At 47.8% G+C, this 142144-nt stretch overlaps 3 protein-coding genes across 9 annotated transcripts; 2 read left to right on the top strand and 1 right to left on the bottom strand.

Moving 5' to 3' along the window:
- The first annotated feature begins 18298 nt into the window (after positions 1-18298).
- Positions 18299-57614, top strand: Maea (macrophage erythroblast attacher, E3 ubiquitin ligase). 4 transcript variants are annotated; one of them, XM_057772848.1, is made up of 10 exons: positions 18299-18401; positions 19340-19526; positions 40418-40600; positions 41531-41734; positions 43862-43984; positions 49409-49485; positions 52985-53093; positions 54776-54909; positions 55914-56109; positions 56583-57614. In XM_057772848.1, the coding sequence occupies exons 3-10, from the start codon at positions 40493-40495 to the stop codon at positions 56676-56678; spliced, it is 1047 nt and encodes a 348-aa protein (XP_057628831.1). In that variant the 5' UTR covers positions 18299-18401; positions 19340-19526; positions 40418-40492; the 3' UTR covers positions 56679-57614. The 4 variants fall into 4 exon arrangements, with proteins under 4 accessions (XP_057628831.1, XP_057628830.1, XP_057628833.1 ...); XM_057772850.1 differs by having other exon boundaries at positions 18329-18401; positions 19374-19526; XM_057772847.1 differs by lacking the exon at positions 19340-19526 and having other exon boundaries at positions 18305-18401.
- Positions 57615-63841: 6227 nt separating this feature from the next.
- On the top strand, positions 63842-99465 carry Uvssa (UV stimulated scaffold protein A). 4 transcript variants are annotated; one of them, XM_057772532.1, is made up of 14 exons: positions 63842-63993; positions 64313-64412; positions 70406-70736; positions 71838-71958; positions 72755-73150; positions 74107-74219; positions 74443-74571; positions 84612-84717; positions 92309-92480; positions 92918-93040; positions 93999-94182; positions 94643-94754; positions 97065-97239; positions 97943-99465. In XM_057772532.1, exons 2-14 carry the CDS (start codon positions 64315-64317, stop codon positions 98034-98036), a joined length of 2154 nt encoding a protein of 717 aa, XP_057628515.1. In that variant the 5' UTR covers positions 63842-63993; positions 64313-64314; the 3' UTR covers positions 98037-99465. The 4 variants fall into 4 exon arrangements, with proteins under 4 accessions (XP_057628515.1, XP_057628516.1, XP_057628518.1 ...); XM_057772535.1 differs by lacking the exon at positions 63842-63993 and adding an exon at positions 65766-65883 and having other exon boundaries at positions 64327-64412; positions 70560-70736; XM_057772534.1 differs by lacking the exon at positions 63842-63993 and adding an exon at positions 65766-65857 and having other exon boundaries at positions 64327-64412.
- Positions 99466-112327: 12862 nt separating this feature from the next.
- Positions 112328-115668, bottom strand: Nkx1-1 (NK1 homeobox 1). The gene is made up of 2 exons (XM_057773144.1): positions 115200-115668; positions 112328-113184 (listed from the first exon to the last, which is right to left on the bottom strand). Exons 1-2 carry the CDS (start codon positions 115666-115668, stop codon positions 112328-112330), a joined length of 1326 nt encoding a protein of 441 aa, XP_057629127.1.
- Between the last annotated feature and the right edge of the window lie 26476 nt (positions 115669-142144).

The following is a 142144-nucleotide window of genomic DNA, read 5'->3' on the forward strand; positions in this document are numbered from 1 at the left end:
TCCTGTGGAACCATTGATTCCTGAACTTGCTGAAGGCCATTATGAACAAATCCCGCCAAGTGAAAGAGAGTCGGCTTGCAAACTACAGCTTCCAGGAGCCAACTCCAAGACTCCTGTTATAACAGGCTCTGAGATCTTAACACAACACACACCATAGATCACAGGCCCCAATACCTGCCAAAACGGGAACAAAGACCTAGTCCATAGTTTCAGGATCTGGGAAAGTCCCTGAATGGACTAACTTTGCTTTTGGTTTCTGTAGTTCTTGCTTCTCACTAACTGTTCTAACTGAACTGTGTCACCCAGGATGTGGTTTCTGTGCTCAAAAAGCAAGAAATGGTGAAGCTCAGGGCTGCATGACTTGGGAAGGTCATGCAATACATACTTTTTATTCGGCCTTAAGAGGGTCTGTGTGTGTTCTCTGGTGGACTTGCTTCACAATACTGTGGTCTCCTTTGGGCCCCTAGCTCCTACCCTCCTCAGCCCAGTGGTCCAAGCTGGAGATCATACTCCTAGACTCACGTGATCCTCCTGCCTCCACATGTACAGTGTTGGGGGTACAGGTGCAGATACCACTAGAGCCAGCTTAATGTAGTGCTTTAAGTAAAGAAAGGAAGGAAATGGCGCTGCCACTCTGGTGAGCCTGGCAGTGAGTTGCCACCCGCAGAGCCCACTGCCCCCTTCAGTCACTCTAACGAGCAGCCATGCAGGGCACGGACCCCAGGAGTTTTCTTCGGACTTGGATTGGGGCAGAGAGATCTTGACTCATTTCATCCCTTCCATGCTTGGGGCAGGTTCCCTTTGCTAGTTATGACTTTCCATATTCCTGGCATCTTGTTTTTAATCAGCTCAGAGAGTAGGACAATCGTATTCCACATTTTCTATATGGTTCTACCATCTTTTTTTTTCCAAAGCAGGTGTCTGTGTAGCCCTGGCTGTCCGGGACCTCACTCTGTAGACCAGGCTGGCCTTGGCCTTGAACTCAGAGATCCACCTGCCTCTGCCCGCTGACTGCTGAGATTAAAAGCGTGTGCCATTACCACCTGGCATGTTCTACCATCTTTAAATGTCTAACCTCATCATTACTAATGTTGCCTTTGCTATTTTATTACTGCTCACATTTTTAAAAGATTTTATTTTTATTTATTTGTGTGTGTGTGTGTGTGTGTGTGTGTGTGTGTCCTGACACAGAAGTCAGAAAGTCAGAAGAGGGTCCCCTGGAGCTGAAGTTTAAGACAGTTACAAGCCACTTGATGTGGGACTGTGATCTGATCTTGGGTCCTCGAGAAGAGCAGCAAGTATTCTTAACCACTGAGACATCTCTCCAGCCTCGACATTATTTTTTAGTGGTGCTGAGTATCGAATCCAGGATCTTGACTGTACTATGCAAATACTCTACCGCTTTGCCTCATCATAGCCTACATTTCTTAGTAGCGTACACTCTGCATTTTTTATTTCTCCCTTTGTAACTAACATGGGTCTTAAAAGCCAAGGTTTCCCTTGAGGCCCAGCGAAGTGCCATTCTCTGATTGCTTCGTCTAGCAGCAACCACCATCAATGCCTGCCTCCCCGTGGCTCTGGAGAGGACTTGGTGGTTCTGGTGGGAGTTTTACTGGCAGTTTTAGGATCAACGGCTGGACTCCAGAGCCCAGTTAATCTAGACTCAACCATCCATCTTCATGAAGTCAATTAAAGAGACAGACACTTGTGAAAAGAAGAGAAAGCAGATGTATTCACTATGACCACACCGGGAAAGGAATGACTAAGCGGTTCAGTGACCTCTAAGTCCATCTTTAGTGTCCTGGCATGACACACAGTTTAAACAGAGGACAGAAGCTATACATAGCTAAGCAGGCCTGATCCAATGTGGTCCTGCCCCTCACTGACCCATCAGTAACTTGTCCAGTAAGGTGATTACACTCTGTGAAATATCTTTCTGGGGACAAGTTCCTCTTCTGGCTAATGTGCTTCAGCCATTTTCTTCCTCCAGCTTGAGATTCCTGGGAAAATTCCAATTTCTGGCGGACCATTGTTTCAGTAGTGTGATAGCCAACGGGAAGGACTGACATGGGATTCCCCTCTGCATGCTCATGTTTTATTGCCATTGATTAATAAACAATCCTATGGCAGGGCAGAATAGAGGTAGGCAGGGAAAACTAAACTGAATTCAGGGAGAAAGAAGGTGGAGTCAAGCAGACGTCATGTAGCTGTCAAAGGAGAAAGACACTGGAAACTTACCAGTAGACCACAGCCTCGTGGTGATATAAAAATTAATAGAAATGGGTTAATTTAAGATGTAAGAGCTAGCTAGAAATATGTCTAAGCTATTGGCCAAGCAGTGATGTAATTAATACCATTTTTTCTGTGTATGATTATTCAGGTCTGGGTGGCAGGGAAACATAAGTGCAGTCTCTGTACAAAGAACACAGTCAGCGTCTCTCTTAGAATATCTTCATTTCTGCCAGGGGGTGAAGGACCACCTCTCTTAGCATCTTGTCTTAGACATTGCAACCAAGGACACACACACACCTATTGCAACATTTCCATTGTGGCCACATAGATGGGTGATTTTAATGACTAGCTGGACTTTCTCTCTAATAATCTACTGGGCTCAGCTGCTCAGAGAGAGGGAAGCTGGGTTAGTTCTACCAACACATCCTGAGGTACATCTCACCATAGCTCTTCGTGGCCACCAGAGCTAGATAGGCTGACCTCTGCTAGGCCTCTGAGCACAAGACAGGCCTTTCTGAATCCAAGACACTAAGCTTTGTCCATACCTAGCCTTGTACTTTTAGGGCTGGTACCTACCACCACATCAGGTGCAGATCTAAGCACCCACCCATGCTGGAGTCCACCAAGAGCCCCCTGGCCACCTCTGGGCATGCCTGTTCTAGGAAGAGCCTCTGAACCTCCAGCCTGAAAACAACAGAGCCATTTCCCAGGAGACATAAGCAGGTGTGAAAATAACCATTTGGGAAAATTCAAGCTAATCATAGAAAATAATTATAGGTTGTATTACTAAATAATTTCAAGGGAAAATCAAGTCATGCTATTTTCTTGACAATAAACCACTCAGCTCTGTAGAGTGTATGCATTATTCAAGAATTAAGTTTTAAAACAGAATCAGCAGGTGTTCACTACCTCTGTAAGGATGTGTGGCTCAATACAATCACAAGGCAACTTCAGTTTAGAACTTAGGAAATCAGTCTGAAGCTGATGCAATGGCTCACCGGATAAAGGTGCTTGCCAAACAAACCTGGCAAATTGAGTTTGACCCCCAGAACCCACAGAAAGGTGGGGGGAGAAAACCAAATCCAAAATAGTTATGCTCTGACCTTCACATGCATACTGTGTTCCCCTCAATCCACACATCGTACACTCCCCGCACAATAACAAAAAAGAAAATCCTGTTAACTGCTAAACAAGACAGACGCCTCTATCAATGTACCTCACAATGCCTTTATTTTGAGCTAAAACATTATGGAGTGAACTGAGCATGCTCAGAACCATTCTTCTCCCAAAAATGTTTGTGGGACAAGCTTTCACTACATATCCATGGCTGTCCAGATCAACCACGCTGTTCCGACTGGACTTGAGCTTGTTATGGATCTGGAGTCATTCAGATTTTCACCACGAGTAAATTTTAAACAAAGAGGAGGCTTTACTTGGGTACCAGGTCTACACCAAGATTTGGATTCCCAAGGTATAGAGCACTGAATTGCATTAGTCAGGGGCTTGTAAAGGTGAAACTCACAAGTCTGCTTACTTCCTGCCATCCTGCAACCAGGGACAGTCACACATACGGATGCACTTTCTGCCTACATGCAATCGGGGCAAGCAGGCTTGTTTACAGATGCAAACGCTCTAAATTTGTTATTTCACATGGACAGTTTCATTAAAATTTTACCAAACTTGGAAACTGCAAGAAAAGCTCCCAGAATTCCAGGAAGTTATCCATCTTTGAGAAAGTGGGGTTTACAAATTAGAGGCATTTTGTTTTAAAAATGTCTTTGGTGGATTTTTGTTTGTTTGTCTGTTTTATTTTGTTTTGTTTTTGTTTTGGGGTTTTGTTGTTGTTGTTGTTGTTGTTGTTTGGTTTTGGGGTTTTTTTTTGTTTTTGTTTTTGAGACAGGGTTTCTCTGTGTAGCTTTGGAGCCTGTCCTGGAACTCATGCTGTAGACCAGGCTGGCCTGCCTTTGCCTCCTGAGTTATGGGATTAAAAGTGTGTGCCACTGCCACCCAGCTTTGTTTTATAGATCTCTTAAGCACAGCAATCTAAACTTAAAATATAATGTTAGCCATCACAAATTCACAGAGATAATCCCTGCCTCTGCCTCTGCTTCTGCCTCTGGAGTGCTTGGTCTAAAGGCATGCATTAGCATAATGCCAGCTATTGATCCATGGCCTTGAGCTAAGCAAGTCTCTCTTTTCTTAACTTAAGCAGACAATGCTTAGGCGTGTACTCCTTTTGTGGTTGTTGTTGTTAAACCTATTTTTTGAGACTTTATTTTTATTTCATGTGTGTGTTTTGCCAGAAGGCATGTTTGTGCACCGTGTGCATGCAGTGCCCAAGGAAGCCAGAAGAGGGTGTCTGTTGTTTTACCTTCATCACAGTGGTTGATCTTTAAACTACTAGTGGTCCAGTCACTCAGGCTGTATGTAGCCTGGGAGAAATTCTGCTCCCCAGACAATGACTCTGTTACTGCCACTAAAGGTAGTTCTTACTATATCTCTATTATTCTAATAAAACTCAAGATTCAAAGGCTAGGGTGAAAACCTATGAGTTCAGAGAGTCAGAGTAGTAACTGGTCAACTTTCTATATTTGCTGGCATCCCTGGAAGCCATTCTTCTTCCTAATGCTCCAGCTATACCCATGCTATACACACCTCCCTGCTACTTTCTAGTTAACTAGTTATTAGCCCAGGTTAATTTATTTAATTAATGCAGATGCAGCACATCTTTACATAGCTAAGCAAATATTCTACAATACTCCCCCTTTTAGTCTAAATAAGCAGAAAGCTTTTAACTTTAACAAAGTAAAACTATATACAATAAGAATATTTATCAAGTAAGAATTTATTTATCATACCCAGTCCCTTTGCATTTGGCAATACTGGAGAAATCGCTCCATTATCTATCCTATCTCGATGAGTTCAAAGCTCTTTACCTAATTTACCTTCTATCATAACTAAGGAAAACTGTAACTATAACTTCTAGTCTTCAACTCCATCAGACTTGAGAAGGAAATAATATTAACTGAGTAAACAGAACGTGCAGAACAAGAAACTTCTAAAACTGTATAAATAAAAGGGACATCTGACAGTCTGAACAGTCACCCAAGGTTTCTCTGCAATGTTGGGGCATCCATCTTTGGCTTACAGGCCTAGGATATCTGGCAGACTTTTCTAGCATGAATTTTGAGGGACTGTTATGCCCTATCTTGGCAAAGTTTGGCAGTCTTTTTCCTTTGTGTCCTGCTTGTCCAGTTTGTACAGCATACTGTCAGCACTCGAGTCCAGGGAAGTTTCTTACTCAAATGGTTAACTTTGCCATGTGAAGGTTCTTCAATGCCCATCATCCTTTTATGAAGTAGAACGATACTGCCAGGAGCAGACTCTGTCATGAAAAGCCCTATGTTAAGAAAACATTTAAATGCCACATTCTGTAGGTCTCTGAGGTGTTCGAAGACCTTCTATCTACCTAAAATATATCTCTGTATGATCTTGAAAAAATATCTAACATAACAAGTCTGATTGTTATAGATGACTAACTACTAATCTGAGCTTCTTAATTATCATAAATGGTTTATAATAATAGCTTGATGGAGGAAGGTCATTGGTTAAATAATAAAGAAACTGCCTAGGCTCATTTGATAGGCCAACCCTTAGGTGGGTGGAGCAAACAAAACAGAATGCTGGGAGAAAGAAGCCAAGTCAGTGAGTCGCCATGATTCTCTCACTCCAGACAGACGCAGGTTAAGATCCTCCCTGGTAAGCCAGCTCGTGGTGCTACACAGAATATCAGAAATGGGTTAGATCAATATGTAAGAGCTAGCCAATAAGAGGCTGGAACTAATGGGCCAGGCAGTGTTTAAAAGAATACAGTTTCTGTGTAATTACTTCGGGGCATAAGCTAGCCATGCGGGCGGCGGGGCAGCCGGGTGCCAGAGACACAGCCCCGCCTCTAATATTACAACAATAGCTTTCAAGGACTAGAACTTCACCTTACATTTTTAAATGAACTACATAGGCACAATACCTTAAACAAAAATAGAAGCATATACAGAGTATGTTGTAACAAAAATAACCTTAAATTTGTGTGAATATACAAAAATCCCTTAAACAAGAATAATATTTTTACATCTTGTTATATATACATATATATGTGTATATATGTATATGTGTGTGTGTGTGTGTATATATATATATATATATATATATATATATAATCACATAGAAACTGTATTACTTAAAATACTGCTTGGGCCATTAGCTCTAACTTCTTATTGGCTAACACTTATATCTTAATTTAACCCATCTCCATTAATATGTGTATTGCCACATGGCTGTGGCTTACCTGCTAAAGTTCTGGTATCTGTCTCCAGCAGGGCTACATGGCTTCTCTCCAACTCTGCTTTTTTCCTCCCAGCATTCAGTTTAGTTTTCCCCACCTAGCTAAGTTCTGCTCTGTCGGATGCAGCCAGTTTTCTTTCTTAATTAACCTGTCGTATTCACAGCATACAGAGGGGAATCCTACATCATGTGTTATTGCAGGGAGAGGGGCTGCTTGCTTGTCCCAGCCTCCCGGCTAGCTTACACCCAAAATAACCACACAAAAATTAATTAAATCACTGCTTGGCCCATTATCTCTAGCTTCTTATTGGCCAACTCTCACATCTTGATTTAACCCATTTCTATTAATCTGTATATTGCCATGTGGCAGTGGCTTACCAGGAAAGATTCATCATGTCTGTCCCTGGCAGCTCCATGGAGTCTCTCTTTCTCCACCTTTCTTCCTCCCAGCATTCAGTTCTGTCTTCTCTGCCTACCTAAGTTCTGCCCTATCAACTAGGCCAAGGCAGTTTCTTTATTCATTAACCAATGAAAGCAACACACAAACATAAGGAACTACTACACCAATGTATCCTATCAAATTGTTATATTTAGCAGTTATTAAACCACTTTTTAAGATAAAATATTAATTACCAATCTGACAGTAATTTAATTGACATTATGTCAGTCTTAGCTAGGTTATTTATCCCCTCATTTATATTTTCCATCAAACCATCCATATTAGCACTATACAGGGTCCCAGCACCCTTCATTGTGATGTTCCCTATTCTTAACATGGGAAAGATCTCTCCTACAGGGTTTCCCAGGTATTTCATGAAATCTGCTGACTTCTTCATTTGTTCACAGTGTCGGTGGCAAAGTCAATTCCCTCCCACACTTTCCAAACTCAAGCCTGCTTTTTAGAGTCCTGGCAAGCAGTAGCCAGCTGCTGTGAACACTTGCTAGGAGAGTCCTGAACAGCAACTTCAGGGGAGCTGGTGTGATCCCTCCATCCGTGTGGTCGGGCCACGAGTTGGAGCACCAAAATGTGGCTTCACATTCATCACAGTGGCTGAGCTCTAAACTACTCTCCCATAGGCCACTCAGCCAAAGCCTGGGAGGAATTCTGCTCCCCAGACAATGACTCTGTTGCTGCCATTGAAGATAGTTATAACAGTCTCTGTCGTTCTAATGAGATTCAAGAGTCAAAGGCCAGGGTGAAAACCTGCGAGCTCAGAGAGTCAGAGTAGCAACTGACTAACTTTCTCTCTTTGCTGGCATCCTAGATGCTCTCCTTCCACACTGCCCCAGTTAAAAAGACAAAAAACAAAACAAAACAAAACAAAACATAACAACAAAAAAAAAATCACAAAATAAAACAAAAACAAAAAGCCCACGCTAAGCTCCTCCCTTCTTCCTGTTGCTCACCCTGCCTCTCTGAGCCCAGGTCATTCTTATTTAATTAACGCAAATGCAACACATCTTTACATAGTTTACAAATGCAGAACACATGTAACACACCTTTACATAGTTATACAAACGCAGAATAAATACATGTAACACATCTTTACATAGTTATACAAATGCAGAATAAACACATGTAACACACCTTTGACTAGTTAAACAAATATTCCACGAAGGGAATCAGACCCCCTGGGACTGGAGTCGCCATTGAGCTGCCATTGTGGGTACTGGGAACTGAACATCAGTCTCTGAAAGAAAAAAAAAAAAAAAAAAAAACAGCTTGTACTCTTAACTGCTGAGCCATCTCTCTAGCCCCAATTATGGGACTTTTTAAGTTTGTAAAAAAAAAAAATTTTGAAGTAGGGTGTCTTTGTGTATCCCTGGCTATCCTGGAAATTTCTCTGTAGGCCTCAAATTCATAGAGATCTGCCTGCCTCTGTTTCCCAACAGCTGGGATTATACGTGTGCACTACCACCCTTGTAAAATGTTTTCTATTGTGATATTTCTATTAATGTGTGATCTTTGGGATGAACAAGAAAGGAAAGGCTGTAGCTTAGCAGTGATGTGTTTGTGTGTTGATAAGGGGTCAATACAGTGATGTGTCTGTGTGTTGATAAGGGGTCAGTTGTACTGGATAATTTTATGCTAACTTGGCACAAGCTAAAGTCATCTGAGAGAAAGGAACCTCAAATGAGAAAATTCCTCCATAAGACTGGGTTGTAGGCAATCCTATGCAACTTTTAAACTAGTGTTAATGAGGAAGAGCCCAGCCCATTGTGTTTGGTCCCCTGGCCTGGTGGTCCTGGGTTCAATAAGAAAGCAGGCTGAGAAAGCCATGAGGAGCAAGTCAGCAAGCAGCACCCTCCACGACCTCTGCTTCCAGGTTCCTGCCTTGCTTGAGTTCCTGCCCTGCTGCATTTGATGATGAACATGGAACTATGCGCTAAATAGCCCTTTCCACACCAAGCTGCTTTTGGTCATGGTCTTTCGTCACAGCACTAGCAACCCTGACTGAGGTACCTGGAGACGAAACTCTGCCCATGCATACAACTCTTCCCCAGGTTTGCCTTTGTAGAACACCAGCAAACACAGGTAAAGTATTTCCCTGACATGCTGTCCTGATCAGGAGTCATGGGAACGTTGTGCTGTGTGTCATACCGGAGTGCTGTGTGACACTCTTCCTGGGAAGACAAGAATAAGCATCTACTCGCTACAGTGACAGAACAAAAGTGAGGGTTCTACTAAGGTGAGCCTCTGAGTTTTATTGAAGTTACTAGGAAAAAAGTAACTCAAAGGCATCTATATTCCTAAAGTCTGAAGCTGGGCTCACAAAGTAGTCCCCGCAGAGTACTGGGAAAGAGAAACCTTTATGGGTTCTTAGACTTGGGATGGTGAGTTCACACGTCCTGGTATGTGTGTGTTCATTTAACAGTGCTGGGATTGAACCTAGGACCTCACATGTGCTAAACAGTGATCTACCACTGAGCCACATCCCTAACTATATTTTTACTTTTTAAAAAAGGGTTTTATTTTGTTTTCTTCTTAATTATGTGTGTGTGTGTCTAACTGTGGATATATGCATATTCCTGAAGAGGGCATCAGAGCTCGTGGAGCCGACCTTACAGAGGATTGTGGGTTTGATAACCAAACTTGAGTTTTCTGCAAGACAGCAACTGTTCTTAAATGATAAACCATCTCTCTGCCTCTATATTATTCTTGGCCCTGGAAGATCACATGCACTTCCCTTCCAAGTTCTCCCCCAGATCCCGTATTTTCAGAAGATCCTAACCCACATCTTGTCTTTCCCACAATAGCATATGGATGTTTCATGTGGATTATGATAGAATGACATCACACAGAATTTTCCCCTAGGATTGCGGTGCTTGTACTAATCCCCTGGTGAGAGAATCTCGAGGTTGGTAAGGATGAGGTGCGAGGTCAGGAGGTGTCTGGCCTCTGTGGGAAGCAAAGTCAGGTTAAAGCTGTGAAGCACCTTGGTAGGAGCAGTTTTTTAAAAAAAGATGGCATCCAATATGGTGCAGATCTCAGTCATGGCTGGTCACTAGTCCCAGCCATAGTACTGGACGCAGCTTCAGAGAGCAGCTCAAAGGCGGTGGGATGGAGTCCATCTGTCTGGGAGTTGGGTCAACAGCTGGCCTACAATATCTGACAACAGGTGTGATGTGACATCAGGGGGCTTGGAAGCATCCCAGACAGATACTACTCATAAAGCAGATCCTGCAGGTGTCTGGGGTCATATCAAACCTGCAAATCAGCTAGAAATCAGCTAGGCTGTGATGGCACACACCTTTAATCCCAGCACTCAGGAGGCAGAGGCAGGCAGATCTCTGTGAGTTTGAGGCCAGCCTGATCTACAAAGCTAGTTCCAGGAAACCCTGTGGCAAAATGACTAGCTTAAAGTCAACTTGACACAAAATGAGTCATTTTGGAAGAGGGAACCTCAGTTGAGAAAGTGCTCCCCCTAGATAGTCCCGTGGGTAAGTCTGTGGTGCATTTTCTTGATTGATGTGGAAGGGTCTAGCGCACTGTGGGGTTCCACCTTGAGCTGGTGGTCCTTGGTGCTATAAGAAAACAGACTGCACAAGTCACAAGGAGCAAGCCAGAAAGCAGCACTCAGCACTCACCCATGGCTTCTGCATCAGCTCCTGCCCTGACTTCCCTGAGTGACAGACTGCAGACATATGATGAAATAATTTGGTCAGTGTTTCATCATAGCACCATGTTAGTTAGAAACCCTAACTAAGACACAGGGTAAGCAGCCCCCATGGGCGTTGCTGGGGTGGTGTCTGTGCACATTGATGCACCCCCTGTTCTGTACCATTATCTCAAGCTGGAAGAGAGTCCCGGACTCAAGAGGCAGAAGTAGCTCTATGAGTTTGAGAATAACCTGGTCTACATACAGCTGCTTGAAATGGCTGCTGTGCTCTAGGAATGAACAGCATTGGGATACCCTGCTCATGCCCTAGGAATGCTCCCCAGAATCGTAGAAAAGGTAATAGCATAAAGCTGTTTACAAGGTACACCCTTCCACCGGGCAGTGGTGGTGTACGCCTTTAATCCCAGCGCTCGGGAGGCAGAGGCAGGCGGATCTCTGTGAGTTCGAGGCCAGCCTGGTCTACAAGAGCTAGTTCCAGGACAGGAACCACTTTCTGTCTGATTGGATTTGGGGCCTGTGCCACAGGAGAGAGATGTCTGCTCATGCTATAAACCTGCTCCAAAGCTCACAGCTGACAGGTCATAGACCTTGGTGGGGACCACTACTCCTGCTACTACTACAGCTGCTGTTGTTTTGATAGATGAACAAGATGTGCCTGTCAAGCTGCCACCTATATTCATGGCTGTGCCCATAGCTTAATGCACCGTCAGCTTTGTTCAGTGGGAGGTGGTTACTGCAGAGACTCAAGGGGTCAAAGGGGTGAGAAAAGTGAGTGTTGAATGTTCAACTCTAATGTGACACCTATGTCATTCCCCACAGGGCTCAGGGAACACTGAAGAGGGGACAATTGCATTCATGAATACAAGGTAGCTGTGATTATTGACACAGAATTGGGCCCATTAGCACTTCAGCATGGAGAGAGAAGGAATTAACAAGTCTCCACCCCTTCTTGAGGGTTTATAAGCAGTTAATGACTGATGGGGGAAAGGAGAGACATTTTCTTCAGTAGTATTGCCATTAGTCAGTTGCCCATGTTCCTGTAAATAGCCCCTCACCCAAACTCCTATAAGCAATTCTCATTAAACTCACTGGGTCACAAACAAAAACATGTAGACCCAGGACATGCATTGACCTGGTTCTCTCAAAGATTTATGTGGCAACACAGTCACAAGGGTCCTCTGAGCTAAGGGATGATCATTCCTGCAGGGCCCAGCAGTAAAGGCCATGGGGCTTCAAGTCACAGAACTTAGACAACCACTTACACACACAAATTCCCAGCATGGCATTCCTTTGGGCAAATTCAGTGAGCACCCAGGGGTGGAAGCGGCACAGGATCCATTTTCAGAATAAAAGCATAAGTTAAGCAATTCCTTTACACTAAGAGGATCACCTAGGAAAGTACCTAGCATGACTGGCACAGGAAAAGTACACTCTTCAAAATGAGATTGGTGTATTGAATTCCATCTAGTGGAGCAACTTGCAGGAAGCTGGACCCCGAGACCCTAAGATGACTTCTTTGGTACTCTTAGGAGTGAACCTGAGTTGAAGAAAGTGGATCACTGGAGTGGGGGATATTCCTTAGATGGGCATAGCTATCTTGTCTCCTGAGCCTTCTCTTGGTCTCTGCCTCCTGCCTGCTATGAGAAGACTTTGCTCCACCACATACTCGCTGCTCATCCATTACGAGGACCGGAAACAATGGAGCCAAATGACCTGACCGAAACCATAAGTCAAAATAAATCCCACCTCCCTTGTGCCGTATTCCCAGATGTTCTGTCACGACATGGAAACTGACTGAGATGAAAGTTGGTGTCAAGAAGCATGATCATGGGGGCTGGAGGGATGGCTCAGAGGTTAAGAGCATTGCCTGCTCTCCCAAAGGTCCTGAGTTCAATTCCTAGCAACCACATGGTGGCTCACAACCATCTGTAATGGTGTCTGGTGCCCTCTTTTGGCCTGCAGGCATTCACACAGACAGAATATTGTACACATAATAAGGAAATATTTTTTAAAAAAAAGAAGCAGGATCATTGCTACTACTAAACCTGACGATGCAGTTCAGGGGTCTTTCAGAGCTGTGGGCTCGAGAAATCTAGAATGCAACAAGCAGAATTTAACGGTGATTATGGTGTAAGACGAGCGGATCCAAGCGTGGATAAGGAATACAGATAGTAAAGACTGTGCTTGGGAAGTTTTATTTGGAAACAAGAATGCTGTCTGGAACTGGACCAGAGGCCAACTAGAGACAAAGAATCTGACTGCAGTTTGCCCACACTCTCAGACTGTCTGTAAGTCTGAGTTCAAGATGGCGGACTAATTAATTTAGCAGAGGAAATGTCAAGGCATCTCAGCATTCAGGCTGTGTTGTGGTTATTGTTAGCTCCTTTTAGTCAGCTTTGCATTGATAACTGGGAACAAAAAGCAGACTTTTAAAGCTTTCAGTTTGAACAGAAAGGGAGCTCAAAGTTATTCCCAGGGGAAGTGTAATTGCTAAGAACAGGACCTTTACAAAGAAGGTAAGTACTTTATAATAGGACAATAGGAAAGAAGCCTTTCTCAGGAATTAACCAGATCCCTCCCACCACAGGCTTCGGGGTGGAAAGGGAAAGCTCATCTGAAAGACATTTTCTTGCTTGAACAGAACCATCTATTCATCCCAATAGTCAACCAGGCATCAGAGGCCACAGGAGCCATGGCCCGGTAAGCCCTGGTTACTGCTCATGCTCATAGCGGACTTCACCGTGTTCATATCATGCTGGCTTTGCAGGCATGCAGAATGTAAAAATGGCTTCCACTTATACATCAAAGGAAGGTCCGGGACTCCAGGAAGTATGTGGTAGAGTCTTACAGGCAACTCATAGTAGGGTTGAAACTGCACGAAACTGTGAGCAATAGAAACCCCAGGATTTGGCGGTGCCAGGAATGTAGAACACCTGCTGGAGAAAAGCCACTGGCGATGGGCGAAGCCAGATGAAGATAGAGGCCATGTGGGCTCCAACTCAATGTGCTTCTGCATGTTCTAGGTGTTGGGCATGGAGCTGCATTTCTGCCTTGTTCTGGTCTCATTCCTCTTTTCTACCCCCCCTCCCACATTCCTGTTTTGGAATAAGAATTATTATAATTGGTTTTAATGTCAACTTACCATAATTTATGATCACCTGAATAGAGAACCTCGCTTGAAAAATTGTCCCAGTTGCCTTTGTTGATGTGGGGGGGGGAGGGGTACCTTCTGGTAGGAGCCCTGATTTTTCTTTTTTTTAAGAAAAAAAAATATCTCAGAAGGAAGCTTATTCTGTTTGAATAAAATTTTAAAAAAAGAAAGAAAGAAAGGATGGGGGCTGGATAGATGGCTCAGAGGTCATGAGTTCAGTTTCCAGTAGCCACATGGTGGTTCACAACCATCTATAATGAGATCTGGTGCCCTCTTTTGGTGTATAGACAGAACACTGTCTAGGTGCTCTCAGGCTATGCTAGAGTTGAAGAGTCACAAGCAGTCTCCTATGTGACAGATCCTAGGATCATAATAGGAGGGCCTCTCCAGCTACAGGACATTCATTAGACGAGGCCTTGTGTCCTGAATCAATAGGATGGGGATTTGGGGGGGCTATGCTAGACAAGTGCAAACTCTGTACCTCTCTGGAGTACCAGCCTATGAGAAAAAGAAGGCAGGACGTTCTCATGCTTAGGAACTTTGAAAATCACTGTCTCCTGTCAACTTTGAGTGCCAGTCACTTTCTTTCCTTTTCTCTAAGCTGACGATGTCCACCATTTCTGCAGAATCAAAAGATAAAAACTGCTCAGCTCTTTCTAGTCTCTTGAATGTATTATAGTTGAGGGGCTTGTTTCTCGGTCTTTGAGCCTCTACACGACCATGAGGAGACATTTTCCTTCCCCACGTATTCCCTATCAACATGCTCTGACCCATCACATGAGGCCTAGAGGCAGAGGAGCCAGCAAAAAAAAAACTCAAACATTTTATCACTCAGAGAAAAATAGTTCCGGTGCAATTTTATCTTCAAATACAAGAAAACTCTAGAACAGAGGTTCTCAACCTGTGCGTCATGACCCTTTTGGGGGTCGGTCACATACCAGATATCCTTTGTATCAAATATTTATGATTCCTAACAGTAGCAAAATTACAGTTATGAAGTAGCAGCAAAATAATTTTATGGTTGGGAGTCAGCACAACACGAGGAACTGTAATACAGAGTCGCAGCATTAGGAAGGCTGAGAACCACTGGTCTACAGTGAAGGATCCAAGCAGACTGTGTAAGGTCTACAGCTTCAATGTGCAAACAGTTTACTGTTACTGATCATTCCTGATTAAGTTCAAACATGATGGCTTGGTACAGAGATGAGCAACTAGGAATCAGACAGCCCCTGGTAGGAAGACAAAGAGGTAAAAGAGGCTCTAAGTAGATCACTCTACTTTTTGTTTGTTTTTGTTTTTCAAAACTGGGTTTCTCTGTAGCTTTTGGAGCCTGTCGACCTTGTAGACCAGGCTGGCTTCAAACTCACAAAGATCCGCCTGCCTCTTCCTCCCGAGTGCTGGGATTAAAGGCGTGCGCCACCACCAGCTGGCAGATCACTCTACTTTTCACTTAAATTTCTAAGATGGCTGACTTCCTGTTTCTTCTCCCTCTTTAAAGACAAAGGCGTGTCCCCTGACTCCCACAGAGGAGTTGGGTGAGACTTTCAAATCTCCCACTGGAGAGCTCCTGTGGTGGGAACCAATCTGCTTCCCTGTATTTGGATCATACAATCCCCTGCCAGAGCCCAAATCAGCCAAAGGAGAAAGGGAACTCACCCCATTCCCAAATACAAAATCCCCTATCATCTGAGCAGACTCTGGCGCCATCTTTTGGCTCCCTCCCTACTACGGAGAGCCTTGTCTTTTTGTGTTTGTCTATGTGGTTCTGCTTTCAACAAACTTGGTTGAGTGCTGAGACCTTGCTTACCCTGCCTTTTTATTCTTTAAATCAACAGTATAAGAATTCATTCCTAGCCGGGCGATGGTGGCGCACGCCTTTAATCCCAGCACTCGGGAGGCAGAGGCAGGCGGATCTCTGTGAGTTCGAGACCAGCCTGGTCTACAGAGCTAGTTCCAGGACAGGCTCCAAAACCACAGAGAAACCCTGTCTCAATAAACAAACAAACAAAAAAACAAACAAACAAACAAACAAAAAAGAATTCATTCCTGCCGGGCGATGGTGGTGCACGCCTTTAATCCCAGCACTCGGGAGGCAGAGGTAGGCGGATCTCTGTGAGTTCGAGACCAGCCTGGTCTACAGAGCTAGTTCCAGGACAGGCACCAAAGCTACAGAGAAACCCTGTCTCGAAACCCCCCCCCCCAAAAAAAAAAGAGAATTCATTCCTACAACCCTAGACACATCATCCTGACAGCATCAGAGAAGAAGTCTGTTTTGGGTTAGTTTTAAATTCATGAATTGGCCTCTAAGAGGGCAGTGGTGCAGCAAATATTTCAGCACTGAACACAAATGTGACCACAGCAGAATCAGACAGGATGGCTACAGAGAAGAGTGTGGAATACACCTGTGCAAATATGGACTGGAGGACCGGGAACTTCTATGCCTCAGGGTCTCTGATTTCTCCATCATCTCAGGCCAGATAGGACTAATGGTCCTAGCTTTTGATCAGCTTGTGTGAGGGAAAAAAAACAAAACAAAAAAACATTCAGTAGCTGCAGAGTTGAGATGTGAGCAATTTATTCAAAGCAATGTCTCAGTATTCAAAAGAATCTGGATGAGCAGAGTCTGTGCGCATACACACACACACACACACACACACACACACACACATGGACTAATGTTCTCCTCAGCTCTCAATCCCCTGCTAAAATGGGAAGCCCTTCTAAGATGCTTCTTCCCTCCCAGCTGTGATAAACTGTGACTGAAGTTCTCACACATCACCCAGCAGGTTCTCCCTTCACTGAACGACACCACCAGAAGTCCTTTCTTTTCTAATGCTGCACTTAACGTCTAAAACATTCCTGAAGAATTGAGTTCTGAAAGGCGATGGTGACACACATCTTTTATTCTAGTACTCGGTAGGCAGAGGCAGGCGGATCTCAGTGAATTTGAGGCCAGCCTGGTCTACGGAGTGAGTTCCAAGGTAGCCAGGACTATATAGAGAAAAGACCATGTCTCAAAGAACAAAAACAAAACATAATTAAGTTCTATAAAACACAAAAGATGATTTAATGTAAAAGTCATTTCCTAATGAATGAAGCCTAACTTCATTTTTAATTTTCCTTTTTCTTTCTTTTCTTTTTTCTTTTCTTTTTTTTGTGGTTTTTCGAGACAGGGTTTCTCTGTGGCTTTGGAGCCTGTCCTGGAACTAGCTCTTGTAGACCAGGCTGGTCTCGAACTCACAGAGATCCGCCTGCCTCTGCCTCCCGAGTGCTGGGATTAAAGGCGTGCGCTACCATCGCCCGGCTTCATTTTTAATTTTCAAAGTAGGTGACAGGGCTGGAGAGATGGCTCATGGGTTAAGAGCACTTCATCTTGTAGAGGACCCAGATTCAGTTCCTAGCACCTACGTGCTTGCAAACTTTCAATCCAACAACAGAAAGTGAAATGCAGAGAAAGGAATCTAATATGCCTCATTCTGTACAGATAAAGGGGTTCAGTGACCTCAAGTTTATTGTCTGGCCACCAACCGTCAACTTTAAAATAGAGGAAGAACTAGAGCAGAGGTAAGAGGTATAATGACTAAACAATCCTAGTCAAGGTGTGGTCTGGTTGAGCATTAGTTTTCTGTGGAGTGGTTCAAAAGAACTCCTTATTGCCTGAGGGGACAAGGTGATTCGCAGGTCATCACTACTTGTGCTTTAGGGTGCAGCCTACTTCACAAATAATTACCCTCACTTGGGGGCCCTGGAAGGTCAACATTGTTCAGTTTCAGTTCCTTGCTAGATGTTAACCCATCAGTACCATTGCTCCAGGAATCCAACTTGACAGGTGTAGCACAGTCACTGGACACTCTAGGTGCCTTTTGGACCCGATTCAAGGAGTCAACATTTTTTTTAACAAAACCAGTTGCTGAGCGTTCCTTATGGTATCATCTGCGGGAAAGCCCAGCTGCTCGCAGGCCCCGTCCTACTCTATTGTAAACATCCACTTTTATCTTTCATTAGGAAGCCTGTGTAAGGACTCCAGCTCTGCTAATCCGTGAAAATGGAGACGAAGGAAAGTAGTTCCCGGATGGCAAAAATCGCACCTCCGAGTGACCACCAATAGATGATGGCCACCAAGCACTGAGACAGGGCCAGTGGCCACTACCAGAAGTGACCGGTGCGCGGGCGGGGGCGTTTACAAGATAGCTACCTAACGCGCGCTACCCAGCCCCAACCGCCAAAATGCACACAGCGTAGGTGTCTAGGCTACCTAAATCTGTATCAGCGGCCTAGGCCGGCTGACAATTCAATGAGGAAGCCGCTCTCTAGAGCCGTCGACGATTGGTCGAGCCCGTGGACGGTGATTGGCCCGGGACTTCTTTCTCTCGAGCGGTCCGGTGACGTGATTGGTGCAGGCGCTCAGCCGCTCCGCCTGCCCCCGCACGTCGCACGTCACTACCCGGCGTGCCGCGTACCCGCCTCCTCCGCTCGGCCGGCCCAAGATGGCGGTGCAGGAGTCGGCGGCTCAGCTGTCCATGACCCTGAAGGTGCAGGAGTACCCGACCCTCAAGGTGCGTTCTGTGCGCGGCCAGAGCCGCTACCGCACCTTCGAAGGCGCCGTGGGGGCGCAGAGGCTGGGGCGCGGCGGGAGCCGCTTCTCCAGGGGCTGCACGGCCGGGGGCGGGGTCGGGGGCGGTGGGGCTGTGGCTCTCCGGGGCGTCAGACAGGGGCCGGGGCTTTTCGACGGGGCCCCCGGGAGCTCTCTGCGTCCTGGGGACCCGATGGCGCGGGGCGGCGGGGTCTGAGGACCCCCGAGGTCCGGGCGACGGCGCCTGAGCCCCGCCTTCCGCCTAGAGGCTGCGGGCATTCCGTGTGCGGGCAGCAGGGCTACGGCCCAGGCTGCGGGCACTGGAGAATTGGGGGCCCATGGTCGCGGGCGTGGGTCGCGGCGGCACCCGGCGTCCTTCCGGAAGCTCGGCCTGGGGCGTGGCGGGCATGCCTTGGTGCTAATTAGGGGACCAGTGGGGAGCATTGGCGACCCGGTGGCACCCTGCCTCGCTGGCCGTCCCCAGCGCAGCTCCTGCCCTTGGTTTCCGGGGCGTGACCTTGGGTGGTCGCTGCGCCAGTGCGTTCCTCTAGGACAAATGTTCACCCCTTGATGGACGACTGGTAGTGGCTCTTCGGTTAAAAGGGGGTTTGATGGTGGCGGATGGACTGCAGTGAAGCACCGGGGAAGAAAGCCTTCGGAGAACAAATCGGGTAGTTTTTAGGAAGGCCGGCCGAGCCTTGGGATTCTACATTCCTACTGAAGGCCGGGCAGCTTTCTTCTGGAGCGCTTGGCACCGTGTCTATCTCTGTGGTGACCGAGCGGTTACCGTGTGGCTTGGCGGTGGGTGGGTAGTTTAGCCGAGATTGAAGAGCACAGGTTCTAAGCTCGGCTGCCTGCTTGTGCTTAGGGAGCCCCGGAGTGCGTATGGGAGGCACCTGATTGCTGGCATTCTCTCATCAGATGTAAGCCCTAGGGAGCGTTTGTTTCCCACTAGGGTGAAGTGAGCGATCACGTATTGCACACGGACGTCTTGGCATTCACTGGAAGTTATCTGCTGTCATTGTCCCTGTGACATCTGACTGCTCTGGTGTAGTTGGTCTTCACAGGAGGGCAGAAGCAAGGCCCTGCTGCTCCTCTTCAGCAGTAGGTGAGCAGCCATATTTAATTGCTGTTTTGTATCCCATGCTTTATTCGCCCGAGGAAAGGAGCAAACAATGCTGGCATCGCCAGCCTCTTTGCCACACCTTCAAAACGAAGGGTTATTGGGGGGGGAGGAGGGGGAACTCGTGACAAACTTAGGTCTTGTGCATGCTAGGCAAATGCTCTGCTACTGCGCTATACCCTTAGGCCTTGTTTTCTTTTTTTGTTTGTTTAAAGCAGGCTTCTGTTGGCCTTGAACTCTCAAAATTCTCTTTGTACTTCCTCCTGAGTGCTGGGATTATAACAGTCGTTAGCCAGTTTTCTGGCATTGTTGGATTTCTGTTGATTGACAGATGGAAACCCTGCAGCCCCTAGTGGGCTGTACCTGGGAACTGCTATCAGTGGACCTGTAACCACTTTGGGGCCTAGTCAGGGCCTCCAGGCCTGTTGCAAGGAAGTTGCTTTGGGAGAACGTGGTTTTCTGCTTTGGCTGGTGAATTTAGGACCCACAGACAGGAAGGGTTTCCAGAGCTCCCTCTCTGGTCTACAGAATGCATTAGACAATGAAATGGATGTCCAGGAAAGGATTCCTCCAGTCTTATGTCTTCTGGTGATCATGAGTGCACTTTGCATTCCAAAGCAGTTGCACAGCTTCTGAGTAAAATGATTACATGGATCCTCATGCAGGTACAGAGAGGTGGTGGTGTCGTTAAACAAGATTGCCGTCTCTTTCTTTTTTGGAAGAGTGACAATAAGCAAAGATTTGTGGGTAGAATTGCTACTTCCTCAAGAAAAAATAGCACTTCCCTGCAAGTCCTTTAGATCCTAGCATATAATCTCTGTTCTGTTGACAGTGTGTCTTTGCTTTGTTAATGTTTTCCTATAAGTTACTATTGCTTATTTGTTATTTGTTTTTTGAGATGGGCTCTCATACCGTCTTGGCTGGCCTGCAATTCATTGGGTAGCTAAGGATGACCTTGAATTTCTGCTGCTCCTGGCTCCAGAGTGCTGGGATTTCAGGCATGTGTACCACACCCACTTTATGCAGTGATGGATATCAGATCCAGGACTTCCTGCACGGTTGGCAAGTACTGTGCCAACTAAGCTACATTTTTCGCTTCATTTTTTTTTGTCATTTTTTTCAAGAGTAATTAATGCTGGGTACTGGGAAGTTTTATAGCTTTGATTTAGAAGTATGTATTGGCACAGAATCGATAAGGATGCCAGGAGAAATGTATTTGTGGACAGTCTTAGGAACGTTCAGATGCAGGTGTGGCATGGTGGGTTGGGATCCACAGGAAGTGAGAACTGGGGGCTGGAGGGCTCCTGAACAGTCATGGGAACGGAGTATACTAGATAGACCTTTACACTTTTTTATTCACTGAAAAATTCATAATTTATGTATTTTTATCATTGACAGATTTTTTTTACCTGCCAAGCAAGGCTTCCTCAGATGTGCAGACTTGGCAACTGCAGGTGGGCTTAAGCAGTGAACTAAGATGTCTATTGTGCAGTCTCAGGCCCCTGGCAGGAACTCTTTTTCTGTTTTTCCTTTCTCTTCATTTTCCTTTGAGGTGCTATTGCTGACATGCCCTGACCCTGAGCATGACTCTTTCCTGTTCCTGTATTTCCTCCATAGTGGTGAACTGATACAGGCTTCTTTATAGCCCTTGGAACCTTTTGGCTTCATTATCCCAGTTTCTGGGGCCAGGAATTTCAGGATGCTTCCTAGTATCTCTAACCTCTGCCCACCAGGTGTAGGAGTGTCCTCAGAATACCTCCAGACATCGCCAGGTTGCCCTGGGTACAAAGTCACCAGCATGAGGATCTCTGGACTGAATGTTGCTTTAGGCAACTTGTTTCTGTGTTCTTCAAAAGCTGTGGAAATGTGGTTCATAAGACATCCTCTTGTATTCTGACTGCAGAATATTCTGCTGAAGTCTGTTCTGATGCTAGTTTGTAAATGACGGCCCTTTGAAGCAAGAGGAAACTGGGATTTGTGGCTCAACGTCTTAAGCTTAGATCCCTTGTTTGATTTAAGTTTTAAGCGATCTTTAGTTACAGAAGACTTTTCTTCCTTCAAATTACTCTACTGAAGACACCACTCCATCAGTATTCCTACTTACCTCCAGATAGCTGTGGCCTAGTGCCATGCCAACCTTCTCTGCTCATCACCTAAGTCAGGAAGCAGCTGTTCAGTCCAGTGGCAGGAGCTGAAGACACTAGGACAGCCAGCTCTGACCCCAGCTCCTTCCTGAATCTCACCTGCTGTACCTTTCCGCTTTTGAACACCTAGTCAGGTGTCTGGCTCCTGCAGTTAGTTCTCTTAGACACACAGACACAGCTGCTGATCTGTTCTGTGCTTCACAGAAGCCTAGGTGTGTTTTTGAGCATAAACTCGTGTGTTCTTGGAATTTTTACAGGAATAGTTAAAATTTCAGTCTTGAGTTTGATAAAAGACTGGTGGACCAATTACTGCTTTGGTAATTCATATCTTGAAATATCACACAAAGTGTGATAGAAGCCCTGTATTATAACTTATAGAGCACTTTTGCAAACTTCTGGCTGGATTGGAAAGATCATCAAGTATTAAAGCTGCGGATGATCATAAAAGTTTGACTTGAGACAGGCACACACTGCATTAAGTAGTAGGTATAACAGTATCCTACAACAGTCTAGATCTTTTAATAGGCAGATTTGAAGCTGCTTTTCTCAGTGGGCAAGCTATATGATACTAAGAGTACTTGATGCATTCTTTTTGTATTCTTAAGTACTTGGTAAATTGTAATCTCCTTACTCCTTTATGCACCAAACCCTGCCAGATCTTCAGCGTTCTCTCTATTCTAGTCTGAAGCTTCCTCCTTTTAAACCTGCCATCCATTGGTGGGCCCACCTGAATTCCTTTTGTTCTTTAAGAACTCTCCCACCTCTCACTCACCTTGTCTTTGATTTGTTGGACATTTGAGTGAATGAATCTGTTTCAGATGTGTGTCCCATTGGTGTACCTCTGTGTTTCTGAAAGGTAGGTGCCCACTGAGATTAGAAAGGCTTGAATTCCATGATAACTTCTGGGTTTTTATTGCTGTTGTTATTGTTATCTTAAACAGATATTTTAATTAGGAAAACAAAACACTTTGTAATACCTAGTTCTCTGTGGTGGGTGGATGATGTTAGAGGCATTGCTAAGTTGAAGCACAGATGATATGGCTCAGTAGGTAAAGGCACCTGCTGCCTGCCAAACCCAATGACCTGATTTTGATCCCTGGAACCCATGTAGCTGAAGAAGAAACCAGTTTCCCAAAAGTTGTACTGTGTTCTCCTCAAATACTGTATAACACTCATGCTTCCACACACATGTACAGACATAAAAAAATAAACTTCTGTTTTTGTTTGTTTGTTTTGAGATAGGGTTTCTCCACGCAGCCCTGGCTATCCTGGGATACTCTGTAGACCAGATTAGCCTTGAATTTAGAGATTTGCCTGCCTCTACCTCCCAAGTGCTGGGATTAAAGGCTTGTGCCACCACCCTCTGGCATTAACTTTTTTTTTCCTTTCTATTTTTAAAGATACCAGTGAAACCAAAGTGAAGTTGAGTAGTGGAAGGGGACTGGGCTCCTGTGACTGACAGCCTGAGCCAGTGATCATGAAAATAACAGCTGGTGCTGTGAAGCCTTGTGAGCTGTGTAAAGTCTGGCTGATATTGCCCCAGAGGCCTCCTGAAGAAAGGAGACTGACTGGCCTGTACAGTCAGTGTATATATCCATCTGTGGAAGTCCCGTGACCACCAGTCTCCGGACTCTGCTGGTGGTGTGCAGTTACAGAATCTTAGACATAGGAACCATTTGAAAACTTCAAGAGAGTTATTCACTGTTGTCACAACTAGTAATTATTTGGCAGAATGTGTCTAAATGGAGAAAACTCTGTTGTTGTTGGTTTTTGTTTTTTAAAGGTGTGGGCCTGGCTTTACTTTCCTGACTGTGAACCTCTGGTGCTACCCATTACCTACCTCTATCCCAGGTTATCCTTCCTCATGTCCTATCATCCATCCTTCCATCCATTCATCCATCTTGAGCCAAGGTCTCTGTAGGCCCAACTGTCATGTACCTTGCCATGTAGACCAGGCTGGCCTCCAACTCATACCCTGTCCCCCAGCCTCTTCCTCCTTTTAGATACTCTTTCCTACCCATCTGTCTTCTCAGACCTTTCCCAGCTGCCTATCTTGACAGTTGTGGGTCCATGTGCCCCACTTTAGATCTTCAGGGTGTCTACTGGTGTTCCTTCCTGCTCCCTCCCCACTGGGTTGGTCTGTCAGTTTTTAGACAAGAACTATTGCTGCTCTCTCTACCTTCTTCTCTTCTTCCTACCTTCATACCGTTCAACCACATGTTTCTTCAGGTTTTCTTTCTTTCTGGACAGTCTATGGTTCTTTTACTGTTTCTTCAATCTTCTTTTTACTAGCTTTTTGGTGTCACCAGTTAACCCTAAGAGGTGGCCTTAGTGCATGCATCATCACTGCCCAGCTGATTTTTGGGTATTTGGGATAGTCTCACTGTATAGCTCTGGCTGCTCTGGAACTCGCTCTATAGACCAAGCTGGCCTGAAACTCAAGAGATCCACCCACCTCTGCCTCCCCCAGTACTGGGATTAAAGGTGTGCGCCACCATAATAACCATCTTAATTACTCATTTTTTTTAAATTAATTTATTTTTTTTGGTTTTTCGAGACAGGGTTTCTCTGTAGCTTTGGTGCCTGTCCTGGAACTAGCTCTTGTAGACCAGGCTGGCCTCGAACTCCCAGAGATCCGCCTGCCTCTGCCTCTGCCTCCCTAGTGCTGGGATTAAAGGCGTGCACCACCACCGCCCGGCTTAATTACTCATTTTTAAAGATTTATTTTTAATTATGTTAGGTGTTTGTGTGTCTGCATGTTGGTATGCACATATGAGTGCACATTCTCTGAGAAGGCTAAAAGTATCAGATTCCCAGATCTAGAGCTACGTTTTCCAGCCTTGCCATGGGTGCTGGGAACGAAGCCTCAGATCCTCTGGAGCAGCAAGTGCTCTTAATCTCTGAGCCATTTCTGAAGCCCCCACCCCCAGTTTTGGTTTCTTTATAGTATTAGTCACAGTTCTACAGAATTATCTACACTTATGTCTTTTTTCTTTTCCTTCTCTTTCTGTCAGACATCTCCTTTAGAATATGTTTTGGTAAGCCTTGTGGTGGTGGTGAATGGCTTTAATCCCTGCACTTGGGAGGCAGAGACAGGCAAATCTCTGTGAGTTTGAGGCCAGCCTGGTGCCTGGTCTACAGAGCAAGTTCCAGAACAGGCTCCAAAACTACATAGAAGCCCTGTCTCAAAAGAAAAGAATATGTTTCAATCACTGCCATATTCCTAGCACATCCAAGAGTACCTGACACAGAGTCACTATAAACAGCCATTGGCCAAATGAATTTCTCTACTGTCTGGTTGGAAAATTCCTTAAAATTTTATGTCACTTTTGTGCATTTATTTGAATTCCAGAGTGCAAGCATATACATCCTTCCTTGTTTTGTTTTGTATCTGTTCTCTAACCTACTTGTGCTCTGGAATTGCAACATCGACCTCCTGCCCCTAGATGTCCAGCATTCTTACTGATAAATTGAGTCAGCCGTCTGTGGATTCTGCGTTGATTCAAGCAGTTGCCCCACTTCTGAGGGCCCGGACAGCCACTTGGAGGGTCTCTTGCACACAAGTACTTTCACCTTAAACTCTTATGCTTGTGCCACTCCCCATGGGCTGTGCTCAATACTTGGTTTCCATTGTGGCCTGCCTGCCTATGCCCATTGTCTTGTTCTGATGATTAGAAATAAGTTATCTGTTCCCTATCCCTGCCCATCTCCATCTCTCACAATTAAAAGATGTGCAAATAATGACTGCCTTCTAGTTATCCAGTGAGCAAATTGTCACATTCTCTCTTAGCTTATCTTGTTTACTATCTCTGGAGCAGCCTCACCTCTGCTTTTACCCACATTGCCCTTGGTCATGCTATAACTATATTTATAGTGCTTAGACCCTATGCTGTGACCATGTGTCCATCTGTAGCAACCTGTCAGCACGTATCCTGGTGTTCAACTTGACATCTCAAAGCTAGTGACTCCACAGTCTTTCCCAGGCTCACAGCTGACTCTCATTCTTAATGGGGCAGCACCCAAGCTTGACCCTGGTAGTTGGGATCTTAGCAATCACATGAGTGATAACTGTAATGACGCTGTAACATGCAAAGACAGTTGTTAAAAACTTCCCAATTGTGAAAAAGCCCAGTACTGGATAGCTACATGCTAAAATTCTCGGCAATATCTAAATCTAAGCTCTCAGCACTTGGGAAATGGAAGCAGGAAAATCAGGAGATCAAGAAGAGACTGTAGTGAGTCTGGGCTGGCTGACATTCCTCAAACCAGTAGAAATCACACATTAATGTCAAATGAGTTCTCCCAAAAATGCAAAGTTAGCTCACCTTGTGGAAATCAGTATAATGGACATATTAATAGAATAAAGGACAAAAACCACACAATCATGTAAGTGAATACAAAGTAAAATCTTTTCAAGATAAAAATACCAACTTTCTCAACCCAATAAAAAGTCTTCAAAAAAGCAATTAACATAATGCCTAGTGGTCAGAGACTGAAAGCTTCCCCTAAGATACAGGACAGATGTCACTCCTCACAACTTCATTTAACTTTGGCCTGGAAATTGTGGTCAGGGCAGACAGACAAGAAGCCAAATCTTGGAGACTGGAAAGGAAGAAGCAAGACTATTTGCAGATGACATGATCATGCAAGCTGAAGGAATGCACACCAACACACAAGCTATTAGACTTGATGAGTTCATCGTTGTTGCAGAATACAAAAGCAGTATATAAAAATAAGTATATTTTGTATTTCTGTACCCTAGAAGTGAGCAGCCTAAAAAGAAGTTAAGAAAATTTGATTTACTGTTGTACCAAAATAATACAATATGTAGGAATAAGGCAGGATTGTTAGGATAGCATTACTCCCTGAATTAATGTGCAGACTCGACATGATCTACATCAAAATCTCAGCTGGCATTTTTGCAGAAATTGGCAAGCTGTTTGTAAATCAACACTATGACTCAGGAACCCAGACTAGTCAAGGCAACCTGATAAGCAGCAATTATAGAACTTGGAATTTTGGGTCTGATACTTCTTATGGAGATGTAAGATTGCATGATATTGGCAAAAGAATAGACATAGCAAGAGGGGTGGTGGTGGCACATGCCTTTAATCCAAGCACTTGGAAGTGGGAGCAGAGGCAGACAGATCTCTGTGAATTTAAGGCCTTACTGGTCCAAGAAGACCAGAGCTACACAGAGAAACCCTGTCTCAAAACACAAACAAAACAAAACAAAAAAAAGAATAGACATAGCTACCAAAATTAAAGTAGGCATTTGTTTGTTTGTACATTGCTGAGGATTGAACACAACACTTTACCCACAAAGCCAAGCACTGTACCAATACTGCACTACACACTCAGCTTTTTTTTTTTTTTTTTTTTTTTGGTTTTTCGAGACAGGGTTTCTATGTGGTTTTGGAGCCTGTCCTGGAACTAGCTCTTGTAGACCAGGCTGGTCTCGAACTCACAGAGATCCGCCTGCCTCTGCTTCCCAAGTGCTGGGATTAAAGGCGTGCGCCACCACCGCCCGGCCCACACTCAGCTTTTTAAAACAATCCATCTTTTTTTAAAATATTTATTTATTATGTATACAATATTCTGTCTGTATGTCTGTAGACCAGAAGAGGGCACCAGACCTCATTACAGATGGCTGTGAGCCACCATGTGGTTGCTGGGAATTGAACTCAGGACCTTTGGAAGAGCAGGCAATGCTCTTAACCGCTGAGCCATCTCTCTAGTCCCACACTCAGCTTTTAACCCATATATTTAGAGTAATTTATTTTAGCAAGTATATCAAGACAGATCAAGAATAGTGTTTTCAACAAGTGCTGAAAACAACTGGGTTTTCACAAACAAAATGTAGTTGGGTCCTTATATTACAAAATATCCAAGAGCCAAAAATAAGTCAAAAGAACTAAATGAAAGATCTAAAATTATAAAGCTTCTAGCACAATATACAAGATAACTCTAACCTTGAGTTAGTCTGTGGTTTCTCAACACCTGAGCACAAGGAGCCCCAAATAAAAGACTGCTTTGTGGGAAGCTGCGAAAATGAGAAGACTGTCATTCAGAGTAAGTGTGCCCATGTCCAACCCCTAAAAAATGTATGCTGAAGCCCCAGTCCTTGAGGTGTAATCTTTGAGAAGTGGTTCAATTTGGAACAGATAAAATGTGCTACATAGCCAAGGATGAGGATTTTTTTTTTAGTGTAGCATTTTTGCATTAAACATACCTCATCCAAGTTTTATTTATTTATTTTGTTTGTTTGTTTGTTTTTCAAGACAGGGTTTCTCTGTATAACAGCTCTAGCTGTCCTGGAACTAGCTCTTGTAGACCAGGCTGGCCTTGAACTCACAGGGATACACCTGCCTCTTCCTCCCGAGTGCTGGGATTAAAGGCGTGTGCCACCACCACCTAGCCCCAAGTTTTATTTTTAACCCCTTGTCACATTTGCAATTTTTAAATATTTTAAAAGTTGTGTGTATGAATATTTTGCCTGCATTTATGTAAGTGTACCCTGTGTGCCTGGTGCCTATGGAGTCCAGAAGAGAGTGAAGGATCAACTACAACTGAATACAGACAGGTGTGAACTACCTCGTGGGTGCTGGAAACCTATCCCATGTCTTCTGCAAGAGCAGCAAGTACTTGTAACTGTTGAGCCATTTCCAGTCCTCCATTTGCAATTTTTAAAATTATTCTTTGATGTATTTATGTGTATATATATATTTGTTCATTTTTACCTTCACTATCCTCTGATTCTCCTCTACTACTACATCTGCTTTCTTTCCAACAAGTCCCTTACTTAATCTCGTTTCATATTTTGTGAACCAGTGAGTATAGAATTACTTGCAGGAGGATGGATGGGGGTTATCTATTGGAGCATGAGCAACAGTGCTATATACCACTGAAGAAATAACACCCATTCCTCCAGCAACCTCTAGTTGCCAGTAGCTCCTCAAGGAGTGGTGTGGCCTCGTGAGCCCCTTTGCAATCCATGATGGAATGCTGATGGGCCCCATCGTGACCACAGCTGCTGTGAGCTCGTAAGTACAACCACCATTTAATGTCCAGAAAACTGTTTCACAGCTCTCTCCTCATCCTGTGACAGTTACATTCTTTCTACTCCCTTTTGAGTATGCCTTGAGCTTTGGAGGGAGTGGCACAGATGTCCCATTTGGGATCCAGCACAGGACGGTCGTGTACTTTCAACACTTTGATCAGTTATGAGTCTTTGTGTTAAACTGTTGCTCACTACACAGAGAAGCTTCTCTGACCAGGACTGAGAGCATCACTCGTCTATAGTTAATAGATACTTAGAAGGCAGTTTGACAGCTTGACCACAAAACAGCCTTAATAGGTTCCCTAGTAGGAAACCAGCCATAGACTTTTGACCAGGTTTACAGTACCAAATGTGAATTCTTCCTGTGCAGTGGATCTAAACTCCAGTCAGAAAATGGTTGGTTACTAACCCTCATAACGTTCATACCACTATTGCAAAAGTGGTCAACTCTTTGCTGGCAGGCTTCATAGCTGAGTAAGTCTGTTGATGACTATTCTTCCTAGCAGCCTGTGTAGCACCTTCCAACACTGTGAAAGCTATCCAGAAAGAAGGAAGTTTCCAAGTCCTGCCACCAAAGTGTGTGGTGTTTTCAGTAATGGGGTCATAACCATCCAATTCTGATTGGCAGCCTTGAACAATGGCAGTAAAGTAGCCTGTATTGTTTTAGGGACCTCTAGCACTTCAGTGGCCAACAACTTAGGGGAGGCATTCCACACCTGGTACTAGTATTTTTATTTAATTTATGACTTTGGGAGCAGTATAATTTACCCATGCAGGTAAATACATTCAAACCTTTTTTTTTTTTTTTTAAGACAGGGCTTCTGTGTGTAACAGCCCTGGCTGTCCTGGACTAGCTCTTGTAGACCAGGCTGGCCTCAAACTCACAGAGATCCACCTGCCTCTGCCTCCTGAGTGCTGGGATTAAAGGTGTGTGCACCACTGCCTGGTTCAAACTTCTTTTAATTACAGTTTTCAGTTAGCTTGCAAAATAGGTTTTTATATGACTTTTTAATACTCAGTTTGATTACCCTTCCCCCACCCTTCTCTTCCCCATCCCTCCTTACACCTTTTTACCTGTATCTTCCCTGTTTACTGTCATATCACATGTGTTCTACTATCAACTGATCATCTTCTTCCATTCTCCCGCTCTCCCTTCTAAGTGCTGGGATTACAGGCATGTGCCACTATACCTGGTTTGATGTGATGCTTGAGATGGAGCATAGGACTTTGTGCATGCTAGTCAAGCACTGTACTGTGAGTGACACTAATCCCCAGCCTGGATTGTTGTCGTTTTTGTATGTACATGTGTGGGCATGCGTGAGTAGAGAGAACAGCTTTTAGGAGCCAGTTCTCTCCTTGTATGAGGTTCCAGGCATCGAACTCAGGTCAGCAGGCTTGGGAACAAGTCCTTTTGCCCACTGAGCTGTGTTCCTACTCTCTAATGTCTTTATAATAAGATAGTTGGCTAAAGCACTCTTCATATATACCAAAAGAAGATGTGGGATTATAGCAAGCAAGAGAATTTTTGCTAGATCCAGCACTGACAGGACCTTGCTCCAAGATTTTCAGCCTTTTTAACTTCTATAGTTGATTGTATGAGCTGAGCTGACCAAGATAATTGCTCACAAAATAGGAAGAAATATTTGCAAATCACCGATCTGATAAGAGCATGTGTTGCGCTATATGAAGAAATCTTACTGTTGAGTAATGACTTAAATTTTAAAAATGAGCAGACATAGTGGATAAAACAAAGTTCTCACTATGCAGACTTGAGGACCTGAGTTCAGTTCCCAGGACCCCCCACATAAAGCCTTGTTACAGAAGGCTACCTGTAGCCCACCTGTAATCCTAGTATGTGGAAGACTGAGGCAGGGTATCCCAAAACAGCTGGCTGTCTAGACTAGTCAAATTGACAAGCTCTGGATTGGGTAGGAAACCCTACCCCAATAAAATAGAGATACCATAAATGTCAACCTCTGGCCTGTACACACACTTGTGCATGTGCACCTACATGCATTCCAAAAACCAAACAATTTGAAGACTTTCTCCAGAAAAGATCCACAGAAAAGATCCATAAGAAGGTGCTCAGTGTCTTTAGTAATCAAGGAAATGTTGTGTGGTTTGTGTCATTTACAAAGCTTGTGTCCTCCTAAAGGTCATTTCCTCCTCAAATGATTATAGAAAGTGTCAGCTCCTATGTTTGGATCTATGATCTGCTTCGGGGTGGTCCCGATAGATGTATTAGGCATGGCTTAGTTGTCACTACTTTGAGGTGAGTTTCCAGCCTGCTGTTGTCACAAGACTACAATCTCCCTCGGCCTTGTGGCTGGACATGTGTGGTCGATGTGGGACTCTAGCTGCGGTTTCTCCACTCTCATTCTGTCTGTCTCTAAGCTCAGACCAGCACCTTGTTAGGGAATCACGAAGGTTTATAGTTACTTCTTTTTGTTGTGGTTTGGTTTGGTCTAGGGTAATGGTGTTGACATGGGATCTTATGCAGCCCAAGCTCAAACTCACTATCCTCCTGCCTTAGATTCCATGCCACCATGCTAAGCTATAGTATTAAGTCTTGATATCACGTACCATTGCTCATATTGTATCAAAATTGTTAGTTGGTTTCTGTAGTCAAAAAGGATCTAATCTTGAACTTCTTATCCTCCTGCTTCCTCTTCCTGAGTGCTAGGATTGCAGGTGTGCACCACCACTATGCAGTTTGTTTATGCAATGTTGGGGAACAAATTCAGGGTTTCATGTACTCTGGGAAAGCATTGTCTGTACCAACTGAGCCACATTCCACCCTGAAATTTAATTTTTTTTTGTAGTAAAAACACAACATAGAATTGTTAAAGTGCACAGTGTGTGCGCTCTTACTTGTGTGTACCCTCATGGTGCATGAGGTCTCTGGAAAATTCAGACTTATAGAACTGAAATTCTGCCATTAGAGAATTACTGTGCATTCTACTTTTTTCTCTGAGAGCTTGTAGTTTTTAAGAGTCTTGTTTAGTAGACTTTGATCTTTTTAGGAGTCTTGTTCAATGACAGTTTTGTCATTTTGTGGTTAGCTCATCTTACTTAACATGATGTCCTCAGGTTTCATCCATATTTTGGTATGTGGCAGGATTTTCCACTGTAAGGCTGAATTATATGTATATGCTGCATTTTCTTCATTCGTCAGTGAATACCCAGATGGCTACTGTTGGGTTTGTAGTAAACATGGTATGCAAACATCTTGTAGATTTGATGCACACTCAGAAGTGGGCCTGCTATCATATGTGGTTGTCTGTAGTTGGCATTTTCTTTACTGCCAACCAACTCCCAAATAGACACTTATTATTAATTATGAATGCTCAACCTTAGCTTAGGCTTGTCCCACTAGCTCTTTTAACTTAATTTAACCTGTTTCTATTCATCTATGTTTTGCCTCAGGGCTTTTCACCTTTCCTTTATTCTGTATGTTCTGCTTTCCTGCTTCCTCTATGTCTGGCTGGGTCACCCCTAGTGTCTCCCTGTCATTATCTTTCTTTTCTTTATTCTCCCCTGAGCCTAAATTCCTTCTACTTACTCTCCCTGCCTGGAAGTTCCTATTTCTCCTCCCTAGCCACTGGCCATGTAACTTTTTATTAAACCAGTCAGGTGCCTTAGGCAGGCAAGGTAAAACAGCAACACATCTTTATATAGTTAAACAAATGCAACTTTTGTCTTGTTTTGTTTTTTGTTTTTTTCAAGCTTTCTCTATAGCTTTGGAGCCTGTCTTGGAACTCAACTCTGTAGACCAGGCTAGCTTCGAACTCACAGATATCAGCCTGCCTCTGCTCCCAAGTGCTGGGATTAAAGAGGTATGCCACCACTGCCCAGCTATACAACACATCTTTACATAGTTAGACAAATATTTTGCAACACAAATGCAACTCATCTTTACATAGTTAAATATTACACATTTCCCCCTTGTCTAAATAAAAAGAAAGGTTTTAGCTTTAACATAGTAAAACTATACTCAATAAGAACACTTATAAAGTAAGAATTGTATTTACAATATCCAGTCCATTTGCACTTGACAAATTCAGAGAAAATACTCCATTATCTGTCCTATCTTGGTGAATCCAAAGTTGTGTATCTAATTTACTTTTTATCCTAACTTGTATTACCATCCCCAAATGATCTTTTTAGACCTCAAATCATTTTCTTTTTTTTATTTATTTATTTTATCTTTTTTTTATTGAAAAAAATTTTCTGCCTCCCATTTCCCTCCCCCCCTCCCGCCCCTCTCCCCCTCCCCCCACTCCTCTTCTCCTCCCTCTCCAGTCCCAGGAGCAGTCAGGGTTCCCTGCCCTGTGCAAAGTCCAAGGTCCTCCCCCCTCCATCCAGATCTAGGAAGGTAAACATCCAAACTGTCTAGGCTCCCACAAAGTCAAATCATTTTCTTAGATAAAAGTTTAAGCTTTTATGTTTCTCAACCTTTTAAACTTTACATTTCTTATGTAAGTTTCTTTTCTGAATCTGGTAACAAGAAAAACTGTAACTATCTCTTCTTCAACTCCATCAGAGACCCAAGAAGGATATAATATTACATGAGTAAACGGGAAGTGTAGAACAAGCAACTTCCAAAATTATAGAAACGAGAGCAACTGGCTGCCTGGATAGTCATCCAGAGTTTCTCTGCAACATTGGGGCATCCATCTTTGGCTTCCAGGCCTAGAATATCTGGCAGACTTTTATATGAAACATTAATTTTGAAGGACTGCCGCACCTTATCTTGACCAAGTTTAGGAGTCTTTTTTCTTTGTGTTTTTCTTGTCAAGTTTGTATAGTATACTGTCAGTATTTCAGGCAAGGGCAGTTTCTTGCTCAAATGGCTAGCTTTACCACAATGAATGCGAACTCCATATGGAGGTTCTTCTACACTCATCATCCTTTTATGAAATAGATTGGTGCTGCCAGGAGCAACGTGTCTGACTGTCATGAAAAGCATTAGGTTATTAAACATCTTAAATGCCATATTCTGTAGGTCTCAGAAATGTTTGAACATCATCTGTCTATCTAAAATATATCTGTTTAACCTTGTAAACATACCTAATGTAACTACAAGCTTGATTATTATAGATAAGTAACTACTAACCTGTATTTTTTAATGATCCTAAACAGAAATAATAACTTTCAAGGACTAGAACTTTATATTACTTTTTTTTGGGGGGGGGGGGTTTCGAGACAGGGTTTCTCTGTGACTTTGGAGCCTGTCCTGGAACTAGCTCTGTAGACCAGGCTGGTCTCAAACTCACAGAGATCCGAGTGCTGGGATTAAAGGTGTGCGCCACCATCGCCCGGCCTTTATATTACATTTTAAAATGAGCTGCATAGTTTAAACAAGAGTAGAAAAATATATATGGTATGACAAAAATAACCTTAAATTTGTATCCATTCCAGTGTAAAATATTTGAGATGAATAGTTGTCTTTTTAGTCCTATATTCCTGTATTCCCACTAAATGATAACAAACATCCATAACCCACCGAATGACCAAAACCACCTACCCCACTTCTTGGGGATGTAGGCATTTTGTTCTCTAGACTCCTTCCTGTTGTCAGAGGGTGACAGCATCCCCAGGGGATCCTGAGAAAATTGAGATAATGGTCAAGTCCTAAGAAAACTAGCAGTGACATTTTTTAATCTAGTCTCTGTGTAATGGGAAAGTGCAAGGCTAATCTGAAGTCCTGGCTAGAATAGTCTGTGAAGCTGGACCATCTCGACTATCTGCCTTGAAGTTGTTGTGACTGCAGAACTCTGAGGAGACCGCAACAATTGTTGTTCATGGTAATCCTCCGGTGGTTCACCATTAACAGTGCCATTCCTGTCCTCACCAGCAAGACACTTTGCTAATACATGGTGTGGTTTCAGTGTGGTTTTGTTGTTATTTGGAGACGAGGTCTGTGTGCCTGCCTCTGCTCTTCTCAGTGCCACCATGTTTGGCTACATTTTAATTTGGTAAGAGCCATCATCCTAACAGATATGAGGCAATGCTTCATTGTGGTTTTAATTTGTATTTTTCCACTTGAATGATAATAGCATCTTTTATAGGTTTATTTGTTTGTTTTTAGATTCCTTTTCTTGATGAGCATGTGGCACATGTCTTTAATTTTTTTTTTTTTTTTTTTTTTTTTGGTTTTTCGAGACAGGGTTTCTCTGTGGTTTTGGAGCCTGTCCTGGAACTAGCTCTTGTAGACCAGGCTGGTCTCGAACTCACAGAGATCTGTCTGCCTCTGCCTCCCAAGTGCTGGGATTAAAGGCGTGCGCCACCACCGCCCGGCTGGCACATGTCTTTAATCCCAGCACTTGAGAGGCAGAGGCAGGCAGATATCTGGGTTCGAGGCTACTCTGTTCTATAAAATAAGTTTCTGGACACCCATGGTTACATAGATAAACCCTGTCTCTAAAAACTAAAAGAAAAAAATGTTTTCTTTTTAATCCCACCGTGTGTGTGTGTGTGTGTGTGTGTGTGTGAGAGAGAGAGAGAGAGAGAGAGAGAGAGAGAGAGAGAGAGAGGAGAGAGAGAGAGATATGTAAGGAGGGGTGGAGGGGTACAGGGATGCATATAGTACCCTTAGAGGCCAGAAGAAGGTGTTGATCTCTGGGAGCTGGAGCACAAGCTGGTTTGAGTTGCCTGGTGTGAGTTCTGGGAATGAGCCATGTCTCCACACACCCCATCATTTATATTCTTGCATAGCATCTTTAGAGACTTTACACACTTTTTTTTTTCTTACTGAGTTTAAGAGATATTTTTCTTGTGTTTGAGACAGGATCTTTCTATGTATCCTAGGTGTCCTTGGAATGTGATGTGTATCACCTAGACTGGCTTTGTACTTATATTCCTACCTTCACCTCCAGGTACCAGTAATGCAAGTTTTGGACCATCCTGTAGGTTGTTCTTTATGCTATTGTTTTCTGCTACTTGTAACCATCCTTGCTGCCTCATTTATCTTTTTTGTGAAGAGTATATATTTAGTATTTTGCCTCATTTCCGCAGTTTTTCCTTAAAGTCTATTACATGTATAGGCATGTTGGTTACCATCTTTTTTAGTTTCTTCTTTAGTATCATGTCCTGTGTCTGTTGTCTTCCCTTATAGATTTCCTGTTTCGCCTTATTGAATACTGTCTTGAGACATTTTCCTCCCAGAGAAAGTTTGTGCTTGCTGAACTTTTCAGACTTGGTATCTAGAAATGTCTTTAGACTGTCCTTATCTGTGAGTGGTGATTTAGCTTGGGTCTTAATCCTGCTGTTCATTCCCCAGAGCCCTTTGGAACTTACAGTTTGGAATCACCTGGCATAACTCAGTGAGGGGAGCATTTGTGTCTGGAAAGGGGCAGAGAAAAGAGGACTGGTTTCCAGGTCTGGGAAAGGTGTGGGTAAAAGGAAGAAGCTGGTTTGGAAGCTCCTTCTTGATTGTTGACTATACTATGAGACATGTTCTAAGAGGCCCTGAGAGTAGTCAGCTACTGTACCCATTCTCTAGTCTTAAATGAGATTCAGGCACCTGGCCTAGGCCCTAGGAGGAGTCTTGGGAGGGGGAAGGTAAGCTAAAGAAGGGAGTAAAGAGGGGTGCCTGACAAGCATGTGTCTTAAGTCTAACCAAGGAAAGTTGACACTGGGCTATTCTAAGGTTAGACTCAGGCATGATGGCTGGCTGGGAAGAGATGTTCAATGCAGACAACAATTATGGGTTAATGCAGGATGTAAGAGTTAATAAGAGGTCTGAGCTATTGTAGACCTCTGTGTGTTTCTTTGAGACTGATCAGCTGAGGGTCGAGGCAGGACAGAAACCTCAGTCAACATGTGAACCATTTGCAGTGCAAGCCATATGCTGTGCAGCCTTCCCGTAGATTCCACATGGACATGGTGATTTTGTTCACACCTCACTTCAATATACTCAGTCTTGGATTTTGTTTTCTCAAAAGATTCTCAACAGAGCCATGAACTTTGAATAAATGACTATCTACCGTCTCTCTAGATAACAGTTAGATGGACACCCTGAACTGATGGGGTTTTGCTGTCATTACCTGTGTTGATAGACCATCTCAGTAAGTATGGAGCAACGTAGATGTGTTAGTCCCAGCAGTCAGCTGATCTGCTGACAGATTTTATAACACTTGAAACCTGCAGGTGTTATATGCTAGGTTTCACTCAGGCATGGGGCATAAGACTTGGCAGGATTCTGATTCTATTGAGAGTCTATTCGCATCACCCAGTGCCACCTAGATGGAGCTTTATGCACAAGTTTATAATTACATTTTTATATTTATTGGAATATAGTTTTAATGTGTGGCAGATGGTATTGTGTAGCTTGGGTTTTGTTTTGTTTGTTTTCATTTTAATTTTTATTAACTTGGTGTTGCTGTATTGAAGGAAAGTGTGGGTCCAGATCAGAAGGACAACTGTCTGAAGGATCGCCAGCAAAAGGGAGAAAAGGTAGACTGTTGCATTGTGTTGAGAGTGAGGGGGCTAGTGGGACTGCCTTAGCTCACTCAGTGCTCCTGCCTTGTAGTCAGATGTTTTTGTTTTGATTTTTAAAGAGTTGCTTATATAATTTTATATGTATATCTGAGTGTATGTATGTGTCCCGTGTGCATGTAGGTTCCTGAGGATGCCTCAAGAGCATGTCACATCCCTGAAGCTAGAATCACCGCAGTTGTGAGCCACCTGATATTGGTGTGGTGAACTGAACCCAGGTCCTCTATAAGAGCACCAAGTGCTTTTAACAGCTAAGCAACACCTGGTGGAATTTGTTAGATGATAACCCATGACCACAGCTGGGAACTGGTGTTTTCCCTCTTGGGAGCTCAGTATTTTTTTCCTATACTTGGGACTGAATCCCAGAGCCTGGCAGTACATGCAGGTGTGAGTCAATGTCTCATCCACTACGGCAACAGCTCACTCTTCTGATAGCATTGCTCCTGACAGAGGAGTTTTAGCAAATGCTGCTTTCATTTGTTTTGACTTTATAAACTTTGTGTTTTGATATAATGTTAGGCAAAACTCAACCTTTTTTCTTTGGCCATAAAGAACAGGAACCTGTGTCTGCAGCCTACTGTAGTATTTGTTTTCTCTTGTTATTGCACAGCATAGGCTTGCTAGCAAGACATTCTTCAGGCATCCAGCAACACCCAGAGAAAGTATTCTTGGCCACAGGTTGGGCTGTGTTTGGGGCTGGGGAAGCTAGGTACATGAAGCCTCTAACTACATACTCTGCTGTTTGGTGGGCTGGAATGCATTGTGGTTGAAGAATATGTGATTGATTTGCCTGCCAGAATTCTTCCTCCTTGCAGGATAATCCTTAAATTGGGTAGCATGTAGGAGAGTTGGACCTGGCAAAAGTGCCAAGTGCTATGGTGGCTCAGGGACTTGGTAGCTGCCAAAGTCTCACACCAGGTCTTATGTCTTTCTACTTTCCCATTAGGTTCTTCCTAAGAGTCTGCAGTAGTAGGAAGGCATTAGATAAAAACAGTTTTTAATACATCTCTCCATTGAATAGATAGGAACAGAGGAATCTCTTTTGCGTGCGTGCGTGTGTGCGTGCATGCGTATCCACACATATCCCACTTTCCCCCTCCCCTTTGGTGAGAAGTGCTGAATCCTCAGGAGAACATATCCATGAAGACAAACAGTGTTGGCTGAGCAAGGTAATGCAGGTTGCCTTGGCCACCCATACTGTGACAGGCTGACTACTTAGGAAGCGTATCACAGAGCCTCCAGAGAGGATGCTACAGCCTGTGCTATTCTCTACCTGGCCCAGGAGCTGTACTGGCCACACGAGACTCTTGTTTCTTATTACCCTATTGAGATATTTGCTATTTGACAACTTTTCCATCTTCATTTCCAACACTGCAGGATTTCCTCGCTCACCAGCAAGCAAGAGCTCACTGCCATTTTGCTGTACCTTTGTACCTTCCTCACATGTCTCAACTAGTGGAATTTACTTCTTGTACCAGTGAAGCCTTAGGTTAGACAGGAGTGGGTACACATTGCATGTTCCTGTCTGAAGCTGCCTGCCTGGGGAGTAACAGTCAACATAGGACTAGAGAAAAGTGGGTTTGGGATTGGGGAAGTAAATCTAGTCCTTTCCCCATGTCTGTCGCTGTCTTTATATTACCTGCTCTTAAAAAGCCTAGGTTTCATAGTGAACCATATCTAGGTCTCTGTTTACATTCCTGCCTTTATCAAGCCTCACCATGATCTTAGTGGCTGGCTGGTGCAGGGTCCATGAGTTTGCCCATATTGCTGAGTGGGTTTAAGATCACGGGTGAGCTGGGTATTGAGTGTGGTGGTGCACATCTTTAATCTTTCACTATGGAGGCTGGATTTCTATGAGTTCCAGGGTAGCCTGGTGTACAGTTTCAGGACAGCCGGGACTAAACATTGAAACCTTGTCTCAAAAAAGAAGGTAGATAGGTAGATAGGTAGATAGGTAGGTAGGTAGGTAGGTAGGTAGATAGATAGATAGATAGATAGATAGATAGATAGATAGATAGAAAAAACATTTTTCCTGCAGGTGAGTTTGCTGTGACAGCAAAGTTGATCCTAGCAGTACTTGACAGTAGAGATAGGAGCCATGGCTGTAGCCTCGTTTGCCATAGAGGTGGGGCATTGCTCAGGTACAGCTTAGTGTGCTATGTCCACAGTCATGGGCCAGGAAATGAGAGAAAAGTGACAGTGATCTTATTAGGAGGCCGCTTGTTGGTTCCCAGCTGCTCAGCAGCTCAGACCCGAAATAATAATGCAGAAACTATATTATTTAAAACACTGCTTGGCCCATTAGCTCTAGCTTTTTATTGGCTAACTCTTACATATTAATTTAACCCATTTCTAGTAATCTATGTATTGCCACATGGCTGTGGCTTACCAGGTAAAGTTCCATCTGGCGTCTGTCTCTGGTGGGGCTACATGGCTTCTCTCTGACTCCACCTTCTTCCTCCAGCATTCAATTTAGTTTACCCCTGCGCAGGCCCAAGACAGTTTTCTATATTAACCAATGGTATTCACAGCATACAGAGGGGAATCTCACATCACAGTGATTTTCTGGAAAGACAGAAAATCATAGTGACTTGACAATTCTTTGCATAGTGCTTACTTTGTAATTTTTCTGTAGGAAATGGTAGTTTTGGTTTTTTTTTTAACAATTAGGATAATATTTTTTCATGGAGGAGAAATGTTAATGTGTGTTTTTAATTTCACATGAAATATGATGACTTCACATTAACCTGAATGATATGAAGCTCTTGGGACTTGCCCTACCCAGTGTAGTCTTTACCTCCAGTTTCCCATGACTTGATGGGAAGCCCCTTTCTCTCATCCTCTTTTTTAACTGTTTGTTTTTCTAGATAAAAACTTTGCTGTTATTTTGTCTGTATGCCCTTATTTTTTTTTTCTTTTTTGTGAAAAAAATGTTGCTTAGCATTATTCAAAGACCAGGGCAGCATGTATCTTAGTGTCAGTCTCACTTCCAGGCTCTGGAGCATGTCTAGTCATGCTTTGTGGGTCCTGGTCCAGGATGCTGGGAGATGTTTTTAGAGCTCAGGGTCTTAGGCTGCCTTTGCTGCATGTGAAGGAGACCCATGTGCTGTGCCTTGGGTGTATCTGTGCACTGAATGACAGAGCTGAGATTCTTTCTGCCTTTTCTTGTCTAGGTGCCCTATGAGACACTGAATAAACGCTTCCGAGCTGCCCAGAAAAACATTGATCGGGAAACCAGCCACGTCACCATGGTGGTAGCTGAGCTTGAGAAGACCTTGAGTAGTTGCCCAGCTGTGGACTCTGTGGTCAGCCTACTGGATGGTGTGGTAGAGAAGCTGAGTGTCCTCAAGAGGAAGGTTTGTCCTCTGGGAATGGGCCCTGCTGGGAGATCAAGACATAGGCAAACTGTGGAAAGGATGTTTAGGCCTCATGCTGCTAGATAACTGAAAGTGTCCTAAGCCCCACCTATGAGGAAGCTAGGGCTTGTGAACACTGATATATTTCATCCCAGAACTTCCTGGAACTGTCAAAATGACCTAGCCACTGAGGATGACCTTTAAAGATTTGAGTAGTCCTTCAAAACAGCTTCCCAAAGGGATTAGAGAACTGAGGCAACAGAAGAGAATCATCAGCCCCAGTCCCAGATAGGGGTCAGATGTAAGAAAAGGCCAGGGACTGCACCTGCCTAGGAGCATTGTCTGAGAATGAGAGGTTATATTTAAAAGTCAGACCAAACATGACACATGCTTTTAATCCCCACATTCAGGAGGCAGAGCCAGAAGGATTTTTGTGAGTTTGAACGACAATCCTGGTTTACATAGTGAGCTCCATGCTACTAGCTAGGGCTACACATTTGGACCCTGTCTCATAGTAAAGTAATGAGTCACTTTATAGTCAATAATAAGACAAGGAAAGTAAAATAAATTTCAAATTTTAAGCATCTGACAACGTAGTTTAAACCAAAAAAGATACGCATGCATTTTAAGCCTTTTTTTTTTTTTTTTTTTTTTTTTTTTTTAGGGAAATAGGGCCTCAAATGTGCTCAGCAAGTATGTGAAGTAGTGGGTAGTATGTCATGTCCCTCTTAGTAATTACTGTCTCACACAAATTCACCCCAAACAGATGAAGAGCCTGATTTCTTCTATTTCTACCATATAGTCCAACAACATCTTAGCTTTTACCTTTCCTTGCTTGTCTTCTTGCAAGTATTCAGAAGAGGTTGTAAATACGTGTGTTTTCATTGCTGCTGGTGGACCAATCATCTCAAGTTGTTTGCTGTGACTTAGGCAGTAGAGTCCATCCAGGCTGAGGATGAGAGTGCCAAGCTCTGCAAACGCAGGATCGAGCACCTCAAGGAGCACAGCAGTGACCAGCCAGCAGCAGCCAGCATGTGGAAACGAAAGCGCATGGACCGCATGATGGTGGAGCATCTCCTGCGCTGTGGCTACTACAATACAGCTGTGAAATTGGCTCGCCAGAGTGGCATCGAGGTGGGCTCTTTGAACTCTTGATCCCCTGCTTAGGAGTGAATACCATCACATTCCCTTCTGTTTCTACCTCTTATGGTGCCCCAACAGTCACTGAAGATCACAGGATAAAATTAACTTGCTTTTAGCCAACTTGAACTTGTTGGCCTTGTGGTGCCTGAGGAGGCATGAAGGTTGGTGTTCTTGACAGGAGCTCCCTGGAGTCAGTGACATGCCCATATAGCCAGGGGAAGGTATTGCTGCTTTCTTGCCCCTGACCAGTGACCACTGTTTATAGCCATTGCCTCTAGACATTGAATACCCAGCCTGTGGGTGGCCACCAGTGTGTATCACTGAACCCATGGGTGGTCACATTTTTTTCTTGTTACTTTTCTTGTAAGCCATTATTATTTTAAATTTTTTATTAAATTTATCATACATGTTATGACACATGTAGAAGTTAGAGGACAACTTTTGGAAGTCAGTTTTCTCTCTGCCATGTGAGTCCTTGGCTTGAACTTGGGTTGTCAGGCTTGATGACAAGCATCTTTTTCCAACTGTGCTATTTCACATCATCCAAACCATTAGTTTTAATTGCATTGGTATTAGCTCTAGTCTGCTTCTTACGATAGTTTATCTTGAAATAGGAATAGTAGGAGTTTTATTACGATTTCTTTTACTTTAAAGGCTGTGTTGTGTCTGCACCATGTTCAACAGCAAGTTCCACATGCTCTGCTCGGCCATGTCTCTGGAAGGAGCTTCCCATAATTTCCACTTTCTCCCGTCTCTGGTCATTTCCGGCATGTGTAGTCTCCAGTGCTTGGGATATGATGCTAACTGGGACCGTTGTCATGGGGTTTGTCAGAAGAAACATCTGGTCCCTGTAGATTCTGGCCAGAGCATACATACTACACATGACTCAGCTAGGAATCAGCAGTTCTGTGCTCTTATTCTATTTGTTAGTTGAGAAACCGTTTGTTACCGATATGTTTTGTTGGAATATAGCCCAGAAATTGTGTTTTCAGGCTGATGAGACGGTTCAGCAAGTAAAGGCACACTTGTTGTCAAAAGTAATTTTGATCCCTGTGAACTACATAGTGGAAGAGAGAACTGGCTCCAGCAAGTCATTTTCCCACCTACATATATCTGCCCACTGGTATACAAATAAGTGTAATTTTTTAAGATTTCCATTTTCTTCAGGTAGCTTCCTGCTTTTCTCATAATGTGCATACATCTCATTGTCCCAGCCACTCAATTCTTGCTAATCTTGTTGGACACCTTAATGAAGAGGGACCCTGACCTTGTACGAACCCTCCAGAGCTCAGATTTTCTGTCTTTGGCCCCTTTTTAAAGAGCATAGGAACTGGGGAGAGTATCATATCACACACACACACACATACAGTGGAGGCATTGTGCCCTATGCTAAGGGCTTGAAGAAGGTTGTACACTGGTTTGTGGTTTGTTTGGGGTATAACTTTGGTTGCTGTACCAAAATGCCTGACAAAAGTAACTTAATGAAGAAAGGTTTAATTTGAGAGTTACAGGAGATAGTCCATCATGCCAGAGAAGGCATGGCAACAGAAGCAGGAGGCAGCTGTTTATGTGTGTACACAGTTAGGAAGTAGAGATGATTACCGGTACTCAGGTTGCATTCTGTGTTTTCACACTTGATACTTGTGGCCCCTGGAATAGTACAACCCACGTTTACCATGAATCTTCCTACCTTTAAAATTTACCTAAGCTAAGTGGTCCCTTACAAATATGCTGAGATTAATTTCCATGGTGATTCTAAATCTCATCAAATTGACAAGGTTAACCACAGAGTGCCTGTACCCTGTGCTATCTATAACAGTCTGGTTATGATCCTTGTTGATCTTTCTTTATTACAACAGGATGGGTCTGGTTCCCCTAACCAGTAGGCATCTGCCACATGTAAGCTTCCCAGTCATCACGGACCATTTCTGCTTCTGGAATCTTATTCCCTGGGAACTCTCTATGAGCAGTGCCCTAGACAGGTTGATCCGGAGGCAAGGGTGCAGTAGGGCCAAGCCAAAACTCTGGGTGGGAGGCTGGGGTGAAGAGGGTAGAAATCAGTTGCCCCTGCTTGTAGGCCACAGGCATGTTGTGACCTGAGCTGCCCCTTCCTCTAAGGACCTTGTGAATATCGAGATGTTCCTGACAGCCAAAGAAGTAGAAGAATCCTTGGAGAGGCGTGAGACAGCCACCTGCCTTGCCTGGTGCCATGACAACAAGTCCCGACTCCGGAAGATGAAGGTATGTGGGCTTTCCCGGTTGGACTTCTGCTGAGGATGGGTCTCTATTGAAGGAGAGGCCAAAGTTGAGTAGCTGTGCCACCTCTCCAGGACCATCATGCTTGCAACCTTTTGGTTTGGTGATGGTTTGTAAGATTGAGTTGTTGGATGTAGGGTGGGGTTCAAGGTGTTTGGGTGTTGCTGCTTTACCTTTAGGTAAAAACCCTGCCTCTAGTGTTGGTTTGGTTCATGCCCACTGCACTTACGAGTTGAGGCAGCTGTAGGTTCCCCACTTAGTCAGATAGGGGCTACACAACTCTGGGGTGTGTTGTTCTACTGAATATACACTTTGTGCTTTTAAAACATTCTTTCAAAGTGAAACACAGACCACAGACCTGAAACCTGCCCACTGAAAATTATCGTCTTAGGGCTTTGTAGCAGAAATGTGTTAGTTTTCATTAGTAGGCCCTGCTTCCACCAGAGGAGCTATATTCTAGATTGCTGCTTTAATCCATCGGGTTGAGTTTGTTGGGGTCATGTAGTAACCAGCCAAGAGTGACACTCTGCCACTCAGGACTGCCAAAGTGAGCATAAGATGAAGATGGAACAAAAGAGTAGAACCACCAGTGAGGATCTTGGTACAGAAACCCCCAAAAGGAAAGCCAGAATGGTTCGTTACATAATAGTCTGGCCTACTCAGTTTCCACCTTCACTCCCTCACACAGAAAACACTGGGCTTTTATCTTTGATGAAGTGATCTCCCAAGCTTTGACCTCTCTAGGCAGTGTGTCTACAAACTTGCTGAATTTACTATGTGGACCAGAGGTGGACACTCTGGGTAGGCAGAGCCTGAGAAATTGAGTTGCTGATTGAGTGCTGAACTGGTAAGCATTACCTCAGTGCCTAAGAAGTGAGATAGAAGGGAATGTTAGGGGTGTCCATAAACACACTGTGAAGGTGCCTAGTGATAGGGTTGCCCATCACATCACATTATACTATCTGTATAATTGGAATATGCACATGAACACGTGCTCTCTCCTCTTATCGGAGAAATAGTGGAGGAGCCGCACTGCACTGAAGTCCCACAAATCAGACACACTGATCTGGATGGGAAAAGAAACATCTCAGATGCAGTTTCACTAAATTAGAAATATAACAGGGCACCAAGATAAGATCTGTAAATTAGCTTTGGTCTCTAGACTAGACAGGACACTGAAAGAACAACCTGGAAGCCTTTTGTCTAGAAGTCACACAGAATGGTAAATTCAGAGTCTCCAGCTGCTGTAGAGTGAACAAGGTGGCCAGTCATTCCACTATATGACTTGGTAGATACATGTTTTAGATTTAGGTCTGGAGGCTTAATTTGCATGACAAACAGGCACTCTGTATATTGGTAAGGTATTTGAAAGTTAACTGTTAGAGGGAATATTACTCCTAAATAATAAAGGCAGATTTTGTTGAAATATTAGCAGTGGGCTAAGTTCCTAGCACCCGGCCGCCCACATGGCTAGCTTTATACCCGAAATAATTACACGGAAACTGTATTCTTTTGAACACTGCCTGGCCCATTAGTTCCAGCCTCTTATTGGCTAGCTCTTACATATTGATCTAACCCATTTCTAATATTCTATGTAGCACCACGAGCTGGCTTACCAGGAAAGATCTTAACCTGCATCTTTCTGGAGTGGGAGAATCATGGCGACTCCCTGACTCAGCTTCTTTCTCCCAGCATTCTGTTCTGTTTACTCCACCCACCTAAGGGTTGGCCTATCAAATGGGCCTAGGCAGTTTCTTTATTAATTAACCAATGAAAGCAACAGATTAATACAAGACCCACCTCCATCATTTCCCCTTTTTCTGTTTAAACAAAAAAGAAAGACTTTAACTTTAACATAGTAAAATTACATATAACAAAACAATTATCAAGCAAGAATTACAGTTACAATATTTATATCTACTTTATCTTTTATCATAACTAAGGAAAACTATAACTATCTATTTATTCTTCAACTCCATCAAAGACTCCAGAAGGATATAATATTACCTAAGTAAACAAGAAATAAGAAAACTCTAGAAATGACAGAGACATCTCACTGCCTGGACAGTCACCCAAAGTTCTTTTGTACTGTTGGGCCATCCATCTTTAGCTTTTAGGCGCATAGTATCCAGTAGACATTTTCATCAAGCAGGAAATTCCAAAGACAGTTCAGTCACTTTTTGCTGTGTCCTGCAGAATGTCTCGCAGACTCTTTCATGAGTCAGGAACCCCGAAAAACCATCTCATTTTTAGGCAAGTTCAGCAGTCCTCTTCCTGTGGGTTCTCCGTGTCCAGTTTATGCACCAGTCCAGGCAAGAGCAGTTTCTTGCCCAAATGGCTATCAAACTCCATAAGGATCCTCTTCGATGCCCATCTTCCTCTTGAAGTAGATTGGTGCTGCCAGGAGCAGACGTGTCTCATTGTCATAAAAAGCCCTAAGTTATTAAAACATTAAATGCTATATTCTGCAGTCTTTGAAAGATATGAAGAATGCCTATCTAGCTGAAATATATCTATGCACATCTAGAAAATCTAACTAACATGACTAAAAGCTTGACAATTATCGATGATTATCCATTAACAACCTATATACATTACATTTTTAAATGAACTATACAATCACAATACCTTCATCAAGATTAGAAATATGTATATACATATAACAAAATTGACCTTCAAATCCACACCAATGCAAATTATTCATATCTATATCATATCCCCCTTTAAATGTAAAAGAACATTTATAAACAGTATTTGGGAACATGGGCGCAGTTTTTTTCTCCAAACTGCTTGGGGCCAAATGTGACGGCGTAAATAAATGCAGACAGATTATAAAAATATATACAGCTTTAATAAGGAAATAGACTTACAGGACCCAGGTTCCAGTGGAGAACAGGAAAAGCAGAGCAAAAGGGGCTGCTGGGATCACGCCCAGCAGATTTATCAGTAAATATTAGCCTGAGGCGAACACGCCCCCAATGGGTGGGGCTATATCCCTACAAGATTTAAAGTATATGCTTTATGAAACAAAACTTTCCACTGGGCTGTGGTGGTAGTGCACACCTTTGATCCTAGCACTCAAGAGGCAGAGGCAGGTGGATCTCTGAGTTTGAATTCAAGGCCAGCCTAGTCTACAAAGTGAGTTTGCAAAGCTGTCTACAGGACAGCCAGAACTGTTACATGGAGAAATGCTGTCAGGGTTGGGAGGAGGGGTACTGCTTTTCCTTTAATACCTGTACAGTGGTCTCGTCCTGCTTTTAAACATCTTCCTGGTGCCCACCAACTATAGGAGGAACGGTGTTACTCTACAACTTAATGGGGCTCTAATGTGCAGGTTCACCTTTCAGTCCTGCTTTGTTTCCTGGTTTTAAAGGGAGCAGACCACTCGCATGTACCTCTTCGTCAGTGGGGCCAGGCTGCTCCTAGGGAGCCTTGGGTACCCTGTCTTTTCCTGATAAGCCTGCCACCCACCACTCAGTCAGGACAGCACCTGCTCTGGCTTGAAATGTACTGTTTCCAGCCTGCTTGACCCTCAGCCTGGGCACAGGAGGGCCCCAGTGCAGGGAACAGAGGAGTGGATATCTCTGTCATCTTCCTGCACAGAATTGTGAAGCTATGGTTACACTGTGTTGGTGGAATAGAGTCAAAGCAGCTGGCAAAGGAGTATGCTTTGCTGAAGTTACATTGAAATGGGGATTGGGTGCATAGAGGAGGCTAGGTAGGAAAGGATGTGGCACTGGAGAATTGAGTTAAGTCTTAGATGTTCATGAATGATTTACTTGCCATGTGAAGTTTGTGCTGTTGTAATATGGATTCTCTGAAATCGGTGACCTATGATGAATAGTCTTAGACTAGTTTTTCATATCCTCATTCCTGTTTTCTGTCAGGAAGTGTTTTATATGTCCTGAAGCTATGCTGAAGGTTTTGAGTATCTTTTAGGAGGACATTGCCTCAGGCTAACCTCAAATTTACTGAGGCCTCAGCCTCCTAGGTGCTGGTTTTACAGGTGGCTCTGTACGTGCTGGGCAAGTGTTCCACTGTCCGGTGCTCATTGCCTGGGGATCTTTAGATTATTACTTGCAAAGAAAGGTGCTTTCTGTGTAAGGTGGTTAATATTCCTACTGGCTAGCCTCCAGTCACAGGAACTTCTGCCTGCATTGGATTGTAGTGCTGGTTTTAGAGTCAGCTTTGAGCTTCTATGTAGATGGCATCTACCAGCATACCCTGTACTGTCCCCAAGAGCCACTGTGCCGCTGATCTCAGATCTTCCTTACAACTGCAAATCTTAAAGCTTCTGCATTGTCTCCTGATCCCCCAGCCTGGACCTTAGAGTCTTGACAGGAACATTAGCTTCCTTGGGCTTATTGCTCCAGGTATTTTTTTCCTTCTCTCCTAGAGCCTTTGTACTATCCCCGTTTCTGCCTGGAACCCTCCTGGTCATCTTTTCAGCCTTCCATCTTTTGTTTGTCTTAGTGTTCCGTGTCAGCACCTTTGAGGTTCCACCTTCTTGCTACCTCATACCCACTTGGCACTGTCCCCTTTTACCAGATATCGGTCTTAGATAAAACAACTTGTGGGCATTTTTACAGAGCAACCACCAGCTCAGGCAGCATGGCTTACAGTACCGACAAGAAGTGTGCTGAGAGCCGGGCGCACGCTTTTAATCCCAGCACTCGGGAGGCAGTGGCAGGCAGATCTCTGTGAGTTCGAGGTCAGCCTGGTGTACAAGAGCTAGTTCCAGGACAGGAATCAAAAGCTATGGAGAAACCCTGTCTCGAAAATCAAAAAAAAAAAAAAAAAAAAAGAAGTGTGCTGAGTTGAAGCCGGGTGGAGGTGGTAGAGAGGAAACTTTTAAGACAAGGTCTCTTTACATAGCTCTGACTGTCCTGAACTACTCACTATGTAGACCAGGCTGGTCTTTAATTCCCAGGGATCCGCCTGTCTCTGCCTCCTGAGTGCTGGGATTAAAGGTGTGTGTCACCATGCCCAGCTAGAGGAGACACGTTTAGAGGAAGAATTGCTTTATGGTATTCATAGACAATAGGATCTTGACTGTAGGGGACCTGGAAAACTCTCTAGGGAGTTGGCAGGATTTCCTCATACAGTCACTTAGCTTTACCCCATGTACTCTGGGAGCTGATGACAATCCCTGTCTGCTGCCCATACAGATGCCACATGACTGCCTTTGGGTATTGAACTCACCATCTGCATAATGCATTAGTCCTACTGGAAGAGGACTGTTGCCCATTAGAATAGAGACTCTGGCCGTAGCATTGCTTCTCAGTGCCCATGGGCGGCCCTGAGTTTTGATGATAGAATCTGTGGGACCTGTGGATCCTGGTGCCTGGGCGCCTAGGCCATCTCACCTGCTGACAGGTGACACCTAACCCTGTCTGTCTTTGCCCTCAGAGCTGCCTGGAGTTCAGCCTCAGGATTCAGGAGTTCATTGAACTTGTTCGGCAGAACAAACGCCTGGATGCTGTGAGGTAAGAGGCCATACAGAAGGTTCTATTCATTAGGACAGGACACTTGGTTGCTGTTGCTCTTTACCTGTTCTCTTGGTCAGAGTGCTGGAGAAGGAAACACATGTTGGGGCACTTCTCATCTGATGGCTTCAGTCCTACATGCCAACTAACTACATTTTTGTGTTCTAAGCCAGGGATTGAAGTCCCCTGCTCCACAGACAATTTCATGTAGCAGTTCAGACCCTCATAGTTGTCAGTAAGCTAGATTGGCGTCCCAACCACCCATGTAAACCTGTGATCAAGACTCTTGGGCCCATCTTCTCCACCTTGGACATAATCATGAACAGGGTTTGCCTCAAGGGGCTGTTCCTTGATCAGTTCACACTTCCTTGATCTGGTGTTTTCTTCGTGGCCATCTTGAAGCATGCTTGCATCAGGAAGTATACCTTAGGGCTTTCTACAGACATAGCTGAGCTTCCGCGGTCTGTCTCTGCCCTGAGAGGACATGTGCCTCTACTTGGGAGGTCCCTAGTGGCTCTCTAGCAGTCCAGCATAAGACTCACCCTTTTTTGCCTGGAGTGTTACAAAGAGTACCATGTGCCAGTTTCTACTCCTTTCCTTGAACGACTTGCTTTCAGTAAGCTTTGTAAAGCCTTCCTGGTGCCTACCAGGTGTCTGGTCAGTGCCTGTAGCTGGGGTTTTCCAATTCTAGCTTTGCCAAGGCTCCTGCCCAGTTAGTCCTGGAGTGTGAGCAGGGAGGAACACTGAAACAGTGAAAACATGGCCTGCTGCTCCCCCACACGTTCTGAGCTGGTGGCATCTCCCAGCATAGGCACTGAAGGAATATATCTTCCAGAAGGTGTCTGTCTGTGATGCAACGTTGAGACTCAGCAGTGACATGTCCCACCAGAGAAGCCTGGGTTGGGAGCAGAGTCCTGTCGGTCCAGCCCAGACTTAGCTTTTAGTGAACCCAGGACTGCTATTCCTTGGGAGAGTGGGAAGGTGAAGGTAGGTATGAGAGAGCTGGCTGTGGACCTTACTAGCTGCTGTCACTTCACCTTAACTCATACATTGTAAAGGGAAAACATGAGATGCCTACATGTGTGTATGCCCTCCATTGATTGGCAGGGATTAGAAAAATAAGATAAAAAAGAACACAGAATATAGCATCAGGAGGGAGTTCTGGAGAATGCTGAAAAATCGCCTGCATTTAATTCCCATTTCTTAAATACCCCAACTCCAAAAGGTAGGAGGAGTAAGATAGAAAAAAAACAAAGCAAACAAAAAAAAAAAAACTACATTAACATGAGACAAGGAATGAACAGATCAGTTGAAGGACTGCGAGCTGCATTCTTAGTTAAACGTTCTGTTGGCCAAAACAGGACAAGTTAACGCTCACCCCCTAGACCAAAACATTGTGTAGGTAAACCACGCACTGTGTGGAATCCATTGTTATTTCCCAAAGGGAGTAGGAATCTAGTTGGATCCTTAGACTGGTCTGAAGTAGAAACAGATGTACTTTTTAAAACCTGAAGTACTAGGTCTGCCGCACCTGTTTTCTGAACTGTTAACAATAACCAACTCTCTGACCTTTAGTCAAAGCAGAGTGGTCCTGTCAGTTGGTTCCCCTTCTTTCTAGTCTGTGAGCTGTAGACAAGTGCTCTACCATCAAGTTAATTTCTCCTCCTCTTATTTCTTTTTAAGAGACCTGGTCATGCCAGGAGTGGTGGTATATGCTTCCAATCCTAGTACTTAGAAGGCAGAGGCAAGTGGATCCCTGTGAATTTGGGGACAGCCTGGTCTATATAACAAGTTCTAGGCTAGCCAGGGCTACTTATAGTAAGACCCTATCTCAAAAAAAAAAAAAATCACATTTTGCTGCCTAGTCCTCAGCTACCTGAGCAACCCGGAGTTTTGGGAGGGGAACCGTGCCTGGTTCCTGAGACTTGAGACTTGATCTGTGTCAACTACAATGTTACAGGGATTGTCGCTCTCCTCAGACTCGGGGCTGGCTGGTTGGTTCAGGTGTGTCAGTCTCTGGGTATCTCACATTTATGTTTGCAAAGAAAAATTTGGTGTTGCTGTACGCCAGTTGCCAGTTTTACCACTGTGATGTATTCTTGAGGCAAACAACTTGAAAGGTGAACAGGTCCATTTTCGCTCCTCTTCTGTCACTTGGTCTCCCCGTGTGGCGCCTGTGCGATGGCAGAAGTATATAGTGAAGACAGCCGCTTAATTCACAGCAACCAGGAAACACAGTGGCAAGGGGCCAATGTGCACTATCCCTTGAAGAACACACCCGAGTGACCTAACTTCCTCCAGTGGGCTCCACCTTCTAAACTTTGGTATTTCAAATCATGCCATAGTTGACAGCCAAGCTTTCAACCTATAGCTCTTGTTGGGAGACAATAAAAAGCCAAACTCTGTTTTGTTTTTCTTTTACTGTTGGAGATATTCATTAAAGCAAAATTAGTTCTTTTCCCCTGGGATTAGGATGTCAGAGTCCTACACCTGGTATTGGTCTCGACTCACTGCTTCTGTTGAGTGGGAAGCTATGTAGAGTAGTTGGTTGTATCCTTAACCTGGGCATACCTCCCACTTCCTCTGGCTTTGTGGCCATCTTGCTACTTCCTGGGGGCTGCTTGGTGACATTGTCTGCTAATTTTATTCTCTATCTAACCATACATACCCATTCTTACTCCAAGGCTGCCTCAGGTTCCCAGGACTTTCTAGCTCTTTTTTCCTGACTTAGCACAGGGCTGACCTACATGGTGACTTGATTCTAGGGGTTCTGCTGTGTCACTGGCCACTGGTTAAAGGGACTGGTTCTGCAGGAGGGACTTGGGGTATAGAGGCTATGACAGTGAGTGAGGCCTTGTGGGAAGATATGAAGCTTTAGGTATTAAGGGCTAGTGGCCAGCGGAGGAAAGTTCCATACTCCTCCTGGCTGCCCAGCCCTTCCAGGTATATTTTGGCCCAGTCCTGAGACAGCCATGTGTATCACATGTGAAAGCCCACAGTATGTGTTTACTTGTACATGATGGGCTAGACAAGCCTTGGAGTCCCTCTGTGGGCCCCGTTGCTTCAAACAACTTAGAATTAAAGATGTTGGACTCAAGTCCCTGGGCCTGAGGTAAGCACTCAGGGCAAATGGAACTACTTGAAGGCTCAGGCAATAATTCTAGCACTAATTGAACCCATTTTCTGATATCTTGACCCCTCAGGCCCTGCCCAGCACATCTTCTGGGATCGGATTCCTTTAATGCCAGATTATGAAGGACCTGCTAGTCTAGATCCTTACAATTGGAGTTCTGGGGCTCAGAGAGTTGGCTTAGCAAGTAAAGGAAGGCACTTGCTTGTCAGCCTGGCAAGCCTTAGTGTAATCTCTGAGATCCACATGGTAGAAGGAAATACCTAACTCTCACAAGTCGTCTTTTAACCTTTGAGTTGATTGTCTAAGTGATTAATTACTGAAAATCTGGGAATACAAACTTAAATGTGCCAAAATGTTGTTTTTCAGACATGCAAGAAAGCACTTCAGTCAGGCTGAAGGGAGCCAGCTGGATGAGGTTCGCCAGGTCATGGGCATGTTGGCCTTCCCTCCAGATACACACATCTCCCCATATAAGGTAATGTTCATGACCCTGGCATCTAGGTTTCTACTGGTCCTTGGAGTCAGGGTTCCACTGGGATGGATTAGAGGATGCCAGCCAGCTCCTGAGGGCCCATCCACTGTCCCTTCTTCACACTAATAGTTTGTCCAACCCAGCTGTGCTTTTCTTGCTTTATTCCCATCCAGCCAATGCAAAGTTTGGGGCAAAGGTGAGGAGGTTTCAACCTGGCAGCTCTGGGGTCTTCACCCCCTTCTTGGTGCTCTCTTCCCGTAGTCTTGCCATATCCACAGCCTGTCTCCTGCTCTGCTCTCCCTCGCCTCCTTGCTGTTTTTGTAAGGCCAGAGTTCTGGGTCTAAAGGGCATTAGAGTCTGGTCATGGTGGTGTTCTTGCCCTTCCTGGGCTGTGCCTGGTCTTTTCCCTTGGTGCAGGCCTCTTGTTTTCAACCCCCTGTTCTCTAGCCTGTGGTGAGGGAGGTCTGGGAGAGGATCATGTTCCATTGCTCAGACAGCTTTGTACAAACTTCAACCCACGTCAGGGTATCTGTGCCCAGCCCTGAGTGTGTAGCCTGTTTACCTCTTTTGAGTATAGCCTCACCAAGCCAAGACCTCTGAAGGCATTAGATTAGGTACAGGCTTGACTCATAGAGTTCTATACTTTGAGACTGGCCTTTGTCAGAGGCTTTTGTGTCTGCCCTGCAGCCTCACCCACAGTGCCAGCAGGCCTGAGTAGACCCAGTTGGTGCCGATTTGAAGCTACTGGATTTGCTCTGAGCCCTAGTAAACCCACCCAGCTTTGAGGAATGGAGTGTCATGTACTGAAATGCCGTCAGACCAGAGTGTCAGGAATGTCTAAACTCATTTTTTAAACTGATGTTGTAAATTTCTCTTCACTACATTGGAGGAGGTTTGGTTTGGGCCTGAGGCATCTGAGTTAGAAGATGAACCATCTCTCTCTGATGCAAAACCTCATAGTACAGGGAGGGGTGGAACATACCTGCTGTCCCACCAATGCGCACAAGGGAGAAAGCCTCCTCATGGGGTAACAAGAATAGCTTATCAAGTCCTGTCAGTGACAGGAATTTAGTGACCTGAAAGAGAAAGACCAAGATCATACTGAAAACCTTTGTCTTGGGGGCAGTCAGGCATTTAAGGGTACAGCAAGCTATAAAAAGAACTGAAAGAATGGCTTTTATAAATTAAGGAGGAAAAAACCAGGGCACTCGTGAGGAAGGCAGGGAGGAAGCTTCCTTCAGAGGAAAGTGGTGGTTTGGCCTGATACCATCCCTTCTATGAGAACATCCCAGACTGGGCATACTCCTCTGTAGACTGCTTTTATAGTATAATACTGAAAGCTATGTTTCTATAAAAAGGTGGAAGGGAAGTGTGTGGTGTCCCTGGTGACAGTGAGGCTTCACCTCTTTTGCTCTTGTACATGTGCATTCCTTATGTGTGTCTAAGACACACGCATTAACCAGACATAGTTCTGAGCTGAGCATTTCTTCTCTGGAGTGACCTCCCTTTCAGTTTTATTCTCTGTGATTCTGTTTATAGTTGCAAGACCACAGGATACACACCAGGGAGTATTCTGGAATATTAAGCCAGCAGGGGTCTTGCAATGGCTACTGGAGCATCTGTATTGTCTGGGCCTCCCAGTAACTGCCAAGGGAGGGTCCCAGCATTTCCATGTTGTTTTTCAGGACCTTCTGGACCCAGCCCGGTGGCGGATGCTGATCCAGCAGTTTCGATATGACAACTACCGACTGCACCAGCTAGGAAACAGCTCCGTCTTCACCCTCACCCTGCAGGCTGGGCTCTCGGCAATAAAGACACCGTATCCTTTTTGCTCCACCTTGTCCTTTGGGGTAAAGGTTGAGAGGGCATAGGACCCGCAGCTTGGTCTTTTCTTGGTCTATCTACTCTTCGTGGCTTTTGCATCTCAAATGTTGCCATGCACCTGATACTGACTTCCCAAGAGTCCTTAAGACCTGAGCTCTGGTTGTCTAGCCAGCTTGATTCATAGTGGTCATGGCTCTGGCAAGTCAGCCTCCCTTCTTAGGAAGGATAAGAAAGGCTGATCCCTTCTTGCTTATATCTGACATATTAAACCCTTGTATGGCTCTCTCTTGTGTGGCTGACCTATTCCTTCCTGTGATGGACCATCCCCTATGGTAGATGTAGATTCTTGTCCTTTGTGTGGCTGACCTTCCCACATGTGTTTGACCCCCATCCCTTGTGTGGTTCCTATAGTAAGAACTCAGGTTGACCTCATCTCTTGTGGGTCTGTCCCTGCCCCCTCAGGTGAGTTGCTTACTTACATGTGGATGACTTGTATCTATTGTATGGCTAAACCCTACCTCTCTGGATGAACCTGTCCCTTATATGCCTAACCTGATTGCTACATGTAGCCAACCCCATTCTGTGTGTGACTGGCTGTCCCACAAAGTAGTGGCTGTTCTGGGGTCACAGCTGGTATGTGTTGTGTTATGCTCCAAGCTGAGGCTCAAGGCCCATCCTTCTCACCATCTCTGGTGGACACTGGAGAACAAGCATGTGTTTGCCTGACATCTTCTGACAGTCACCAGAATATCCTGTCTCACACTTGGGTGAGGTGCCAGCAAAGGTGCATGGTACCACTGCTTGGCCATGTTAGTGGCTTGTCTTAAGTCAGGTGTTGGTAACCATTGTTATTGAATAGTATAGCATTTTTTTTCACCTTGAGCCTTCTTTGTTTTCTGCATGGTGTCCCTATGACCATAAGGATACCCTGTGTGTAGACAGTAGTGGTCACAACATGCCTGCCTTGTTGGTACAGCCTTTCCTTAATCGTGTGTACAGACAGTGCTACAAGGAGGATGGCAGCTCCAAGAGCCCCGACTGCCCTGTGTGCAGCCGCTCTCTGAACAAATTGGCGCAGCCCCTGCCCATGGCTCACTGTGCCAACTCCCGCCTGGTCTGCAAGATCTCTGGTGACGTGATGAATGAGAACAACCCACCCATGATGCTGCCTAATGGCTATGTCTATGGCTACAATGTGAGGAGCCCGGATGATGAGGGCTGCGGGCTAGGTTGGGCTGGGCAGGGCAGCTGTGTGGAGGGTAAGGGGGAACCAGGGTTGGGGTAACATTACATTTGAACAACTTCAGGTTTCTTTGACGGGTGTGCATTCAAGTGACTTTGTAACATTAGGTGGCTTGAAGCTGAAGAGATAGCTCAGTAGTTAAGAGCTTGTGTTATTCTCGTAGAGAACCCGGGTTTGGTTCCAAACATCTGCATGGTAACTCACAGCTATCCACAACAAGTTCCACAGGATCTGACACCCTTTGCTGACTTTCAGAAGCACCAGGCACACATGTATACATACGTGCAGGCAAAATACTTATAAAAGTTAAAAACTATAAAATTAGCTGATTAATCTATGGTAGCTTATTTTGGGGGATGAGCCCTAATCTTTTTTTGTGCGGGATTTTCTCATTTTAATGCCTAACTCTGGTCTTGTTTTTTCAGTCTCTGCTTTCTATCCGTCAAGATGATAAAGTTGTTTGCCCAAGAACCAAAGAAGTCTTCCACTTCTCCCAAGCTGAGAAAGTATACATCATGTAGGCCTTGCGTTGCCACGTGCACGCTTTTGGCCAGAGGCTGTGGTGGGTGGGAGCCATACCCTCCTACCCTGACCCATAACCCCGACCCCAGCCTGCCTCGGCATTTGTTTCTTGCGACCAAAGATCAGTGAGCAACGACAAATACTCTTAGGAAAAGAGGAAGTGAGATTTAATAAGTTTGTGCTTGAGAACAGCGTTTGGTTGGTAGGATTTTGTAACATAAGTCGACTGATGCCTCTGCAAGTTCTTGCACCTCTCAGAGGAAACATTCTCTACAGTGTGACCTGAACACCAAGGAAATCCAGAGCATCTCAGAAGTAGGAATTGGTTCATCGGTTCTTTCCCTGTGTTTCTCCATTTCCTTCCTTCCTTTTGCTAGTGATGGGACTCAGGGGAGCTTGAGGAACAGGCTGGTCCTTTGCCAACTCCTGTTGGCCACAGCCTGGGCAAGGTGTTGGCCACACCGGGTTGGCTGCAGTGACTTGTGACGTGGTGCCAAGGCCTTTCCTGACTTCACTGTCTAGCTGCTGCCAAAGCTCCATGCACCCTACACGCCTGGGCTGCTACTTGAGGAGGCTCCGCCTACATGGCCAGGGTGTCTGGGGCTGTGTCTGTGTACAGGTTCAGTATCTCACCTCCAGCACCGCCTTATCTCCTGCTTTGAGAATGTATTCACGGGAAAGCCACTGGACCGAGTTTCTGCAGAGGCCTTGCCAGGTGGTTCCGTAGTCCTAGAGTGTAAATGCTTTTCATTACAGAAACTGATAGTTGAGCTAAAATAAGTACTGACGGGTTTTCAAAACAGATGAACCATTGTAATTCACACAAAACCATATTGTAGAGGTTTGTATCTAGCGCTTATTTTTGCATGTTGATGTTGATTAGCTAATTAACTGTAAATGTAAAGCGTGTTAATAAAATAGCTTTCTATTTCTCATTTTTTGTGTGAGGTATTTCTAAGACCTCCCGTCTCTTCCGCTCACCCTGCCAACCAGTAGGCTATACAGTACCTATATGGGACCTGGGTTTGCCCTATCACTACAGTAAAGGGACTCGGCACACTACTGGTCTACTATATACAACTTAGCCTGCTAACCTCCAAGGGGCTCTTCTGAGGAATGAGGGCATAAATATTAAGAGGCCTAAGGTAACAGCTGGCTCCTGCTGGCCTAGCCAGAGCCCACCTGGAGCTGGAGCACTGCAGATTTTCTGAAGAACCAAAGTGGATCTTGATAGCAATTCTTGTTGTGTCTGTTCCTGGGATCTTAGGAGCCACTGTTGGGCAAGGGTTCAAGCTGTAGACAACAGCAAGCAGGAGTCCTGAGTGTTCTCTTCGCTTCCCTATACTCAGGACATTGTATACACTTTTTCACTTCACTCCATTCTGACTCTCCCTGCATGGCAGCTACATTGAGCACATCACTCAGTTCTGCCAGCAGAGCCACACACATGTACCTCAGTTCAAACGGTGGTAGGGGTAGGCTTTGCCTGTGGTACCTACTGCTTTCCAGTGCTCTCAGGAGTTACTCTGTTTGGGGGGTCTCTCTGACCTAGCACCAGTTGACACCTCTATACTGGAGCCCCAGCCTCTCTGGGCCTTCCACTTCTACCCATGACACCAGTGAGAGGTGGTAACAGAATGATGTCAGCACTTTTTTCTGTCCTTTCCTGCAAGGTAGCCGTCCTTTGGGTCAGTATGGCCATTGTCATCCTTAGAGTAGCTGCAATCCCTGCACATGGCCTTCCTGCAATTAAACATGTTAACATTCTCTTGGGGAAAGGGGGAAGGTTCCAGAGGCTTTTCCCCTCGCAAAGATTATACAGGGTAAACAGATATGGGAGTAAGGGTGTTATTGCTGCTTATAAGTTACATGGGGAATTCCTTGGTCCATGTTCTGAAAGTAATCCAAATAACATTGGTTCACCAAGCTGGACTTAATGGCATCAGTCTCTGGTCTGCTGGTGCCTTGGCTTTCTCGGTGTGGTATGAGGTCACATATCCTGCTGTAGTGGCAGCTGTAGGGTTCCTGCCGTGGGTGATAAGACATACAGCTCAAGCTGAGCTATCTGCCTTGAGGGAGGGATGACACATGGGAAAGGACATGCATGCTAGCCTCTGATCAGGGCGGGAATAGATGGTAGGACAAAATAAAGATGGTGACTTCCAAGGTTTTTGTCTTGGTTGCTTTTACTACTATGATAAGACATGGAGGCAGCCTATAGAAACGTGTTTAATTTGAGGACTCAGCTCCAGAGCATTAGAGTCCATGACCATCATGGTGGAAAGCATGGCAGCGGGCAGCTGTACAGTACAGCCACGAGGCAAAGATAACTAACAAAACCCACCCCCAGTGACACCTCTTCCAAAAAGGCCACTCCTGATCCATCCTGAACAGTTCCAAGTGGAGACCAAGCATTCAAAGGCGGGCCATTCTCATTTAAACCGCCGCAGTTTTATATGTGTATGGGTGTGTGTGCACAGGCCTGGAAACTAGAGAATAACTTTGGGTATTGCTCTTCCAGTGCATTCCCACTGCTGTGGAAGTAGGAGCTCCCACAAAATGGAAATCTCTGCTGTACCTTTAACGTGATGGTCAATGTTGCCTGCAGGTGACCTTGCATGGTGACCCGAGGCCCCACATTGAATTACATGTTGCTTGGACCCTACTAATAAGCAAAACTGGGGCCTTAGTGGCTACTGGGACCAAGTGCACTTTAGTTTATGGCAACACCCAAAAGCAGCAGGAACAAACAGCAGCAGATGGGCACAGAGGTAAAGTAGCACTCCAAAAAGACTATGCTTACCCTATGGGTGAGTAGTTCTTCCCCACTCTTGTATATTCCTCCCCTCTAAGAAAACAATGTGGGACTGGAGAGATAGCTCAGCAGTTAAGAGCACTGACTGCTTTTCCAGAGGATCTGGGTTCAATTCCCAGCAACCATATGCCAGCTCACAACTGTAACTCCAGTTCCAGGGCATCTGAAACCCTCAGGCCAATGTACATAAAATAAAATTAAATAAAAAGAAAAACTGGCGTTGGGGGCTGAAGAGAAGACTCAGTGCTTACGAGCACTTTTTACACCAGCATTTGGAGGCAGAGGCAGGCGGATCTCTGTGCGTTCAAGGCCAGCCTGGTCTACAAGGGCTAGTTCCGGGACAGCTAGGACTGTCATACAGAGAAACCCTATCTTGAAAAACAAAAAAGCAAACAAAGCACTTGTTGCTCTTGCAGAGCACCCAGGTTTGGTTCCCGTCACCCATATGGTATCTTACAACCGTCTGTGCCTCCAGTTCCAGAGAATCCAATGCCTTCTAATGTAGGGCATCAGGTCACACATGGCGCACGTACATGCATGTAACAAAATATTAAAAAATTAAAAACAAAACAGGAAGGGTAATACAGCTGGAGTGCACCTTGCACACAACCATTGGAGAATTATGTATTTGAGTAAATTGGAGCCTATAAATAGATGATAGATTACTGTGTCATCTCCAGACAAATTATGTGTATAGTGTTTGCTTGTTTGTATATGCAGGTGTATGTGTACCACATGCATACAGTGCCCACAGGGGCCAGGAAAGGGGATCAGATCCCTTAAAACTGGAGTTAAACCTGTGAGCCACAATTCCCATGTAGGTGTTAGGTTGGAACTGAACCCAGGTTTTCTGCAAGAGAAACAAGTGCCCTTAATTGCTGAGCCATCTCTTCAGCCTCCTCCCTCCCCCATGCCCTTTGAACATGGAAGTGTGGTTGAGGAGGCTAGGTGGATCATGGAGGGATAGATTTCAGAATGGTGCCTCCAGTCCATACTGCTGTACCCAATAATGCTCTTTTGACAGAAAAACTGATGCAAGAGATGGTTTTGTTTGCTTGTTTGTTTGGGGTTGGTTTTATTTTATTTTTTCCCGAGATGGAGTTTCTTGATGTAGTTTTGGAACCTGTCCTGGAACTCTCTCTGTAGACCAGGTTGGCCTCCAATTTACAGAGATCCACCTGCCTCTGCCTTAGCCTCCTAAGTGCTGGGATTAAAAGTGTGTGCCACCTCCGGTCGGCGTTGTTTTGTTTTTCTGTTTTTTGTTTTAGACCTTGCTGGCTTGTTTACTTTCCTCATAGTTGCTGAGTCCCAAGAGCAATTCTCCCTTATTTTGAGTGGAAGGCAGTGAAGCTTCAGAGCTCCTGCCAAACCTTTATATAAAGGTCCCATTATTTAATGCTAGCCTCTGAGTGTCTTATGAGTGGCAGAACATCTAGGGGAACAGCAAAAACAACATTTAAACACTCTGAGTGAAGGTTATCTGTGAAGAGGAAGAAAGAGCAAATACGTTGCTGAATGAAAATCTCACTGCTAGGGGTAAGCAGCCTCTCTGTGTGTTATTGGCCTGAGGACCAAAAAAGCCCCTCATCCAGGCTCTTGCCGATGTTGTTGCTGTTGGACAGAGTCTCCCTAAATAGCTCTGGCTGTCGTGGAGCTTACTATACAGACCAGTCTGGCCTTGAATGTAAAAAGATCCACCTGCATTTGCCTGCTGAATGTAAGAATTAAAGTCAAGTCCTGGGATTAAAGGCATGTGCCAGCAGGCCTGTCTGACATGCCACTCTCCTGCTAGACTTAAGGCTGCTGTTTGCTACCTGCTTCCTATTTGTCTCCTCTGTTCTTTGTTCTGTCTCATTTTCACCTGTATCCATTTTACTTTAAGTTGATCCCATTTTATCTTTGCAGTGATGTGCCGTTTTGTGTGTGGAATCAAATCTAGGGCCCCAGATATGCTGGGTCAGTGCTTTGTCAGTAAGCCACACTCCCAGCCTCGTGCACTAATTGACTGTTACTTCAAGGTTCATTTGATGGCAGTGGCATACTCTGAGACAGGATATTAGGCAGTTACATCGCTTTGCGACAATAGCAGACTTAAACAAAAGTCTGGTCTGTCGTTAGGTGTTGTATCAGACTGGCATTTGTTTATCAGAATGTACCTCCAAGTAGTATACCAATTAATGTAAGAACACAACTCCTGGACTATATACTACCATTTTCCCCTCGTCATATTTTTTCCTGAATATTAAACTTCATAGTCTATTGAACTGTGGCTTATAAAAGGAATTTGAGACGATTTCATCAGCTTTATCATTTACAGTTGGTTCTTCAGTTACTCGACATCTGCATCTAGAATCATTTCCTTCTCTGAAGGGACTCCCGCCGGCACGCTGGCACGCTGGCACGCTGTTTGGAGGAAGCTCAGCTTTGGAAGGGTGCTTTGCTGCACATGGGTGCACATCTGGGTGCACATCTGGCTCGACTTTTCTTTTACTGCCCTAAAAGACATTCTGGTCACCTAGATGGCTCAGCTGCTGAAGGCACTTCACCAGGCTGGGCAACTTCAGTTTGAGTGGTGAGAGAAGGAGCTCCCACAGGTTGTCCTGATTCCACAAGAGGACCCACCTTCTAACCTCCCCAATAAATAAATAATAAAAATAAATAAATGTAATAAAAATATCTCAAAGATAGTTCATCCTTTTTCATGGGGGGGGGCAAACCTGTGACATACTTTTGTGTAAGGTGAGCGTGTGAAGTAGGGAAGCCGCAGGCCGCAATCATCACCCCACAAGTGTATAGGGACTGGACCTAGCAGCGGCCACGAGGCGGTAGGAAGAGCTCAGATGTGAAGTAGGGAAGCAGCAGGCCGCAATCATCACCCCACAAGTATACAGGGAGTGGACCTAGCAGCGGCCACGAAGCGGTAGGAAGAGCTCAGATGCTGAACACATTCTAAAGTTGGGCTGCCAGGTCTTCATATTCTGAACACAAGTGAGAAGAAAAGTCCAGTTGACTCGGGTCACGGGCCCAAATTCAGGGTGGGGCAATAGGCACACAGTCCTTGAGTGTAGTCAAGGAATAAATAAATAATAAAAGATCGCACTTCAGTACACACAAACTTGCTGATTGTCTGCTCTGTGGGTGGAGAACCCGGGCCTCAAAGTAGGGCAGACAGGGAAGGCTTTGCTGGATGAAGCAGGAGCTAACAGAGAAAGGGCTGACTGCAAAAGGCAGAGCGGCGAGTTGCGAGAAGGATGAAGTGACAGTGGCCGGGATCTGTGCAACGGAGAGCTGGCCAGCAGACTGAAGCAGGGGGAGGTTGGCAAGAGCCAGTGACCTGGACATGGTGAAACTGTACGGAAGGGAGCAAGCAGCTCTAGCCGTGAGCCATAGACTTTAAAATCATTCTACGCTGAGACAGAACTGACACTTAAAAATATCCGAAGCCGGGCGGTGGTGGCGCACGCCTTTAATCCCAGCACTTGGGAGGCAGAGGCAGGCGGATCTCTGTGAGTTCGAGACCAGCCTGGTCTACAAGAGCTAGTTCCAGGACAGGCTCCAAAACCACAGAGAAACCCTGTCTCGAAAAAACCAAAAAAAAAAAAAAAAAAAAAAAAAAAAAAAAAATTCGATCAGTCGCCTTTAATCCCAGCACTTCGGATCTCTGTGAGTTCGAGACCAGCCTGGTCTACAAGAGCTAGTTCCAGGACAGGCTCCAAAAACCACAGAGAAACCCTGTCTCGAAAAACCCAAAAAAAAAAAAAAAAAAAAAAAAAAAAAATCCGATCAGTGCAACCACTACCCCGAGGCAGCCTTGCACTGTGCCTCCTCTGATGGCCCGGCCTGGGAGCTGACCCGGTCAGGGAGGCGGGCCGACCCCTCCCCACCGGACTTGCGCCCAGATTCTCTTCCGAGCTTTCTTAGCAGATGCGAGCCTCCTGGTGGCCAAGGAACTGATGCCCCATCAAAACCTCTTTCTACGCCTGTATTTCAGACTCCTGCCCGGGTGCCACCTCCCCTTTAAGAACTTGCTGCGCCCTCGCGCCTCCTTTTTCTCGCGCGTAGTTCTTCTAGAACTATCCCGCCCCCTGGAGGCGCGTCTGCGTCACCGCGTTGCTGGGTCCTCGCGCCTGCGCTGTGGGACCACCCGGGCAAATGACGGAGACTGGCGGGGGCCTCGTCTGGGAGGGGTGGGACAAGGGCGGTCGCGTCGCACGTCACGTTGACTTCCGCTCCTGAGCCGCGGGCCTTCGTGAATCTATGCTGCTGCGTTCTGGGGCCTGTGACAGGCATCTCCCTCCACCGGAAAGGGTGGGCGAAGGGAGCTGCCGCATCCGGCGATCTGTGTCACAGCGGCCCCGGAACAGTGAGATTAGATTTCCTGAGGCGGAGGGTCAGGCAGCGAGTGCGGCGCACCGAGGCCCGCGGGGACGGATCGGTCGCCCCTGCAGTGGTCCAGAGGCTATCACTAGCAGAGTGTCCTGTGCGGGCAGCGTGCAAAGGCCAGTTTGAGTATAATTTAGTGACATTTTCCCTTCAAGAGCCAGTACCGGCTTGGTTTCGACTCCCACACAGCTGACTGTAGACTGCCGGAGTTAGTGTCATCTTCAGAAACTTAGCTAATTACCGTCAAAGGTCTTGATGACTTTCGGTGGCAATGAGCTGACTAGCCTCCTTCGCCTGGGAGACGTCCTACAGAGACACCCTGGGGCCCTTGCCACAGTTCCCACTACTTGTTGGGACCCAGTAAACTTTGTTGCTAAAACCAAAACTGTGAAGTACTGGATGTTAACCCTACATCTCTGCGTCCGTCGTTTCTAGATATGGATCACAAACTTTCACAGTTGATAGAGGAGCTCACAACGTCAGGAGAAACCCAACTGAATGCTCAGAAAATGAAGGAACTGAAGAAAATTTGCAAGTATGTATTTAGGTTAAACGTGTATAATAACTGGTCCAGTGAGCACCCACACTGAACCCTTCTGCCCTCTTGTACATCTCTGCCACCTCCTGCCTTCACCATGGAAAGCAGTTTTCTAACCACTGGGGCATGGAAGCACTTGCCTGTTGGGAGGTGGAGGCAGGAGGGTCATGAGTTCCCAGCCAGGATTGGCTACATAGTGAGACCTTGTGTCAGAAACTGTAAAGAACCCCTAAAAGAGTTGCGGGGCTGTAATCTCCAGGGCGTGTTAGTCCAGAATGTAGCTCGGGGTCTAAGCTTGATGCCTCTGATCATTTCTGTATGTTACAAAGCAATCATAATATGTCAGTAAAATATAGCTCAAGGGACGAACTCAGGAGCCTCAAGCATGCTAGGCAAACTGAGTCACTGAGCTACTCCTGCCTCTACTCTCCCTTTCTTTCTCCTTTCATTTGAGACAGAGTCTTATGTAGCCTAGGTTGACCTCTTACAATGTAGCTAAGGCTGGCTGTGAACTTCTGATCTGCCTCCACTTACCAGGTGTTCGGTTGGGATCTTAGGCATGTGCCGTCAGTGTTCTCCCTGTTCTTAAGGTTGTTGTTCCCATCTGTATTAGATGAAAACACCCTGCCTTGCCTCAGAAGGCGGTTATATTTAGCGAGGAAGCACACTTCCTTCATTGCCTTGATCACAAAAGGAGAAAACTTAAATGATTATTTAGAAAGTGCTAGAATATTTACATTTCGATAAAGCTTCTAGTCCAGGCCTGATTTTGCTGCACACCCCAGAAAAGCTCTTCTGTTTGGTTTACACAGGGTGTTGGAGAGGGAAAGAGGACTGTGAGCATCTTTCTGTTTCCTGTAGAAGAGGGGGGGGCATGCACCTGGGACTGTCCTGCTAACAATGAGCTTTAGAGGACACCTCTGGAGGGGTTCCAGGTTTTTCTGTCTCAGAACAAAGACTTGAACAGAGACATGTGGATAGTAGCAAGTAAAGCAGGAAAATTTGTTAAGAATGAATACTCTTCCAAGGAGGAAGCTGGCTAGAGACAGGAGAGAGTTTAGCATCTCAAATATCCCTGGAATACAAAGAGCTCTTGTGTTATCTTATTGTGAGCTTTCCCTGCTCTGTCTGTTGTATTTCTACATGCATTCCTTGTCTGTGGTAGTTTGAATGAGAATGGCTCATATATTTGAATGCTTGGTCTCCAGTTAGTGAAATGGTTCTGGAAGGATTAGGAGGTGTGGCCTTGTTGGAGGAGGTGTGTCCTTGGGGGTGGGCTTTGAGATTTTAAAAGCCCACACCATTCCTAGTTTTAGCTTTCTTTCTGCTGTTGTTTCATGTTGTCTCAAGATGGGAGCTCTCAGCTATTGCTCCAGCACTGTGCCTGCCTGCCTGCTGCCATACTTCCCACCATGATGATCATGGACTCACCCTCTGAAACTGTAAGCCCCAGTAAGCTCTTTCTTCTGTAAGTTGCCTTGATTGTGGTGTCTTTTCATAACTTAGAAGAGTAACTAAGACAATGCCTCATTAGCATCTTAAATCCCCCGGGGGTATGTTTTTAGTTTAGTAAGCTTTGTAGAAGGTCTTTGGGGTCTCACTTTCCACCTGATATCTATGGTTGTAGGAATCCTTTGGGAAAGCAAGGAAGCTAAAGAACGGCAATCTGATGGCTGTTAAGATGGTAATGGTGAGTCCTCTGCAAGCCTGGCAGCCTGAACTTAATCCTTCCTCCCAAGAGGAGGTGGAAGGAGAGAACCCGCTCCACAGAGTTGTTGTCCTGCCGTCTCTACACATGTGCTGTGGAATGCGCACCCACACATGCTTCAAGAGTCAAACACACAACAATAATCTTTTAAGTTAAAAAAATGACCATCTAAGCTTCCATAACTACTTCCATATCTCAGGACATGTAAGAGGAACCACAAAACTGTTATCTAGTGACTGTGGAGGAGAATTCAGATTCTCCAGCTTAGTCTGAAATTGCTGTATCTTAGATGACAAGAATTAGAAAACACAGGACTTAAAAATCAATGCCCAAACAAGAGTAATATGATTCCTACAGCCAATGGCCTTGAACTCATTTGCTTTCTGTTGCTGGGATAAACACCATGACCAAAAGTAACTTGGAGATGAATTGTCTACTTCATCTTACTTGTTATAGTCTGTTGGGGGGGGGGTCGCACAAAAATTGAGACAGACCACCAAAATCTAATAAACCAGAAGAAAACTTTATTCCAGAAACCAGATTCCAGTCTCTCTTAGCGTCCCGTATTGTTGTCTAAGTTCTCTGGGATTGTGGTTTGATGGCTGGTTTTCTTTGCTTTATGTTTACAAACCACTTATGACTGAGTACATGTGATAATTGTCTTTCTGTGTCTGGGTTACCTCACTCAAAATAATGTTTTCTAGCTCCATCCATTTTCCTGCAAAATTCAAGCTGTCGTTATTTTTTTCTGCTGTGTAGTACTCCATTGTGTAAATGTTTCACATTTGGCATTTATATCTTTAATGAGCTCATGTCTGAGCATTCTGTAGCTGGTGTAGCATACAGGTAATCTGGATATCCACAAGTTATAGTTTAGCTGAAGAAGTAACCTATGGATGTAGGAAGGTTCATGACTTTTTGGTGAGGACCTCAGTGGTATGCTTGTTATTTGACCATGTTTTGGGCAATTGCAAAGGTTGGGACTGAAAGCAATAGTTCCTTTGACTTCTGAGCATTCCCATCAACCCTGGTTATGCACGGGTTTATTTAGGAAGGGATCCTGGATTATTGCTTAAGGCTGTGTTTAGTTACTTTTCTATTGCTGTCATAAAAACACTGTGATCAGAAGAAGCAATTTGCAGGGGAAAAGGGTTCGTTTTTGTCTTAAAACTCTCGGGTCACATTCCACACTGAGGGAAATCAGGGCAGGAACTTGAAGTAGAAAGGAGGAAGGAACTGAAGCAGAACTCGTTTAGGGGTACTGCTTACTGGCTGCTCAGCCTGCTTTTTTTACAGTTCAGGACTACCTGCCCAGGAGTGGGTCACCCCCAGTGGGCTAGGCCCTCCTATATCAATATTAATCAAGAAAATGCCCCCACATACTTGCCTTCAGGAAGTCTAATGGAGACGTTGTGGTTTTTTTCCAGATAACTCTAGCTTGTGTTAAGTTGACCAAAAAACAAACAAACAAACCCAATAATCAGGATATTCAGAGAACAAACCCCATATTTAACATTTCCCACCACATTAATAATTTCCTGAGGCATCTCAGTAGTTTCTACTGTTAGAGGAGGTATGTCACTGGGGCAGGCTTTGAGGCTCCAAAAGCCTCCTGCTATCTCCAAGCTCTCTCTGCCTCCTGCCTGTGGTTTAAGGTGTGAGCCTTCAGCTATTGCTCCGCCACTGTGGACTCTAACCCTCTGAAACTCTAAGCCCAAATTAAACCCTTTCTTCTTTAAGTGGCCTTCGTCGTGGCGTCTTATCACAGCAGTAGAGAATTCGCTCAGACACAGAGAAACTTCTCTGGTTTTATCGTAGTTAACAGGTTTCTTAACTTTTCTTCCCTACAAGGAGGCTTTCAGTCACCAGCCTACGTCTGTGGGTCCCTGCTGGGGTTGTATGATCCCAATTAGTGGGTTCCTGATGTGGGAGGGTATTCACTCAGAATGCACAGAGGTGAGAGTTTGAGTAAATAATCTATTGCTATACTTCCTCTTTTTCTTCCTAGATCCTCTACTTTTTGTCAGGAGTACAAATAGTGAGGACCAAGTCTAGATCCTTCCATCTTTTGACCAAACCTCTCACCAGCCAGCCTATATTAAAACCAGAAGATGTTACAGTAAAATATTGCTCTCTTTTTCTTTAGGTTCTCAGGATTAATGTATTTCTTTGTCTGCATGTTTGAAATGTATTATTTTTCTATGTGTGCACACATTAGTGCACATGTGCATTCAAACAGGTGCATGCAGGTATGACTGTACTCATGTAGAGGTCAGAGGATGACTTGGTGGAGTTGGTTCTCTCTGTCCACCTTTATGTCGGTTCTAGGGGTCTAACTCAAGATCTCCAGACATACCCAGCAAGCACATCCACTTGTTAAGTAATTTTGACAAAATCAAACATAGTTTCAGTTCTTGAGGATACTTTGTAGCTGGGCAACCAAGGTAACAGAGGATGTATCTTAGGAGAGACAAGAAGCAGCCTCTGGGGGGTAGAAAAATACCTGCCTTTGACTTGTATGTAGACCCCTCAAGAGACTCGAAGGATTCAGATGTTCCCCAGTCCATCCATCACACATCACACTCGCTGGGATTCCAGGTGCAGGTGAGGCTCCAGCTTTTCTGTTTCTCATTCTTTTTTTTTTTTTTTGGTTTTTCAAGACAGGGTTTCTCTGTAGTTTTGGAGCCTGTCCTGGAACTAGCTCTTGTAGACCAGGCTGGTCTCGAACTCACAGTTATCCGCCTGCTTCTGCCTCCCAAGTGCTAGGATTAAAGGCGTGCGCCACCACCGCCCAGCTGTTTCCCATTCTTAACTAGAGTTGGAACCAGCTAGTGTTGTCTCTTCAGGGATCATGTGTAATTGGAGATTTCTCTCTGTCTCGCCTGCACCCACTGGACTGGTTTCTCTTCAGCTCACTGGTCCCGGCAACTGGTTATAATTGTTTGACTGGTGGCTTAGGCTATAACTGGCTACCTCTCACTTGTTAATTAACCCGTTTCTAATAGTCTGTATATCACCACGTGACCTTGTCATTATCTTAGGTGTTCTGGCATCATGTTCTATCAGCGACTCCCTGGCATTTCTCTTGACCCCACTTCTTTCTCTCTCCCTCTCTGCTTGGATTTTCTGCCTAGCTATATTCTATCCTGCCATAGGCCAGAGCAGGTTCTTCATTAGCCAATAGGAGGAATACATATTCACAGTGTACAGAAGGACATCCCACATCAATCATGTCCTGCATTACCGTTCCTGAGATTGGAATGCAAATCCCTGCTACAAGCACAATTCTTCCTACTTTGATGGGAAAAGGCTTCTCCTGAGAGTCTCTAAAAAGTTCCAAAGCACTTGACTGTTCTTTCAGAGGGCCCGAGTTCGATTCCTAGCACCCACGTAGCAGCTCACAACTGTCTGTAACTGGGAACCATCAGGGTAGCCGTGTTTCAACAAAACTCATTGACATTTATTTTTTTTAATTATTTTATTTTATATGTATGGGTGTTTTGCCTGCATGTAGATTTGTGCACCATGTTCATGCCTACTACCCAGGGAGGCCTGAAGAGTGTGTAGGATTTCCTAGAACTAGAGTTAGAGATGGTCATAAGCCTCCATGTGACTGCTAGAAATCAAATCCAGGTCCTCTGGAAGAACAAGTAGGGCTTTTAACCACTGTGCCGTCGCTGCAGCCTTTGACATTTGATTCTTGATGTAATGTTCATATGTCAAAAAGTATTCTTTTGGGGCTGGAGAGATGGCTCAGTGGTTAAGAGCATTGCCTGCTCTTCCAAAGGTCCTGAGTTCAATTCCCAGCAACCACATGGTGGCTCACAACCATCTGTAATGGGTCTGGTGCCCTCTTCTGGCCTGCAGGCATACACACAGACAATTGTATACACAAAAAAACAATAAATAAATAAATATTTTTTTTAAAAAAAGTATTCTTTTATGTGTTTCAACCACAGTGTATCTTTGCAGTGCCGGAGGTCCAGCTGAGGACCCCACACGTGCTAGCCATGTGCTTTGCCACTGGGCCACATCAACAATGGCTTTAGCTATTTGAAAATGTACAGAGTTTTTGGTTCATGGGCAGTACAGAAACAGGACAGGAGTGGGCCACAGTTAGTGTTTAAACCCTGGTATGTCTTTTCAGCTTTAGAAGGGAAGAATAAAGATTGAGTGCTAAGCACGGTCCCTTCCACTTGTAACTGTAGTGTCCCCACACAAAGAGTGATGCTTATTTGTCTTTCGTGAGTGAGCATTTGGTTAGGCTGACTTGTGCCCTTAGGTCTTCTGAGGAGCAGCTGAGCCATGCCTACCACCTACTGAAGACACAGCTGACCCAGGACCATGCTGAGATCCGCCTCTCAGCCTTCCAGATCGTGGATGAGCTCTTCACCAGGTCTCATCAGTTCAGAGTGCTGCTTGTGTCTGACTTCCAGGAATTCCTGGAGCTCACACTGGGCACAGATAATGAGCATCCCCTGCCACCCCCACGGGAGGCAGCTCAGAGGCTAAAGCAGGCAGCCATGCAGGCTGTGGAAGGTTGGAATGAGAAGTTTGGGGAGGCCTATAAGAAGCTAGCCTTGGGCTACCACTTCCTAAAACACATCAAAAAGGTAAGTGCATCTTGGGCAGGACAGTCTGCTTTCCTGTGGTAGACAAGACTAGCCAACCAATGAGGGAAAGAGCTCTTTGCATTGAGGGTTTGGCAGGGTGCCCAGCCCGGGATAGGCAAGGCAGCTGGATCAGCATGCAGTAGAATGGAGAATGCTCCCTAAAGGTCAGAACAGCCTTGGGGAAGAAAACTGCACCTAGCACCTGCCTGAGAGTGGAGCTAAGCCTGACGAATCATACTCCTAGATGCCTCTGCTTTAGGATGGGCTCCCCTTTCTGGGACATACCCTATTCTTGCCTGTAAGCCATGCTTAGTTCTTGCCATGAGCTCTGACTGGTGCTGGGCTTAGTAAGACACCAGGTTCTGTTCTACCTTCCACCCTCCTGTCACTGCCCAGATTCTGTCATGCCCCTGTCAGCAGCACAAGCGAATGACTGGGCCTTCCTGCATGGGTATGGTTCTTGTATGGGTGTCACCTACTCTCTGGAGTGTAGGCGTAGACTGCTCTTACGTTTCCCGACTGCTTAGGCCCGAATAATCACACAGAAACTATGTTAATTACAACACTGCTTGGACAATAGCTTAGACGTATTCCTAGCTAGCTAAATTAACCCATTTCTATTATTCTGTGTATTGCCACGAAGCTGCGGCTTACTGGGTAAGGTTCCAGCATCTGTCTCCTTTGGCAGCTGTGCGGCGTCCATTGACCCCACCTACTCTCTCCATATATCTCCCTTCGGACTTCCTGCCTGCCTGACTTTGCTCTGCTAAGCCATTGGCCAAAACAGCTTTATTCTTCAACCAATAAAAGCAACACATACACAGAAGGACATCCCACATCATTGGAGTTCACTCCTGGGTGGTGTGTATGTTCTGGGTCTAGCTGATAACCCCTGGCCTGCAGTTAGAGGAGCATTCTGCTTCCCAGCAGTGTTGAACTTGGCATTGGATGAGAAGATGTGGCAGGATGAGGCAGGCTTGTTTGAAATGTTGTAGATTAGGAACCATCAAGTTGTGGCCTTGTATTGATGGCACTGTGTCTTTTTGTACTTTGTTTTGTGTTTGTTGTAGGTAATCCTAAACTTCCTTTTCAATTTCTCAGGTGGATTTTCGAGATGTCAATGCTAGGTCTCTGGCAGAAAGGAAGCGAGAAGAGGAGAAACAGAAGCACTTGGATAAAATTCACAAAGAAAGTGCTGAACGGGCTAAGAGAGAAATGGAAGGTAAGTTCCTAGGCTAAGCCTTGAAACTGTCCCCTGTGGTCCCTTGTGCTTGTTCCCTAGTTGTTCTTTAATCTAGCCTGAGACCATGCAGGCAGGTTTGCAAGACAGAATGGTTCAGGGTGGTGTTGAACTGCCATAAGCTGCCTGTAGTGCATGTGTCTCCTGGTGATTTGGTCTTCCTGTAACTATTTAGTGTAAGACTCTCTGAACAGAGGAGATGGACATAGCTGTGACTTCAGGATGGAGTCCACACTCTGTAGAGGCCTTCTTGCTGTTTCTTCTCATGTCCATCATCTGTTCTTGCTAGTTCCGTTCCTCAGATCCTCATCCTTTCTGGGAGTCAGCCTGTTCTCGAGAGCAGGTCCTAGGTTCTTTTTGTGTCCAGAGCCTCACACATACACCTGTCCTGTGCAAACCCAAGCCTCGGGGAAGGCTATGGGGAGACAGTTGTGCCGTGAATGTCCTAAAGGGCTCCAAGAGGGGACACCCGGTAAAGTGTGTAGTGATGATGACCTCTCTGGGACCACCATTCTGAGTGGAAGGCTGGCCTGTGGTAGAGGTCACATAGGCTCCTGTGAACTGCCACACAACCGTGATCAGAGGTGTACTCCAGAGACTGAGCTGTTTGCACTAATAGTTTATTAAATGTTTGGAAGTGTTCTGATTTATGCACCAGCGCATTGGCTTTCCTTGGCAGCACTGTGATCTTCACTTTGATGCCCTGGGGAGTAGTTATAGGCATCTGTTGCTCTCTGGCTCGAGATGACAGAGTAAGCAAGTGTTTCCATGTCTGCAGAAATGTCTGATGAAATTGGATACAGCCTGACAGAAGTGGAGAACTGCTTTAAACTGCTCGTGCCCTTGGACTTTGGGCCATACCCAGAGGATAAATTCTTTGCTGAGGCATCTGACATAACAGAGGGCCATGTTCCTTGTGTCTTGAGCCCAGACCTGGTAACTTCTCGTGAGTCTGGTCTCCCTTTATCTCAGAATGAAGAGCAGCCATGCTGTAGCAAGGACCTGGTTGACTCTGCATACCATGTAGGATCTGCTGTTGGTCTGAAGGCACTGGCCCTAACAGCCACACAAAACCCCTCCAGGGATGAGGATGAGCACAGTGACCCGGAGGAGTTCCTGAGGAGCCATGGGCTAGGATCGCACAAGTACACACTGGATGTGGAACTCCCCTCAGGTAACTGACTGCTGGGGGTGTGCAGTGCCTCCATGCACTGCCCTGGCCTAGCAAGGTTTGCAGCTCCCTCACTGGCACTGGGTTGTCTCAAGGTAGAACTGCAGTTCCTTGGGTTGGGCTATGAGGGATAGAGGGACCTCCATCTGGTTAGTCTTTCCTGTGTAACTCTTCTCTGAGTTTCTGCCACCATGGAATTCTCAGTCATTATAGTCTATACTAATACGGTTATGAGCAGGGATACAGACTCCATGGCAGATGTATGGGCATCTACCTGAAGGTCCACCAGGGGCACCTTCCTAGGAGGAAAATGTGATTAAAGTATGATTTCTTGCTGTGTTTACAATGATGAGGGATGTGGCAGAGTTGTACCTGGCCCTAGCATTCCAGCCATGTGGGCACAGAGGGTTTACTTGTCCATCTCTTGATCTTGGTTGGACCAGATGTCCTCACAGGTGCCATCTGTTCACCTTGTGGAATATTATTGGGAGGGACTGGTGCTCTGCAGGATCCACAGCTCTAGGTTAATATCGCTGATGTACTGCACCTTGCCTTGGAAGCATACAAGTGCTAGTGAGGTCCTTTCTGAAGGCCTACCTAGCAGGTGTTGTGAAGGAAATGAAGACCCTGTCAAGAAAAGGCAGAATGGCAGGGGTCATTGAGACCCTGGGACCAAGAGGTGGAGGCAGTCCTGATAGAAGAGGAAAGAGAAGGTGACTGAGCAGTCTAGCCCTCTGGCTGGGAAGCCAGGGCTGGAGCAGTGGAGCTGTGTGAAGGGCAGCCTCAGTGCAGAGCCAAATGGTTGATACTGTCCCAGAGTTTTTCCACACGGTATGTTTCTCTCTCAGAGTTGACCAGTGTCTGGGACATGCTTGTAGTCACATTTCCAGTGGGTTTCATGGCTTCTGCTGCATGACTGGTCTTAGTATTCCTCTGTGACTTGCTCTGCCTTGTTTTAGATGGTCTGAAGGTGCAAGAGAATGAAGACAACCTTGCTGTCCTCCATGCTGCTAGAGATTCGCTCAAACTTATCCAGAACAAGTTTCTGCCAACTGTGTGCTCCTGGGTCCAGGTGAGGCTCAGTACCTGGTCTTCAGCAGTGAACTTGGGTTCCAAGACCAGGCAAAGCAAGGATGTGGAAGGCGGGAACACTCACCTGGGTGGGGATGAGCATTTCCCCTCTCCCTAGAACTTTGTCCCTTCCTAGAAGAAGGGGCTAGGCCATGGGTCTCCTGGCCAGACTAGGCTCTCTGGGGATGGGCTGGGAACTTTGCAAGTCATGCTTTGTTTTACAGCGGTTTACCCGTGCAGGGATCTACAGTGAACACTTAAAGCAGGCCATAGACCTGAAAATGAAATTGGAGCTTGCTCTGAAGAAATGTGAGGAACTGAGCATCAAGCCTGAGAGAGAGCCGAGGAGTAGGGTGAGTTCATGGAGCTGAGGAGTAGGGTGAGTTCACGGAGCCGAGGAGTAGGGTGAGTTCACGCAGCTGAGGCTGAGAGGTCCCAGGAGTCTGCACTCGGCCATTTGAGCGGGCAGGCGTCATCAGCTTCAGAAGATTCTGGGCTTTTCCTTACTGAGTTCTTAGGATGGGAGTCCCAGATAAGTCTCTGTGGAGTAAGTTCATGGTGGCTACATTCTGTTGTTAGGGTCTGTTCACCCTGTGTTATAGCCAAGGATACTTACAAAGTACTGAAAACCCATGCTTCAAGGGCTCCTCCTGAGAGCCCAAAGAACTAGGCCATGCCCTGGCTCAGTGTTTGTTAAGTGGGGGCTTCTGTGGAGTTGCTATCTAATAGGGAATCCTGTCTCTGGGCAGGCAGACAGAATGAAACCCTCAGAATGCTCTGGTGCAGTCAGGTGAGCATGGCTACTGTGCCCTTTGGGATGGGGACCTGAAGGCCACCTGTCTGTTGGATTGCATGTGGCCTCAAACTTGGATAGGCTAGGTTGTTTGTGGGCAAAAACAGGGTATTTTTGAGATTCGGGGGGCTGACAAGGTGCTGTATCTCCCTGAGTGAGGATCTGGTATTGAAATAGAACAGGGGTACATGGGTTCTCTGGATGGGACCAGAGAGATGGGAGTCCCAGACAGGGCCAGAGAGAGGTGTGGGGCGTGTGTGCAGGGTGCCTGGTAGCAGGTAAGGATTCAGTCCTGTAGGCCTAGGAGCCACAGAGGCCATCCATGCCAGGCACACTGGCAGAGTGTTGCTGTGCCTGGAAGAGGTGCTGCCCTTGGAGTGGGAATGGAGATCCTGGGCCTGAGGGCAGCATGGACCTGGGGTTCTTCACAATCACCGCAGAGTGGGGAGATGGCTGCTGCACTTGGGTAGATGGGTCCTGAGATTTTGGTTGGAAGACATAAAACTGTCACAGTCCAAACTCTCCCTGTCACTTGTTCTCCCAGCTCCCAGCTGACAGTCATCACCCATGTTTCTCTCGGCTGCTTCTAATGAAAACGGTTTACATTTATCTGTGGCAGTCAGTTCTCTCCTTGTAGCATGTAGGTCCACAGACAAGAGCCAGGTCCTTGGCAAGTGCCCTTCCCCAGCTGGAACATCTCACTGACCCTTCCCAGCTGGTTTCCAAACAGAGAATAGACGTTAGAGCTGCCCCATCCCCATGGAATTATGTTTGAAACCTTGACCCTTGTCTGGTCTCTGAACATAGCCTTAGAGCAGTGGTTTTCAACCTGTGGGTCACAACCCTTTCACAGGGTCAGATATCCTGCATATCAGATGTTTACATTACGATTCATAACAGCAGCAAAATTATAGTTATGAAGTAGTAACAAAATAATTTTATGGTTGGGGGTCAGTACAACATGAGGAAGTGTATTAAAGGGTCGCAGCATTAGGAGGGTTGAGAACCACTGCCTTAGAGGTTAGCTAACCTGGTCAGTCTGACTTGTAAATTCTGTTTTGGAAGCTAGCTTTAAGGTGGAAACAACGCTGCCTTTACTAAGGAAAAGCTCAATTTTGAAGCCATCCACTGCCCCAGCCTAAAGCCAAGAGGACGCTCGCCTAACGTTTAGAGACCCTGTTGACCCCTTGTGGCAGCTGAAAGGGCATTAGAGGAAGTGCTGGGACCAGATGGGGTAGGATGGAGCTCCTGACCCGCAGCTGCCGGCTGGTCCCAGCTTTGCGGAGGGTATGTGTGATGTGGGCCAGCAGAGGGCGACCTTGCTTCTCCTTCAGCCGGCCAGCCGTTGCGATCATGGCAATGATGGAAGTACGTGCCGCACCGAGTCTGTCTGGCGGCTTTGGTATGTGGGTTACCATCTTGTGAGAGTTGCATTTGGTTGTGTCACTTATCAAGTCAGATGTATGAACCTTGAGCAATGTATGTCTACAGCAGAGAGCGTTTCTCCAGCCCTCACTGTAGCAGTCAGGAGGCGTTCATCTCCACACTCAGTGTCCAAAGTCATCAGGCTCCAGGCTTGGCCAAGACTGCGAAGTGGAAGGCCACCTCACTGTTCTGCTGTGTACCCCAGTCCCTCCCTGAAGATCTCAGTCAAGCCAATTACTACACTATGTGGACAGTCACCTTGCTGATGGGCTTTGGCAGTGCAGGGACATCCTTAGGTAGCTGGTGTTCCAGGGACTGGCCGTAGAACTTTGAATGCTCTTGGGTAGCACAGAAGGGGTTTTCAAGGGCCTAATTATTACTAGCTTGCACTACCTTACTGGGACCAGCAGCAGCTCTGGGGCTGGCAGGACTCTAAGCCCTGAGGGTCTTAGCAGTGTGGCTGTTCTCCTTGGCCTGAAGCTTTGTCGGGTTGATAGAACTGGGTGTTGTTGGGCACTGTTGTCTTAGCCATGTCTCTTGGCTCCATATTTCCTGAGTGCTGAGTGCCTGACTGCTGGAGGAGACCTGAGCAGTCTTCCTCTGGCCTACAGGACACTCTTGATACCTTTGTGGGTGGTGAAGACATGCAGCCTCCTGGGTCAGAGCTCTATATTTAGTTCGGCCAGCAGTGGGCGCTGCAACTTCCATCCGCAGAGCCCAGGCAAGAAGCACCATTTGTCCTATGTGGCTTGTACCCATGTCCCTGTTACCTGAATAGTAATGGCCATGCACTCAACACAACTCAGTGGAAGCTGGGCCTGGTGGTGAAACCTTGTGATCCAAATTACTTGAAAGACTGAGGCAGGAGGATCATAACTTTAAGACCAGCTTGGGCTACAGAGTGATTTATAGGGCTGCCTAGGCAACTTAGTGAGCCCTTGTTTCAAAATAGAAAAAGACCTGAGGATTTAACACAGTGGTAGCATGCTGCCTAGCGTGTTTGAGGCTCTAGGCTCAATCCCTGGTACTATACCAAGAAAGACTGAGTGGCTTGCCCTGACTCCCGCTAGCTGTCCTAAACCATCTGCTGTCCTAGCTTCCTGTTGTAGATCTGCCTTTGGTGTAAGGGAACGTGGGCCCCAGGAGTCTGAGATCCAGCAGTTTAACATTGCAAGGATGGTCTTCCTGTGGTAGGTACATGGTGGCCAGTCTTGGGTTGATGTGACGCCCAGGGCCTGTACTGTTTCCACTATCCCTTGTTGTACCCAGTGACTCCTAGCCTGATCTTACCCAGATTAGTGCATGTATCCTTGTGCATCTCAGCAGGCAGACAGTGACCGTCACAGCTGAAGCCTGACTACTTTCACTTGTGCCTATAGGATCTGTTGAGAAGACAGGCCTTTCAGGGCGTTTTGGGGGGTCCTTTGACTCCTCTGATCACACAGGTCAGCACACTAACCCAGACCGTCTGTGGGTTCGTCGGGCTGCCTGGGCCCAGTGAGGTGGCGGCCCGTGGACTGAGGGTGCCCTGCCTTCAATGGGAAGGCAGGTAGTGCTGTGTTCTGCTCTCAGTTAATGGACACTTCCTAGACCTGTCTCTACAAACTGATTTTAACGAAAGGCACTGCTCTGAAATCCTTGGAGATTTCGCTTGCCGCAGCTGGAGAGCGAGTGAGGCGCAGCTTGTAGATGAAGTGATTGGCGGCTCCCGGACTGTGAGTGGCAGCGCCCAGGCTCAGGTGAGCACTGCTTCCCAGAATAGATACAGCGACTGCCTATCTACACATCGCCCGCCCTTCCTGCAGCTGGTGGGCAGCTCCTTGCAAGACTGCTGCACCACAGTGTCTTGTGGGGGAGGGGCAGGGAGAGAGGGCTAATGAATGTCTATGTTAATTAGAGCTGTTTTAATTAGAAATCATGATGAGGTGTTCACTAATTTCCAAATAAAATTTACGGAGGGTTTAAATCATTTTCTAGTGTTTCCCCATTTAGCACGGGATTGGCATCGTTAACTCCTCATGTAGAACAGGCTGAGCAGGGAACACTAATTCAATAATGCATGATTTAAACATTTAAGAACTTCTAACAAATGTGTGAGATTGAAACAAATACAGTGCTACTGGTCATAAACAGCAGCCCAGATTTGGACAGGTTCAGGCTGTCTTTGGAAGGCTGCGTTGATGCAGGCTGTGCGGGGTAGTCCCCTTTCCTCCCAGGCATCTGTGGAGTCCAGCCCCAGTTCCCATTTGAATGTTGCCATTGGTTTCTGCACAGTATTGCTTTCCTTTTGACATAGATGGTCTATCTTCAAAAATACTTAAACCAGTTTAAACATGTCTAAGCATTTGCTTTACAGAGTGTGTGCTCTTCAGCTCAGTTTGGTGGCAGACTGGGGATAAATCTTGACCCGATCGATGTGGAGGGTCATTTGGTGGAGTTAGTTTCCACCTGCTCTGTTACAGAAGAGCTGTAATAACCCATGGCGGCCTCATTATTTAAACTGATAAAAATCCTTTGAAAACTTTTAAATTGCCTGCCTTTTCATTATGGAGCTCTGATCATGGTTAGTTTGTGTTATGTAATTAACAAAATACGAATTCCCGCCAGCTGGTGGTCAGAGTGGTGATTGCAGACATCAGTACGTCTGACTTATCAGCAGCTGCTCTTTCCTTCCTGGACTGTTGGTCTACCTGTTCCTGTGGTTATAAATGTGTCTTTGTGCACACCAGTCTTATGGGCCGTGTGGCAGCAGCCACCCTCATGGAACCACGGATTCATCTTCGCCCTCTCACAGCAATGGAAATCAAATCTGTTTGGTTCATGCTGTGTAGCCTTGCTCGCTTTCTGTGTTGGGTGCTGGGCAGCTTGCCTTTCAGATCAGCCAGCCTCCTTACCAGGCCCATGGGTGCTATGTCGGGAGCACACCCAAGCCCAGCTCCTCTCCTGCTGAGTGTTAAGAAAGCTCTCTAGGCTGTGCAGGATTTGCTTCTTGTAGGTGAAAAGGACAGAGGCAGAAAACCTGGGGAATGAAATGTTGAACCGTCAGGCACACCCGGGGAAAGCAGGGAAACTAAATCAGCCTTTGCGGGACCTTGTGCAGCAGCAGGGCCCGTAAACAGCCTTCTCGATGCTGTGCTCCCTCCATCACCCTGAAGGCCAGGCACGCACCCAGCCGCAGGGAGTGGGGAGGGCTTTGAGCATAAGTTCTTATGCTCACAGGGGTGGGAGAAAACAGCTCCACAGCCTGTCCACCAGCCTATACTCTCCCACGCCCTACTGCATGGATCTGGTCTTGGCTCTAGTGTCCAGCCCAACCATTTGTCTTTCCAGAATGAACTAGCTCTCAGTACCTTCTCATATGTTGTTTCTTTAGCTCCGGGAGTATTTCCTCCATTTCACAGATGAGAAAGCAGTCTGGGGGAACTTGTTTGATCCCAGATGCAGAGTGGAAAGGCTGTCTGACGACTGTGGCATCCGCACCTTTGGGACAGGCCACACAGCATAGCATGGCCTCACATTCCCAGAGGCTGGCCACCTGCTTTCACCTAAGACGGCAGCCAAGGCATGGGGAGGGCCCTGTTCCAATCCTGGCAAGTGTTAGCTGTGAGGACGCACTTCTCCCCTGTGTGGTTGGCTTTCTCTGCACACTCCTGGGAAGAATGATTAGTGATTTCACACTTCATTGGATGTTAATGTGTGGAGTTCGCATAACCTCATTCATGATAACTGCCTCTGCACCACTCACACAACCTTGTCATTGGGAGCATGTGTATGTGGGTTCCCAGAGAAGCTGGTTTGAGAACACCCATTAGGAGCACTGTAAACCCAGAGTACCTGGCCTGTGTCCACCTAGGCTCCCAGGCCTCAATTTGATTGACTAGCTGCTTGCTTGTTTGGATCCCACAGAGATTCTAGTCTTAGCCTTGCTCTAGAAATGGACTTCCAGGCACATTCTAGGCACACCAAGGCTCTTTGCCTCGTGCTTTGTAGCAGGCTAGACTTAGCTCTTGAGCCCCAGTTCCATGAAGCTCCCTGGCACTGGAGCTGTTGCACATACTGGATTCTCAAGGGCAGGTTTCTGTGGACTGTTCCACACTGTTTCAGATCAGGGGAGAGGAGGAAGAGGAATGCCCATCCCTGTGCGTCCTGCAGTGCTATTGTGAGATCCCTTGTGGACGTGGCCTCTATAGAAACGGTCATTCCAGAAAATGAAGTTTTGTTCCAGCGTAATGTTTGGACTTGAGCATGTGTTCGAGTGCCCTGCCTGCGTCTGGGCAGGTTTGACTCAGTGATCACCAGGTGCCTGTTCTGTGTTATCACGTGGTGAGCACCACTACGCCCTCTGTCCTCTGAAGGTGCGTCCCTGGCAGCCGAGATGCACATGAGATATTGGCCTGGCCGGGCAATTTGCACGGCCTTCCAGGGAGGGCATTAGCATATAAATAGCAGCTGCAATGACGGCCATCACAGCTGAGCACGTTTAATTTTTAGTTTATAAGATAGAATGGGTTTTTAAATGCATAGCCATCAAGCCGCTGAAAGACAAATGCAGTTTGGAACTCACTTGTCTGACGAGGCCTTACATCATTTTTTTTTTAAAAGGGAAATAGACACACATAAAACTGAACAAAAGTGATTTCTTGGGTGAAAAGTAATTGAGATTGCGCACCAAGTTAATTAGATCGTACAAAATTTATTTAATGGTCTCAGCTGTATCTCTAGGTTGTGGGCTTGGCAGCCATGGCTTTCTGGATGTTGAGATGCTCTTGCCGTTCCTTCGCAAATAATTAGCACTCACCACCCTACTTCTGTAAACTGATTGCGTTGTATATTTTAGCCATTTTATTGCTTGTTTAATTATGATCATGACGACTCATTTTTCTAAATCCTTTTAACCGTGGGCGAGAATCAATTTGTATAAAACCAGCAGTGCCCCCACCATGGCAACAGTAGTGGGTAAAAGCTTGTGTCTATCCTGTGGGTGGCTGAATTGGCCCTCTGTAGGGATCTGTAGCTCCCACCAGGGGGTGCAGCTTGGGAGAAGTCATCTGATTGGCTGGAAGAGTTTCTGACCACCACCCTATCCTCAAAGGTACCCAAGGGTTTCACCTGTCAGAAAATCACCTGTGCTGATGTGTGACTCCCATGTGCAGATCTCATTAAGGATTGGTCTTTCCCCTGGCTTCATGCAGTTTGTGTTATATTGTTTCCCCAAAGTAGAAAACTTGGCCCTCACTTGGGATAAGAGTAAATTGTTCTTGAGAGCATTTCAAAAGTCTGTCCTCAGCCGGGCGGTGGTGGCACACGCCTTTAATCCCAGCACTCGGGAGGCAGAGGCAGGTGGATCTCTGTGAGTTCGAGGCCAGCCTGGTCTAGAAGAGCTAGTTCCAGGACAGGAACCAAAAAAGCTACAGAGTAAACCCTGTCTCGAAAATAAAAAAAAAAAAAAAAGTCTGGCCTCATTTTGAAGATATTACCACTCCTGACACCCCCCCCTTTTTTTTAAAACCAGATCCAGATGTGAGCTCTTTCCAGGACCCTTGGCGTCCAGCTGTTTTCTCCAGACCTCTCTGGATGCTGCCTTCTGTCTGACCTCCCATGTGACCTTAGAGGCAGGTTACCACCACAGTGGTCATGACCTCTTAAGATTCTAAAATAGTGAGTGGAGGCTGGTCACCTGAGGTTCCAGACTATTCCATGAAGGCCTTCTCCCCTCTGGGCTGTGTTACCTTTCCAGGGTACTGTCCCTTGTGGCCATTATGTTCCTGGCCAGACTCCTGAGCAGGTCACAGGAGTGTCCCAACAGCTAGGGCTCTGAGGTTTTCAACATCAATTTCCCGTCCCTCAGGTGTGGCTCATCTGTCTGCTGTTCATGGTAACTTTGGCACCAAGGATTTGCAGTATTGGTATTTACCAAATGTGGATTCAGACTTCATGTTAGTCTCACTTACGTATTAGTGGTGGCATCTCTAGATTCCAGTTGTTGCAGCGTGAGGACCCCATCTCCGAATAGTTGCAGAGTCAAGTATAGAAATGACTGGCATCTCTCTGTGGCCCCAGAGAAAGCCAAACGCATACAGTGGAAGAGCAGACAGCCAGAGGCCTTATCAGTACTAATTTAAGAAGAAGAAAGAAGCCAGTGCTTCAAATTTAATCTTAAAAATAAACGATTTAGTTGGGGAGGAAGAAGATAAAATTCTAATAGTTACCTAAGCAGTTGAATATTTTTAGGGAATGCAATTTTGATAAAAAGTCCCCAGCAAAATTCAAGGGTGTGAGCAATAAGCATAATATTTTATGAAAATGACCCCCATATTTAAAACCTGGCACTATATGTTATGCATTGTAGCACCCAGCCCACATCTACCTTTTAGAAAATTAAAACACATAAATTCTGTTTAGTGTTTGATACGCAGTGCACTAGCTGAGCCCGTAATGCCCTAAAACCTTGGGCTGCTTTCCACCTTTCATAAATTCCTGGGTAGATTCTATACAAAAATAATTTTCAGGTCCGTGGCTCATTGTTATTCAAACGTGATTGATCGTCGTCATTTGCTCAGCGCGGGAGTTAAGTGCCCCTGTCATTTCCAAAGAGTATAATTGGGACGTTTCACAGGTCAGCGGTGGAGACAGGCTTCCCTTTTGATCAGTGTTAGACTGATAACAAAAATTACAGTTTCCGATGATTAATGTCTCCCGTGCTTCCCAGATGCACGACTGTGGGCTGCACCAAAACAAAGTGCATTTGCATCTGATTATGCTCTCTCGGGCAGCAGTCACCCAGACTGGGGCATGGGGCCAACAGGCATGGCCAGATGTGGCTGCTGACGGTTCCAGCAGCCCCACCGTGGAGCTTGGCTCTACCTGGGCGGGCAGTGTGCTGAGCTAGGTCATAGGCAGGTGCTGCTGTAGATGCCTCCATGGTGGCTGTCATTTGCACAGCTTGGCTTCCAGTGCATGTGGCTCCTGATCTAAGAGTAGAAGCTACTCTTTAGATGTCCTTTCTCCCTTCAGGAGATAGATAGGACCACGAGAAACATCTGTGAATTCAAAGTTTCTGTTGGAAATGGTTTTTAAAAAGTTTTTCAAAGTTTTTCTTAAAACCCTATAAGGGTCCCACTAGTTGGCATTCACTTGACAAGGGTCCTCCTTGCCTCAACTCTGCCCTGGAGCTTTTGTTTGTTTGGTTGATTGGTTTGGTTTTTGTTTTGTTTTGTTTTGTATTTTGACACAGGGTCTCTCTATTGTCCAGGAATTTTCTACATACACCAGGTTGGCCTCTAACTCACAGAGATCCCCCTGCCTCTGCCTCCCAACAGCCCAGTCCACTCTTAGACATTGATGGATACTCAGTGCAGAGCTCCTGATGGTCAGTTAGGGATCTATGGATTCTTACTGCAATTGAGTCTTCTCTTTATTTCAGCCCTTGTACATTCCCCTTCATTTCATACACAGACAAGCGCTGAGATTAAAGGTGGGCACCACCATGTCCAGTAAATTGCTCTGGAGATTTGGAAGCTGCAAGGGCATTGAAACTTGGGGCACATTCCAGGGGCATCACAGCTCAAGGGGCCACCACAATCTGAGGGGTATTACATCCCTAGGGGCATGGACCTCCTTGTCCTGGTTAGCTGAGCCTGGCCCCCTAGTGTGACAGGTGGGCAATAGAGGAAGGTTGGGTTTCTATCCTGGGTGTGGAAGGCTCTGGAAGAATATGAGGTCACTGGGAGGTAGGGCAGGAAGAACATCATCAGAGGATGTTTCTGCGATGAGATTGGAGGAGCAGGGAGTCTGAGCCATAGCTAGTGCTATGACCTGTGTCCCTGGTGGCTTACTTGGGCATGGCAGAGCTGTAGGTGGGCTGGCACAGCATTAACTGAGGCTCTGCTGCCTGCTTAATGGGGATGGGGCAGCTGTGCAAGTGCCCGGCGGTGCACACTGCAACAGGCACAAGTTGGTGATGATTAGGGAATGGCTCCAGGTAGGAGCTGAGAAAAGGCACTGTGATTTAAGGATAAGAACAGCCTTAGAGGCATTGTAATTAAAGACCATCCACATCTGATGGTGAAGTCCTAGAGAGACGACCCTATGGGAAGCAGCGCCTGCACACAGTCCACGGCCAACTGCTGTTGTATAGAGCTGATGACCTCATTTGTGCTTGGGATGTATCCACAGACAGAAGCCCTGGAGGACAGCGAGGATGAGGACCAGGACTTTGTGGAAGTCCCAGAGAAAGAAGGTTATGAACCTCGAATCCCTGACCACCTCCGGGCTGAATATGGTGAGCTGTGGGCAAATGAGGGGCAAGATTGGGCATCAGGGGTACGGGGGAGACAAGTCCCCCATCTGGACAATGCCTCTAGGTTGTGACATCCACACAGGGAGCTTAGCCTTCAGCTTCCCTTGTACAGCTGTTGTATCAGTAATTGTTGCTTTATTTAACTTGGGGAGTTTTTCTTTTGTGCCCCGAGCCCCCCAGGGGCCAGCACATGGCAGGCTTCCATCACATAAGGTCTTCCGGGCCATCTGATGCTCTGACTGTGGGGCAGGGTGCAGTCTATGGGGATGCCTTTGCTTACATAGGGCCTGCACCAGGGTGGAGGGGAGGCAGATACCATGCAAAACATCCCTGCTTTGTGTCTTTGAAGTCACAGACGTGGCCTCTGACCCAGCAATGTCTGAACCCCATAGCAGGAATCAGCTTGTTGCACACAGCACCACTATGACAGACAGGAATGTCCCATCTAAGATTTTTCTCTTTTCCAAGAACTCTAAAAGCCACACTCTATGTCCTAGGCTTGTGCCCCCCAGAGAGAAACTTAAAGGGGATCCAGGACCCAGGTCACACCCTCGGTTATGGCATCATTTATGTCAAAAGGAAGCAAAGACAAACAAGTACCCTGGCTTCTGTGGGGTAGAATTTGAATTTAGCAAGAGAATTTAGACATGACCCATTGGGGTGTCATGCCAAATTAGCCCGGGCAGGCTCACCCCTCTCCACTTTCCCAGCCCTCTGCCCAGAGCCATCTGCTGGGCAGGCTGGTGCTTAGGGGTCAGTGAGTGTGTGACTGTCAGGAGGAACCTCCCACACTAAAGGGGTACTGGTGACCCCTTAGCTAAGCATCTTCTGGCCTGGCCCACTCTGCAGAAAGGAGTCCCAGTGTTGTAACGCCCCATGAAAAATTCCCTGCCTAGTTGAACTGCCCCTCTTATACCTGCTTGCCTCTCCTGCGCCTTGCTGAGCTGTGTATACCCTTTCTCCTGGCCTCAGCCTTGCAATGCTCTCATGGGATTCTTCAGCCTGCAAGCCCATGACCCATGAGCCTCCTCCACCCACACGCTTCTCCAAGCACCCATCTCTACCTGAAATGGATTTCACCATCTCCCAACTTATGTTTTCACCTAGTAGGGATACCACGTGGTCAAACTCTCACCCAAAGTGGTCACAGCTAAGTGCCACACCTAACACCTGGGGTACCCAAAAGTGCTTCAGGCATACCATGGGATGACATGGCCACCCTCCTGTGCCCAGGGTGGTTTTGCCCCCTATTTCTTTTACCCTCAGCTGGATGAGGCCCTGGTCTAGCAAGGTGCTGGTATGGCTGTGGCTACATCTGAGGCCACCAGAGTCTAGAACAGTGGGCTGTAAGATCAGGTGAGGCAGGGACACTCCTCAGAGTCCATGCAGTGTGAGTAGCACCTAACTATGGACCATGGTCCTTCTGCCCTCTTTGGAAGCCACACTTTTCTTCTTAAGCTGGGAGACTCTTGAGGTCTTCAGGGGAGCCTGGGAGCCAGCACTGATCCAGGGCTCTTGGTCACACCAGCATTTTTTTATTTTTGTTCTCTGCATTTTATTCTGACGTTTGTATCCTTCCCGTAGATGTGGTAAGTCTGACTTTACACGGACTTTGAGTGGCTCCAGGTCACATGTAGTAGGGCCAGCAGTGACACACCAACACTGAGAACAAAACAGATTCTTTCCATCCTCGGAGAGGATGTCTTTGGGCTTGTGGATTGGGAATGGCCAGTGATGGTGCCAGTGAGGACAGCAGCCTCTGTCACAGATGCTGATTCTGTGTCCCCTCTGGGAGCTAGATACACACAGTGAAGCCCTTTTCAGCCACCAGTGGACATTGACAGGGCTAGAGCAAAGCCTGTAGTCCTCCGATTGGAGACTGTCCTGTGTCTGCCAGTACCTGGATGGCTTGTGACTGCTGGCCATTTGAGCCCAGAAAAGGAGGCTGAATTGAGAAATACTTTGAAGCATCTCCCAACATTACTTGCTTGGACACAGCCACAGGCCACCTGCTGTAAGTGGCTCTGGTTTACAACCCACATCTACTCATGGTCGCTCCAGCCTGGCCCAGGCCCCACAACAGAGTTGTGTTCTAGTGTGAAATACTCATGATTTTCAGTTGAATACTGTTGGCTCTACTACTGGGTGTTTAGTTATTTGTTACATAGCAGCAATAACTACACTGCCCATAGCCCCTGTACCCAGTGCCCATCAGCCCGTGTCTTTTCTTCAGAGCCCTCCATGTACTCCTGGCCATGGAAGGGCCTACAAAGCCAGTGAGGGACTTTATCCCAGCCTAACAGAAAGGTAGAGACCTTGTGGCTATGTCATTGTCTGTAGTTCGTCCCTTCTTGGACAGGCTCTAGGCATCTGGTTTAAACCTGGAAGGCAGTAGTGACCCATGTGGTCTGAACCAGGTGTTGTTTTGTGTTTTCAAAATGACATTAAGTGGAAAACATGGTAGAGGCTGGGTGGGCTGGCAAGGTGTACAGGTAGACCTACAGCAGTCACAATCTGGCCATCAGTGCCACCATGGGGCTGAGGGCCACAGGAACCAAGGAAGGGTCGGTGGGCACTTGAGACCAGGGATACATGACACATCTAGAACGTTTGATGATTCTGGAGCATTCACAGGAGATGCTGGGGTAAGAAGGACTTGTGGCAGGGATGGAAAATGGGAAGCCTCCATCACTGCACCAAATGGAGACTCCCCCGGGAATCCTGGGAACTAAGCCAGCAGCCTAGGCTGGAGTGTCCAGACAGACAGACAGTGCGCAATGAGCTCAGTTCATAATACTAGTTTATAGTCCATCACTGTTTTTCCAATTAAACACGGGCGAATCTGAAGTGTTAGATTCAGTCTAAATCCACACGGCTGAGGAAATCAGGCTCTTTTTTCTTTCTCATTTCTTTCTCAGAATTTTCACTGAGGGGCTTTTATCTTCCCCTTAATCCTACCATTTCTGTCAGGACATAATCTCTTTCTCAAATTTACATTTTAATTACAAGGCCAGCTGAACTAGGTAAAATCAATAATGTCAGCGCGGCAGCCTAACTTTGTGCGGAGCCCCAGCCTCTCCATTTCCTCCTATCGATCCATCTCTCCCGCACTGTCTGCTTTAGTGCTTCAGGCAAATAGGTGCCACTTGGCCAATTTAAACAAAAAAAGGAGCTTTGGACATTTTTATGATTCTTTCTAAAAGCAACTGTGGGAGTAAATTTTGGCCAAGGGACTGGAGTCAGGCCCTGCAAGGCCGCAGGGCCACGGTGGTCAGCAGGATGATGTCTCATTCCTTTAGGGTTGCATGCCCTCTGGCCTGAGGAGTGTGCTCTGCTTTTGGGGTTTTAACTTTGGAAATATGTCAGTGAGATTGATTTTCCTCAGTGGCGTAAAAACAGTGGTGTGTTCGGTGCCCTGAGTGTTTACCCTGCTCTAACACGCTTACCCATCTTCTTAATGGTTTAAAACAACAAATCAATGAAAAATATATTTCATTCTTGTAACTCTTAGGAATTCTCATATTGATCTTTCGGCTGCGATTGTATCTATCTAAATGCCACATTGTTCACTTACCAGCCTTGCCTCCCTGCTGCGTATGTATGTATGCGGGGCTGGGCTAACTGCTGCCTTCCACATGGCCGGGAACATTGTGATGGGAAACGCTGAAGGTCACATGGAAGTGTTTGCTACCCAAACCTTGGACGCTGTTTTTAAGGACGGAGCAGAGAAGGGGCTGCCTGGTGTCTTCTGACACACAGTGTGCCCAAATCTTAGGACTACAGAGCTCCAGAGCCTGGAGGTAGCTGACTGTGACTCCGCTACCTGCTCAGAGTAACCCTGCCCAAGTTCTCTGTTCCCTACCCATGAGTCTCCAAGAGATAGGAGCCCTTAACTGTGCATAGCTATACCAGAGCAGAGACAACAGATGTTTCTATGAAGGGCCACTGAGGAAATATTTTGGCTTTCTGGACTGCGTCAGGTCCCTGTTTAGTTCCATTCCAAAAGATGGCCATAGCTAGGACCAGTAAAACTTTGTCATTGAAACAGGCAGTGAAGCTGATTTGGCTGTTGCCTCCAGGGCCCCAGGAAGCCCTGAGGAGCAGCTGGTTGTTTCTGTGCCATGTCAGGCTGACCGCTGCTAAGGCGAGCCCATGATGAGTCCAGAACTCTGGTGGCTTAGTGCTGTGACCCCCTCAGAGCTGTAGACTTTGACTCCCCAAGGACTTCAGGTACAGTGCGTTGGTCTGCCTTAATGGATGTCTCTTTGTGTGTGTAGACTTTGGTCTGGTTTTGGAAACAGTGTCTTGCATTGAGTTCAAACTGCCTTCAGCTGAAATCCTCCTCCCCAGGCCCTGCAATCACATACCTGTATCATATACCCCAAAACACTCATTGACCTTGAATCTAGAAATTAATGAACAGACTTAGCATTTCTTAATGAATTTTTTTCCTGATTTAGATCCAGATTGGCCTTGGCTTTGAGATTCTCCTACCTCAGTGCCCCAAGTTCTGGATGACAAGTGAGGCCCAGCTTGTACTTTGGCTATTAGGTACAGCTCCATTCACATTTATCAGACCTTAGAGTATTTTTTCTTTTATTCTATTTTTTAAACTTCAAATCTACTTTCCTGATATTAACCCGTTTTCTCAGCTGTCTTTTAATTGTTTATTAGCTTTTCCTTTTGACCTTGCGGTAGCTATATATTAGCTGCACACATTTGACGTGCCAGTCTGTCTGCTCACAGCTGTATTAGTTCATGTGACGGGCGCTCCTCAGTGTGCTCAGAACTGAGCACCTTTCTGGCTTTGCTGCTGTGGTCACTGTTTGCCTTTTCTCTTCTTAAAAAATGTATCTCTGTGCCCTTCTGATAGCTATCTCTAATTTTACAATTCACGTATTTTTATCACTCATTGCTTCCATTTATAGTTCTGGGGACAGAACCCAGGGCTGTACACATGTTAGGTGTGCTTTCTACCACCAGCCAGCCCTTAGCCCCTCACTCACTAATTTTTTTATGGTTTCTCTACTCTCCTCTGCATAAGTCAGGTGATCAAGGACTGTCTTATCCTACCTCCATGGCACTGGGCCACCCTGGCACCCTGGCACCCACTGAGTTAGTGTTCTGATATCAAAGGTATCATTATCTTGTCTTGCACCTGTGATTTAAATTTCTTTTCTTGGTGGACCACTTATGCTAAGGGTGTTCTTAAAGAATCTGCAAGTGGTGGTCCTTGTAAGGCCTTGGGTCCACAAGACCCCCTTCCTGCACCTGTGGGGGGCTTGACAGCTCAGGCTAATCAACTGTAAGCTCAGCTCTTCTTCCTACGTACTTTTTTACTTTTTTGTCTTTTGTGGTACTGAATATGGGACCCAGAGCCTTGCACACACTAGGTACATGCACTGCCACAACACTGTATCCCCAGCTCTTCCCTGCACCCTTCAAGGTGACCTTGCAAGGCCTTAAACCTGCTGCTGCAGCCGAAAGTGCTGCTTCCAATGGAATTTTCAGCTCACCTTTTTCTTTGTTGTCGTTAATGTTCTCTAACTTCCTCTTCCAGTCATAGTTGCCCCTTTGCCTCCTCTGGCAGGCAGCACGTCCCTTAATTTCAAGAAAACTTGCTCATTTCTTCAACTATTTCCCATGCTCCAATTATATTTTGTTTCCTCTGGAATTCCAGAAACCTGTATATCTGCCCTTCCCACCTCCGAGCTGTGCACGTTTCCTCATGCACACCACCAATGTCCTTCTGCCCTTCAGGCACACAAGTAGTTATTTTTCTGCCGCATTTCCTGCTCCTCATCCTTTATAAAACATTGTATTTTATGTGTATGGGTTTTTGCCAGCCTGTATGTTTGTGTTCCATGCGTGTACCTAGTGCCTGAGGAGGCCATAAGAAGGTATCAGGGCCCTGGCACTGGAATCAGGCAGTTGTAAGCTGTCATGAGGTGCTGGAGATTGAAGCTGGGTCCTCTGAAAGAACAGCCAGTGCTCAGTGCTAAGCCAGCTCCCCAGCCCCCTGCTCCTCATCTTTGATGAAAGATGTCTTCAACACCTTTCTTTTCTGACTGCTGCATGGTGCTTTGCTGGCTACAGTCCTCCACATCTCAGCCTCGTCTAAAAAATGGCGCATCACTTGTTCTCTCTCTTTGGGGGCAGAGTGATCAGAAGCCTGAGTTTTGTTTTGTTTTGTTTTGTTTTGTTTTGTTTTGTTTGTCAGTACAGATCTCACTGGTAGCAGGGCTGGTATCCAGCTGAGGTTGCTTCCGCAGTGAATGTGAGGAGTGGGGGTAACAAGTGGGTAGTGCCTCTGGAGTCCCACTTCAGTCTGTGCTCTGGGACCAGCAAGGGTCAGAGTTCACCCCACATGCAACCTCCTGAGAGCCAGACCCGAGAGTGGGCAGGAAGGGGGTAAAGTGGCAGGATCCTGTCATTGGAGGTGTGAGAGTAGACGCTGAGCTGTGGTTGATACCATCTGCCATATCCTGTGGAAATCCTGGTGTTGGCTGTCAGCATCATGACCTCCTCTAGCTTGGTAGTAGGCAGGTATCCCAGGGTGACATCCTGTAGTCAGGGACATCTGCCCCGCAGTACAGAAAAGGTCCTGCAGTCACAGAACCCAGGCCCGACTATAGCTATCCCTGTGGCTTTTCACGTTTAGGGCAGAAGATGGGGACAACCTTGGGTGTTTCTTCTGAGGACAGTACAGGGGAGATGTACCACTAAGTCTCAGCATAAATTGTAGAGTCACCCTCATACAGAGGCTAGTTTCCTCTCTTCCTTGCTCAGTGAAGGGGGGGTCTGGTATTGGGGGAAGGGAACTGTGTGTTCACACTATAGTTAGATAGTTTCTTTATAGCATGGCAGGTTTAGTATGTCTTAGTTAGGGTTTCTGTTGCTGCAACGAAACACAAGTTGCGGGCCAGTTTATTTGGCTTACACTTCCACATTGCTGCTCATCACTGAAGGAAGTCAGGACAGGAACTCAAGCAGGACAGGATCCTGGAGGCAGGAGCTGATGCAGAGGCCATGGAGGAGTCCTGCTTATTGACTTGTTCACCATGGCTTGCCTGGCCTGCTTTCTTAAAGAACCAAGGACCACTGGCCCAGGGATGGCACTGCCCACCATAGGCTGCAACCTCCCACATTGATCATTAATTGAGAAAATGCCTACAGCTGGCTCTCATGGAGGCATTTCCCCAGCTGGGGCTCCTTCCTCTCTGATGACTCCAGCTTGTGTCAAGATGACGCACAAAACCAGCAGTACAAAGTCCATCCTCTTAGTGTGCGAAACTGTGGGCAAAGGTGACAATGTTGTCAGTCTGTGCTGTGAACAACTCTGAGGAGGCTTCTTGTGACAGTCCTTGTAGGCTAGGGCTGCCTGGGTCATTGCCCTGTGTCCCCTGCACAAGAGTGTGGTCTCTATCTAAGAAGCTGAGGTGACAGGCGTGTTTTGTGCTGTTGAGGAGTGAATGTGTCGTGTGTCTGTGCATCTGAGACCTGGCCACATGGTGCTTCCCCAGTTTGCCCCGGGTTGGAGAGTGATATCGAAAGTAGACATGTGTCATTCCAGGGCTGGAGCCGGGGGCCCCACTGAAGACTCTAGAGAAGGGCACAGCTGTGTGCAGCTTACAGGAGAGGACAAGGATGAGAAAGGAAGAGGAGGCATCAGACCCCACCTCTGCAGCTGCCCAGCTATTGCGGCTCCAGGAATGCTTGCCATCCACCTCATCCTCCTCTCCCGGGTAATTCTAGATGTTCCGTGTTGCTGGGCCCACTGCCTAATACTGCCGCCACCTGTTTGGAGCGCTGACTGGCCTGCACAGCCTGCTGTGAGAGGCAGTCTGGTGCATGTAACCTTAGACAAGTAGCACTGTTGACTGGGGCCTGCTGCTCAGCTGGGCCTGCAGCAGCCCTCTAGAGGTCCTGCAGCCAGGCCCCATTCTTGAAGGAAATGTCAGGTGACCCTCCCCCACCCACAGGTAGGTTCACATCACAGACCAGAGCCAGTGCTCAGTAGGGCCAGGTTGTTTGCTGGACCTCAGCAGCCACTCTGAAAGCTCAGGCACCACACAGTTTATTCATGCTTACCCCAGGCATCTGGGCTACATTGGGGTGTGAGAGGGAAAGGCAAGTGGCCACACAAGGAATGGGTAGCCCACATGTGCTGATCTGTTTCCAGGGTACCTCTGGGGCCAGAGGAAGCCCAGAAGCAGGCAGAGCGGGCCCGAGCACCCATTGTACCCTTCGGAGTGGACCTGTGTTACTGGGGCCAGGAGAAGCTAACGGCTGGAAAGATCCTTAAGTGAGTCTAACATATCTATATCTGGTTCCCAGGTCTCAGAGCATGGCCTGGCCTTGTATATCTGTTCTCTGGCTCTTAGGACACTGGTACTTGAGCCTTGCTATTGCTTCTTCACAAGGTACCCATGAAGTTCATCCATTACTCAGTGTGAGGGACTAGCTAGAGGGGAAAGCTCAGTCCTGAGACCCTTTCTGGCCATCGCAGCTCTTCCTCAAGTTGCAGAAAGCTAATGAGCACATTACTCTTCTGCCCGCCATTTGCCCCACCATCTCTGAACAATCAACAGAGGTGCCAGCTCTTGGGGCAGCTGGCATCTATGTGCAGAGCCCATAAGAATCCTGCCATGGGTTGGGTAGGGGGCTGAGTGACAAAGCCAACCCCATTCTCTGGCATCCAAAGAAAAGTGTTTTAACAAGGTTTGGTGATGGACTGGGGCTGCAATTCAGTGGTAGAGTGCTTGCCTGGCATGCATGAGGCCTTAGGTTCAATCCCTAGCACTGCTGGGGGGATGGGCAGGGAAATGAAGATTTGATGATAGCAAGAGAGTAGAAGCTCCATCTTTGGGTCCCTTAGCACTGCATCCAGACTGGGCATGAATTTATACAAGCTTCTTCCTCTGGTGCCATGTCAGTGTCAGAGCCCACTCAGTGGCAAAGAGCCCTTTGTCATGGATTCATGTGACCCTCAAAGCCATGGCCTGAGGGCCCTGGAGCTGCTGCCCTGCTTTGTGAGGAGAATCTAAGCTCAGGCTAGTGGTTATACCCACCATCTTTGGCTGGTTCATAAACAACAGTATTTGAATCCAGTTGGAGTGATCATGTTCTCTAGTCCACAAAGGCCTCAAGGCCACCAGGGCCCAGTGCTCTCCCCAATACAGTTGGGGTGCACTGGGATTGGGCCAGACGCCCTTTTCTGGGTTCAGAGTAGCCACTTTGGGGGTTTTTGGTGCACCTTGCAGATCTGACTCTCAACACCGCTTCTGGAAACCCAGCGAGGTAGAGGAGGAGGTGGACAGTGCTCATGTTTCTGAGATGCTGCATAGCCGACACATTACCTTTGCAGGGAAGTTTGAGCCTGTGCAGCACCAGTGCCGGGCCCTGAAGCCTAATGGCAGGCTCTGTGAGCGCCAGGATCGGCTAAAGGTAAGGCTGGTGGGCAAGGCCATCAGCATGAAGCTATAGCTACCCATGGAAAGGCCGGGCCACCACTAGTGGCCTGGGGTAGTGCTTGTCCTCTCTGCCTCCCTTCTAGACCAGGAATCCTTGTGAGCCCTGAGGAGCCCTGTATAAGAGGCCTTATAAGCAGTGTCATCATTGCTAGCCACTGGCCGTCAGAGAATCCTGCCCGGGGTTCTCTGCCCTGGGCCCTGATACTGACTTCTGAGAGACCACTAGAACAGACTGCTGCTCTGCGTCTAGAACCCTGTGCAGGCTGTCCTGAGCTTGGAGAAGGCAGAGTGGAGAGACAGACCCGAGTTCTTACACTCCTGCTGCCGCCACTTCCCAGAGCTCCCGCACGATTACAGGGTCCGGCCGTGCCACTGTCCCCTAGAGCTATTTGTGCTACCTCCTGGCCATCTACTGCTTTGTGCTTGTTATATAGTGCCCATTCCATGGGAAGATCATCCCCAGAGATGACAAGGGGCAGCCCCTCAACCCAGAGGACAGAGCCCGTGAACAAAGGCAGCGGTTTCAGCAGCAGCAGGCACAGCCAGGTAGGTATGCATGCGGGAGCATGAGACGGGCTGCAGACACAGCCAAGTTTGCTCGCCAAGTTGCCAATTCCATTTGGAGCTGAGAAGCAGGTGAGGGGCTCCATGGGCAAGGCTGAGTACACATGGCGTGAGGTATTTGTCTTCAAGGCTCACAAGGGCAAGGCTGGGTACACATGGCATGAGGTATTTGTCTTCAGGGCTCACAACAGGAATGTGGATACTCCTGATTCCATCCACCACCTCACCAGCATCTGCACAGTGGGACTGAACCCAGAGTCCTGGATGTGCTAGACAAGCACTCCACCGCTAAGCTGCAGCCCCCGGGCGCTGGTTCTTGTTCCTGCTTCCTGAGCAGATGAAGGAATTGCAGCAGTCTCTCTCCCCTGAGATGGTCACCTAGAGTCTATGTGGTCTCTCTGCTGGCTCTGACTTGCGCTGCTCAGCTCCAACTCACCTCACTATCTACATGGGTGGTCAAATTCAGACAGTGTTTAAACCTACTTGGAGGCTGTGGTCAGCCATGGAAGACCCTTCTGTATGGGGATATGTCTACAGGCCCTTCATGGCTTCTTGCCCTGTGGTCCTGAGACACAAATTCCTGTTTCATCCTGTGCCTAGAAACATGTCTGGGTTGTGTAGCAGTGGGGAGGGCCTGACCTGTTCATCTGCGGGAGAAACCTTCCCTGGTGGCTCACACTCAGGAGCAAATTAAGTGCCTATTTTTGTGTCAGCCCTGAAGAGTATCTAGTTTTCCAGCCCTCGGTGGCTTGTTAACAAACAGGTATCAGGCCACGGGCCAAGCCCGGTGCTGGCCAGTCAGATGTGAAATAGCATCTCTTTACTAACTGCAGTATTGATCCCGCCTCCCTCGCACACGGGGCAATTTTCTTTTCCCTGGTGCTAACCTCAGTGACAATGCACGCGGTGCTCCGGGGCCCTTGAGCGCCCAGGAAGGCCGCACAGCCCCAGCGTCTATTGATTTTCTTCAAAGGCTTTTAAATTGCTCCTTCATTTTCCTGAGGTGCTCATTCCATCTCCACTGGATGCCGGCATTTTTTCGTTGTGTTTAAACAATTGCTCCATTCACCAGGTTCCTAAACTGTGACGCCTTCTTATTACTGGGAGATAAACTGTTTAGACAGTTTTCCTTAATCTTGGATTAATCGTCCCTGTATCTGAATCGTGCAGTCCTGAGTTCCTTCACTTCAAAAAAAATCAGCTTGGAAAGGCCAAGCCATCTGTCTGTCTGCGTGCTTGCTTCTCACTCAGTGGACGTGCCCTTCTCACAGTCTGGCTTTTCTGCCACCCTGTCCAGGCACTGTTCCCTGTCCACTCTGCCCCAGCTCGTGGATCTTTGGCACTTGGATGCCATTATAGTAAGGAGTGCCAGGCGCCCTTCTACCTGCTAGGCTCACCCACAGGCCTGGAAGAGTTAGGTTTAATTTGCCTTCACTCTTCACTAGGCTGACTTTCCCAAGCCAGGCTGGAACAATGTCATGCCTAACAGAGCTTAGGGCAGCCTGTTGGGGTGAGCCAGCAGAGGCTGGACAGGGAACTCCAGAGCCCCGGGCTCTGACGCTCAGAAGGCCTGGTGCTTATTTATGTGGCCAACCATCTCAGCAGCCCTGCACATGAGCAGCCATCTTGCCATGGGTCTGGCCGGGTAGTGATGAGGCTGCTCAGTGGGCTGGATGCTGTTCAATTCCCTTGGCTTTCCATAGACCCTTGTGGCTATAACGGGTAGTGCCCAGCTCACAGGAGGGGTAACTCTGCTTTGCACTCTGAGGCCCATAACCACATTTCCTGTGTCCAGAGAACCCGTCTCTAGCCTGCCGTTCCCCTCAACTCTGGATACCCTTGCCTCACAGGCCCAGTAGCCAGCAGATATGGCTGAAAGAATTATAGTTGGCCTGGCTGGCTATGGCCCAGCCTGCAGGTGGGGAAGTAGCCTGTAGACACTCTGACTCCATGGCCAGTGGCCTTGAATACTGTCCTGCTGAGTGGTCGTGAATGCCAGGAGTAGTGGCCATTGGTACTGGGCCTGCCTGGATCCTTCCAGCCTGTTCAAGTTGTGGGAAACCTCGGGATACTTGGGGACTAAGTAACAGAAGCAGGGCAGTGGGAATAAGGAAAGAGATTTCCCTGTGTGGCTCTTATTCCCAAGGTAGCCATGTCACTCAGCACAGACCCTCTTAGACTATGTACCAGGGCATGTAGCAGGCAGGCTCCAGTCCTCCATCAGGAAGAAACCCACAAGGGTCAGCCCTGGCTGGTGCCAGGCACCTTTTGAAACCCTCAAGTTTTGTGCAGGTTGGCAGGACCCTGAGTTTATGAAGGATGTAGAGGCAGCCACAGGAGTGGACCTCGGCTCGTCCAAGTATAGCAAGAAGGGCAAAGGGAAAAAGAAGAAGCACCCCAACCTCACTGACCTGCGAGAGCGTGCCAACACCAGCCGGGCCCGCCTGGAGAAGAAGGTCTTTGCCAAGTAAGAACTTGTCACTGGCCCAAGGCCTCGGGCTTTGGTCTAGGATATGTTGGGGGAGCTGAGTTGGTGATTGTGTTAGTCATGGTGATAACCAGAATTCGCCATCACAGTGACCTCCAGCCTGCAAAGAGCTGGTTGGTTATAGAGCTGCAGCTGGTGCCTTGAGTATTCTTCCTAGGAGTCCATAGCCACCTCTCTGAAAGTAGAGCTGGTGGCAGCCAAATGGTCCTAAAAGGCCAGATGCTGGCTTTGCTGTGTCGTGGGTTAGTACCATGCTCACAAGAGGGTAACTCTGCTCTGCACTCTGATGTTACAGGAGTGACCTCAGGGAAGACAAACATAGAGTTCCACACTGCTGGGTTTAGATACTTTATCACAGGACTAGTCAGTAAGCTCCTTGGTTTGCCTTGGATGGGGTGGAGGCTGGGCCACATGGGCTTCCTGCTTTCTCCTTTTTCTCCTTCTGCTGAGTTCTCTACCTCTGGACTCAGCCCATGTTCCTCCTGAGGTCAGCCTGGGGTTAGCAAGTGTGCTCTTGCAATTGCCTTCAGGGCTGGGAGACACAGCCAAGGCCCATGGTGGGTTGTAGCTGAGACTGGTGAGCCCCACCTTCCAGACGTCTAATGCCCACTGAAGCAGGTCAACCCAGGACCCCAGAGCCTTGTCACATCCGTAGTCGTCTCTTACTCTGCTCTCTCCACAGGGCAGCCGTGCAGAGAGTAGTTGCTGCCATGAACCAGATGGACCAGAAGAAACACGAGAAGTTTGCGAACCAGTTTAATTATGCACTGAATTGAAAGGTGTGGGGGATGTGCTGTGGTCCCCTTTGGCCTTCAGCTCACTAGGATAGGTGAATAGGGTTAGGTCTGGGTAAATCAGAATTTGTCTTTTATGAGTGTAAGTAACAATGGAAAATGATACATTAGAACACCCCTCAGGAGGCCAGGGAATGTAGCTTAGTGGCAAGGCCCGAGTATGGTCCAACAATTTTAACCATGCATATGGCACCACACCTGTAATCCCAGCACTTGGGGACATAAACAGGACTGTGAGTTCTAGGCCAGTATGGATTAGAAAGGCTGCTTGAAAAGCAGCAAAAAGCTGTATGAGGTGATGGACACCTGTCATCCTAGCACTTCAGAGGCAGAGCAGAGAATCAACACAAGGTTAAAAACTAGCCGAGTGTACGTAGTCAGTTACAGGCCAGAAGACTTCATAAGGAGGGTGTGTTTCTGGGGGCGGGGAGCCCCTCAGCAGAGCCTACAGAATTGGAGTTCAGGGGTCAAGGCAGGTACCCCACCTGGTTGCAGGTCAGGCCTTGGGCATAAGTATGTCTCCATTAGGGCTATGTACTTATGACGGCTTTAGAAACCTTCCCTTTCATGTACACACTGTTTAATACAGATGCACACCTCTTAGCACAGAGCTCTGTGGAATGGCTCTGTTGAACCCTAACTCACATATCAGCTCGCCTAGTACAGGCACAGATGTGTAACCAGTGACACTATCTGCTCCCAGAACCTTATCACCCTAGGATGAATTGCCTGCCCACCCCACCCCTGAACCCCCTTTTTGTTTCAGGATTTGTGTTTTCTAGAATAATGGGGTCTGTCACCTTTTGTTTCTGCCTTTTGTTTTGTTTTTTTGAGATGTGGTCTCTTCATGTAGTTCTGACATTCCTGGAGCTCAGATGTAGACCAGGCTGGCCTCAGACTCACAGGGGTCCTCCTACCTCCACCACTTGAGTACTGGGATTAAAGGAGTAAGGCCATGTGCCACCACTCCTGGCTGAGTCCAGTGCCTTTTGTTTCTGGCTTCTTTCCCTTTATTTTAAGGTTCTTCCATGTTGTAATACACACTAATACTTCATGTTCACCAAGCCAGCCTTACAGAGAATACTAGAAGTAATACTTTGGACTGAAGAGAGGAATACGCATAGTTAAGAGACTACAGAAAGAAAATAAGTGACGCTGTAATCACTGAAATACAAAATAGGGCGAAGAACACAAAAAGCAAAACAACAGTAACCAGCACTTTAAACGAGGACTGTAATGGCCTCAGCCCCCAGCCAAGAGATGCCGGTTAGTTTACTAGATTAAGAACTCACCTTCTGCTGGGCAGTCCCAGCACTCGGGAGGCAGAGGCAGGCGGATCTCTGTGGGTTCGAGGCCAGCCTGTTCTACAAGATCTAGTTCCAGGACAGGCCCCAAAGCTACAGAAAAACCCTGTCTCAAAAGAGAGAGAGAGAGAGAGAGAGAGAGAGAGAGAGAGAGAGAGAGAGAGAGAGAGAGAGAGAGAAAGGAAAAAGAACTCACCTTCAAGTGAAGGATGGAAAAAGTGCTCTGAATGAATGGGAGCAGCGGCCTTTTTGTTGTTCTAAGACAGTGTCTCGCTGTGTGGTCCTGGTCTGCTGTACAAACCAGGTGGACCTTGAACTCAGAGATCTGCCTGCTTGGAATTAAAGCCATGTGCCATCTTGACAGGTCAGTACTGCTGTTTTAATATCTGACAAAATAACAGTGGTGATGGCACATGCTCTTATTCCTAGCACTTGGGAGGCAGAGGTGGATCTCCATGAGTTCAAGGCCAGTCTGGTCTACATGGTGATTTCCAGGACAGCCAGGGCTACACAAAGAAACCCTGTCTCAAAAAAGATATATATTTCAGACTAAAATTAATCAAAGGAGATTAAGAAGGACACTTCATTCTAATCAAGGAGACAGTTGATCAAGAATACACTACAGTTCTGTATGCACCAAACTCTGGCATATCCAATTTTATAAGAAATATATTATTGAACTTAAAGACACAGATTACTCTAGTTCAGTATTAGTGAGTGATTTCAGTACCCCACTTTGTCCAGTAGACAGGTTATCTGGATGAAAAAAAATAAACAGAAACATGAGAATTAAGTGATATCATACATCAAATGGAACTAACAAGTATGTACAGAAGGTTTCACCCAGACACTAAAGAATATACATTCTACTAAGCAGGCCATGGACACTTCTCTAAAATAGATGGCATAGGCCAGCAGGTGGGGGTACACGCCTTTAATCCAAGGACTTGGAAGAGAGAGGGAGACAGATTTATGAGTTCTAGGCCAGCCTGCTCTACAGAGTGAGTTCCAGGAGAGCCAGTTCTACACAGAGAGACCCTGTCTCAATGTCTCCCCCCAAAGAAATGAGAAAAAACAACATAAATAAGTGTCTTCGTGATGTAATTCAATGATTTGGAAAAACAAGAACCCAAATCCAATAGAGAGGAATAAATAATAAAAACAACATAAATTAATGAAATCAAAAGAAAACAATACAAAAATTTAATGATCCTAAAGCTGATTCTTTAACAAGCTATCAGAAAATCCTTGCCCCAACTAACCAAAAGAAGCAAAGATTCAAATGGATAGAGTTAGAGTTGACCAGGGAAACCTCACAACAAATACCAGTGGAGTTCAGAGGACTGTAAGGGAGCGCTTCAACCCGCTCTCCGTTAAATTAGAGACTCTAGAAGTGGACAGGACACACATATGGTGCCCGTGTACAAGCAAAACACCCATGCAGACTTTTTTTTAAAGAATTCTTTTATGTTATGGGCATTTTACCTACATGTATGTGTGCACCATGTTTATCCTGGTTCTACAGAGGCTAGAAGAGGGGGTCAAATCCCCTGGAAGTTGCAGTTATTAGCTGTTTTGTGGGTGCTGGGAATTGAATCTGAGACCTCTGGAAGAACAGCCAGTGTTCTTAACTGCTGAGTCATCTTGTATCTAGCCTCACATTTTTCCTTCCTTCCTTCCTTCCTTCCTTCCTTCCTTCCTTCCTTCCTTCCTTCCTTCCTTCCTTCCTTCCTTCCTTCCTACCTTCCTTCCTACCTTCCTTCTTTCCTTTTCTTTTTCTTTGGAGTCTGTGCCAGAAATCACTTTGTAGACCAGCCTGGCCTTGAACTCACAGAGATCCGCTTGCCTCTGCCTCCCTAGTACTGAGCTTAAAGGTGTGCACCACCACAGCCCGGCCATCATTTTTCTTTTTTAATGTTAACAATATTAGTGAAAAGTATACCTTATGGTTTTGCTTTTAATTTTTCTAATGACTCATGACAGTATTTTTGTTTATTGGCCACTTGTATCTGCTCAAATAACTTCTCATTTTCAGTTGGGTTGTCTTGTAGGAGTTTTTGTAGATATTCTAAACATTGCATCCCTATATAATTTGCGAATATTTTCTCCTTGTCTTTTCACCTTCATAATGCCCTTTAAAGTAAAGTTCTTAATCTCCTTAAATTACAGTGTGTGTGTGTGTGTGTGTGTGTGTGTGTGTATGTATGTATGTACACGTATGTAAGGAGGTCAGAAGACAGCCTTCAAAAGTCCATTCTCTTCTTACACTATATGGATTCTGGGGAGTGATCAGGTCGGAAGGCTTAACAGCAGGTGCCTTTACTCACTGAACCATCTCACTAGCCCTAAAGTTTTTCATTTTAATAAAGTTTATGTGTTTTTGTCATTTGTACCATTGGTATTATTTCTAACATATATATGTATATTTTATATAAACACACACACACACACATATATATCTCAATTTCAAGTCATTTGAGACAGGGTTTCTCTGTAGCTTTTGAGTCTGTCCTGGAACTAGCTCTTGTAGACCAGGCTGACCTCAAACTCACAGAGATCCACCTGCCTCTGCCTCCCAAGTGCTGAGATTAAAGGTGTGCGCCGCCACCACCTGGCATTTTGAGACAGGGTCTTTCTACACAGCCCTGGCTGTACTAGAACTCACTATGTAGACCAGGCTGGCCTCCACCTAACAGCTCTGCATTCCTCTGCCTCCCGGGTCCTGTGATTAAAGGAGGCACCACACCTGGCTCTTCTGAGGATTGCTTAGTTTTAGCTCACACATGTAACGTTCTGACCCATTTTGAATCAAGTTTTGTGTGTCCTGTGAGCTGGGCCAACTCCTTTGTTTGTATTCAGGACTTGTGCCTTTCCCTTTAACTCATCACTTGATTGCTACCATTGCGATCATTGGCCACTGCCTTAGGGTTCCTCTAGCTGTGGTGAAACCCCAGGACCAAAGCAAGTTGGGGAGGAAAAGGTTTGTTCAACTTAAGTTTCCGCATTAGAGTTCATCATCAAAGGAAGTCAGGACAGGAACTCACATAGGGCAGGAGCCTGGAGGCAGGAGCCTAGAGGCCTTGAAGGGGTGCTGCTTATTGGCTTGCTCAGCCTGCTTTCTTATAGAACCTAGGACCATCAGCCCAGGGATAGCACCACCCACAATTGGGCTAGGTTCTCCTCCATCAATCAACCACTAGTTAAGAAATAGAAGCTTACCCTACAACGGATCTTACGTAGGCATTTTCTCAGTCGAGGCTCCCTCCTCTCTGATGACTCTAGCTTGTGACAAGCTAACAAACTGTCATTTACCTGAACGCGGATGTGTGGTTTGTTTGTGGGCTCCAGTTCCTTCTCCCACTGACAGCCACAGCACTGTGGTCCTAAATTACTGTAGCTACATGGATGGTAAAGTTTGGGTTGGACAGGTGTGAACATTCCTGCTCTGTGTTCCTAGATTTGACTTTTCTGAGTCCATATATTTCCAAGTGAATTTTAGGATCAATTTTTCAGGGAGCCCTATCTCCCAGGAGGTAAAATTTTGACAGGGATTTTATTCAATTTGATATCACTTTGGGAAATTGTGACCTCCTAATACTAAAACTTATGATTCATGAACTTCTGATAGCATTTCATTTAATTGAGTTATTTTCAGTGTTTTAGTTTTTATATAGGTCACTTATTTTTTAAAAAAAAAATCCCTAAGTACTCTAATGCTTTTATAAATATGATTTTCTAGGTTCTGTGTTTAGATTATTTGTTGCTAATGTATAGAAATACAGTTGATTTTTTTATTTTGATAGTGTATCCTGCCACTTTGTGAAGCTTTTTTGTTCTAATAGCGACGTGTATTTCTGTGTGTTCCTTAGAATTCGCTATGTACAGTCCTGGTATCCATAAATAGAGATGTTCCAGATACAGAGTTCGTTCTCCCTCCCCTCCCCCTCTTGTGCCTAATGGCTCCGGTCAGCCCCTCCAGTCCCGTGGGTGTGAGGGGCACTGAGAGTTCCATCTGACTCCTGACCTCCAACACATGCGCTGAGTGTGATATTTGCTGTGGATTTCTGTAGATCCTCTTTATCATGTTTTTTTCTTTATAATTTTAATGAAGTCGTTTTATTATTTTCTTTTGTTGCTTGTGGTTTTGGTATCATTTCAAAGAAACCACTGCCTAACTTCAAGCCACAGAGATTTACTACTTTTTTCTGAGAGCTCATTTTTGTCTTTTTTTTTTTTTTTTTTTTTTTGGTTTGTTTGTTTTACTTTGCTTTGCAACAGGGTCTCACTATGTAGCACTGGCTGACTGACACTCACAAGAGCTCTACCTGCCTTTGTGTCCCTAGTGCTGAGATTAAAGACATTTACTACAACTCAGGGCCAGTGAGAGTCGTATAGTTTTAGTCCCTATGTGTAGAGTCAACTTTTATGTGTGTTCTTGAGTGTTTTATATTAAATGGTTCAATTTTATAAAATGCTTTTGCCTCACTGCTAAATGCTTTCCCTGTATTTACTGAATTGATCATATGATTGTCCAGACAGATGCAATGTATTATATATGCTGTTCATATATTGAACTAGCTGGGCGGTGGTGGTGGATCTTACTCTGTAGATCAGGCTGGCCTCGAACTCACAGAGATCTGCATGCCTCTCCTTCTGAGTGCTGGGTTTAAGGGCATGCACAACTACTGCCTGGTTTCATGTTATGATATTTTTCCATGTTTTTATTTTATAAGTTTCCACTCAGATTTTAATTATTTCTTTTGGATTGTTTTGGACATGATTTTCTGTTCCTTTTCATATATCTTAAGTTAGAAACAATTAGCTTATTGATTTAAAAATCTTTTATTTAGTAGAGGTATATTTATAGAGGTAAGTTTTGATCTAAGCATTTTATATTGATCTTTTAAATTTTTTCATGTTGTGTTTTTGTCTTTTAAATTTTTGTTTCGAGATCTCCTGAGTAAACTGGGAACATGGGGATCAAGGGGAGGGGGGGAAGGGAAGAGAGCGTAGAAAAATATATAGCTTAATAAAAACAATTAAAATTTTTTTTGTTTTGTTTTTGAGACAGGGTCTTACCCAGGCTAAGCTTAAACCCCCATCCTCCTGCCTCTCTCAAACACTGGGATTCAAGGCATATGCTGCCACACCCAGAACTTGTTTAAAATTTCCAAGAACTTTTTCCTTTCTCCGTTATTCTTTTCTTGGTTGATTAGACATTTGTTGTTTGATTTCCATAAACATAAGACAGCCCTTATGTTAGTGATTTTTGTTCTTACTGAAGACTGTACTTCGTATGATGCCAAGGCGTCCTAAGCACACTGACCTGTCTGCCAGGGAACCAGCCACTATTGAGTTCTGTCCTGTCTGCTCAGGAGGCTCTGATGCCTGCAGACTTCCCCCTCCCCGTTGCTGGCCAGCCTCCTTATCTGTTCTTTGAAGCGGGATGTTGAAGTCTTCAGCTGTTGTCTCTGTTGCCTTCATTCTGATAGTTTTAGCTTCATGTATTTTGGGGCAAGTATTAAGCTCTTTTATACTTGCCATCTCTTCCTAATGGATGGGCCCTTGTCCCTCCGCTGGCAACAGTGTAGCCACTCAGCTCTCTCCCTCCAGATGACTGCTTCTAAGATGCACCTTTCCCACTTCCTCCCTTCATCCTGTCTGTGTAGCTGTTTCCTGCCCACTGTGTAGGCTGTTTAATCTCTCCCCTCGTTTCTGCAGCCTGAGGAGTCTCTCGATCTGTTCACGGTCACCAGTGTTATTGATGGGGTGAACTTTTACCTGCTGCTTTCTGTTTCCTCTATTTCTGTGTTGTGGAAATGAGTATTTAATTCTTTGTAACCTTTCCTTTAGTTGTAAACAAAATAGATACTTATTTCTCTCCTAAGTCCAAAGCACCTGTCTCCACAAGATCCTGGAGCTCAGAACCCCTGCCAAGCACTTGGTCCCATGTCTCCAAGCACGAGCTACTGTTCTCTGAATTGTGACTTGTCTTGTAGGAGTTTCCTTGTTGGCGCACAACATTCAATTTCTAGTGTTTTTCATTTAGAACAGTCCTGGGATTGACGGCTCCTTGTAAAAATTGTTTTGTTTGGGCAGCTGTGTACTGTGTAAGATGGTGGAGATTTCTGCTACTAACCATGCTTGGGACACTTTCCCTGATGCTCTACACAAGTTTAGGGATATAATGAGGATGGTAGGAGCGTCCAAACCAAGATGACCAAACACACATGGAAGTCGGGCAGAATTGGGCTAGGAACTTGCTTCTGTTTTCTGGGTTTTGGTTTTTGTACAGGTCTTATTACATATACCTCAGGCTGACCTGGGACTCAAGGGCCCCTGCTGCAGCCTCTTGAACACTGGGATCCCAGGTCTACACTACCAGAAACAGTTGTATTTGTGTGTGCAGTGCTAAGGCCTTGCACATGGCGTGTGTGTGTTCTGCCAGTGAACTGCATCCTACTCCTCAGCTGTTCTTCAGCACACATCCCAGGGGGTTGGCTGTTAGAAACCTCTGTTAACTTCCCAGGGTTTTGAAAAGTTTGTTTTTGTTGCTTACTGCTGTGAACAGTGGTCCTCATTCTACCTTCTCGAAGGATCTCCCTGCAGCACACTGTTGTGAGGATGGGTGTGCTGTCTGCATCGACTCTTACCCATCGCTGCATTCAGGTGCACACCAATCTCGAAGGGGAACTGCTGAGACGGGGCTAGCGCGATTATCCCGTTTTCTTCTGTCACTTTTGTGCATCCATATTCCCCTTTAAATCACTGGCCTAAAAAGTATGAACTAGGAAATACCGTTTTTACAATTCAGATAGCTAACTACTTGCCCACACACACCTTTTCTCAGATCTGAGAGAGCACTTACACTGTGTTCAAGTCCCAGTTGCAGCGTTTCTGGTCTGGCACTTGAACTGCCTACCTGGTGAGATGCAGGCAGCCTTTTTACTTATGCAATTTGTGATGCAATTTTAGGTCAAAGAGCTCTTGTATATTTCTGTTGCGGTAAAGCTACAACATCAGGGATGGGAGAAGAGTTTGTAAGGTGTGACTTGGGACTGACTGGTTATCCTGGTGATTTCTGTATTCTGTTTTCCAGTGGATCTCCCTGACTATTATAAGAAAGATTTGCCAGGTTGGGAGCAGGGCAGGGGCCACAGTGAGGGTCTGGGTGGTGCCACTCAGCTGGGCACTGCCCCCAGGGCTTCCACAATACCCTGCACCCACTATTTGCTGTAGTTTAGGCCCCTGACTCAGGAGGAAGAGGTCAGAGTACCTGGGTCCAAGGCCCAGAGCTAGAAGAAAGGCAGTTGCTGTCCCTTGGACTCTACAGCTGCTGGCCCTTAGGATTCAACAGTCGTTACTTGCTCAAGACTGGGCCTGGGGGTGGACTGCAGGGAGGGGAAGAGGCAGGATTGGTTGGCAGGCTTTTGGGAAGGGCAGTGCTCATTAGAGCTATGAGTGCAGTTACCAGCACTCAGGGGCCAGACTGAGCTCTAGGCCTTAGCCTAGGAGCAGTCACAGGGCCGCCACCCATAAATAGAGTTGTGGGATGTTTCTGTCAGATGGGTGTTGGGCCGTTAGGAGGCCACATGACGCCCGCCATTAGGACTGTGGAACAGCAGGCAAGCACACAGGCTTCATCTTCCCAGGCTACATCACAGCCTGAGGAAACTGGACTCCAGCCATTACCTTGTCTACAAAAGGGAAGAGGAGTGTGCTTACTGAGACCTGCCGTGGATCACCTGGTACCCATCTCTCTCTCTCTCTCTCTCACACACACACACACACACCCACACACACACACACACCCCGCTGTGAGCACGGCCAGAATTTAGTCATCCTGCCAAGCAGCCCCTGGCCAAGAAGCAGAACTTAGTGCCTGTTTGTTTTTGAGGCAGAACCCATGTGTTCCAGGCTGGCCTCAAACTCACGCTGTAGTCAAGGATGGTCTGGGACTTTTATCAGCCTGCCTCCATCCCTTGAGTCCTTGACCACAGCCATGCACTGCCATGCACCGGTTATGCAGTGCTGGGGACCGTGCCTTATGTCTGCTAGGCAAGCACTCTACCAGCTGAGCTTGGTCATTAGCACCCGACACGAGTCTGTCTGTTCCAGGACGGATGTGGTCAGTGCCCCTGGAAGAGCTCATCGGTACAGGTAGTGCTGCGCCCAAGGTGGCTGCCACGCAGGACTCCCTGGAGGCTGTGGAACACAAACACCCCAGATGTGTGCTTGTAGGGGGTGGCAGGATTCTGTAGGGGAGGGGCCTCTAGGAGACTGAGAAGCTAGGGGTTGCCCTGGGGTTGGGACACAGTGTAGAGCATACCCTGTGGTGGCAGGGCAGGCTCAATCCTGCTTCCTCCCCTCACTGGCTGTTCCTTTCCATCACAGGGATGGTCCCCCTGGCTTTCCTCTCTGTGTCCTGATTCCCTGGTGTTACCTCCCCTACTGTGTGCTGGGTCCAGCTTCCCTATCTCCAAGTGTTATCCTTGCTCCTGGAGCTAGGGAGGGTCCCTCTGATCCACCTGCCCTGATGACCCAGAATGGATACCTGAGGAGCTCACCATAGGCCCTGGTCACAGCTAGCAAAATGACTCTGGCATAAGGGGGCACTCAGACACCAAGGAAGACATGAAGGGGATGGCACCAGGCCGTTGACGCCACTGGCAGGCTGTCAGGTTCCGTTGAACATCGGGCAGAGCTAGGCTCCAGGTGACATAGTTGGAGGAGGTGGTGGGGTCTGAACATTTCTGGAGCTGAGGGTTGTGGTACAAGGTGGACCTGAGATGGGCAGTAAAAGGCCACTGGCCACTAGGGACACCTTGAGTGGGGTCTGGATGAGGCCATAGCCTCCCTTAGCAAGACCACAGAAGAGGAATCGCTAACACAGGGATGCCATGCAGGGAAAGAGAGGAGGAAGAGAGCAAATGGTGAGCAGGGACAGTGAACACAGATCGTGAACAAGACAAGAGGAGCCAAACGAGCGGAAAGAGGAAGGCCAAGGCAGCCATGCTTGTCATGCAGGTCTGACCTGGGACCAGACTGGGAGCAGGAAACCCCCATGTGTCTCTGTTGGGCCAGACCCCGGGAAAAGACCCCATTTCCCAGCCTCCCTTAGTGGCCACATGGCTGAGCTCAACCAATGAGGCAAAAGCAGCCTGCTTTTCTGGGAAAGTGTTTTATAACGAAGTGTTATCCTTTCTTGCTTGTTGTTTACTGCCCAGAATAAGGGCATGGTGGCCGGAGCACACCTGGGTTTGTGAGGATTAGGGCCCAGCCCACAGATGTTGCTACAGAGCTGGGTAGGCTTCATAGGGCTCTGTGAAGGTGCTATATCTGCCTAGGACTGTTATGGACACAATTCTCTCATGAGAAAATAAAGTCTGTTTTCAAATTCTTTCATTTGAGTTTTCTCTCAGAGGCTAACACACCCAATCTTGACCCACACCCAAGGGGCCATGGAGCACAGGCAGGATTGTGGTGAGGAGGGGGTGGGTAGGGGCAGGGGTTTGTGTGGCCTCACTGGGATCTTCCTCAGTGTCTGGGTTCAGTGGTTCTCACACAGGAGGTTGGGACAGAGAGGAAGGGGCCTGGGTGTGGGCGAAGGCCGCTCCCTATTCCAGGGTCCTGGCCTGTTTGTCTTTGCTTTCAGCCCTGTCTTCTATTGACAAGAAACTCCCACGTGTGGCTGACAGGCAGCTGGGTGCTACAGGGCAGGTGTGCCTGTATTCTTAGCACTTTGATGACCGAAGCATGAATGTCCACTTAAGAGTTTGAGAATACCCTGGGCTATATGATAAGACCCTGTCTAAAGAAAAGAAATTAATGGGCAGATTCTACGTAGAAGGGCTGTCCAGGCCAGAGCTGGTTCTAAGTCCTAGAAGGTAGACTTCCTGCCCTGGGGTCCAGTCAACTTCTCAACCACCAACACAAAGGGGTGTGGTAAAGGCCAGTAAGACCAAAGACCAGCTGGCCTCCAGTCTATTGGAGCACCCAAGGCCCGGACTAAGAACAAACTGGTGTGCCCACCCAGGTCTGGCCCAAGCAGAGTTGTAGGTCCAACTGGAGGGCTCAGCAGAGTTTGTACCCCAAACCTCACCAGCTGCCAGATGTGTATTGAGAAAGTCAGCTGAGAGGCCAGAAATAGGCAGGCCCAGCAGGCTCCTCCTAGCCCTGCCTGCACGCAGCAGCCTTTGGCCCGCTGGACCTGTTCCTGTCCCAGACAGAAGCCCACAGTTGTGACGTTAACAGTGTTCTCCATACTGAAACATTACATTCTGGAGGAAGCTATTTACACAGGAAGGCAAACAACTCAACTTCAGGAAAATCCTGAAATTGACCAGATTCACTAAGCCCCTCCCAACCAGCGAGAGTCCCTCTCTGAGAGCTGAGCTGCCAAGAGACTAGGAAAAGCAAAGCTGTGGAGACCAATCCTGGAAGGTTTAAACCAACTGAGGTGCCTGGGAAGGGCACCCTCCAACCTGCTGAACTGGGCAGGCTGTGCGGTGAGCTCCAGGTTCCCAGCTTTGTGAGCTGCCATCCATGCTGGGTGGGCCTTGATGATGCGGCTGTCTTTGAGTCATTTCTGCTCCTGTAAATAACCCACACTCCTGTAAGGAACCCCAATAAAACTGATTGGCTCACCAGGTTGGACTTTGGCGGTATTTGTAATTCCATCTGTTGTGAATCTCTATTTGGGGTGAGAAGGTATGTTGCATCTCCCCAGGAAAGGTTTTGTTGTACAATATCCTATCACAAAGTGCTCCATACACAGTAAGAGTCCAGCAAGAAGGACGACAGGGACTCAGGAAACGCCCAGAAGCAGCCTCTACTCCGTGTCATGGCATGTGGCCATACACCAGTGAGGAGCCAGCAGGGAACCCAGAGAGGAACAGGAGAGCAGCTATGTGTGGTGAGCCCACTGCTTTGCAGCCCCATGGCCGCTGACTCATGTTCCTACCCGGTCCTAAAGCCTGGGGTGAATGAATGTAAGCAGCCCTATTTGGGACTGAGCCTTGGCAGATGAGAAGAGTCCAATCCAGCCAAAATGCATTCGTCATCACATGCAAGAGCACCTAAGCACCAGGGACGCACAGCTACCGGTCCTACCTTGTCATCTCCCCAGGAGAGCTCTGGAGTTCTGGATTGTCTCAGCATTCCCAGCTGAGCTCAGCAAGGCTGGAATACGGAAGGGGACCTAGGGTCTTTTTCCATGGTCATCTGGGAGCTGCTTCCCCTCTCCTGTATAGGGACCCTGAGCACCAACACAGAGGGAGCTTGCAGAGAGGCCACCCCACCCTCCTGAGGGGCTAGGATTCTGCATGTGTTGGCTTGTGAGAGATGCCCCTGAGCTGAGGAGGCTGGGTGGGCAGCCCCCTGGCATGATCTCTTTATTCAGGCAGAGTGGCTTCTGGCTGGGCCTGCCATTATCTGTTTTGATGCCAAGAGTCTCCTGAAGGCTTTTAGGGCTTCCTTGCTAGCTGTGTCTCAGAGGTCCACTCCTCAGTAATAAGGTCAGGAATGTCCCCAACCTATCACCTGTCACAGTGAAATGTATCCCACTTCATGGAGGGCTCTCACTTCCTGACCACCAGGAATACAAGTATTGTCCAGCCTGCTGCCCACTTAAGAGCCGGCAAACACCAAGTCAGGACAGAAAATTCCAGGCCCGGAAGATCTGGGAAATGGAAAGTGAGCTTGCTGGAGTTGGGCACCAGGTCTCTGCTGGTGAGTGAGGGAAGCTAGAGGCACTGGTCTTGGGGCTATCTTCAAGGGGCAGGCGGACTTTCTGCCCCTGCCAACTGCCAGATGCATGGCTGACCTGCCCTTTGACTCTTGACCACTAAGAAGCAAATTACAAGGACTCCCCATCAGTGCTAGACACTGCAGTTCGTTATCAACCTGACCCCCAAAGGTAGCTGACTAGAGCCACCACTCCTCCAAGAGCTCACTGTGCTTGGGTGGGGACAGACTATGGGCTGGAGGATGCCTGAAGGGTAAAAAGTCAAGCACCACAGTGGAGCACAACTGTTTTCTTCCAAGGTGAGTCAGAGACCCTGGCGCAGACCTGAAGACAGTTGCCTGCCCGACCCTCCACCCACACACCAACTCCTTCCCCATCCTGTCTCCACCCCTACTAGATCTGCAAAATCTTCTGGAGCTGAAACAAGCTGCCACCATAGCCATAGGTGGTTCGTTCAGGATATGCTTTGAGGTATGTGCAGCCACTGCTTAGGGCCACCCCCCCATCGGGCTCATTGCATTCTGAGCATAGACTATACACACATTTACACAAATGTTAAGTATGCCCAAGAGCGACATACCAGATCATTGGGCTTCCAGTCTAGCTATGACACTCTGGCAGGTAGTTCAACCCCAACCCTAGGAGCCCAGGGAAGCTGATGAGATGTCTTTCCCACGTGGCTACAGGTAGCCTGCTCAGAGAAACGATGGGACGGGGTGTGGAGGACGATGAGCAACGGGATGGGGAGAGGAAGAGAGCAAGAGCGGGAAAGGGGAGTCGGCTTAATGCTGCACCAGCTCCCAGGGCGAGCCCGAAGATAAAGGAGTACCTGGATATAAGCTACTAGAGTGAGGGCTGGCCATGGGACACTAAAACTGATAGGAAAACCAGAGTTCAGTGCTCTGAAGTCCCCGCTCAAGGAGGCACACAGACAGGTAAGAACTCAAGCGCACAGGAAGGTGGGATCAGCATCCTGCGGCGCCAGAGCCTTCTAAAACGCTTCCTGTGGTTTATTAAGAGTTCCGCAAAGTGCTTGAAGCAGGCTTCGGGAGCCTTCCTTCTGACCCCAGGGCACACTCGTTTATAAATTTCTCTTCTGTAGGAACCAGCTATATACAGAACCAACGACTGAAACCTTAGAAAAGAGACTGTCGCGCTCGCTTTAGGTCCTCCGGCCGCGAGGCTGCACGGTGCGGTCCCCACCGAGGTCCTGGTACCAAGGTTCAGAGGTGCGGCGCGTAGAAGGCGGGCGCACCATACGTCTGCGACCCGAGCACGAAGGGCGAGAGCACCGCGGGGCTGGACAGGAAGGGCAGCTGCGCGGCGCACACTAGCCCTCCCGGACTGTGCGCCGGGTACCCGGCCGGGCCGTGCAAGGCGAGCGGCGCGCCCATGGGCGGCGAGGGGCTGAGAGGGCTGAGGCCACCGGGCAGCCCCGCGCCGGGCCCCGCTCCTGGGCCGGGGCCCCCGCCGCCGCCGGTCGGCGCGCTCGTGTCGGCGCCTGGGTTTTGCTTCTTCCACTTGGTTCGGCGGTTTTGGAACCAGATCTTCACCTGCGTCTCGGTGAGGCTCAGCGACAGCGCCAGGTTGAGGCGCTCGCACACCGACAGGTAGCGAGTGGCCTTAAACTTGTTCTCCAGCGCCACGAGCTGCTCGTAGGTGAAGGCGGTACGCGCACGCCGCGGCTTTCCGGACTTCGAGTCCGAGCCCGTGCGCTTCCGCTTGGGCTTGGTGGCCACGGCCGCGCCCTGCGGGGTGCTTCCCGCGCCCCCTGCTCCCGGAGCTGTTGCAGGCGGACCCGGGGCTCCCGGCGAGTTCCCACGGGGCCCTGTGGCTGCGGCCTCGTCCACGGGGGAAGCCTCGACCTCGGCCGTTCCGGGACAGCCCGACCCGCGGACCCCGAGGCCGCCGCTGCCTCCCCGCGCCTCCTCCGTGCGGTGAGCATCCTGCACCTCCTGCGCCTCATCCTCGTCTTCGTCCTCGGGCGCTTCATCCTCGCTGTCCGCGGTCGGACTGCGGCCACTGCCGCTGCTGTAGCCGTTGGCCTCGGTCTCGTCCGCCCTGTAAGAGTCCCCAGCACCTGCGGGCAGCGGAAAGGAAGAGAACACAGGGTCAGCCCGGCACCCAGCCGCACTGCCCGCTCCCTCCTGCCGAGATTCTCTTTATCTCGTTGGTTTTCTCCTCTTCCTCATTTGCCCCCTCCCCAAAGATTTTGTTTTCCTCCCTCCCTGCAGCCGTTCTCCTCGCGCTTGCATCTCCTCTCTGCCTTCCTTCGGGAGGATCCTTTCCTTTCCGTGTCAAGCTGATTTTGCTGCCCCATTCGCAGTCCGCGCCTCCCTCGGACTTTAGGGCTGCGTCGCGCGGGCGGGCCTCGGCGTGTACGGGGGAGTGAGAGCTCCGATCGATTCACGGGACAGATACAAACTTAATTAAACTCATTTTGTGTAATGTACAAACTAGTTAAAGTCCATTTAATTTATTTCGGCGTATATTACCTTCCAATTACAGCGGCGCGGGGCCAGCCAATTACCGCACTCTTAATAGCTGGAGGGGCCAGGGGTCTAGGGTGGGGTCGGCCGGCTGGGAGGAGGCCTCGTCTAAGAACCAAAATCAGCTTGGAGCTGCCCCTAACCTCAGGCTTCAGGCCCTGAAAACTAGGTGTCGGGAAGTGCTGGCTCTTCTGCCAGCCTAGGGCCCACGACTCAGCTCCCCAACTCCACTAGGACAGCCTCCCCCTGAGCTGGTCGAGTTTGGAGGCTGGGAAAGGGCATTGTGAACCACTGCCCACCAGCCTGAGAGGGGATCCGAGCACCAGTCCCGCAGCATCCAGACAGAAGCTGCCGCGGTGACTGCATTTTGTCTCTGAAATTTGAAAGGTTGTCTGACTCCTAAGCAGGTACCTGAAGACTGTCCATACCCCTCACCCACAGGTGGTCTTTAAATGCCAGAGGAGCCCTCCAAGCCTTCCAACCCAGTGCCCGGGCTCTGCTTTCGTGTTGGGCCGGCGCCGACATACTGGAGTATAAACGATAATTCACTCCTCGAAAATAACCCCCAGCTCAAAAGACCCAGGTCGCGTGAAGACTGCGGATGTCCTGGCCTCAACTCCCAGGCCTTAAGCAGGACAACTCTTGTCTCAGGCGACCCTTAGCCAACCCCAGCCTGGTTGCCCTCTCTAACTGCAGGGCTGGCTTGCACCCTACAAAGCTCCAGCAGGCAGCCGCGGGTTCCTGGTAGATCAGCCCCTTACAGAGAGCAGGAGAGGTCCACTGCAGCCTTTGGGACCTGCTCTTCCTCCCTCCAGGAACAGAAAGTCAATGCGGAAACTGGCAGAGCTGGTGGCCCCAGTCCTGTCCAGCCTGAGCTTTCTGGTCCCGGCGAGGTGCAGGGGCCAGGAAGTTAGAGGGAGGACGGGGGAGGGGCGCAAAAAGCAATCAGGAGCTGGTCGAATGCAATTCGCGATCAATAGCGGCCCCTAATAAGTGTAATAGGTTTTAATCGAGTAATTATCCGAATTTTGACCCTATAATTTAGATGTTCGGGGGGAGTTTGCAAGGTGCTTGAAAGAGATATGCATGCTCCGTAATGGGATATCGACCGCAAAGGGGGCGCGGGCCGCCCCATTACCGGCCGCTTTCCGCCGCTAAGCACATTTCCCTTTAACTGTAATCGAAGGGATTTAATTGTTTTTCCAGAGATAACCAGCGTTTTGTCACAATTAGTCTGATTTGTCCAAAGGGGGGGCTGGGGAGGCCACGATGGGGGTGGGTAAGTCACCAAGCCAGGCTCCGTACGTCCCTTCCCTCCAGCACCAACTACCCGCCAAAGCCACAGACTGACTAGGCGAATCCCGGACCGTGTCGCAACGCTAAAACCCCAGATCTAGTCCAGCACAACCTTTTCAGAGACGTTCAGCAGGCCCTAGAGTCCGGGTCGGGAGGAAGCCACGGATGCGCCGGGCGCAGACCCCGCGCTCTACGAACTTTCCACAGATCCTGGTGCCGAGCCAGGCCCAGCTCGCCGCAGGGTCTTGGGAGCATAAACATTCCAGAGCAATCATTGCCCTAGCCCCTGGCGTCCACCCCTTATACTCACTTGAAGGTTCGGCTCCCGCGGCCGCTGCAACTCCTGTGGCAGCGGAAAGGGTTCCGCGTTCCAGCTCTGCGCGCGGAGAGCGTCCGGAGGCAGCGGGGACCGGGACGCACGCGGCCGCAGGGGCGCAAGGGGCACACGTAGCGGGCACCACAGGGCCCAGTAGCACGCACCGGCGTCTCCTGCTGTTGAACTTGTTGGGATCTAGGATGTCCAGCACTGAGAAGGAAGTGGGGCGCGGGGGTGCGGCGGGCCGAGCCGCTCCAGCCCCCTCTGGCACCGCGGGCACAGTGTCGCTGGCCGCAAGCGGTGGGACTCCAGCCCGGGGGAAGATGGGCAGCTCAGCTCGTCCGTCCATAGCGTCCCGAGCAGTAGCCGCAGAAGCGGGCGGTGCGGGCCCCGAGCCGGGCCCGGGCGGTGGCGGCGGCAGCGCGGGGACGTCCCCAGGTGCCGCCGGGCCGCTGGTACTCATGCCGGCCTCGGGCCGCTCAGGCGGCTCGGGCCCGCTGCCTACTGGGCTCCCATCCCTGCGCCCTACAAAAACAGTTCAGCCCAGCTCTTCTCGGCTCGGCGATGCGCTCCGCTTGGCTAATGCTGCCCGGCGTTGCCTCCGCCACCGCTTCAGGAGCCCGCCGCGCCCGGCCAGTGCATTTATGGCGGCCCCGCCGGAGGCGCCCACGCGCCCACACGCTGCACACACGTGCGCCCGCAGGCGGCCGCGGGGTTCCGCCACCCTCGTTAGCGCGCACGCCTAATTGGCTGCGAACGGTCCCAGGCGGAGTAGGCGGGCCCGGTGCGGGACACACGGACTGAGCCGCAGAGCCGGACAGACAGACGCCCTCCCGGGAGCCACAGCACAATCCGCTGGAGGGTGTCGTAGTCAGCACCGCCTTTGCGCCTCCGCCGGGCTGGAAACTGCGTGCCCGCCTCCTCGGCGAAGGGGGAGGAGACAGCCCGGCTTTTAAATAATTGCGGGACCCCGGACGCATGAACCCGCGAGCCCAGAGTTAGCCTGGACCTCCCAGCTCAGGGTACCGTTCTGGGGCAGGTCTCTCCTGCTGCCGTGGCACGCGTGGTTCTGGACTCCCGTGCCCTCTGCAGCTGGGACGGGGTAATAGTGGGGACTCTTGCAAGTTCTGAGTCTCTGCAGGGTCCTCAGCCTCTTGTGGGGCAGAGTCTGGGTTTCGCGGCCCTCGGTTGCTGTCTTTCCTGTTTGGAGCTCTCCAGTCAGGATCTCTGCCCCTCCGCCCCCGCCAGCCCTGACTTCCGCCCCCTTGGCTGATCAAATTAGGGACCGCACGAAATCCCCGCAAGGGGCGGGGCTGGCGGCCGCGAGTGATGCTCATTAGAAGTGGAATCGAAATGAGGAGGGCTAGACGGCCCTCCCGGTCCCCGCCCCCGGAAAAGGGGACTGAAAAATCGCACAAATAGCAGGCGGCCTACATAAAGATCGATACCCTTCATGTAATGGGAAAATATGTGTTTCTTCCAGAAATAATACGGAAACCACCCCCTTCCCACCCTTCAAGATATCGGAAGGGCCGTTCGAGGTCTCTGTATTTGTGCACGTCTTGTTAGTCTCAGGTCTGGCTGGATATTCTCAGAGCGATCTCTGTGACCTCGGAAGATCGAGCCTGGCTTCGGAGGGTGAGGGCCGGGTAGCCGGGTAGCCGATGCTTTGCTTTCGGAGGTCAAGAGTTTCCCTCCTTCCCTCGCTCAGGCCAATGACCCGCCTCTGATGGACCCAGGTGGGTCCCAGCGTTGGAGCTCCTGCCTAGGGTGTGAGTGTAAGCGCCGCCGAAGACTTGTGCTTCAGCGAATTTGCTCTCCTCCTCCCACCGTGGTCCCGGGAGCATGCTCTGCACAAGGACGGTCCTTTGCAATTACCGCGGGCAATGATCCTTCGGAAGCAGAAATTAAAAGTTAGGAGAAATAATGGGGGACCGATCGCCTGTAATTTGGGCCAAGCTCGGACATGCTGAGCCTCTGGGAAGCTGGGACGGGAGTCAGGAGGAGGGGGGCAGGGCTCTCCTCCCCCTCAGTTTCTTCCCTGCCCCCTCCCACCCTCACGGCGTGCTGGTCCATCCTGAGATTCTAATCAGACCCACAACACTGTGTCCTTCCTTGCCAGGACTTGATTACTCTTTATCTTTAAATTATAAATCACCTCTGGGGAAGGAGGGTGGGTAATCTCTCATCGCAGTGAGGTAATTATCTTCTTCCCGCCCCCCCCCCCACCTTGGTCTTCGCTCCCGCCCTCTCCTCAGCTGAATTTGAATATAGATGTACACGCCTCATTCTCTTACACACACACACACACACATACACACACACGCTCACACTCATTCACAAGCGATCACCGCACTAGCAGGATTCATTCATGAGCACCCATACAGAGAAGGTGGCTCTCCAGTGTAATGCAGTTCACCCATCACCTCTCCCTTGCCTGCTCCTCTCCTTTCCTTTCTGTCTCTTTTAAGACCTTTGGTGAAGACCACACACAGGCATAATGCCAGGTCCCCATCCTCTTTGCTTCCGGGGAAGCGCAGCCACTGGGGGCAGGGGAGCTTCTTTGAGGGAGGGGAGGGCAGGACAAGCCTCTCACATTCAGACCTTGGAGCTGGCTCTGGGTGGCGGAGACTTTATGTGACATCCGTGCATGCACACACTCCCCCACAGACACTTGTCACCAGCGCAGGTCGTTGGCGAGGTGAGCGGTGCTAAGCATTTAGCAGCCGCCACAGCACCCACACTTTCCTGGGTGGGTGAGAGCTGGTGTGGCTGTGAGGAAATGCGATGACCTGTATGGCTGTCTCCGTACAGCTTTCCTTCAGCACAAGCAAATCAAGGCTTTTTCTAGAATGTAAGTGTAGATTACTGTTAGGACATAGTAAATATAATACAATGTGTTCATAGGATATGAAATAAGATAACATAACATGTTATAGAAAAATATACAACTAGATGTTGGTTGTGTTTTGTTTTGTTTTTGTTTTTCCCAAATGCACACACACTCAGTACTCCCAAATGCTCTCCCTGCCGATAGGCAGACGCTGGTCAGAGTTGAGTGTAATTCAGAGAAAGCATCTTGGCCATCCAGAAGTTTATAGGTGTCTAACTTCACTTACTGCCCACCTCTTACTGCTCCTCAGTGTCCTGATGGGAGCTGCCGTAGGCAAGAGTGATGAGCTGCCAAGTTCACTGCCAACTTTAAAGAGTAGGATGAGCCTGAGGGTCCTCTGGAGCTGAATGGGTCTTCCTTTGGTCTGGGGCAGTGCTGTATGAACCTAGCTCAAAGTTTCTTCCACTGTTCTGTTCCCACTCTATGTCCGAGGACAACCCAAACAGAGGAATGCCTATCCCTCCTCCTCCCAGTCTCAACCTGAACTGTGGAGGGCTCTAAGGACGTCCTTTGGCTCCTAATCACAATTGATTGTCAATTAGACTCTCACTTGTGCATTCCATGCCCATCTGCCACCTCAGGTTATCTCTCCCCACCAGCTTCACTGTGAGGGCCCCAGGTGGGCACTGACAGGTGAAACCTCAGCCTAGAGTGGAGCTGGCTCTGCCTGCAGTGGACAGGAAACATCCCCTTTCATCCCCTTTCCCTACTAGATGCCACCATGCAGGTCAGTCAGAGTGAGAGTTGTGTTGGACTGGGCATCAAGGCAGAGACAAGGGTGCCAAGGGATCTGAGAGGTGGGCCCAGGAAAAGGAGGGATGGGCTGGTATTTCTAGCTTCCTTCCCCCTCGATTATGCATTGAAATTCTGGAAGACAAGAGCAAGAATAGGAAATCCCAGCATCTGTTATTAACTCACCTTGGGCTAACGACTCCTCTCCACTGTGTGGTGATCTCCAAGATCCCATTTGCTTCCCCTCGTGGACCCAAGGGCTCCAGTAATAGCCACTTACTCAGAGTAAAGGAACACTGCTTGATGGAATATCCCTTCCCTTTCTGCTCTTGGTGTTCAGAATCTCTGTGACTGGGCACATCACAGACAGCTTCCACTTTTGCTTCGTGCACTGTGACAACCCCCTACCCCTGGTCTAACCAATCGCCAAGGATCCCACAACCTTTCTGGGAACACTCAGAGAACTTTAGTTAGTCATCTGGCTGCCTGAGTGTGGACTGAGGGGCTGTTGAAAATCTGCAGCCTCTGAGCATGCTGTCTCCCCATGGAAGGATGCAATGCAGAAAATTAGGCTGACAAGGGGACAGGTGCTCTCCTGTGCCTTTCTTGACCTCCACCCATATTGACACTTGGCACACCCTGCTGCTCACCAGTCTGGAAAATGAACGAGCAGAATGTATATTTTCCTTTGGATTGTCTATCCCCTCAAGAATGGGCACAGCACAGTCAGAAACCCAGAAGAGGCAGGAAGCTCTGGCTGCTGACCTCTCACCGCCTGAGGTCACAGAAGAGGAACAGCACTACTCCCAGAACCCAAACAGTAGGCTGCAGGTCAGCACCGCGGACAGCGCCCGTCACACAGCCTCCCAGTCTGCTCGGCAGACACCCGCCCCGCCCCCTCCCTCTCCCCGGCCCCACCTCCCCCACCCCGACCTCAGCTTCCAGGAGACCACATCTCAGGTTCAGCGACTGGATTCAGCTAGCACGTTTCTGCTCTCCACTCCTGCACAGCCCCCCACAGTCTATTACAAGTCTGCCCATCTCAGAGCGTGCGGGCTATCTTTGGGGTTACAGTGTGGTGTCTGGACCCTGTGTGTTACACACCCAGATGAGATGCCGGCCCATTCACCTCATACCGAAGGGCTAGAGAGTTTCACAAGATCAGTGACTGCTGGTTTTGCATCCTCCTGTTCAAATGGTACGGGATTCAGAGGTGGAGGGCACAGATACAGGCAGGGGCTGGCTCCTAGCAAGCGATTACTTGGAGATAGAAAGCTAAAGTTCGACCCTTTTAAATCTAAAACCCAAATCAACAAATGTTAGCCCCAGAGTCACTCCAGGGCTTTGGGAATGCTTCCTGTCATGGAGTCTGCACTGGCTGCTGGCGCCCTTTCTTTCACTGCTAGTTGGATTTCTGCCCTAGGAGGGTTTGCTAACCACAAGACAGACAGGATGGGGTAAACTGAGACCAAAGAGGATCAATGATGTGTTCAAGGTCATCCAACCAGTCAGTGGTGGAACTTTAATGTGAACGCTGATACTCCTGGCCAGACTTTAAAGCGGAAAAGTCACGAATAATCAGTTTCCCAGGGCCAGAGAGAAGGTGTCCTGGACAGTGCAGAAACCAGGCCGACAAGGGGTTGGGAGATCCCAGTCCTTCATCCACCCTTGTTCCTCACCGTGTGGCACAACTTGCCGACTGCCAGTCTGGAGATCACCAGCATGGAGTCCAGTCTGTTGTTCCCTTTGATTCCCTTAGGGTGCTCGGGACCCTCTTCTCACAGGCTCTGTCCCTGGGTCTGTCACACCCCCGCCCCAGCCTTTTTGCTGCTGCTGACATACTTGAAACATTTTAGCAGGATGTCCAGGCCAGAGCTTGCCCAGAGTGCCACCCGCCTCACTCTCCAGGGCTCCTAACGGCACACAAGCACCAGGCACCTCACTGTCAGAAGCTGAGAGTCCCTTGAGGCATGAGATCAGGGGACTCCTCTTGAGTCGGGGAACTGGGTGCCTTGGCACTGTGCTTGACTCTTTTTGTTTTTTGTTCTTTTGAGACAGGGTCTTTTTTTTTTTTTTTTTTTTTGGTTTTCCGAGACAGGGTTTCTCTGTGGCTTTGGAGCCTGTCCTAGAACTAGCTCTGTAGACCAGGCTGACCTCGAACTCACAGAGATCCGCCTGCCTCTGCCTCCCGAGTGCTGGGATTAAAGGCGTGCGCCACCACCACCCGGCGAGACAGGGTCTTATTTGCAGCCCTGGATGGCCTAGAACTTGATTTTAAGACCAGACTGGCCTTGAATTCAGAGACTCACCTGCCTCTGCCTGAAATTAAAGGCATGCAGGCTCATGCCCCCTTGCTCACTTTTTATTGCCTGGCCAAAACCTGCCCCCTTCTAGAAGCTTCCTGAGGTTGACGTGGTCTGAGAATCATGCCTGGGTTGAGCATCCTGCCTGTGGAAGTCCCTGGGTCATCCTTCATGGTCCTACATCTGAGCCCCATAACCCAAGGTCCTTCCTTATCTGATGGCCAACTCCTGGGCTCTTGAACACTGTGTGCCACATTGTCCTATGTCTCTCATCAAAATAGAGGTGCAAACACATGATTGCACAAACAAGGAAAAGTAGGTTAGAGTTGGGCAAGTGTTCAGCCAAGGCTGTGCAGTTCTGTACCATAGAGCGGAACTTAGCTTAGCTTCTGTGGGCAGAAAGTGCCCTGGTGACTCTTGGCTCTGCCTTCGCTCCACTTTGCCATATCTTCAGAGCAGTCTGGCACTGGTTACTCTACTCCCTGATCCATGGGTGCAGGTGGTACCTGCTTAGATCCAGGCACAGCATTGCATACCCTTCTTTTTTTTAAAAAAAAAATTATTTATTTATTATGTATACAATATGCTGTCTGCATGTATTCCTGCAGGCCAGAAGAGGGCACCAGACCTCATTACAGATGGCTGTGAGCCACCATGTGGTTGCCGGGAATTGAACTCAAGACCTTTGGAAGAGCAGGTGATGCTCTTAACCACTGAGCCATCTCTCCAGCCCCTTGCATACCCTTCTTGACTGCTGCCAGTGCCATTTGTTGGCAGAGATGCTGCTTCCAGAAAGAACTGGGGACACAACCCTCTTTCTCCAGAGAAGGGAAAGCTGCTGTCAATCAAACTTCAGAGTGCCTCTCCAGTCAGATTACATGAAAGTTCGCAGAGACACATCCTATACTCGTTTTTGGATTTTTTCCGTCTTGGGAGTGACAGGCATCTGAATTCTGCCCCCAGAATCAGCCTTCCCAGAGACTATTAGAAGGGTGGTGGAGACAAGGCCTGGAAATTAGCCTGCCAGGGGTGGCACAGTCACCCTTTCAATGCCACAGTTCTAACACACAGTCCCGAGGATCAGAGCATGTTGTGCGGTCATGATGATGCTTCTTGTCCCATGTTTCCAGGGAAGTTCTGAGTCAGAAATGCGGCCGGCTGGATAATTTGTTCATACTTCTTCTTTCCATTCACCTCCTCACTGCACCATGGTCTTCTGGAGAACATGTCTGCCCTGTGCTCCTGAAGTTGAGCTTGGTCACATGACCTGCGGGAACTGAAGGCACAGAGGTCTCTGGGTTTTGGAACTTCTACTCCTGTGAAGGCATGCTCCTGGGATTGGCTGTCCATCATCCCTCCCCCCACCCCCACCCCGACCCTGGGATTGGCTGTCCCCCTCCCCCCCACACAGCTTGGGTCTTGGATGAGGGTGTGGAGTTAAACCCACTTCAAAGCCTCAGTCAAAAGAACCTAGCAGAACAGCAGCCAGCACCGTCCTCAGCAGGAAGTGAATGCCTCCAGAGCCACAGAGTTCTCTGCAGTTGCTTCTTATACATGTGGCCTGTCAGCTCTCAATCCAGCATAGAGCTGGGGCCACCTCGCCTGGCTTTTCTGTCCCAGTTCCATGTGCTCAACTGATTTGTCCATCTCTGTCCTCTCCAGCAATCATGGGCCACTGGACACCCTTACAGCAGTATGACTCAGGTGACCACCCACAGGGCTCTCTCTTTCGTCTATCCTTTATCCATACCCCCCAGCTCTCCTGTGACAGGGTGGGCCTGGGAGGAGGGACAAGTTAGGCCCACCTTAACTGTGGGGGAGGTTCTGGTGCCCCTGTCACCGGAGAGAATATGTCACCTCATTTCCATTGGCTTTAGGGAACATGATGGAATGGAGGAAAGGGCCTTCTCTGCCAAGGAGGGCTGGCCCGTATTGGGATGCCGAGTCTGGGAAGCTGGGAAGACAGGCCCCCGGGGACAGGGAGGCAGAACACAGAGGGGTGAGTAGGAGGATGTCTAGAGACTGTACCCCAGCATTAAAGATGGGCCAGATGGAGTCTGGGCCAAGTACACAGAAGGTGTCCAATAAATGAATACAGTAAAGTCTTCCACCAGCATACATGCATACCTAAGTGTCTGCAGGGCCACTCCAGGGCAGAAAGGTGTGTGGAGAGAAGTTGGTCACTAAACAATGAACTTAATTGAGGTTAATGCCTCTAGCTCAGCCCTTGATTATTAAATTCTTACCACGCACATGAATCATAATTTGAAGGTTGAGAAACTCTACTGGACAGGATAGGAAGCCAGGAAGAGGGATTTTGAGATCTAAGGGGAGGGGAAATGACGCGTCGTGGAAGTTGGGGGGGCGCATATCGTCCAGGTGAGGGTGTCCTGGAGAGAGACATATCCTTCTTGGGGTGGGAGTGTCTGCAAATAAAGGACACCTCTCCTGAAAGGGTGTCTTGGGAAGCGGGCTTGTTGTCGAAGTAGGAGGATGTCCGGGTGGCCGGGAAGTTAAACCTCAAGAGTGAGAAAAGTGTCTGCGGGGCGGGAGGGGGGAGGGGGCGTGTCATGGGGTGAAGGGTGTCCCGGGGAAGGAGTGTGAAGAGGTGGGGGAGGGGTGTGTCCTCTGGATGAGGGCGTGTCTTCACTGTAGAGGGTGTTTCAGGGTGGCTGTTGGAGACTAGAGGGCGAGTGGGTGCGGTGAGGTGCCGACCCGGGTGAGTGTGTCCGGAGATGATCACTAGGATGGGCTGAGCCGTGGGTGAAGACACGCCGCCGCTTCGCCCACGGCCTCCGCCCGCCCCCTGCCGACGCGGCGTGGAACTGCAGCAACCTGGGTCAGGCGCTCCCGAGGATGGGGTGAGCAGGAGGTGGCCTGAGGCTGAAGTCCGACCCCCTGAGGTGCGGCGGGGCGGTTGCACTGGGACCCGACTGCCCGGGAGCGTGCAAGAGTCCCGGCGCCGCGTGCATGCGCGGCCGGACCCCCGCTCTGCGCCTGCTTCTCTGGGCGCGAGCGCGCGTGGTCTGGATGGGGCTCTTGATAGTGGGGAGCCCCCATCCTTCGCCCCCTCACATTGTGGGCTCAGCCGGGAGATCCCCAGGAAAGACCGGCACGAGGGTAGGGGCGAGCCTGTCACCCCTGCCGCTCTCCAGGGGCGCAGGGCCGTCCCTCTCCCTCGCCGTCCACCCCCCTCCACTTCTCTATTTATTTCCTTCTCTGTTGCTGAAACATATTGAAGGGGAGAAAAAGGAAACATTAAGATCCGCTGTGAGCCGCGCGGCGGTTTAACGATTTCAAATGAGGCCGCACTGGGTGAGGCCTGACAATCCCGTCAGGATGGCAGATGACGGCTAAAATTACCCGGAATCAATATTCTCACCGGGTGTCCCGGGCTGATAAGCTCCGCCAAGACAATGTTGACTATTAAAGTCGACAGCTTGAGATATTACACTATTAGTTATGCTATTTTTAATAATCTATAATATTTGGGCGATAATTAATTAATTATACGGGTCAGATAATATCTAGGGCTGGAATGAGGTCTGAAGGACCCATTACAGCGGTAATGAGAAAGGAGAATCTAATCTGGGACAGGTGCCGTGGTCCTGGTGCTGGGGCCTGAGGCATGATGTCTCCTGTGCCTGGCCCTGCCACCAGCCTGGGTCCTGGCCAAGCCTGGCCCTTCAGAACCGGGGTCAGCAGGCCAGACAGCTGAAGCAGTGCCTGCATGTTTCCTGGGGTTGGAGGGACCGAGTGACTGCTCAGAGAGCCAGTCTGGCCAAGCAAGTGCCTGCTCCCTGGCTGACTCTGTGGCCTAGGCTTGCTACCTATCTTTCTCTGCTGGGAGAGCCTCGACAGGTGTGTTCTCTGATGGAGGGGCCGCATTCTCTCCTCTTGCACCACCAGCGGCATCGCAACAGGAGACCCAAGCTGTTGCCTCAGCCCACAGCAGCACCGGATCACCCGCCTTTCCTACCAGGAGGCTTGCAGGCTTCTAGTGACGGAGCCAAGCCCACTCCTGTCTCGGGACCTTTGCTGGTTGTTCCAGACTCTTTCCTTCTCTTCTCATTCATCCACAATCGCCCCTTGGGACCACTCGACTGGCTGGTCTCAATACCACCACTGCCCAGAGACTTACCCTGGTTCTATTCCCCGAGCAGTATGTCCTTAAGCAAGCACCGTTGTCTTGTGCTTAAAGTCAGGGTGTGAACTGTGGTCTGGAGCAAGGGCTGGCCACAGAGATGCCACCTGCCTGGGGACGGCAGTGCTGTGGTGAGCAGCTGTCAAAAATGCTCTTCTTTCTGGTTCTTCCTCCCGCTGCAAGGGGCTAGACTCTCTGTCTTCTCTGGTGAGGCCCGAGGTGAGGCCAGTCTGTGACTGTGAGCCTTGGCCCTGCCAGGTGGCTCTGGGAAGTGAGGAATCTCCCGGGAGACCATAAGCCCTCTGCAGAGCTGTGCCAGGTCATCCTTCTGGACTTTGCTTGGCCTGGGAAGTGGACAGTGGTCTCCAGAGGAAATTTAGAACCAATACTTACATGGGTGACCAGGCTGTCCACTTCCTACTATCCTACATGGTGGTTCCCAAGCATCTCATGGACACTCCTTAAGAATAAATGTGTTTGACTAGGTTCTAAATACATGCTGTGGCTACTGTAGAATTTATAGGTACATGTGCAATGTATACACAGACACATATGTTATATGTACATAAACTTCATATTGCTGCATTGACTCAACCTGTGCTTCTCATGGAGGCTAGTTCTCAGGATCCAGTTTCTACCAGGCACCTCTGATGGTGGCCACATGTCAGTCTTAAGCAGTCTTGTTCTGCTTCTCTCTCTCTCTCTCTCTGTGTGTGCACATGTGCATATGTGTGCGTGTGGAGGCCAGAAGTCAACTTCAAATATTGTTTCTCAGCCAGGCGGTGGTGGCGCATGCCTTTAATCCCAGCACTCGGGAGGCAGAGACAGGCGGATCTCTGTGAGTTCGAGGCCAGCCTGGTCTACAAGAGCTAGTTCCAGGACAGGAACCAAAAGCTACGGAGAAACCCTGTCTCGAAAATCAAAAAAAAAAAAAAATATTGTTTCTCAGGTGAAATACACTTTGTTTTTTAATTTTAGTTTGTGTATATGTGTGTCACATGTGTGCAAGTGCCTTATGGCAGCCAGAAAAGGGTGTCAAATACTCTGAGGCTGGAGTTACATACAGTTGTGAACACTTGGGAGGCAGAGGCAGTCTTATCTCTATGAGTGCAAGGTCAGTCTGGTCTATATAACAAGTTCCAGGCCAGTCAGAGCTTCCCTGCAGATTTACCTGCTGGGCCCTGGAGAGATGGCTCAGTGGTTAAGAGCACTGACTGCTCTTCCAGAGGACCTGGGTTCAATTCCCAGCACCCACATGGCAGCTCACAACTGTCTGCAACCCCAGTTCCAGGGGATCTGACACCTCACACAGACACACATGCAGGCAGAACACGATGCTCATAAAAATAAATACATCATTAAAAAAAACTTTAGATTTGCCTGCTGGGTACTTTACAAGGCTTCTCTTCACAGCCCTGGCTGTTGAGAACCCACACTGTAGACCAGGCTGGCCTCAAACTCAGGGATCCACCTGCCTCTGCCTCCCAAGCACTGGGATTAAAGGTGTGTGCCACATCAAGCATCTTTTTAGGTCTTTATTGGCTATTTGTATTTGTCCCTCAGAGAAATGTCTGTTCTGATCACCTCTTCATTTTATTTTATTTATTTTTAAAAATAAAATGTGTGTGCATACATGCGTGTGTGTACAACTGTCTGTAAGTCCAGTTTTAAGGGACCTGACACTCTCTTCAGAGCTCCCCAGGCACCAGACATACAAATGATGCTCCGACATGCACGCATATACAACAGAGACGTTGCATATACGGTCATATATAATGTAGAATTAATAGCAATGATAAAACTAAAAATGAATGTTTTATTAAAAATAATGTAGTCCTAAGCCGGGCGGTTGTGGCGCACGCCTTTAATCTCAGCACTCGGGAGGCAGAGGCAGGCGGATCTCTGGGAGTTCGAGACCAGCCTGGTCTACAAGAGCTAGTTCCAGGACAGGCTCCAAAACCACAGAGAAACCCTGTCTCGAAAAAAACCAAAACAACAACAACAAAAAAAATGTAGTCCTGGCAAAAGTATAGCATGACAGCTTCCTGTCACTGTGACAAAATTCAACAAAATATTTATTTTGAATGATCACGTGGCCTGGTTGCTTAGGGTTGTGGAGTGGCAGCACATTTAACAGGAGTACATGGGGGAGAGGAGGCTCTTCTCATGGTGACCAAGAAGACATGGAGACAAGGAGCAAGGACCCTAATGATGCCCATGGTACTGTCTAAAGTTCCCACTACATCCATCACATGATCTTCGGGAGCCACTCAAGATGAGACAACAGCAGATACACAGACCGCTAGGGTTGGAAACGTGGCCTGATGGTAGAGCCCTTGTTAGTGTGCACGTGTTTTTGAATGAAATGTCTGTGCACAAGCGAAAACGCGGAAACCAATGAGCCAGAGTCCACTTTCTTTTGACAAGGGCATTAGGTTGTTCAATGTCCAAGGATACCATCGGTTAAACAAATGGAAATGGTATCCACATAAAAAGAATAAGACGGAGCCCTTACACCATAAACAGGACTAGCCGGGTGGTGGTGGCGCACGCCTTTAATCCCAGCACTCGGAAGGCAGAGGCAGGTGGATCTCTGTGAGTTCGAGGCCAGCCTGGTCTACAAGAGCTAGTTCCAGGACAGGCACCAAAAACTTCAGAGAAACCCTGTCTCGAAAAATCCAAAAAATAAAAATAAATAAATAAATAAACCAGGACTTAAAATGGACCACAAACCACGTGAGAGCTAAAGCTATGGAGTTTTTAAGTAGAGCGATAATTGCCATGCTCTCAATTAGACAATGACAACAAAGAAGAAACGGATTTTTGTTGTTTTGTTTTTGTTTTGTTTTAGTTTTTGGTTTGTTTTTGATATTTCAAGATAGGGTTTCTTTCTTTAGCTTTGGAGCCTGTCCTGGAACTCGCTCTGTAGACCAGGCTGGCTTTGAACTCACAGAGATCCGCCTGCCTCTGCCTCCCGAGTGCTGGGATTAAAGGTGTGAGCCACCAGTGCCCGGCAGAAATGGTTAGCAAACATTATCCTTCAAATACCACGATCAAGAAAAGGGCTAGAGAGGTGGCTCAGTGTTTGTGAGCCTGGACCTGGGTTTGATTCCCAGCACCTGTGTGGTGACTCACAGCCAGCTGAAACTTGGTCCCAGTCAAATCTTCAAGCACTGCATGCACACGGAGCACAGACACACATGAAGGCAGAACACCCAAACACGTACAATAAAAATGAAAACAAAACCATATTTTTAAATGAAAACAAAGGGTGCCTGGGGTTTTGCAGAAAACCTGAGTGTCGCTCCCAGCACCCACATCAGGTGGGTCACAACTGCCTGTAACCCCAGCTCTGGGGCACCTGAAGTGCTCTTCCGGCCTCTGAGGACACGCGTACTTATGTGCACATCCCCACAGAGACACACACATACAAACAACTGAAAATAGGAATAAGTCTGGGAAAACAAGAGAAGAGGAGTGGCTGGGCTGTAGCTCAGTGGCAGGTAACTTGCTTGGCATGAGCGGTGTGGGTTCAATCCCCGGCACCACAGAGACTTGAGGGTGAGCACAGTAATGACTGGAGAATGAAGGAAGCATTTTGGAATATTATATCTGACTAGCAATTTGATAGAGAAGACGCTCAGGAAGGGAAGGGCGGGGGACTTGAGTTCGGCGCTTCCTTTTGACTTTGGGAGGACTGAAGAGACGCAGCTCTTGCTGGGTTTCTAGCCAAAAAGCCAGGTCAGCTGGTTGCTTCTTGGCTTCTCTGATCTAGCAGGATTTCACCCCTACATCTGACTTCTGAGTCATGGTTGGCAAATAGAATGATGGAGACTTAGTTAAATTTACATATCATGGTCACGGCAGAGCCAGGGTCGCAGGACCAGAAGGCCTTCCAGGCGATGGCCTGAGTGGCCAGGGGTAATGACTGCCAGGCCATGGGACCACAGATGATAATTAAAAATATCAGTAGATTCATGTGCTAAGATGACAGAGAAATATCAGTAAAGGATGTGTGGATACGTGAATGTGGGTGCCCACAGAGACCAGAAGGCATCAGGTGCCCCAGTATTAGATTACAGGTGGTTGTGAGACCCCAGCATGGGTACTGGACACCAAACTTAGGTCACCTTCAAGAGCAGCTAGTGCGCTCTTAGCTGCCGAGCTCCCTCCCCAGGCCCGGAGCTGAGCTGTCTTGGTTTTGTGACTCTCTATGGAGACTGGAGTCAGAAACATGAGTTCTCCTGCTTTATTCTTCTTTCTTAACTTTGGTTTGGACGTTCCGGTCCCATTTGGATCACATTGTCTGGTAGAATCCTGAAGGGACCGCTGATGATGGCTGCCATCCTTACACTGTGTGGAATCTTGGTTTACAAACTCAAGATGTCTATTCCACCCCGCCCCCACCCCCCCACCCCTGCACTTAAGGCCGTCCACCTCTCTCAGAAACATTTTGCGGTTTGCAACCCTCAAGGCTTACACGTCCACAGGAGGGTTTATTCCTAGCGCATTTTGTTCCTTTTGATGCTGCCATGAATAGAATTATTTCCCCAATTTCATTTTTCAGATGCTTTATTAACTTACAGAGTTTAAACTTCATTTCTTTGATTTACAATTTCATCTTTTTTCTCTTCTACTAAAATTCTTGGTTCCTAATGATACCAGCATAATTACTTGTAGGCTTCATCCTGCGGCGTACCTGCAGTAATTTCAAATAGCAGCGCCAATGTTTCCATTAGCCGTAGGATCATCAAGTGTGGGGTTTCTGTAAGCAGTCTGTCCTCACAATCCCCTGTTTGGCAAATACGAGTGCACACACACGCACACACGCGCACACACACACGCAAATACCTGGACATAATTAATTTTTTCTGTACAGCTCATCCTGTTAGTTCCAGTTTGCAGTGCAATTTTGTGGACGGATTTCTTTTTTGTCCCACTGGTGGGGCTCATCCCCTGCCTCTCTTCTGTGGGAAGGGATATCTCCGTGGGGCCAGGTGGAGCCTCTTATGGCTCCCTGTGGTCCTGGAGAATATGTGGAGGTTAAACTTGGGGTTGAAGGCCAAAGGAGGCTGCTCTGTGAGAGACCAGAGGGTCATTCCACAATGCCTGGGGTGGGCTCCTTCAACACAGGACTTCATCCATCCTCCTGCTCCCAGTCAGTGGTGTGGTGGAAGGCTTGTTGTGTGAACATCATGCAATCAGTCCGGTGGTACAGCCTCGTAGGGCACTGAACACAGCAGGAGCAGCGTGGAGGATCTCATCCCATGTGTTCAACTTTCAGAGATAATGCGCTCAGATAGCCAGACAGAGGTGAGGTGAAGGGGACAGAAGATATGAGTGATGGTCAGGGCGACAGGTGGCCTCTGGTGGGAGGAGGTAGTCAAGCAGCTCCAGGGAACAGCATGGTGAATGCTAGAAATGCAAACAGGGCATCTCGAGACAGCCTGGAGCATGAGTTGGGGTCACAAGGGCTAAATTGGGCCACAGTCTACAGGTTCAAGTCTCCGGAAAGGTTGGGTCCATTTCTGTGTATGTTGAGGGATTGAGAGTAGCTGGGGTAGGGACTCTCAAACCACATGAGGTTTTGTTACTTTGAGTGTCTTGCCTCTTTGAGGAGACAGTTGGATTTAGGGGGTGGTTAGAAGGTTGGGTGAGGGTCTGGTGAGGTCTGGTCTTGGTAAGGTGCAGCCATTATTAGGTTCATTATATGAGCCCAACCAAGAGTGACAGGCAGCCAATAAACATGCAGCATGCTTGTTGAGCAACAGAATTGTTCTGAGCCCTGGCCTCTCAGCCATCAGCTCAGGGCTCTGCTGCCTGTGCCTTGTAACTCCGTGTCCCCATGACCGTCCTCTCTCACAGCCTTGCTGCCTCCCAAAGCCACACCATGCCTCCCTAAGCCAAAACCATGAAAAGGTTATGGCCCAGGTATAGGGTCTCTCCCGGTATTCAGGTGCTCTGTATGCCACATCCATAGCCAGTTGGTAAAGGATGTGACTTAACTCTGAGGTCCTGCAGAGAAAAGAAAGTTTCCCTAAGGAGAAATTCATATCTAAACCACAGGGTGATGTAGGATTCCCTCTGTATGCTGTGAATAACATTGGTTATTCACAGGCCCTGTGTGATTCACTGCTGTGGGTAGCAGTGGAAAACACAGCGAAGGACTGGAGATCACCCCAAAGGGTGCAGGCAGCTGTCACTCTGAAGCCCTCAGACAGGAGTCTATAGAGTCCCTTGAACCCTGCATTGTCAGCAGAGGGGACATTGTCAGAGCCCAGAAGGCCCCACTTGGCTTCTCTATGATAGCCCAAGAGTCCTTGCTGCTTGCCAGTTGCTGAGGGGCCTGCCACCATCCGGCTTCAAATCAGAATCTTGTTAGTGTTTCCCAGACTTGTGCGGGAAGTGGGGATCGGGGCCCTTCTGAGGGATGTACAAGAGAAGAGGAGAAACAACAAGGGGCCTGAGTACATATCGATGCTGAACACAGTGGTTTTGATTTTGCAGTTACAGAAAGGACGATAAGAGGGACCTGAGAAGCAGGGCAACAGCTCTAATTGATGGATATGCTTCCAGGAGTCAATTCGGACCCATCAATCCCCTGCAAGAGGCCTGCAGCCCACAGGCACTGGAGTTTATTGCCTTTTGTAGCAAAGGGAAGACTCAGTATCAAAGCCAAGGTCAAGCCTTGATCAGGACAGGCTGGCCCAGAGGATGTGCACAAGCAATGGGAGTGTGTAGTCAGATAGGCATGCTTAGGCACACACCCAGAAGAGCTTGCACATTCGGAAACACACCCAGGTGAGTTCACACACTCAGAAACACACTTAAACGTTTCCCCAGATACACATGGGTGTGTGTGTGTATACTTGGGTAAGCACATGCATGCCGCTGAGCCCGTGCACCCAGATAAAAACACTAGAACAGGCTTCAACTGAGACAATCTCATGTAGTCAAAGTCACACACACGTGCTGGATTCAGACCTGCAGCCCCGTTCTCTGACAAGGATGTCTGGATGGACTGAGGAGAAGGTCAGGTACTTGAGGTGCCCGTGTTATGATGGCTGTGGGTTACAGTGGATTGTAGCCCTGCACTGGGCCCCAAGAAGGAGCTCCTTCCCTCACCTTCTATGGGTTTTTCCTGCCCCCAGACACTGCCCCTCCCCTTTGTCTACTTGCTTCGCACTTCCACACTTCTGAGGCGAATGACTCAAATGTCTACTTGCTTCAAACTATCCCCGACAAGCTATCCTGAGTCCCGGGCCCAGGGCCCGGTACCCCCAACAAGCTATCCTGAGTCCCGGGCCCAGTACCCCCAACAAGCTATCCTCAGTCCCAGGCCCAGTACCCCCATCAAGCCATCCTGAGTCCCAGGCCCAGGGCCCAGTACCCCCAACAAGCCATCCTGAGTCCCGGGCCTAGTGCACCCATCAAGCCATCCTGAGCTCCAGGCCCAGACCCCCAATAAGCCATCCTGAGCCCCGGGCCCAGTACCCCCAATAAGCCACCCTGAGCTCCAGGATCACCTCTACACCAACCCCTGAACAGTGCTTCACAACCAAACCTTCTTCCCCAGAGCACATTCCTGGAAAGTTGAGCCCTCCCACCTCCCCGGGCTCATATCCCTGTCTCTCTGACCAGCACGCTGAGACTCTGTCTCTTCCTTGGTCTACCTTGGTCTCCCCTGTGCCAGCCACACTTCTCTGTCGCTCCCAGATGTCCTGACTTCTGCTACCCCAGGTCCATCTCCCAGCACACTCCACGTGGGTTGGCTATACTGGGGAGGTGAGTCTGGTTGGAGCTAGTACCCTGGGCAGGAGGACCAGTACCTTCTACACAGTACACAGACTAATGAGTACAGTGCTGGGCCATTCTCTTTTCCAGCTTGGATTGAGAGCGCCCTCACACCTTGTCTGGCCTGGCTCTGGAATGATAAGATCTTGGGAGAAGGGGTCCTAACTCTGTGGGTGTGGGGACAGCCCTGCACTCGGCCACCGCTGTTTTGCGACTGCTGCTTGGTGTGTATGGCCAAGATGCCTAGACAGTTGGCCTCCAGGAAGTCCTAGCAGGCCCGCTTACTGGATGTTGAGCCTGTTGCCAGGATACCATCTGAAGGGGGCGGAGTACTAACTGGATATGCTGGCAGAGGTGCTAGCTCCATTACCCAGGCTACAGGGTCAGGTCTTGCTCCAGTCCCAATCCCAGCAGGGTAGGTTTGGTCAACCCTGACTCCCTGTGGGCAGAACCCACCCAGTTGCTGGATGCCGGCTTGACCACCCTGTGTTCACACACAACAGTGTTTATGAAGATGTCTAGACCATGGCTTCTTTTTTTTTTTTTTAAGACAGGGTTACTCAGTAGCTTTTTTTTTTTGGTTCCTGTCCTGGAACTAGCTCTTCTAGACCAGGCTGGCCTCGAACTCACAGAGATCCGCCTGCCTCTGCCTCCCGAGTGCTGGGATAAAAGGCGTGCGCCACCACTGCCCGGCAGACCATGGCTTCTTAAACTGTGAATTGTGAAAGCAAATGTGGAGGGTCACAAGAAATTTGGCAACAGTAAAAGGTTTCTGGGTGCGCATAATCAAAACTGAATCCAAAGCCAGGCATAGTAGCATACAGTTTTATTCCCAGAACTCGGGGCTGAAGCAGGTGGTTCTCTGTGGGTTCAAGGACAGCTTGGTCTACATGGCAAATTTCAGGCCAGCTAGAGCTACATAGTGAGACCCTGTCTCAAGAAATGAATTAGAGGGCTGGAGAGATGGCTCAGAGGTTAAGAGCATTGCTTGCTCTTCCAAAGGTCCTGAGTTCAATTCCCAGCAACCACATGGTGGCTCACAACCATCTGTAATTGGGGTCTGGTGCCCTCTTCTGGCCTGCAGACATACACACAGACAGAATATTGTATACATAATAAATAAAAAAAAAGAAATGAATTAGAAATCAAATATATCTATTGTTTCTGGTAGAACAATCACCAGCATCACCAGCATCATCACCACCATCCTTTTCTCCGCTATCCTTTTAGTGGAGATGATGGTGCCTGATTAGCATCAAGTGCCTGGTGCACACTGTGTGTTTTCTACATTTATCCCTCACTGTAATACAGCCTAGGCAAAACAGGGCCCTGAAGCTGTCTCACAACTCAGGAGGATGAAGAAAACTGTAGAAGGCAGCGTGCTTTTCCCTTTAAAAACACTTTAGGTACATGTATTTTCTTTATATGTAGAACGATTTGCCTGCATATATATGTGCACCACATGTGTTCCTGGTGTCCCTGGAAGTCAGATGCGGAGGGAGGAAGCCAGAAAAGGGCATCGGATCCCCTGGAACTGGAGTTATGGGTGGTTGTGAACCACATGAGGGTGCTGGGGATTGAACCTGGGTCCTCAGGAAGAGCAAAATTTCTCTAAACTGCTGAGTTGTTTCTCTAGCTCCAGCCACAGGCTTTTTCGTGAAGGATCAGGGAGGACAGAACCTCAGCCTTTTTTGACTCTGAGGCCCGCCCTGGCAAGGATCTAGGAGTCCTGCCTTCTCAGCTTCCCGCAGCCGTCAGCATGGTTCATAATCAATTAGACTGTAGAATTTGGAAGGGGGAACCAACCTGGGTAGGGGAGCAGAAGACAGGGGAATCTCTCTGTGCTCCAGTGGAGGAGAGTAACCTCCTGGTAACGAGGCAAGTGGCCTGTTACCTCTGGTCTGGATTATCTGGCAGGTCAGGTGTGAACTGTAGCAAGTCCACGGGTACTGTCCATCAGTGGGACACATGCGCGCTGAGCACTCTCTCCCCAGCCTGTGTCAAGGCTGCTGAGCAGCTGACTTCAGCCCTTTCTCCTCTATGGCTACCTGGCTGCTCTTGCTCCTTGTCCTCCCTTCCATGGGGATGTGGAGTCCGCCACTCTGCTAGCCTCCCGCATCTGTTTCGGACCCTGGTTAGCAGGCACACTCCGCCGACTCTGTACTCTGTTCTCTGGACACCTTTGCTAGGTTGCCCTAGGTTTCCCCACTCTCCGACGGAGCCACATCTTCCCGAGGCACTCATGATCTGCCAGGGCTGGCTGGGGCAGGGACCTTGGAAGCATCTGCTGGACACTTTAGAAGGTATTGTCTGAACACAGTTACTGAGGATCACTTAAACCATCTGTCCTGCTTCACCATCACTGAGGAAGCCTGGTTCTCCTCTGTGTGGGTGACTCAATGCTTCTTTCTCTCTCTCTTTTTTTCTTTTGGCCAGGGTGTCCCTAGGGCCTAATTCTTCAAGCTTATATTGTTAGCACTACTTGGTCTCTATAGAAAATTTCTTTTACAAATTTGCTTGTGCACATATGTATGCATCCGTGCATATAGATACAATGTTGGGTGGCTTCCTGCATGGCTCACCACCTTATGTCTGAAGATAGGACCTTTTGCTGTGTCTGGAGCTTATCAATTTGGCTAGTCTGGTTGACCAGTAAGCCCCAAGGATCTACTTATTTCTGCTCCCCAACCCCAGTCCTGGGGTTGCAAGTATGTGCTGCCATGCCCAGCTTTTATGTGGGTGCTGCGGATCTGAATTCAAGTAGCCAGGCTTGCACAACAAGCACAGTACCTATGAAATGTCTCCTGCCCCTGGTGCTGGTGCTGTGTTCTTTAAAACCTTAATTGTTCTGTAAATATCTTAAAAAAATTCTCTGGGGTCTAGAGAGATGGATCAGTAGTTAAGAGTGATACTGGGTGGTGGTGGCACACACCTTTAATCCCAGCACTCAGGAAGCAGAGGCAGATGGAGAGTTCGAGGCCAGCCTGGTCTGCAGAGAGTTTCAGGACAGCCAGTGCTACATAGTGAAACCCTGTCTCAAACAAACAAAACAGAAAGAAAGAAAGAAAGAAAGAAAGAAAGAAAGAAAGAAGGAAGGAAGGAAGGAAGGAAGGAAGGAAGGAAGGAAAGAAAGAAAGAAAAAAAGAAAGAAAGAAAAAAGAAAGAAAGAAAGAAAGAAAGAAAGAAAGAAAGAAAGAAAGAAAGAAAGAAAAGGAGTACTACTTTAGCAGGAGACCCGGGTTCAACTCCCAGCACCTACTTTGGGCAGCTCCCCACTGCCTGTAACTCCAGCTTTGGGGTTTTTGATATATTCTCCCTGGCCTCTGAGGACACCTGCATTCGTTCACCCTACTCTGACACACACACAGGTACAGATTCATAAAGTAATTCTTTATCTAAAAAAGGTTTGTTTATTTTATGTGTTTGGGTGTTTTGCCTCCATTTATATCTGTGCACCACCTGCATACAGTACCCAGAGGCCAGAAGATGGCATTAGATCCCCTGGAACTGGAGTTACAGACAACTGTGGCCATCATGTGGGTGCTGGGCTTAAACCTGGGTCCTCTGGAAGAGCAGCCAGTGCTCTTGACCATTGAGTTGTTTTTCCAGCTCCTGGACTGTAATCCTTATCCCATCATCAGTGCCAGAGTGTGCTCGTTGGTCCTCTCTGCCTGTTGCTTCCCCCCTGTCTGTTCTCTCCCACTTCAGGGTGCAGTCTCTCAGGGCCAGGTGATGGCTGCGCTGCATGCTGGCCTGCACTGGGCAGGCACTACTCATGCTGTCCCCCTGTGTGGCCCTTGTGGGAGGCACAGACTCACCTGCTGGTCCCTCTGATCTGTTAGCCCATCTGCCTTTTTGTTTTCCCTATTTTCTTTTTTGAGTTTTTGTTTTCTCTTTGGAACTCTTGATTCTTGGAGGCCATTTTATCTGTAAATCTATTATTTTTATGAAATTTGCATCATTATTAAAAGTTACTGAATTTCATAAAGTACTCAAAGTAACCTATATTCAAATTACAGAAGTTTGATATGTGTATTTAAAATGTTTAACATAGACTTGTCTCTCTGAGAACTTATATTTTATTTTAAGGTAGTTACTTGGACTGGGGAGATGGTCTAATTGGTAAAGTCTTGCAAGCATGAGGATATGAGTTTGACTCCCCAGTATCACATAAAAATGCTGTGTGTGTGCAAGCTTGCAACCTCAGCACTGGGGAGGCAGAGACAGGCAAATCTGTCGTCTGAGGTTTCTGTCCTGCCCGGTTCCCACAGCCGTTAAGTCCCAAAGAAATCACAGAGAAACCTACATTAATCATAAACTGATTGGCCTATTAGCTCAGGCTTCTTATTAACTCTTATAACATATATCAGCCTGTAATTCTTGTCTCTGTTAGCCACGTGGCTTGGTACCTTTTACGGCAAGGTAGTCACATCTTGCTATCTTGTTTCCTCTGTGGCTGGGTTGTGACTGCAGACTGAAACTTCCCTCTTCCCAGAATTCTCATTGCCCCACCTCTTCTTCCTGCCTGGTCACCCTGCCTATACTTCCTGCCTGGCTACTGGCCAATCAGCATTTATTTAAAATATATGACAGGGTACAGACCATTGTCCCACAGCACAAATTCTTGGGACTCACTAGCCATCCAGCTTAGCCAAGCTGTCAAGTTCTAGGGCAGTGAGAGACAGTAGAGGTGGGTGGTGTTCCTGAGAATAACAACTGAGATTGTTCTCCAGCCTTTACACATATGTGCACATACATGCATGTACACCCTACACATGTGCACTCCCCACAAGAATACACACATAAACCGGTAGTTGCTTTACATAATTTTTGCAGTTTGAACCTTTGAAATATGAATATGACCCTCTCCAATTCCAGGCATCACCTGCTTTTAACAACGGACAATTTGTATTCTCAAATGTCCATTCTCAAATCAAAAGAAACTTGGCACCTACAGAAGTCACAAACCTGTCTGGTGCTGAGCAGACCAGTCTCTCCAGGCTGCTAGATAGCCACCTGGCAATCTATCCTCATAATTATTGTACCCTGAGTCTGCCAATTGACTTACATTCATAGCAACATCTGGCCAACGGGGAAGAGGCTTGTAATTTTGAGGCATCTGATAAAACCTTCCAAGTTCCTTACCAGTCCTGTTTCAGGAAGCCTGACAGTGTGTCACTTAGTTCAGTAAGAAGTTCAACCGTGCTGTCTGCGAGGAAAGAGCTTTAAACTGTGCCGGTCCCATTTCTTTCCGGAAAGCTCCTTCCTGGCACGGGGGTTATGGCCGAGGGCAAGACAGCCGAGTTGGGAAGAGGATGGACGTGGACCTGCATGCAGAACTTGATGTGAATCCTGAACCTCTTCCATCCCATCCCCTAAGCAGCACTTCTTTACTTGAAACCTGAAGAGCACTCACCAAGAGGTAGGGGTCAGGGTCAGGGTGCCCTTGCCATCTCTCAAAGGTCACTTGCTCTGGCCCCTGCTGCAGTTTGCTCCAGGCCTGTGGCATTGGGATACACTGGACTGACCTGAATCTACTTTTTCCTATCCCAGAATTCATCTCCCTGACTCAAACCCATTCTATGTTTCACTAGCCAGCCCTCTGGGCTTCATCACAGGATCCACTCAGCTCCTCCCCGCTTCCTTCCCTGTGTTTGGAAGTCTTTCTTGCTTTCTTCTGTGTCCTTGCTGCTGTTACAACAGCACAGCAAGGACTCCCAGCTGGGTTCCCTGGCCTAGCAGAGCTCCTTGGGACATGGTCACACTCTTTCAGCACGGACCTCGGTCCTTGACAGTTTTCTGTGGACTGGACATGGTGACAACCACTGAATTGTGTCTGGATCAGCATGAGCGAGTCTGGGCATGTCACCTCATGGCATTAACAGCTCTTCTGTGTGCACTGTGGCACCCTCTCTATGCACCACAGCCTGGTGGAAGTTTCTAGTCCTTGGGGAGGAAGGGAAAAACTGGTCTTGCTCACAGTGAGCTTGGGATTCTAGGCACAAGATGTACAAAAGTGCTAGGCAGATACTGTATTCTGGACGCTGCAGGAGAGAGGCTCCCTTGCCTTTTCTAACCCCTACATGCTGCCCAAATACCCTTGTTTGTAGCCCTTCTGCTCTTTCCAACTCCAGCAGTGACTGCTGCCCCCGCCACCACGGCCCTACCTCTTCACATTTTTATAGAGAACTGTCTGGCAGAGGTTTTATCTTTGCTGTGGTGAAATCGTCCCAGTGATCTGTCTTTGACATCCCCTTTCCCAATGCACCTCCCTGTCCCTGTCCCTCACCCTGAGGTGTATGGAGGCAATGAGTCTGGCTGAGGTTGGGGTTGAATACTTAGAAGCCCTGGGTGCCCATCCCAACTGCACAGTCCCAAGAATGGCTCTGACCCAGGAGACTAGAGAGCCTTGGCCCTGGTGGGGCTGTGCTATGCAGGGTGAGTGAATTTAATCTCTGTGGGGTACAGAGTGTGTTCTGTGGGTACTCGATGCAGGACATGTGTGGGTGCATGTGGTGTGGTGTGAATGGTACCCATGGCTGGGTGTATATGCACATGGTCCATAGTGCTGGAGCTAGGCTAACAGAGGCTTGGAGGAGATATTCACCCACATCTTTATTGTGCAGAAAGAAACGTTCCTGGACCTCTGGCTCTGAGGAAACACCTTTAATAAGAAAACAAGATCCTCACACCCACTGGGAGACAGCACCGCTAGGCATGGAGTTCCCACTATTCTGTAAACTTCACTTAAGATCTCACGTTTGACCAGGCATTGGTGGCGCACACCTCTAATCCCAGCACTCGGAAGGCAGAGGCAGGCGGATCTCTGTGAGTTCAAGGCCAGCCTGGTCTACAGAATGAGAGAGGGAGATCAAGGACAGCTTGGGATACACAGAGAAACCCTGTCAAAAAAAAAAAAAAAAAAAAGAAAGGAAGGAAGGAAGGAAGAAAAGATAGAGAAATCGCATGTTTGCCCGGCTCCTAGCCATCACTTTGTTGTTCTGTGAAGAACATCTACACTCAGACTCTCAGGAATCAGCACAGTGGACACCTCTCTGGGAACATGGGGACAGTGTCTTCTGTAGAGCTGAGAGAAGGTGAGAACTCGGATTAGGGCAGTGACCCTAAGAGACTTCTTCCATCCCAACAGAGTCCTATACAGATGTCATGGCAGGGGCAGGGGCTTGGGTGATTATAGTCTGAGAGGGGTCCCTGTGCCTAGAACCAAGCTCAGAGGACACCAAGAGGACAACGTGCAAATGGGCAGCAGTGTGGAGAACAGAGAAGGATGCCCTACCTCTGGGGAGCCTTTGATGGCTTCAGAACACAAGAACAATAGCAGAAAGATATAGTCAGGTCCTCAGGGCCTTTGGCTGGACACTCACCCTACCTTCCAGCGGCCTGCAGAACCCATCTCACTTCCATGACTAGACTGGAGTGGAGCATCGGGTTGATCTCAGAAGTAGGGCCCAGTATGCATACCCTCTGACCTATGTGTGGCACCTCCCAGGCCTCCATGCCCAATGACATTTCTGAACTGCTTGGATACACCCTTCAGTGAGATGGGGAAGGTGCCGGAACACAGCGATGGGCAGCAGGCTAAAGCCTGTGGCCTCCCTTCAATGCTGTCTGTCTTTGCGCACACCTGAGCGCGCCCCTGTATTGCCTTTGGAGCATGCTAGTCCTCCTGATGCTCCTGACCTCTTGGCCCCAGTCTGCAGGGTCACCTGTGTGCTCCACTCCTGTCCATATCAAAGGTTTGGCCACTGCAGCCCAGGCCAGCACCTCGGGTTGCACTGGGGTCCCTGGGTGTGAGGGCATTCACAGCTGACAGATCTGCGCACAGGGCAGCGATGCCGAACCCAGCCCCAGTAAAGTAAACAGGGCTCCCAGAAAGTGAGATAACAGAAGAATTTGAAGGGTGTTACTGGGAGACAAAGGTTCCTGCCCCACTGACCCTACCATGTTCTCCATGACTGCTCCTGGCCGGTCAGCTGTTACTTGTCTTGGGAACAGAACTAAGCACCCTTTCTCGGCGGAGGAAATAATGTATGCCCCTCCTCCCCACAGTGATCTCACCAGGATGGTCCTCACCCTAGCTTCCACAGGTGCTTCTACAGAGCCCGACCAGTCCTAGGCTGCTGGGTTTACTTGTTTCCCATCCTGTGGTAGTGGGGAGGGATGACGTGGCAGGCAGGGTAGACAGGGATGATACTTAGGACATCTCAGTGCACTATGGGGGGACTTCCTGCTGGGGAAAGCGGATGTAGTGGGCACTGTCCCCACCTGCCTGGGGTGACTCCTCCGCCCCCAACACTCCCCTACTCCCCCACCTGCCCCATCCAGGACATCCTGGCTCTCAGAGCTGTCAGAAGGATGGGCCTGGTCCCACCCCAGGGAACCCACCTCCCACTCTCATAACTATTGTTAATTAAGACTGTCTCCATTATAGGGCTAATTAACAATTAGCATAAACATAATTAGCCAGCACTGACATTTAACTCATTACATTGTTTAAATAATTTTCAGAAATTGCCCCGAGCTTTATTCTGTCAGCTTGCAATAATGGCAGCACTTTGTCATGTAAATTAAATGACATTTGTGCTGTTACTGTCCCACACGGTGGGAGATAGTCAACCACTAGACACAGTGCCTCCTTTGCGGCTGTCAGGCCGGAAATCCCTCCTTCCGGGCACGAGGAACAAGGGAAGAGTTAGTCCACCCTGACCTCTGGGCCTTACAGCACCAACCCAATGGGTAGTGCTGGCACAAAGCCCAGTGACTTGGGGAAGACCCCTGGGTATTCTGAGGAGGAAGTAAAGCCTGGAGAATCACCCACATCTCAGTGTCAGGGAAAGCTGCAGATGCCATGGGTGGACAGAAACCGCAATCTAGTCATTTTGTGCAAAACTAGTCTTCACAGCACAGGAGGTGCACCCGGCTCTGGCCCTGGGACTGAAGTTCCCTGCCAGTCGGGCAGCTCACCCAGTAGATGTGGGGGCGTGGCCTTGTCTCCTGATGCCCAGGCAGGGGGTTGTCCTTCAGGAGCCTGGGGACCTGGCTGGAGAGGACA

The sequence above is a fragment of the Chionomys nivalis genome, chromosome 6, assembly GCF_950005125.1.
Source record: "Chionomys nivalis chromosome 6, mChiNiv1.1, whole genome shotgun sequence".
NCBI classification, from domain to species: domain Eukaryota; kingdom Metazoa; phylum Chordata; class Mammalia; order Rodentia; family Cricetidae; genus Chionomys; species Chionomys nivalis.

Bases quoted from the DNA above. Each gene is read 5' to 3' on its own strand.
- Maea (XM_057772847.1), top strand. From the start codon at position 18,333: ATGGCGGTGCAGGAGTCGGCGGCTCAGCTGTCCATGACCCTGAAGGTG. The intron at 40,601-41,530 runs GTTTGTCCTCTG...GCTGTGACTTAG, and splicing joins TGAGTGTCCTCAAGAGGAAG to GCAGTAGAGTCCATCCAGGC. The intron at 54,910-55,913 runs GTATCCTTTTTG...TCGTGTGTACAG, and splicing joins CTCTCGGCAATAAAGACACC to ACAGTGCTACAAGGAGGATG.
- Uvssa (XM_057772532.1), top strand. From the start codon at position 64,315: ATGGATCACAAACTTTCACAGTTGATAGAGGAGCTCACAACGTCAGGA. The intron at 64,413-70,405 runs GTATGTATTTAG...TTGTGCCCTTAG, and splicing joins GAACTGAAGAAAATTTGCAA to GTCTTCTGAGGAGCAGCTGA. The intron at 94,183-94,642 runs GTAAGGCTGGTG...CTTGTTATATAG, and splicing joins AGCGCCAGGATCGGCTAAAG to TGCCCATTCCATGGGAAGAT.
- Nkx1-1 (XM_057773144.1), bottom strand. From the start codon at position 115,668: ATGAGTACCAGCGGCCCGGCGGCACCTGGGGACGTCCCCGCGCTGCCG. The intron at 113,185-115,199 runs GTGAGTATAAGG...CGCTGCCCGCAG, and splicing joins CGCGGGAGCCGAACCTTCAA to GTGCTGGGGACTCTTACAGG.